Here is a 127,421-nt window from a genome sequence, read left to right on the forward strand (position 1 = left end):
AAAATGACACTATACGATGGACTCTTGGGTGTAGCCTGGGAATGCTAGATTTATCTTAGTTTAATACAGTCCCAGGGTGGTGTAAGGCTAGGGTGACAGTACTCTTTCTGCTGCTGATGGTCGCTATGTCTTCCAAGGAACTGGGTTGTAGCTTTAGACTGGAATTGATGAATTTGCACAGATCTCTGATTACTTTTTTTGTTGATTACATGAAAAGTGCCCCTAAACAAACTGGAATATTGTAATATTTGTTCAAATATGTTTGGCTTTTTTTGTGTCTCGATTCCCTTGTTTTTTCTACGAGATAGGATTTCAGATCAAGTTGACATCTTGACCGTGGCGCGACTATTATCAGGGATGTTAGGGGACATAATTTAACTGAGTTAGAATCATGTTTGCAATAATCGTACATGTATATATGAGTCTGATTCTTCAACATATCTTGTTTGGTTACATGATTGATGTTCTCTTACTGGTCATGCAGAATAAATCCCTTGTTTGTCCTTTCATTCTTCGGTTTTAAGTGAAGTTTTTTTTCCAGATTTCCTAATTTCATCAAAGCTAATTTATACTTTGATCTTAATTTCCCTTTTCTCAAGGATGTAGTGGGGGTCATGTGAGGGACGACACAGATAAGTTAACAATCATGGAGTAGATCTTAACTGAGTTGTACTTTACTGAACGTACATAAACAAAAAAAATCAGCACTTAGCTGTCGGTCATTACAATCTAGTTTAAACCTGAAGCTAAACAACACTGATTTCACTAAGCTGGTGTTGCATCTAAATATAAGCAACACATATGCTCAGGTTAATTCCCATGCATGCCTACATGTGGGGGGGCATCCAGTACAATAAAACCCATCCCCATCCACCAGAGGGTCGCAGTGTTGCCTTCCTTATACCCATCCACCAGGGGGTCGTAGTTTTCCCTTCCCTATCCCCACCCCCCTCGCCATGGCATCCCGCTGGCACCGGAAGCAGCCGAGGGAGCCCGAGTCAGACCGAGGGTGAACCGGAGTGGGGAACCAACTTGCAGCGCGCCGAAGAAACTCCCTCTGTTCCCCCAGACCCACCGAATGGTTTGGCGGACGGTAGCCAGGGACACCGCGGCGCTGGGAGCTTTGCGACAAGGAAACACACCGTACGTGGAGATAGAGACAGAGATGGCCGTAGTGCAGCAAAGTAACGCGTTTCACCTCCTCGCCGCGTCGCTATCCTAGGCTACCTGCGATCCACGACCGCAAACTTTTTTATCCGCGTCGCGCTGCTCCGCCGCCGTCTACAGCGGAAAGTGTGTTCCTCCCCTCCTGCCTCCGCGTCCGTATACGCTTTGCAACCACCTCCAGGGAGTTACACATGGTTTAATCGTCTTTAGTTTCTCAGGAACATCCGAGGTAGCCCGTGAGACCGGCGGAGGAGGCACCAGTGCTTGGCGGTCCTACCTCCACGCAGGCGCTCCCCGGTGGATCCCCTTCCAGTCCGTCTCCCGTCGTTTGTTGAGCAGCTGTCCGGTGTCTCATCACCACCATGGAACTATCCGCACTACACGCACACCGCAGAGAAACACGGCGGCAGAGGACGGCTCACTCCCCGGCGACCCGCAGGACAATGCCGGCCATGGGCGCGCTGTACGCGGTGGGCATCGTCTTGTTCCAAGGTGAGTTACTGGTCGGGTTACTGGTCTCTGGTTACCCTGAAAACCACACGTTTCCAGTTCCAGCTCTGCACCTCTTTACCAGGACAATCAAATGGCCGCACATTAAAGCTGCGTGGAAGTGGAAACAATTGCGAAATATTTTTAATAATAATTTTGATTTGTATGATTTTGGAAGCATGGAAGTTCTTTTTTCTTTTTTTTGGTTACCTGCTTTTTTTAAATTATTATTTTCTCGTCATTGAGTGTGACCATGAAATGCAAAGTATTTATTCGAAGTGTATTCAATGCAATGAATGAGGTGTACACGTACGTGCATCTACATAATGTTCCTCTTTAAACTGTACCTGGGGACTCCATGATGGTGAATCCATCTATGGGAGAGCAGCCCTCTCCTATTTCGCATTCTCCAGAGCATACTCAACAATCCACTAACCCAGCAGACCCGCCGGTACTACATTATCATATTCATAAATTCCCTGAAAGCCTGTGTGAGCCAAGGTGGTTGTGTTTCCCGGCTCTCATGCAGTCATGTCCATGGACGGGATCAAACATGAATGGATTAGGCGCAGAGGCCATGTCTGTGTGGATCTCTGCAGACTCAACCAACATCCATATTTACTCCATAGGCACAAATACAGCCCCCCATTTGGGCTTGGAGTTTTGCTACCTCGGCAGAGTTAAACAGAAATCCCAGTCCAAGCTACACATGGAGCCTTCCTGTTCGTATACCAAGGAATGTGCTTACTTGCCAACAGCTCATCAGCTCACTTCTCATCTCGTCGGAGCGACATAAACGTGTTATCCGATCGCCAAAGTTTGCACCATGGCACCTAATAACGCATACCTAGGTGCACTTTACTATGACATATTTTTTTTAAACTATGGCTTTAAAAAAGGCTATAAAAAGCCCCCCCCCCCCCCTCCCTGGATTTGAAGTTCGGTCTGTTCGCCTCCTCCTAACCCCCCTCCTCCAACCTCCACATGATGCCCACTTAGGGATGAATGTGTCCTCTGTGTGGGAGGCGGGGGGGAGAGTGGGAGAGTTCTGCTGACCACGGTTTATTGGCGGGGCTGAATAGAGCCAGGCCAGGTACCACTGTCGACACACGCACACTTGAACTCTGCGTGTCGGACTGTATTCTCCTTTCATTTATTATTGAATTCCCCTTGTTGATGTGGTGTGTAGTGCTGTGGTGTTTGGTACACAAACACAAACACACTGCTACGGTATCTGTATGCTGGGTGCCGTGGTAAAAAGAAACAGATTCCAGAGGTGGCCTTGCAATAGGGAAAATTTAAATTCAGCTGAACACAAATATTTACCATTATATTTGTTTATTTGGAACGCTCTAAGTTTCTCTATTGGGATCCTCTTTATCTGAAGTCCATTTTCCCGCAGCACAGCACAGTTTTCTTGACGCTTCTCTCTGATGGAAGGCACTGGTAAACATCCATACTGTAAATACCAGCTCCTCCTCCCCCTCCACCCTGCCATACTCCTCACCACAGAGGGCCTTGCAGCATTCTGCCTACCCCCTTCCCCACCACTGTCTGTTTCTCATTTGGCTCCACGCACGCATATATATGTTTGGATGAAGAGTGTGTGCTCAGAACTAAAGTATTTATTTGGAACAACGAGCAGGCTAAGCAGTTTGCCCAGAGCTGAAATATTTAGTTAGCATCCTCCTGTGCTCTTCTCTGACAGTCTCTCTCCCCTCATGAATAATTGACTTTGCCCGACGCACCTTTTTCATATGTTTTTGTTTTGTTCAGACCAATGGCTAAGAGAATTTGTGTATCTTGTTTCAATGTTATTCGTCATTTTAGGATGAGGAAACTATCGCCATTGTAGGCCTTCCCAGTATGAGTCTTTTTTTCTCACCGTAGCGCCCATTTCTTGCTCCAACGCTGCTCTACCCGAATGCATTGTTTACCTTCTTGGTTTTTTTTACTACCTCACTGACTAGGTATCTTACTAAACAAACTATCCTTTTTGAAACTCACATTAAGGGAATGTGGTTTTCCACTTCTGTTAACAGAGAACGATAATAATGATGGGTCTGCAGCTTTGTTGATTCTTTCTTCCCTTTCTCCATGAAGTTCTATTTATGATGGCCTGTGTTTCTCTCTGACCTAGTTGCTATGATTTGAAGCGGCCAGTTTGGTAATTTGGGCTGTATCGGCTTGCAGTATTTTGGTTGGCTTAGATGCTATTCAGGGTCTTACAGTTTGCTGGTTTGGCTACAAATACTACTGATACTGTTTGATGTCAAAACTGTTTGACATTTCCTCAGATTTTTTTCCCATGGCTTCTGTACCTGCAGGATGTAAATATAGGAATATTATTATAGGAAAGCATTATTGCGCAGCCAATATTAGGTTATGCACCAAGGAAAGTGTGGCTTTGGATATTTTGCACACGCCCATTCACGCACACGCTTTAATCCCTTAAGAGACATCAGTCATAACATTGACATATCGGTGTGGATTAGTACATTAATGCTGGATTTGAAATCAATGCTACATCTTGTAAACTACTCGCAGCATCTGGGAAGGGTGCCTTTGCCTCACTCTCGGTGAGTTGTTGCAACCAACGTGGAAGGGATGCCAACTGTCGGTGTTGGCTGTCAGAGAGGAGCTGTGGCTGGGCTCCACCAGGGTTAGCCCGAGTCTGCCGTGCGCCGGGGAGGCCTGCGTGACAACAACACGAGCAAAGGCCTTTCACACGCGACCGTGAAACCTCCAGTGGCTCGGTGGAAATAGAACGCAGCTCCTGATCAGTTGGGACGGTGTTGCTAACAGATTGTCCAGGCCAGGGTTTGGTGCCGGTGAAATCATGTTTAAAACCTGGGGTGAAATCAATAGTTATACTTTCATTGGTCTGGCTGAGAAATGTTTTTCAGAAATGTGATTTATAAACCTGGTCGTTTTGTGAAACTACTTTCAACTGAAATGTCGGTTGGTTTGCTGTGTCTGCCCTTCAGATAGTAAAGTAAACTCTGGTCACCCTTTCTAGAAGCCATCTAAATATTATCTCTCTGGCTTGCTTTGAAAGGTGATGTTTATGCGACCGATGGTACGTTTATTGCTCTATTTTAGCATGGTTTTGTTTAATGTCTTTTGCGGGTTGTGGAGAGGAGTTGTTTTGACATTTTGTGTGGACTGTTTGCCAAAATCAATCGCCTCGCTGCCCTTAATGGATTAGAGAATGAAAGGGTAGAAAGAGACAGAAAAAGACAGTTAACTGGTGGTTGGTTTGAATGCAGTTCATTAGTCCAGATGTCTGTTTGCTTGAATTACCCTTCTGACCACAAATGTTTGGGCAAATCGTCTTTTATTTTTCAGTCATTTCTTTTGAAGCAAAGTAGTGCTGATGGATGCTGGAAGGTTTACCTCAACTTATTTGGCAAGCAATAAAAAAAAGACTGACCACTGCACTGCCTAACAAACCCGGCACAGTGTGGCCAAGGTTACTACTTTCACTTTATTATTTCTCCAACTAATTGCCTGTGCTCTTCAAACCAGTATTCCCACACCTGCAAGTACATGCCAGCTTGTTTTCATTCAGGCATTAATAATCAAACGTAGGCTTTGGGATCAACCCTGCTGGTCGCACCTCGCTCTCGCTCTCGCTCTCGCTCTCTTGCTCTCTCTCATTCATTCTCGGTCTCTCGTCGGTCGTTTTCATGTTGTTTGTCTTGTTCTTTCCCAAAAAAGATTCACTCCAATTATTTCTATGAGGCCCATCTGGAAATCTCTCAGAAGTGTGTGTGTGTGTGAGACTGACTTGGGTTTATGGAGTGATCAGCGAGGTAGTTTCGACCTACCCCTCTCTCTTTGTTGCGGCACTCTCACCTGCGTTGGTTGGCTTCCACGCAATTAGTCCGGTCACATCTTGTGAGAAGTGTTTGATGTTGGGTCTGTATGTTATCAGTATCAGTTGTAGAATCATGCATATGTTATACTGTATGAGAGACACACACACACACACACACACACACACACACACACACACACACACACACACACACACACACGTATCACCAAGGGCTTTCCCGTGCACATAAATCAACGGTAAACAGACTCTTCTCCTGGCCGTCACGCTGTGCAGTCTGTCCTCCTTTCCTGACCTCCTGTAAATCCCTGCTGAAGGCCGCTTCCCCCTTCCGGTAGGGTCCAGGTGCAGCAGGGGCTGTACCGGGGGTCCGGTCTGGATAATCACCAAATAATTGACGTTTGGCAGACGCTTTTACCCTAAACGACTTGCAACTATCCATACACACATTCATACACCAACGGCGGAGACAACCATACAAGGCGACAGCCAGCTCATTTTGAGCTAGTTAGGTTTAGCTGCCTTGCTCAGGGACAACTCAACATGCAGCTAGGAAGAGCAAACTAGCAACCTTCCGGTTACAAGTCCCCCTTGCAGCAACCCACTCCTCGCGTTGCCACGTCCATGCCGGAGCGCAGTCCAGCAGAACCAGCGGAGGACGCGTCCCGTGGGAATGTCTGTCCCTCCACCCAGAGTCTGTGTGAAAGGAGGGGCGACCCCTCCTCCCCAGCCCGCATGCCATCGCGTAATCCCGCTCGCCGGAGACGCCATTGTCTCCAACGGCTCAATTAAATCACGTCAGTGCCCCCCCCCCCCCCCCGCGGTCTCCCACCGCCCCCTCCCCCATCACACCCACCCGCCGGTGGGGTTAAACAGGCCGAGATGGCCTCTGGTGTTTAATGGGCAGGACAATGAGCGGGCTTTGATCTCAGGCTCAATAGTGTAGGATGTCTGATCACTGGCACCGACCCCGGGAGTGGGTTTCCTCCCTGGTTAACACCCGGGGGTCAGAGGGCCATATCGGGTTTCCATCCACATGTCCGTGTCTCAGTTCAGTTGTAATGTTTTTATGTAGTGTTCAGTGTTTCCCCCAGTAAATGTCTCAGTCAAGGTGGTAAGCAGTTGGTGGTGTTGTTGGCGCGGCGCAAAGCGTCGCGCCAAAAAATTTTGGGGGTATTTTGCTCAAAGATGCCAGTACGCATGAATGAAATAAACGACTGTTTATTTCCATATAAATAAACAACAGTAGGTACAAATGTTGTGTAAACATGCAGACACTACAAAATAAAATTAAAGAAAAGTGCAAATTAAATACAAATAATGGACAATACACTTAACTTTTGTATGCAAATTCAACTATTTACAGTTCCTTTTTTGGATCTTATTTGCGGCACAGCTGACAAGAGGCATCAGTGCATGCAATTCTGCGTGGCTGTGCAAAGAACAGTTCTAGCGCCCTGCTGTAATTGAACTTAGACACTGGTGGGCCATTGATGCTGATCTTCATGCAGGCTGTAAGACTCTTGCCCTGCAGCCTGTTTCGCAGGTCTGTCTTTATCTACACATAGAGTGAATGAAGTCAATGTTGTATATTTAATATTTTAAATTTTGAACTAAGATAGTGAGAAGATGATGGGCTTACCCTATTCATGGCAGAAAAATCTCGTTTTTTTTTTTTTTTTTTTTTTTTTTAAATTTTTTTTTTTTTTTTTTTTTTAATACATTGGTAGTCAAGGCGGGGCCCTAGTCTTGTTAAGGCGGCCGCCTTAACAAGACAGTGCTGGGGGAAACCCTGGTGTTGACCTCACCGGTTTCTGTAGGGCTGTATGGGTTTGAGAAGTTGTAGCAACTCGCCTCATCCTCTTTTGGCACATTGGCTATCCGGTTAATATACTTCAGGTGTTCCTTATCCTTTTGGATCTGCGCTCGTTCTGCGTATTGGAGTCTAACCAACTGCAAAAGTAGTTGGTTAGACTATTTTCAAACTCTTGTTTGAGTTGGCAAGAAAGTGTTATTTTAAAGTGTTTCATTATCCACATTCCCAAAGAGCGGTGTAGACTAGACAGTACATCTTGAAATAGAGATTGGGAGATAAGCTTATTTTTTTTTTGCATATTTCTTTGCTGTCATTTGTGGATTGACGAGCCTGCAAGGGTGTCGACTGGGCAACAGGCCCGTATGTGCCTTTTATGATATTCATGTTGCCTGTTGTCAGCTGAGGGCGTCGGGTATGGCTCTCCCCTTCGTTGAAGGATGTGTTGAAGTGTACGTGTGATTTCATGAGCTACTTACATCCTCCTGTATGGATGTTTACACCTGTAACTGTTTTAACGCTTTTCCTCGTCTTTCACCAAGTCAAATTCCTGCACTGCTACAGCTAAGTGGCATCGCGTCAAGGCGGGAAAACATTTAATCAAGATGGCGCATGCGTCTCCGATCGTCGTTCATCTTTTTTCATGCTGCTGCTGGTTTGTTTCCTTGACAGATATATAATAGCAGAACTATTTTAGGATCCCTTCTCTACCCTCGTGGCTGTGTCCAGGACAAGTCTCGATTCCAAACTCCTCGGTGCATGCACAGAAACAAACGTGCATTCACTTAATCCCAATCATCTCCTTTGGTAGGGCCGGGGGCGACCCTCAGAGACGGGGGTGGGGGGGGGGGGCTCACACGGAACTCATTAAGGCACTGGTGATGTTGGCTTCCCGTCCTGCCCTTGACCTCCCACTCACCCCTCTCTCGCCTCCCCCTCGTCCCGTTGCGGCTTCACCTGAAGACATGGACTGTATCTCTCTCTTCAAACCCTGCGTCTGTCTAGCTGTCCGATCTCCCCCGCCGGTGTTCAGCGTGACGCGCTCCGACAGCGACGGCTGACAGCGCATCACAGGCTGAATTATTAACGTTTGCCCAGCAGGCGCGTTGTGATGGAAGGCGGCCTGGTTTCTTATTGCTTTGGGGGGGAGGCCTCCTGCCGACCGGGCCGTGATTGGACAGTGCCGGGTGGTCCGGACGTGATGTGGGTCTGCAGGGCCTCTTCTGAGCTGGAGATCTATGGACCGCCCACGTGCGTCGGGGTACATTCCAGCCCATGTAGGGCAGACACCGTTCCATCCTGATACCAGACAGACGATAAGGTCAACTATTTTCGAAAGCTACACTAACATCAGTTCTGTAAAAAATACCTGCAGAAATCTGGCTTTTTGGCAGCTTGGAATAGCTGTGTCAGTGCTCCTACCCTTCATCAATAACCTCTCTGGCACCGTTTTATACCCACCCCGGGCAGACGCCTTTATCAGCACCACGATACCTCCCCAAGGTGAACTGCTGATCGGCCAACCTCCTCTCCCCCTGGGCCCGCCAACATCTGGCCCGCTGGCCTGCTTCCATCCTGTTTGCCCGGGTTCCACTTCCCCTCTGTCTCTCCATGCTGGGTGTTGTGTTATGGGGACCAGCTGGAGTAGCATCCTACCGCAGGACAACCACCACTCACACAATGTGTTGTGATCTCACCTGCGGAGGAGTTCAGCTCAGCGGGTACACCGGTTATTATTTCCTGCGTTCGATCGCTAGGCTGCTGATGGACGCCGACGTTGCTGACGGTTGTTGTGTCTGACAGACAATGGGAACCGGTGCTTCCTGGCGGATGTTTTTAGCGCGGGTCGCTTCCTACGGCCGTTGGGTCAGTAGAGGAGCTTTCAGTGTGGAATCTGAAGCTGTTCAGTGTGGAAACTGAAGCCACTGTTTCTTCCGCTGGTTATCTCGGTGTTCATGCTGTTTGGACGGTTGTGATGGGCTTATGAACATGGGGTCAGGGAAGGGGCTGGTGACAAGGGTGAGGGCGACCGTCGGGCGATGCTTTCTTCCGTGGGTCTGGTTGTAGGAGGGGAGGCTGTAACCTTGTGGCTGATGTTGTCCTCACTGCCAGTGCACATGTTTGAACCATACAGGAACTGTGGAGGTTGCTGGAAGTGGGAAAGTGCATAAACACAGACTTACACCACCCACTCAATCTATGCTTTCCACTAGATATCCACACTTACCTTTCTTCTGTGTACTAAATGAGGCCCATGATATAAGTAATGCACTTTACAGAGGGAATGTTAATTGGCATGTTTCGCAAACGTATGCGAGAGTGGAGATTCATAGAAGCTCTGATTGATGTGCTGTTGATGTATAAATATTTGCGTGAGCATTCCACACCTTTTTATACCAATTTTTTACACGTGAACACTGTCATTTTCTCCATCAATCTGGTGCTGGGTTTTCTATCTTTTATGGTTCTAGTTTTTATGTGGAGTGAAATCATCCAAAACCCTTTTTAGGATGCATTAACTGAAATGTGTTTTCGTAGCGTGACTTCACCTGGTCTGTCATCTCTGGCTGTCAGGCAGACATCTTACTGTTCTAAGAGCTTTCTTGTTCCTCCATTGTGTGTGTGTGTGTGTGTGTGTGTGTGTGTGTGTGTGTGTGTGTGTGTGTGTGTGTGTGTGTGTGTGTGTGTGTGTGTGTGTGTGTGTGTGTGTGTGTGTGTGTGTGTGTGTGTGTGTGTGTGTGTGTGTGTGTGTGTGTGATGAAAAGGTACACCTCTGCCTTCTCTACAACCTCGCTCCTCTGTCGTTGAATGAGGTCAGATGACACCTGAGAACAGGGTGCAGCTCTCTGCCTCTCTCCTGCTCTCTCTTTCCCCCTCTCCCTCATGTATCTTTCCCCAGGATTTAAAGGAAGGTAGAAGTATACCCCCTGCCCCAAAAAGGGTTCCTGTCCCTGAGCCCCCCCCTGTGTGGAGATGTCGAAAATCATCACATCCTCAAATGAGATGGAGGAGAACCATGTGTTGATTATCAGCCAAGTCATATCAACACCATAGTTTCACCCCCCCCCCACCAAAGAATTGAAAGTACATGGTGTACTCAACACATGAAAATGTTGTTTCCCAAGCCAATAAAGCTCCTCATTCAATGGCCTTTTTAAGGGATCCATTAAGAAACATGGACCAGTCGGGTTCAGCATGGTGTTTTAAGTGGGAGCAACTTTGTTCAGTGAATTGTTAGCATGCTGGTATCAGGGTCATGTGAGTAGAGCATCACATTAGCATGCAGCTAATCCTTCAAGTTGATGGTGATGCCTCCTCCCGCAATCCTTCACCAATGTCGTCCCCCCCCCCCCCCAAGGGAGTATCCTGCGATGTCTGGCAGACGGACAACCCACACGCAAACTGTTTGATCAAGCCTCTCCAGAGTGGACACAATGCATTCAAGATGAGGCTGTTGCTGCCCAATGCATAGAAGGCGATGAGATGCACTCTTAATTTGCTATGCTTCAGTGAGCGTCTTATTTTGCATAACAAGAGGTTCATCTTAGTTTCCATTAGACATGCATTTTTTTCTTTATTTCCAACGAAGTTTGTTTGGTTTGCATTTGGAAGGACTATCCTGTTAACTGCTAACAAAATAAACAACAGTATGCCCCCCGGGTAAGGTTTATGAGTAAGGAGTCTTTTCTCCGTACTTTAATGAGTAAGCAGTCTCGTTTCAAAGGATGTTTATTAAATCCCCATGACTGATCTCCATTTCCAGTTATTAAATCAAATTCAGTACTTTCCGTCGTGAGCATATACCGTTGAAGCTAACTGCAATATGAGGGGAAGTCAAGGCACTAGACGGACCGGCTCTCTTTGAAGCGCTGGGCGGGAAACAGCAGAGGGTTAGTCTAAACTCCCTAAAGTACCATAAGCAGCCCACAACTGAACACTTGATGAGTGTGTGTGAGAATCGCCTGTTTACATTTCCAAAGAAAGAAGAATTGTTCCTTTTCATGTCGTAACTCGAACCGAGAAGGAAGCGATAGATTTTTGGCCGAACCAGCCACATTTCGAAGTTACTTTAACGACTTGTAGGTAACTATTTTGACTAGATAGTAAAAATTGTTAGTAAAAAAAAGATTTAATAATAATAGTTATTTAAGTTAAATAGTTATAAATAGTTTCTACTATCTTAACTATTTAAAGTTAAAGAAACTGTTTTTTAACAGATCTCTTGTTCGTTTTCCTCATTAGTGTTCAACTGCGGTGATCTACTGTGGTCTCAATAGTCAACGAATGAAGTTTCCCGGTGAAGCGTAGGTGATAGTTGGTGCAGGTCTTTTAGAAGAAGGGACATTAAGGCCCCGACAGAGCGCTGGAATAAGGTCAGAAACCAGCTAAAGGGGAGCCCTCAAAGGACGTGCTCATGTTTCAGCCAGATGGCCCTCTAATGACATGTGCCTGCTACATGGAGGAACATGGAGGCCTCTCTGGTGAGGGCAGACTGGGGTGAGGGCGCCCCATGACTCCAGCGTGAGGGGTATAAGGTGACCACAAAGGCTCCATTCCAAACGGAATCCCTCAAGGGTCTCCGGTAAGAAGTAAGGCCTTGAAATGTTTTATTACAATTAGTGGAAAGTCAGACCAGAAAGGAGTGATATTGTAGCCTGGGAACCAGACGAATCAGATCAAGTTTTATTTGCTCTAGCATATGCGTCTGGCCCCCCCTACTATGCAGACAGATTTAGAGCAGACCAGCCCGGGTCGGGCCAATCCCAGCCATTAATCTAGTAAGGGGTGGGTTTGATTGGATGAAGAGGAGGAGCGCCCAATGGGAGCGCCGTTTAGGCATTTAAATGAAAAACAAAGATGGCTGCCGCTGTGTGTCACAGGTTTCATTGCTCCCATTGGTTGTAGGTTCATCCAATTGCGTTGAGAAGCATTTTGGACGGTGCCTTCGGATTTCGAGAATGAACCAAGAGGTTCCAGACAAATACACATTAACTAATTTGTCTGTTGAGTTTAGGCCCAGAACACCTCTGAATATGGTAGCTGTAAGCCTCTGACTCGCCAATGGAATTGGAAATACATGAATGAGGACGACCGCTAAACTAATTCTGAAGCTGCTGTTTTATAATCCCGGGTTGAGCATCTGGGGATGATTATTCATTCCTTATGGTTCAGCGATTCAACCACAGCCCTTCGACACACTTCACAACCCCCATCCTCTTGAACTCTGTCCCTGCCCCCCACCCCACACTGCTCCTCCACGCCCCCCACCAGGCCATACGAGCCGCCACAAACTCCACCTGGAGCCTGTGATCGTGGGCTGATTTTTGTCGCCCCAGATCAAGTGATGTGGGGTGGGGGGGACACTGGCTTAGATAAATGTGGTTAATTCCCAGTCCCCCCTTTGATGCCGCACCAGTAAGCATCCAATAACCAGCCCCATAAGTTAATGAGAGGGGCTGGTGGCTTTGCAACTAAGTTGTGTTCCTTTTCTATGTTTTCTAGGTCCATGTTTGCTCCAATCTTTTTCCTTTACCACTGAACTGCAATGTAGTAAATCAATGTTGACTCATAAGTTATGTTTTAATGGCTGAATTGTGTATTTTCCCATAGAGACACTAGGACTTTACCGCTACTGATGTACTAACAAATACTTTTACTGTCAAAAGTAGGGATCGACCGTTATGGAATTTTTTAGTGCAGATACGTTTATTTATTTTTTTCCTTAGCCGATGACCAATACGGGCTGCCGATTTTCTTGAGCCGACATTTGGTGCGAACGCGAGCAAATAAATCGGCGAACGTGTATCGGCCGATACACGGAAAATTAGGGCCCGACCGATTCATCGGCCTGCCGATTTAATCGGCCGATTATAGCCTTTTTGAAAATAATCAACATCAGCAATAAAAAAAAAAACGCCGATTACAACCGATTTCTTTTTCATTTTTTTTTTATTTTTAGAAATGTTATTGCGCTTAGTATCCTGCAGATTGCGCTCCTACTCGCCTTGCTAACTAACAAGTTTAGCTGGAGTAAAAAAGAGGAGATTGAATTTTACCGTACAACATGAAAGCACGCTCGCTCAGGCAGCTGCGCGCTCACCTCACCAATGTACACAAGACGCGTTGTTTGAGCATGTTGTGCCTGTTTTTCTTTAGGTCCCAGGCCATGTTTATTTGTTATACTGTAGACTCTAACGGTGAGACCATACTGCTCAGCACGCACGTGTTAGTCACTGCTCACAAGCGCAGCACATTGGGAGTTAGTCATTTATTTTACATTTTACATTACACTCATTTTTGACTGTAAATGTATTCTAAAACACTCAAAGGTTCTGCATTCAATTCACAAATTCGTCAAAAGTGTTTAAAGTATATTTAAGGTATCAAAAACTAAGTTTTATAGGCTTTTTTTTGTTTTGTTTTTAATCGGCCGATTAAATCGTAATCGTAATTTTTCTCTGAAAATAAGCGGCATCGGCACTCAAAAATCAATATCGGTCAGGCCCTACGTAAAATACGCAAATATCGGCTCAATCACTAATCAAAAGTATTTGTTGAAATACTTTTGAGCAAATACTGTTCATGTTCATATTCGTTATCTAGTTTAGAGAAAGCCAAATTTAGTTCCTTCACCGGATAATAAAGTTTATAAATTCAGATCCACGTGATGTTGTGGAGATAAACTACTTGGTTAGGAATGGGCCTATCTCCTCCACCCTACAATCCAGGGCTATCTGTAAACTCTGCTTTCAGATTACAACCAGTTGCGTCCAATGTTGATGCTCAACTGCTAATGATGCCAGGGCGTGCGAGAGAGGATACTTCTGGATATGGTTCTGGGGTGCTTCAGATGGTCTTTAGTCAGTCTTTTCGGGGGCCTGTTTTAATGGGAGGGGGTGCTTTTTGGTGACTGGTTCCTGAGGGAAACACTGGGCGAGTGTGGTGAGATGGTCCCTTACTCCTCCTGGCGTGGAGCGGCAGAGAACAAGTGGTTCTTGTTGGATCTGCGCAGGGGGAAAACGGTTGTAATTGAATCTATAACCATGTGCTTCTTGTTTAGCCCATTTAGAAAAAATAGATCTTGCGTATTGTAGTGTTGCCATAGCATTCAGAACACTACAAACCTTCAACAATGGTCTGTTTCTTCCAGGCTATAATTGGAATATTGCGGCAAAGGCACGCCCATTACCACAGAAAGTGTGTGCGTGTGTGTGTGAGAGATTAAATACTCCTTACAAAGATGATTATTAATGAGACATTCAAAAAGTAATAAACAGCTGAATACGGGAGTGGATTTCTGACCTGTATTTACAATAGGCAAATGTTCCTGTAATCTTTGGCACATGTTCCCCCATCCCCCGGTCACTTTTACCCTAACCCTGTTAAGGCTCCTCTTGAGACAACAAGAGCTTCTTTCTCTGCTCTCTGTGACTTCTCAGGCCTCGTAGGACGCGCCTGGGGAACTCAAGTGCACCACGCACGGAGGAGGCTACATGTAAAGGCGGGCAGGTGGCGTGATTGATTAGCGATCGAGGTATGAAAGGCTCACGCCATTTCAGCGTGATGTTTTCTTTGGCCATGCGCCAGCCGGCAACGGAACGCTACGCTAATCCAAACGAAATAACGGCACCGCCACCGCCAGCGCTGTGAAAACACTGGCTCCTTCGCTTCGTCCAGAGCGCCCCACGGCCGCACGTACTTGTTTTACAGTGTTGTTGGTTGATGGAGGCTCGTTGGCTTCTGGAGAAGTTCCCCCCCCCCCCGTTTCTGCACCACGGTGGGTTCTGATGTTTAGGCAGATGTTGAAGGGCTTTGGGGAGACGACTGTGATGATGATTTATGGTAAACTCAAGACCCACACCCCTCTTACGCACATATTGTGTGTTGTACATCCTGGCACTTAATGTACGCACTTATTGTATGTTGTACGTCCTTGCACTTCAAAATAGTACTTAGCATTGTGTAGCATCTTATCCTAGCTATCTTTGTTGGATACGGGGAATGGGTTAACCTAGCGATTGTTAGTGCTTTGCACATGGTTCTCTGAACATCCTAGCTGTACAGACAGTGATATATTCTCGTTTCTCTTTCTAAAATGGTAAATGGTAGCGTCCATGGGATCTGACTCTTCCATAGCACGTGAAAAACTGTAGACCTGTCTAGAGAGGATTCTGTCTGAGTTGAGACCGCGACGCCGGGAGACAGGCTGGTCCTTTCACAGCTCCCTGTTTGACGGCCAGTTTCCCTGGATCAGTGTCTCGTCACCAGGGTACATGGCTTTCTGACCCCTCCACTCGCAAACACAAGGGCCATAAGTCGGGGCCTGTGTGTGTGTAAGGGTGACCTGAGTGCCGTACTTGTCAGTCAGAGTTAGGGCTCCGTGGCCTCAGGCCAAGACGTGAGCTCCGACCTCAGCCCACCAAATCATGGGGGACTTCACTCCGATACGACCCCTCACCCCAAAACCAGGCAGATCTGCTGCTTACAGCCTCATTATCTGGTTGACTCACACGCCTATGTTCTGTCCGAATGCTGACTGCGGTGGCCATGATGAGTGTTTATTTATTCAAGTGTTTACTTAAGGTCCTAGATTCTAGGGGCCTGTTGTTGTCTTCTACCAGTTCCAGCTGTCCTTGTTTTCTCTTCCCCTCAGTTTAGTCAGACACCAGGGGGTCCGAGTTGGCAGTAAGGCTTAGAAAAAATGAGCGGTTATGCAATCTCATTGTTTGTGCGATCAAGTTAATGTTTCCAAGCTGTCCAATGTAAAATGGCCGTTCACTGGTCTCCCTTTGAACGGACACGGTTACTGACGCGATATCTCCCCTTAACCACCACTCTCCCCCACTCAATCTTTCAGTGTGAAACGCAAACAAAGCGAGTGTCACCTTGCATACCTTTTGCGTGCGGTAATGGATTTTTTTTTTCCACCACGGCCAAACGAAACGCATCATGCTCTGGGAACAACACACACAGGGGGATAACTCATTGTGGAAATGGCCCACAGAGGTAGGAGTTAAGGCAGGAGACTCTTCACGACCTAGGGCATTCCTGCAGTCGCTCCCCGTGGAAAGGCAGCTCTTGTTGGGCTGTTCTTCGACGTGGAGGTGTGAGGCAGGGTGGAGGAGGAGGAGGCTGAAAAACAGGTTCCCGGTGATAAATTAAAGGCTGGGTTTGGAAAGTGTCTCCTTTCTGACAGAATCTCTGAGAGTCTTTGTCCTGACACCCGAGCCTTCTCCATGCAGCCACTCCAAGCTTCTCAGGGGCTCGCTGGTGTCAATGGGCCCAGGGAGAGGAGGGGGGATTCATGTGGAGAGGGGAGGAAGAGGGTTGTGGGGGAGTAGGGGGGAGGGAAAGGTTAGAGGGGAAGAGATGGGGATGGAGAGAGAGAGAGAGGGATGTGCGGGAGTGTAAAGGGTGTAGAGAGGGAGAGAGAGGAAAGGTCATGTTACAGGAGATGCCTGGAGGTTACTAGCAGGGGATGCATTTAAGTCGCATCAGTATACGGTGCTTTGTCTTTTTTTTTAAAGGGTTTATCGTAGGATTGTGACACAAATAGAGGAGATGTACAGCTCCAATAATTATCAAGGTATTGAATTTAAGAGCTGGAAACGACTTAAGAGAGTGAATGGGAGCAGGACTGTGTGTCGGCACGCCTTTAGTTTTTCTACACATGTTATTCACAAGTCATAATCCACAGTGAATAATCATTGACGAAACTTTGTCAATGATCATTGACAAAGTCTTTGCTGAGTTTTTTTCTGAAATGTTGAAAAAATATTATTGATGTGGTCCGTGGGTGACTGTAACATAGAGGGGCCGTCCCCCCGTGTGTGGGGGTAACATGAACACAATGCCGCTGGCCGAGTCTCCTCATCTCTCCCCCGCTCATCGGGATCTCACCCGATGAGCCTTCCTGGTCGTCTTGGTGCCTGGGCCTCCTCAGCTGTGCACTCCAAAGGGTCTGGCCGCAGCAGGGGGCGTTCTGTGCCAAGCATAACTTGTCACAGGTCGGAGTTTGCCCCCCCCCCCCCCCCCCCCCAACTGTCTTGGCACAGTCCACCGCTCAGGTCGGCTGTGCCAACGGCCCTGTAACACATATTCCACCTCATGATTACTAACTCACTCTCCCTCACACTCACCGGATCAAAGATCAAACACGCCGGGGCCGACGTCATGTTACACAGCATTGTGTCAACCCTCTCGCCCGCTTGCACTCTTTCTCTCTCTTCCCTCGCTCTCTCTCTCTCTCTGCCCTCCTTTCTATTTCTTTCTCTTTCTCCCTCTCCTCCCTCTCTCTGGCCTCTCTCTCTCCCCCCTTTTGGCATGGAGCCTGTTAGATTAGCGTGATGGATGCAGTGGATCTGATCTGCTGTAACTGTGTCGCTGATGGATGTGTGGATGACTGCCCGGGACACCCTGTCGCCTCATTAACCTTGTTCTCACAGTCAGGGAGTCGGGCCGGTGCCAGAACTGATTCGGGGTGCCACCTGCATGCATGGCTCCGCCGCAGAGATGCCTCCGTTTATTAGGGCCGTGACCGGGCAGAGGTGGAGGGGGGTGATTGAATTAGGATTGGAACGTTTTCACGGTACTATTTTCAATTGATTACCGCCAAATACATTTAGAAATTAAGAACATGCAGACGAGCATCACATTAAACATGTAGATGTTCTCTATCGGGATGCAAGTATGACTTTTTAACAATATGAACGTATCACGAAGCAAGGCAGCAGTTCCACAACCTACCTTCCAAAATGGAAACGGGAGGATGGTCGTAGGCAGGCTCTGTTTAGCAGAGGGGTACAGCTGTTTCTCCTCTGGTAGGCATTTCAAGATTTTTGTTACAGAAAACTTAGTGCAGCGTCACACTGAACGGAGTAAACAATCGGTCTGGCCGACCTTCCCTCGCAGACACATCGTTTAGTTACACTTAATACGAGTCAAGTGATCTGTCTGTCCAAAACGCAGACGGAGCTCAGCCAGGCTCGGAGCGTTGTGAGTCAGATAAGTGGTCTTTGTTAATCGGCTGTTACCCAACAACACTGGACCGACTTCCCCTAAACTCAGACTAAGCTCTTGTCTTAAATGCTCTTCCCTCCCTGAAGAATTGACCCGAGTCTGTCCTAAACAATGAGCAGTAACGGACCAGAGTGTGTGAGTGCGTGAAGTCGCGGTGGTGGATGCCAGCTGCTGCTCACAGCGGCCCCGGAGCGTGGGTCTGTGTGTGTGTGTGTGTGTGTGTGTGTGTGTGGGTCTGAGAATCCACCACGACACCTCCACAGGTCTTTGATCAGTGGACCATGGCATGCAGGGGGCCTGGCCCTAGTCCAGACCAGTCTGGCCCTGGTCCAGACCGGTCTGGCACTGGTCCAGACCAGGTCTGCTGTGGAGGAGCTCCAGTGAACCCTGCCTCACCCCCTCTTGTTAGGAGCCGCTGACCCGTACTGCAGACCCGGATGGACCGTTAACGCCGGTCTCTGAATGTATGTGGCGCATACAATTGATTCAGCTGCCTTTAAGTTAAAAAAATATGTTTGCAGTAATCATGCCCAAAGGCCTCTTGACTACATTTAGATCAAATGTATGTCATTTTACCAGACGCTTATATCCAAAGCGACTTACAAAGACGGTCGAGTCAACCACACACACAGAGAAAGCCAGCTCGGCAGGAGCAGTACAGGTGAGGTGTCTTGCTCAGGGACACCTCGACACTCGGCTAGGAGGAGCCATTGATCGAACTAGCAACCTTCCGGTTACAAGGCAGCCCGCTGAGCTAAGCCAACCGCTACAGTAACTATTCATACCTCCTCAGTAGCACAGCAGTGCATTTCTTCTGTTATATTTCGGTCTGTTATGTTCAAGATGTACACGTTCCCCGTGGCTGTTTGTTGTCGACGCGACGGATCCCGGCAGACGTGCTGCCGTTCGATCAAAGACATTTCATCAGCGTCCGCAGATCGTAGGAATTTCCCCCAGTTTCCCAGTCGTTCCTTCAGTCAGGATTTATTGAGTCTGCGCCTCCGACTCCAACATTGCCGCGGCCGTCTGTGGAGCGGTCGTTTGGAGCCCATTCTCTGGGTCTGGGGAGCCGCGGCCTGGCTGTCACTCTCTCATTGAGGAGCAGAGGAGTGAGCCCCAACTCATCTCACTCTCACACAAAGGGAGGCTGTGACTCACATACAAATGAGCCCATAATAGGTGGTTTTGTCACTCAATTCCCGCTCGGCTTAAGCCGAACCGTGTGTGTGTGTGTGTGTGTGTGTGTGTGTGTGTGTGTGTGTGTGTGTGTGTGTGTGTGTGTGTGTGTGTGTGTGTGTGTGTGTGTGTGTGTGTGTGTGTGTGTGTGTGTGTGTGTGTGTGTGTGTGTGTGTGTGGTTCTCCTGGGTTCTGTTGGAAGTGTTGAACCTCTCTTTCACTCTGTGTGTGCGTGACCTGCCGGAGACGCCGGCGTGTGGAACAGGAAGTTATTAGAGCTCATTATTCAGTTTAATCGCCGGGGGTGGGCGCTACCTTGTTGCTGATTTGCCAACCGAGCTCCCTACTTCTTTATCCTCTCTGAGCTATAATTATTTAGCGAACGCAGACACTGAAGGGTCATTGTTTCTGGACGGACCTGAGACCAGCGGCTCATTATTCCCTGGTCCTCACCGCACCCTGCCACCTGGAGCTGGGTCAGACCTGCCCGTGTGTGGAGCCCCCTGCCTCATTAACCACGGTGGGTCGTTGAGAGGTGGACAAGAATCATCTAGTATTCTCTGGATGTAGCCCGCTGATTCATCCTGGCAAAGTACCGCTTGTACCAGTCATTAACTCTTTCTATTTATTTCACAAATCACTTTGAGTATACATACACTACACTCTGTGTGCGTGCGTGTGTGTGTGTGTGTGTGTGTGTGTCATTGATTACACTGTGCTGTGTTTTATGCATGGCAGTGGCGGAGGGGTTGGTCTGTGGCGGGCGTGTGGGCATGGGTTCAGGTTGTTGTGAGGACACCAGAGTGGCACTGGCCCCGATTACTTGACCGTTTCACGTCCCTGATTCATGTACAATGAAGAGGTGCGCTCGCTCACTTTACTTGACTCCGCAACAGTTGGGCGTGCGCAACAACAGACATCCCAGGGCTGCATTATTCAACGGCACCACACATGAACCGCTCTTATTTACAGACCACGTTTTTTTTTTCACCTTTTTACAGTTGGCCGCACAAGCTCGTGACTTACCACTTATTGCATTCCTAAAGCGGTCTGTCAAAAAAACGGAAAACCCTCTCCCTCTCTCGCCCTCGTGTTTGTCCTCGGTGCAGGGCTGAATAATGTATATCTGCCCGGGACTCCAGCCAGGGAGAGGGTCGCGACACAGCATGCCAGAGCCTGGAAGCAGCGTGGGGGAGCTCTTAGAAGCTCAGGGTAGGTAGAGAGGGGGTTGGGGGAGAGAGGGAGGGGGGGGGGGGGAGAGGGAGACTGAGGGGGAGAGACGAAGGGAGCGAGAGGGGGAGGGAAGGAGAGGGGGAAAGAAGGAAAGAAGGAGAGGGGGGACGGGATGAGTCCCCAGTCTGTGTGGTTCGCCAGCCAAGCGTTTACAAGGCCCACTCTACATGTCTGCTTCTCGCTGGAGTGGAAAGGAGGCCAGTGGGTTGAGCCGGGCCCTCTGACGGAGCACTGGGAGAGGGAGAGGGAGGAGTCTGGTGGACGGGGATGGAAGTGGTTGGGCTCCGTTCCCCTAATATACACAGAAACCACACTGTGAAAGGGGAGCTGACATGGCCGCACATTAATTCAGCGTCTCAATGGATCATCTCTTCATTTAGATGCATTAATCCCCCCCCCGATCCCCTCTTCTTCGTCTTCTTCTTCCCTCCCTCCCAGCCTCGCTCATCGTCCCTTCTCTCGCTCTCTATCCACCCCTCCTTTGTTTTCCGTATCACGCTTTGAGTCGTCGTCGGTCGTTAACCCTCTCTTGCCGGCCAGGTTTTAATTTAATCCGCCGGAGCACGTCGGTAAAGGGCGACTCCGTCCCCTTTGTCCGACTCGTCTACATTTAATTAAGAGAGCTCATGAATCAGAGGCTCCAGCGAGGCTTCAACCATACTTGCTCGTCAGGGAACATGCTGTACTGTAATACCGTGACCCAATTTTTCATGAATCAATTTGCCCCTCAGCGAGAATATGGTTCTCTTAAGGAATAAGGGTGATTTAAGCTGATTTAAGCACTATTTCGTTTTTTTTTTTTTCTTTTTTGGTATTTTAAAAAGGGCCGTTTTAATATTCAGCCTCGCATTGCAAGCACAATCAACTCGACCATTGTCATTATGATGAATTTACTAAACAAGTGACTAAGTGCATGTCATGATCTTATCAGTTATAATTCACAATAATCCACTTTCCTTCAGTATCCGCCTTCGTGCTAGCAAGGTATTTCTGCAGTGTCCTTACAGAGGAGAGCTCGGTTGGCTTTCTATGCAATCGTAACTTAGCACTGTAAGTAGATAGCAAGAAGCTATTTCTATTGGAGTTTCATTCAATCGAAAAGCGCTGTGTGCACATGCCATCATGTCATACGCTGGCATGTGACAAAATCATCTGTCGGCACGTAGCCCTGCAATGATTTAGGGTTGCATGTGCCTCCCAGTACCGGTCTACTCCGGTTGTTGTGCTCTGATCTCCCCCCACCCCCCCCCCCCCCCCCCCCCCCACACACACACACAAGCTCCTCCCCTTCCACTGCTTGCTCAAGGGGCAGAGGAGGAGGAGGTGATCGGTCGAGTGGTCCTCTCGGTGAATACCTATCTTTGTCCCGCCGGGCTGTTCTGGAACTCTAGAGGCTGGCAGCGCGGCTCGCTGGCCCGGGTTCAGGAACTCCACTGGGCCCCGAGATTAGCATGGCATGGATCTCTGATAGCTGACACCCTCTGCGCCCAGGCATCCCGGCCCCTCTCGGATTCCGCTAAAGACCACAGCCACAAAGACGCCATTCAGCACCGGCTATGGTGGCGATAATCCCCCCCCCCCCCCCCCCCCCTGTACAAAGAAACCGGCCCCACTGATGGCATCTAAATAACTCTCCAGTAAAATGTAATTTGCCTGATTTAGACGTATACTGTCCCTCGGATGCCGTGGATTGCGTTGCAACGTCTGCTGCGATATTTGTCCCTGTTGTGGTTTCTCGTGATGTGGTGGCACTGCGTCGCGCGGTGAGGTTTGATGTCATTCGTGAGGAGAGGTTGCTGTTGGAGACCGCCCTTGCTGCTGCTGCTGCTGCTGCCGGCCAGACCCTGGGGGTTTGGGGCACATCTAAGTGCTGCTGCTTTGTAGGAAGTAGCCTTAGCATTCATGCGGCATGCAACCATCTCACTGTTGGCCCTCACTGACACTATAGCCTTTTAGCCCCTCGGTGTGTCTGGGACACTTGGGTCGGCCAACACTTCCAAGCTGTACGGTTGGTTTCTCCTTCTTCTGCAGCCTTATTCAGGGTTGACTTGACTTTTAGTGAGGCTGGTGTCGCGGTGTTGTCGTCACAAAGGGATAATCTTTTTTGGACTTTCAAGAAACTGGGAACAACAAGGTCGAACTTGCCATTTTAACTCTAGAATGCTATTGGTTCTTAAACAAAACAGACTTACTGGGGTTTCTAAAGGAAAGCAATCGATAATAAATCCATTAACCAAATGGGACAAATGGCTTGTCTCGAAATATCACATGAAGTATAACGGGCCGAGGGCTTGGGCGTTGCATCTCGCCTCGGTCTCCCGTCTCCTGCCTTCAAAGGATGGGGCTTTAGAGATGAGGGTTGGGTGAAGTCGTCTCATTTTCAGTGTCCTGTCTTTGGAGGGATGAGGCGAGAGACTCAAGAATGATGATCTGGGTTTCAAAAAGCCCTGCCCATCCATCAAACCCTCGCCTGCCACTCAAGAGAGCCATCAATCAATTAGATGGTCGATTGTTTTTATTAAAAAACACAAATGTGATTAACCTTTGACCTCAGTGCCTAATTGTAATTCTTTAACCCAATTATGAATTGCCATCATTTGAATACTACCACTGCGCTCAAGTGAAGGGCGTACCTCACAGTATACAATGAAGCTCCTTGTGTAAGCCCAGCGGTCCATTCTGAGGGTCAGGGTTCTCGATCACACAAACACGTAACCAGCAGCGCACAGCCAGGGATCAATATGCCTCCAACAAAACGGCAAACGGAAACAAACAAGCCATGCATGGCTACCCCAGCCCCCCACCCCTCTGCCTCCTCCCCAAGGCCCTGCTTGGATTTCAGGCTTGAAAGGATTTTTCTTTCCTCCTTTTTGGGTTACCGTCTTCACCGCGGCGCCCTCCCTCCTCCCTGGCCCCGATCGATGGGGGCTGACAGCCAAGGTGGTACCTGGGTCGGGGTGCCCTCCAGCCAGGCTCCCGGGCCAGACGGAGTGCTAGAGCAGGCCGTTAGTGGACCCCCCCCCCGGGGCCCACACCGGAGGGTGACCTAATCGCCCTACCGTTTTCTGTTCGCTTGTGAATTGCTCTTGGGATGGATATTTTTGGTAGTTCTGCACAGTTTATTTTACAGTTGAGACCAGAGCCGTCTGCACAGATAAACCTCCTAAAGGAAATAAATAATTGAACGAGTGGGTCTCGGGGGCAGCAGCCGTTGATGCGGGCAGAGGCATCAGGTGTTAATACATGGGCAGAGGATGGAGAGAGAGAGAGTGGTTGGAAGGCCGGATTGATGCTTTTTTCTTGCACTCAATACAGCAGCTCAGGTTTTATTGGAGTTTCTGCCTTTTGAAGATGTTCTGAGATGAACGATGGGGCAGGGAGAGTCCCGGGGGGGCTGACCCTCACTCGTCTTCTTTACACCGCCCCCCCCCCCATCTTGGGTTTCTGTTGGCGACCAGTATATTGATCTTGGAGAGGCTTGGGCCGCCACTTTAAACACTGTTTACTACCGTACCGCTGTGATTATCGGATCATTATCGTCTTCTGAACATAATGGCAATATATATTAATATTTATCATGTAATATTATTAATATAATTAATTTTTTGGGATGAGGAAAATTTTGGTTGCTTTATGCGGATGATCCAGCCGATGAATTTTTATAATCAAAGGGATCCCAGATCGCTAGGATGAGGACTTTGTGGTTTATTTCCAAGCTTATCCATGGATTAATTAGTCTTTGCTACTTCAAGCATGTGTTGCCATTGACAAAAAAAAGTTAACCAAAATCCAACTGGTCTGCTTGCAAACGGATATTAAACGCGTGTGTGCGTGTGTGCGCGTGCGCCCTGGCTACGCTTGTTTTCCTTGATTACAACGCAGCGTCTATTGTCTATTGTCCTCGTAAAGCGACATTTGACCTCGGGGTCGGCGTGCCTGCCAGCAACCCTGCTGGGGCCGTCGTGTTTGGCTTGTTTTCACGCGTTCTGGTCAAAGGGGACCATTTAAAAATCATAAGTTGAACAACCAGGGGCCACTGACCTTATCTGGAATCATTCACTGGTTGCTCTCCATGCTCGAGCCATAGATCAGGTCGAACAAAGCCACACTCGCTGTGTTGTCTCCTTGATGGCCCCAACACCCCGGAGGCTCTCGGGGCACCAGGCCTCGGCTGAGATGGAGTGTCCTCCTCCCTCCAGCAGGCTCCTTCTTCCTGTAATCCTCTCCTAAATAGGCCAGGGTGTCTGTTTTACAGGCAATAAAGCAATGTGTTCAGAGCCTGTCAGGGGAGGTACGGCCGACCGGCTCGGAGGAGTTAGACTGGGGGTAATGTCTGCCGCTTCTCTGCCGGCCTTCTCTGATACAATCATACAACAAGCACCACCCACCCACCCATCCATCCACCCATACCGTGCTCCGTTTTGATAGGGGCTATCCGTTATCCTGTGCCTGCCTTCACCTTAAACCCAAGCACCGTTGCACGCCCCTCCTTGGGGGTAGAGGAGTCAAGATGAGCCCAAAACTCCTGGAAGACGAATGGAGAGCTGGAAGATTAATGTTTCACTGCTCATGGGGGGGAGGGGGGGCTTTTTGAGAACACGATTGGTGCATCTTTTCATAGGTCTTCCCTTAGAGACCGAAATCTGAAAGTTCTGACAACGTGAGCCAGGAGGGCGAACACACGAAATTCAGGAGTGGAAAAAAGCGCTGGAATAAAATGAAGCAGGCAGGATGTGTTGAACCTTTTAGCTCTGCGCTGTATTAAAAGCGGTGCCTTGTTTTGCTTTCCCACACCGCCAGCGAAAAGGAAATATAAATCCATCACAGGGCTGTCTCGTTTTCAGCCAAACATTTGGCATTCGTTGTTTTTTCCACCTTGGTTCAATTACTCCCCCCCCGCCCACTCCCACTCTCTGGGGCGGAGATGCACCAGTTTGGTTCCATAGAGAGACCTGCACTTACCATAGTTGGAGTTGGTGAAGTGCACAGAGAAAAAGCTTTGTAGAAAATGTATTCTGTGTCGAGTTTATAGGTAAGGGAATTTGTTGCTCTGGTCAGGATGTTTTAATCTCAGCCAAAAGGTTGTTGGTTTGATTGATACTCATTGTACTCAGTCCTCCTATAAGCATCCTGGGGCAAGATGACTAACTCCTTACCTGCTCTCTAAAACCAGTATCTGTATTTATTGTATGGTATCGAATCAGAGGAGGAAATTATGGCAGGGTGGATGTACACTGCCATTTCCAGTACTAACATACTAGATAAAATAGTTCTGTTTTTTTTTTTTTTTACAGGCATGTTTGATATATCAAAGGATGGGAAACAAATATTTATGAACATTTGCATTTCAAGCCTTGTAAAGTGGTTTCAAATATTCCATGTTTATCGAAGAATTCTCCTAAAAATGTTGAAATCCTAAAAGTTAGTCAAACATGGTATCGATGCGTCCCTTCGGTTGCTGCTAGTTATTGATCTGGTGTTGTGCTGCTAGCTAACCCTCTCCCTCTCTTTTTCTCCCCCTCTCTTTCTCCCTATGTCCATGTTGACGCGTTGGATGATGCTACCACCATCAAAGGTAGGCTCAAAGCTTTGATGTCTCCCTTTTTTGTTTCCATTGACCAACGGCGTCAAAGATGCGCGAGGCTTTTAGTTGACCGCTGCAGTTCCTTAGTTAGATCTACCACGCTGACTCACGGGTTAACCATTTCACCGTTGCTAATCGATTGAGTCAGGCTCCTAATGGGCACCTGGATGAGGGGCTGACAAGGTTGAGTCATATCGGATACATCGCCCGGTTGCTTGTCCTGGAAGCGTTTTATTGGAGGAAAACGTGACTGGGAATACTAACTAATGCGATGCTTCCGACAACAAAGAGTAATGTTTAATTCCTATCGTCGACACTCTTAATGTGATGTTTCAGGGGAGGATGACTGCTAGTGCAGAGGTTTTATTACTACTTTTGAATCATGCTCGGGGAAGACAGACGTAATGGAGAACACATTGATGTAGTGCAAAATGTAACACGAACTACACAAGGTCCAAACAACATGAATGGGGAGGGAAACGGCTCAGGACGTAGCCCTGCTCCTCTTTGACATGTCTGGCACGGAGTGGGACTGCTCTGGGATGATGTTGGCCTGGCCACGGTCTCCCTGGGTTACCGCACTCCTCAGACAGGAAGCGGTATTGTCCAGGCTTTGAGACGAGAAGGGCTCTGACAGACGGACTCAGAACAGGTAATTGGTTGTCACCATGGGGGGGGGGTTCGACATGCTTCTTTATCCCTCGTCCATATATGGCCGTTCTTCCTCTTCTCTCTATCTCACTCTCTCACTTCACCCCAAAGATGCTGCTGCTCTTAACAACAGCTGCTACCCTTCACCCCGCCCCCCAGTATTCCTAAACATCCGCGTCGGCCAATTAGGAGGGAGAGAGTGAGCGAAGCCCGTAGGTGTCACTTCATTAAATCCCGGGGGGGCCCAGCCACCGCCTGCTGGGCGCTGTCTCTCTCCGGCGTGGGAGTGACAGTGCGCTCCGGGGGGGGGCTCATTGTGGAGGTCAGGCCTCGCTGATTACCAAAGCCCCTCTTTTCACATTCAAGGAGGGAGGAAGTCATTTTGTTGTGGACTCGGTGTGTTTGCCAACGACTGAGGAATGCAAAAGATCCCCCCCCCCCCCTTCACACTGCCGATTAAAACCAATTTCGCCCGTTAATCCTTTGACTGTGTGGCATCGATGTGACTGGGAAAGCGGAGCCTGGCATCACCTGTTGCTCTTGTTGTCTTAAACATTTACGCCGGCTTGGACAAGTGTCAAGTAGCACTCCCGCTAAAGCTGCCTGAGTGACAGCCACAGAAGGCCAGACCTTTTGGGAACCCCCTGAGAGAATGCATTGTTGCATGTTGCATCCACGTGACATGGATTTACCATCAAATAATCTACGCCGTTCATATTCTTAACTCAATTTAGTGAAATCTTGTTCTTTATGATATTACGATATGTTACTCCAGTGAAACGTAGGAATTGTGAACGCGTAGTGTAACGTGGTGTTGTGCGTGCATCTCGTATTTCGCCTCGTTTTAAGTAGAAAAACAGGGTTAATTTCCTTGTCTTAAATGCAGTGTTGTACACAAGACCAGAGCCGTGTAACCCTACTTGGCAGAGCATTGTTTTGCAGAGAGCACTCACACTCTCCTCTCAATTCAGGAAGCTATAAAGGGGGAGGGAAAACTTCCTGCACTTAAGTGAGCGAAAGCTTATCTCGGTTGTTCTGCGTCGAGAGTGAAGCGCAGCGAGAGCGAGCGAGACACCAGACGGAGCATCCATTAATCTCTCACTTCGTCTGCAAGGGTTTTGCCTACTTAAAGACAGACAAGATTGGGAATGAGTTTACTCCTTTTTTTATTTCCATTGCCATGGGACACCCCTGCCACCCCCCACCCACAAGTGATATATGTTTTGGGAGTCATTGTTTTTGGTGATTGGTCCCTTGACACCTTTTTATCCACAGATCCTCCTGAGCCTCTGCTTTGAAGTCCCCGGAGTCACGGCCTTTCCTTTTTGTCGCGCTACTAAATCTGCCAGCTTACACAACTTTGGAAGAACTTATGAATACACCCACCGCCCCGACCTACTCACATACGGAGCTACATGAATAGATTACACTAGTGTTACACTATTGCTATTCTTTTATTTAATTTTTTTTATTCTTCCTTTTTTGTTGTTGTAATTTTCGCCTAGGAATCAACACCACCACCTAACTATCAGTGCAGTGCGCACTGATAGTTTTATAGAACACACATTTTGTACTTTTAATACATTTGTATATTATTATTTATTATAGAAAGTGAAAGAACTGTGAAACCACTTTATCATTCAATCAATCAAAAGTCTGCCTGAAAGTGGCCCATGGATTTGAATCTGGCGTGCTTGCTTATAAGCCTTTTTAGCGTTAGCATGCTAACCGAACAGTACGCATACGAGTTGGCAGTTGCAACAAAAACACAGATTTTGTCCTGAAAATGCACATGAGGACATGTCTAGTTTAATGTCAGCCAGTCAAGAACTCGGTAAAGCCCTTCATCCAGAGATGCGATCTGCATATTACTTCACTCTCTCTCTCTCACTCTCACTCTCACGCACACACACACCCCAAAGATTCTTCAGAAAATGCTAATGAGGACATGTCTAGTTTTATGTCTTCCGGTCATGACGTAAATCAAGTTTTTCTACCAGAGATGCGATCAGCATATTACATACTCTCATATTCATTAAAAACGGTAAAAAAAAAAAACGGTTTAAAAGGTTTTCTTCCGGATAAATAAGACCACCTTTATCGGGTGTGGGCTCCAGCACTCTGTGTGAATCAGGACTACGGCCCAGACCTCTTCAAACTCCCAACACAGTCCTCATTAGACCACAGCCCTGAGCGGAAACAGACCTGCAGACGAGAGCAGGCCATTTAAAATCCCCATAGAGCACCTTTACACGCACACACACACGCACACATGCACACACACACCCCCTTAAGGCTGGAAATGGGTAGTGGGATGATAAAGCTCTTAGGCATAGAAGGAAATCACTGGCACACACACACTTGCATACGGTTTGTTTATTTCTTTCTTTGTTCGGTCCAGAGCAAAAAGCACATCTTTCACCGTATTTTTTTTGGGGGGGGTTTCTCACAATTATCCTCATGTCCTTTTCCTTGATTGTCTTCCCCCTCGTTTAATCTTTCTACCAATTAGATTTTATGAGATGCATTCACGAGGACACAATAGACTCCGGGTCCATGCACACATGGAAGACGAGCAATTGTTCGCAGACATTTGCTGAGCAGATGCAGGAGGTACTTGAGAAGATTTTCCAGGCTGGGGTCTGAGGAGTGTGCTCAGTAGGCAGGCCTGCATTAACCCCAACAGCCAGGCATGGTTTCTTGGAGGAATACACAAGACCAGGAATGTTCCCTGTACAGCCTAATCTCAATCAGGACTGGTTCATAATTCCTCAGGGATATTACTTTAGATCTTTGAATACAAGGTTCTTCTCTCAACCATGGTCTCGTCTTGTTAAGACCAGAATAATTGTGTATGACTACTATAGGAAGCTGCATCGTAATGTTTTTAGATCACTGCGTTTTAAACATCTTTACTATGTTTTGCATTTTTAGTGTGGTTTAGTGAATGGATTTTGAAATCCATTGCAATGCACAAATTGTGTAGCTGTAAGGTAAATATACATTGATACTGTTGAGACGAGAAGGGGTTTGAGAAGAAAGGTCGTTCTTTGTCCCATATCACGTCCCACTCCTACTGTGGCACCCTCTTGTAACGCAAGACCTTCACCGGCCCTACTTATCCCCCAGGAAGCAAGTTATCGCTCTTCCTGTCCTATCTGAGAGTCTGGCTGTCGGTGTCTAGATCCATATCAACGGGGCCCTTACCTGTACAAACACTTGCATACGACCACAACGTAGAGACCAAACATTTAATTTCCTGCCGCCGAGGGCCCTAATCTGCCTTCCATCTGGAGAGGTGGGTGTACTGTAATCTGCTGGCGTGCTGACCGTTGACTTAGGTCTCGATGCACAAAGGCCCTTTTCATGAGGGCGCCCGGCTCGGAGCTGTTTAAGCAGCCATCACCGTATAATCACCTCGACGCCGCTCCCAGGCACCTGAGTGGACGGGCGACGTGACGAGGGCTGCTTGTTGCCAGGTAACGCAGCCTCTGGGTGCAGTTTGTGCTGTGATTAGACACAATCGCCGCCGGCGAAGGCTGCAAAGCATGCTTGATTCTGTCAAGGCCGAGTGTAGTTTGATTGGCTGCGTTCTACTCAAAGCCGTTATATTTCTCCAGAGAGTTGGAGGACATGTTGGAGCCGTTAATACCTGCCCATAAGTGGCTCCCCAATCAACACCGATGCGCTTGACTTTGTTATTTTGTCTCGACTCGTGTCCTTCTGCCAGCTTTCACCTCTTGGCCCATGAATGTTGATTGTTGTGTGCACATACTACTTAAAGATGGCCGCCGCAGCGTATACCATTCACAACTGAAAATGGACAAAATGTTGCCCGTTTCCCTCTCGGTAAATCTCCATGTTCCCCAGCCTGCTGCTCGGAATTCATAATTGTAGCCCCGCCCGCATCTATGCTAATCAATGCCCTCACAGGAGGAGGGGGGGGGGTCATTCCAGCTGAGGAACTTTAAATGTCTCTATCGTCGTGCGGCCTACCGGCCCCCAGGTCCGGGGGGACCCCATGCCCTTTTGGAACAGAACGACGTATGGAAATCAAACCAGGGAGAAACGTTAATAGATGCACTGAAATCCTTTTAGAAAGGCCGGTGCCGGCATTTCCACTCTTCCTTTCAGAGAACGTTGTGGTTGTCTGTGAAGGTCCCTCTCTGGTGGACCTGGGAGGAAATGGAACGGGGAGAATGCATTACCAGCTGCTTATATCCTGTCTAATCGCCCCCCCTCTTCTCTGTGCGCTCGCTCATTTCCTCCCCTCTTTCCCTTGATTGGCGAGTTAGTGGACCACCTGCTGGCTCTCGAATGGCAGCCTGCACCTCCCCCCCCCCCCCCCCCCCCCACCCACTTAATTACGGGGTGATATTCATTGTAATCAGAATCTTTTAATATATGCAATGTAATCAGATTATTTGAAGCCGTTGGATGGAAAACACCATCTCTCTCAAACTCGCTTTCTCCTTCCATATATGATTCCCTGCTTTCCCTTCTCCCTTCCTCTTGGCGCAACAATGCCCTTTGATGTCTTTTTATGTTGTTTGTCGGATGACACACTTCCCCGTAAAGTGCCCCATTAGTGCCTTGTGTCTGGGTCTCCGCCGGGGCCTCTCCGTGGGGGCCCCCCCGACACCTGGCTGGTTCCGCTGGACGCAGCTGCGGGGGAAGATACTTGGCGACGTGGAACTCGGACCGCGTGGTCCACGTTTCTGTGTGCCCATTCCCTCTGTTGTGCGTGCTCACTCAGACCTTTTATCTCATGGGCCTCGGCTGCCAGCCCTCTGTGTTGCGATGCGCACCGTGACGGCGGACTGAAGTGGCCGTAGCTTCCTCCACTGAGAGAAAGGGTCTCTTTGCAGCAGGCCCCCCCCCCCCCCTCCACTAGACACACACGTTCACGCACGCACGCCAACGACTGAGCCCCCCCCCCCTCCTCGTCCCGCCTTCACAGACGCTCTTTGTCACTGAGTTGGGTGTCCGTGTGAGTGGAGCCACAGTGCTCCCTGGTTAAAGGGGGTGGGGGGGTCGGGGGAGCCGTGCTAATTAAGGTCTGATGACCACACACTGCTTGCTCACCGGATCCTGCAAACCAGTGCTGGGAACCCCCCCCCCACCCCCCCCCACAGAGCTGACTGGAATATAGAAACAGGCTGGGAGCCAGCTAGAGTAAATACCTTACTCTAGAGGTGTGTGTGTGTGTGTGTGTGTGTGTGTGTGTGTGTGTGTGTGTGTGTGTGTGTGTGTGTGTGTTGTGTGTGTGTGTGTGTGTGTGTGTGTGTGTGTGTGTGTGTGTGTGTGTGTGTGTTCGGAGACCACCCATGCCCTTATAACATTTTTCTTGGAGTAAGTGACTAACCCATGGCACGACACGCGCTCAGATCCCGGTCGTGTGTGTGTGTGTGTAGGAGGACACCTGTGGTGTATTTGATGGGTCCGTAGGGGACGATATACTGGGTTGCACAACAAATTCAACCATTCATTTTTTTTCATATAAAAAAGCACAGTCAAAGCTTTATCACCACTTCAGAAAGACCCGGGCAGTTTATTATTATACCACAGGGGCTAGCTGAGGCTTTTGGGGACACCACATGCTTCCGGAGTGTACCACCGAATGAAACCCGTTTGCAATGGCGTGCTAAGGACAGAAACAGACATGCATGATGCGGTTTAATGGAGTCCGTGTTGCACTCGGGAAGGGAGGAAATCAATCGACACGCACTCCATGGGAATTTAGTTTGTCGTTCTTCCAGCCATCTATCCATCAATCGTTTAATTATTCCATCTGCCATTCGTTATCTTCCTCCACCTCTCTTTATCGGACACCAGTCTGATAATTATCCAATTCAGACCAAGCTATTTTAAACTTTACCTTCAAAGTAGCCCTTTAATTGACTATGAGGTGATGACCACTTTAAAAATGACCAGATTTCTCCATCGCTGCCTTCTCTTCCAAACTTGGTCGTCGCAGCAGGCGACCATTCCCCCCCCCCCCAGGCACTGATGTCTGAGCCGCGCCAAACGCGGAGGCATGCGAGCCAGAGACGGCCTGCAGAGACCGAGGCTGGGGCAAGGCAGCCAAGTAGAGTCCATCTGGAGCCAAGGAGTGAGGGGGTGGGGGGAAGAGAGAAAGGGGGAAAGAGGGAGGGAGGGGGAGTGGGAGAGAGTGAAAACAAGGAGGGGGGGGAGAGAGGGAGGGGGGAGAAGGCGGAGGCGGAGAGAGAAAGGGGGGAAAGAGGGAGGGAAGACGAAGGGGGGGTGAGAGAAAACTAGTGGGGCAGGGAGAGAGTGGGAGAGAGTGAAACAAGGAGGGTGGGAGAGAGAAAACAAGGGGGGGAGAGTGAGAGAAAACGAGGGGGGGAGAGTGAGAGAAAACGAGGGGGGGAGAGGGAGAGAGAAAAAACAAGGAAGGGGGAGAGAGAAAACAAGGGGGGAGGAGAGAGGGAGAAGAGAGATGAGAGAGGGGAGGAGGGAGAGGGAGAGAGAGGGAGAGAGAGAGAGAGAGGGTACCGCTCCACAGGGCTATCCAGAGAAGTATTGTTGGTAGCTGCGCTCTGTAGGGTGTCGGCCTACAGCAGGCGGTCCCAGCTGTCTCCCTCCCTGGCTGTTTGTTTGGGTTCGGCTTTCGATGATGATGGGGGGTGAGGGGGGGGGGATACATAATTTATTTCTTCCACCCTCTCTCTGTTTAGGCCTCAGACATGGTTGATCCGCGAGGATCATATTTCAGAAGGCTTGAGACACGGAGGCACGCCAGCCCCTGCCTGTTGGCCCCCGTGCTTTATCCCCAACCCGTCTCGTTAGTCAGTCAGCGCTGTATCCACGGGTCACGCACACATCTATATCAGACACCCGTCCGTGTTTACCCCATCCCCCCCCTCACCCCCACCCCCAGGACGTTCCTCCAGAACCCCCCCCTGAAGATGTTGAATCCGGGAGGTTTACGTGGCACTCCGCCGGAGTGGACCCCACACCGTCGTTCAAACCACCGTTTGATCGCGAATCTAAACCAAACTCAGACGTTATCCTCAGACCATTCCCGGCGGAGTGCTCTGAGCGTTTGTGTAAACGGTCGGTGTTGGTTCCCCTCCGCCGTCCATGGAGCGTACACACATTCTTTGTTGAGACGAAGCAAAGCTAAACATGCATGTTATGTTCTGCCGCTGCAGTGGTGGTTCTCCGGGCCCCTGCTAGAGTGCTCCATTATTGGATTAGGGGGGCCGGTTATGTAGGACCAAAGCGAGCCGCCCTGGCCCGGCACCGCACTACCTGGGCAAACACTAATCCCTTCTAATCTAATAATTGCTCGCATATTCACGATCCTGCTGCCCAACGCAGCTGCAGGCAGCGTTGCTTTGTCGTCTAAAAAAACGAATGGGGAAAAAAATAACAGGGTGAATCATGGGTAATATTACCCAGGGGCCCTTTCATCACTCGGGATCAGTGCAGTAGTCTCGGGGTGTTGTGGGTAAACTTGTGTGTGTGTTTGCGTGTGTTTTCGCCAGCCTCACGGTTTGAGCGCTCCAGGCAGAGATGATAAAATGTCTGCCCCTCCTCCCCCCCACTCCCCGGTCTTCAGCTTAGCCCCCCCCCCCCCTGTATGCACATGTGCGCCGGTATTGGGGAGATGGAGTGATACAGTAAGACCTGCCCCCTGCCGCAACAGCCGGCCTGCCTTTATGAGCGGGTGTTGACAGTCGAGGGAGGGCAGACGGCTCTATTCTGGATGTGGAATGGCAGCCTGGGGAAGGTGCAGAAGGATGAGCGATACCGTGACTAGTTCGCCGTTGAAAGCCTATGAACTGCTGTGAGGTTCAAAGGAGCATTTGCAACAACGTGGAAACGGTGTTTGGTTAAGGAAATTAACAGTGTTGTCGCGATGTAGCGGTGTCTGCTTATGTTTGTTTCAGCAGAGATTTTTCATCAAAGATTCATCCATAAAAACATGTTTTTATTTTATTCTTCACTCCAATTTGCTCGGAAACTATCCATTTATATTGTGTGACGTGTGAGTGTGAGGCGTCACTGAAATGAGACGTTTCCCCAAAGGGTTCCTTCTCTCTGTAGGCATCTTGATTCCAGGTACTGCCTCGGCGAGACGCTGACTAATGTCTTCGATGTGACGCATTTGACCTTTGAACCCATGCTCCTCCCCAGCGCCACGCCAAAACGGCGGTATAACTGGCAAGAGACTCGAGCCCTCTCGGAGGAACACTGGGACGCCGGTTCTAATGCCACCAACACCCACCTCGACTCCCACTTGCGCGAGTGTTAGTGTTGCTCTTTGTTATCGGTCACTTGGACCTGATGCGGGGGCCGTGTTCAACTTCAAAGACGGACGTCGGCTTGGCAGCCAGCCAGCAATCCGGAGGAGGAGGAGAATAGAGAGGCATAATCATCTACGCGCTTCACTTTGAATTCGACTTCGCCGTGATCTTTACACGAGTCGCGCCGCTCTCGTTCGAGGCTCGAGTGCTAATTGCGCGAGCCGTCACAACCGAGATCATACGTCTGTGACTCGTTTTCGTACGTGGGCGTGCTATGAGGACCTCAGACTGACAGCTCCCTGATGCTGTGTGTGTACCTGTGTTCACCATTTGGAGAGCGAGAGAGAGAGAGAGAGGGGGGAAGGGAGGGCGAGGGAGCGAAGGTAATGAAGGCTGGAGGAGTGGAGAGAGAGGTGGCGGATACGGTTGCCATGCTACCGTTGCTTGGTGATAATGCATCTAGGGGGTCCGTCTTTGTGTAGAGCGCTGCAGAGTGTGCTCCGAGACACGGAGTAAGGCGAAGGGACCAGGTAGAGTATTCTGGAATATTCCTGGAGTATTCCTGGTAGAATTCCCTGGAGAGGGTTTGACATAACAAGCCTCTTACTTGTTGAGAAGTACAGTCTTACCTACACCCACCCACCCCGACCTCCACCCTAAGCAATCTGCACATCTCCACAAAGACCCGATCACCTGATACAATGTGCTCTGTGATTGGATTAGGTGGGCGTCTGTGCACTCTGGGCGGTACGTGAATATAAAATTGATTTGGGCTTTGCTCCTTTGAACACGTATTCCATTAAATTCTGTGGAATGGAATAACTCTGATAGCGTAATTGATTTTAGGTTGTTCTGAATGAAGGCTCCAGCCTCGGAGAAGAGACTGGATTTACTACGAGTTGGAGCCTCTTCTCCGGTCTGCTCGATCTGTCGGGTCACGTACGTTGCCTCGGCTGACATCTGTCTACTCTGCAAGCCTCTTTGGTCAAGTCACGCTGCCTCTTCCTCCTCCACAAGCCTCCTTCATCAAGTCACTCCGCCTCAGCCGACCTCCTCTTCCTACACCAGCCACCTTCGTCAAGTCGAGCCACCTCAGACGACCTCTTCCTCCTCCACCAGCCTCCTTCGTTGTCCTCCCCGGGATGAGAGGGTGGCTTCTGAGGCAGACTTGGCGTAGAACCACCGGCCAGCGCGAGCAACAAAGCATGCAAACGCACTCCGGTGTGGAGGTAGCCAAGATGACATCAAAGCTGAAATAAACCAAACCTTTTGGTTTATGGCTTCCTAAGGAAGGCTCCATACAGAGGGAAATATGAAATATTGTTTTCCACCCAGAGCTTACAGTAAATGCAATATTTTACCACTTCTGTGCTTCTATCTCCCACATGAGTGTAGCATCGTAGAGTACATCATTAAACTGAAGTTGAGATGATGGGCCATTTTTTTTTTTCGGATACAATTTCCACTGTAATAGTATGCACACAATGCCTCATCCTTTATTTATTTTCGGCTAGATTTTTTGGTGAATCCATAATTAATGAGAAAAGAAATGAAGAAAGGCACAATTAGGCGTTGTTTCATAGTATTACTGCATACAAGTGTATGTGTTAATTAGCAAGGCTGTTATTGGTTCTTGTCAACAGCTTTTTTCCAGTGCATTTACAAGGTCTTAAACGCCCCCAGGAAGGTGCACTATTCCAGAACCGTGCACCCCCACCCTAAACCTTGAAATGAGCAGAAGCATACCCAAGGTTCCTCATGGCCACACACGTGCACAAATGTAAGCGCTCTCATCAAGGACGGCTGTTGATTCCCATAGTCTTTGCTGTTTTCCTAACTCTAATTCATCTTCTTGACATCTCGGTTTACAAAGAGTTTTTCAACACAAGTGTGTATATTCTTTTCGCCATTTGGGGAAAACTAGTGTTTCTCTCTCTCTCTCCGGCTGCCCCGATGTTATCTAGTGCGTCTCGCCCCGTCGCAACTTGGTGAGAAGGCTTGGGAACATGATCAAAAGCTCTCTGGTCAAATCTAATTATGGCAGATGATTACAAATGGAGACACCATTGTGAGTTCTGCAGTCTTGCGTCTAGGACCCTGCTGCTGACCGGCTCCAGCTGTGGGTTAAAGACTGGTGGTGCACGGGGTGGGATAGAATCCAGGGTAACACCAAAGAGTGAACTGACCCGTCAATTGCGTTCACACCTCGTCAAAAAGGTAATTTTTGATTGATTACACTGTTTGTAGTCATAATTTCTTATTCTTTTTCTTAAACATCCTTGAGAAAACGTAAAATACAAGCAAAAAATCGGATTTAACAGACAATTGTTTCGTTAATTATTAATAATGAATCATCGAGATCAGTTAAATTAAGAGGGTGTGTGAAAAGCGATGCTAATGAAGCAGATTGTCGTTTTTTTGGTAATTCGGCTAAAGACAGAAGACTCATCCATGTCTTGGTCATCCTTAACAACTTGTTGTTCGGACTCATCTCCCCCCTCTTCCCTTCCCCTCTGTCCCTACCGCCTCCACCCTCAACTCCTCCACCCCCACACCTAGTCTATACCGCAAAGACAGGAATGCAAATGCCGTTGGTCGGCCATTCCAGAGCAACAGTGAATCTGCTGTAATTTGCTTTGGAACACGCCCGGTTAGAAGCAGAGCGCTGGTCATAATGGAACAGCCCCTTAAACATCTAAACATTCATCGTTCGCCACATTTCATAACTCACAGAAATCATGACTTACTCCAAAGGGTTGACACCCGTAAATGAGCCGTCTCGCGCAGTCTTCTGAATTGAACTTGGTCTCTTGCGCTTTCGCTCTCAGAGCTCTCCGTCAACTCAGTTTGGGAGTTGATCAATTATTGAAGCGGCCAGTTCATCTCTGCTACTCCTGTGGGGGCCATTTCCTCCCACTTTGAAGTCCTGCTGTTTGTTGTCAAACTTGTGTACCGGGCTGATGTAATCTCCAGGCCCGCTGCTTTCATCACTAATGGAGTTATGTAGATTGTGACACCCGAGGCCTGGGTGTGTGCGTGCGTGTACACATCTGAGTGAAAACAGTGCCTCTAATGTCCCTTCCCTTCCGTCAGGAGAGGAATGCAATTGATTTAATCTCATCCACAATTTCGTCGTCGCCTAAATGTAATCAAATAGATTATTTTAATTACCCTTTTCCAAGTATAGGTTCAAGCACTCGCACAAGGCTGCGTGCGTGTGTGTGTGTGCGCGCGTGTGTGTGTGTGTGTTGAATACCTGTGTGTGGGGCTAAGTGGTGTCCCGAGGCCCTGGGTTCTGTTCCACCTGACTCCCTTGACATTTGTTTAGATGTTCCCCATTGACAGAGTGATTAAGCACGCAGGCTGGGGGGCAGGGGGGCCGCGCTGGTAAACCCCACGGCAGAGGACTGTGACGGGGTTGATGAGTGATGACTGATGCGTGTGTGGGTGTCTGTGTGTGGTCACCTTCCGAGGGGAAACTTCCAGGGATACAGGGCAACCCTTTGTGGTGACACCAGCTGAGTGCTGACTCGCTAGTGTGCAAAAGTTAGAACGGCCTCCTGATTAGAGGGGTTCCTTCCCGAATCCTGAACCTGAGTATCGGCCGATGCCGAGTGTGTACCGATACTGCATTTTAGGCAGTGTTTGAAGAATTTCCGCTACTGGTATCAGTATCGGAACAACTCTACCCCTGATTGCAGCCTCGGAGTCTAGGAATAACAAACAATCCTTCGAACTCACTGATCACGCACTTCTTCACTTCAAACAAAAGAAAGTTGTGATTCGTTGGCGTTTTGTGCAAGGACATTTTCACCCCGTGTTTCATGCAGCTCAACAATAGCAACCTCTTTTGAAATCGTTTTATTCCTCTGTGTGTTCACGGAAGGATCATCCAAAAGGCATGTCACACGTGACAGGAGCACAGTGGCGTATCGGTCTCACTGCCCTTCGGTGTTGAAGAGCAGTCTTGCGTTTCGACCAGGGGAAGATAACTCCAGATAAACACCAGGGGTCGACCACAGGGCTACATTCTGCGGACTTCCCCCAGCTCATTCCAACTGTTAAATCTGGACATCGAGCCAGCTGTCAACACTTGGACTCACACATGCACGCAAAAACCAACGCATACACGATTTACGTTTGTCCGTCTCAAACTCACTCGCATATTGATATAGATAAAGATAGATATAGCGATGGATAGATGTAGCCAGATATTGATATAGATCGATGGATATAGCTTTATAGGTGGATGGATATAGTTAGATATAGATATTGAGGGATGGATAGATATAAATAGTGCTGGGTCTGCTGTAAGGTGTACCATCTTCCCCAACTTGCCATATCCTCTCGCCTGCCAACTTCCCCCAACGCAATGTGTGCATTCTACGGCGAAAGAGTAGGAGACTGAGATGGTGCACGTGTAAGAAAGAAAGGCGAGCGAGGCAGTCTATGGGGCCCATCATGGCAGGTAGACACCGTGTCAGGGAAACTTAAGTATGCTACGGCCGGGCTGACTGCGCGCTGACAGACTGACACCCCAGCCCTGCCTAATGGGGCTGGCAAGCGGAGCGAGCAGAACAGAATCCCTCTCCATGCAGATATCCCCTCCTCCTCCTCCTCTCAGCCTCAACCCGCCAAATGTAACACTATGAGCCATTCGTGGAAGCGAGAACACTGCTCTGCAAACACTTGGCCAAATTCGGCCTGATATGGAGATTCATCTGTGTATGAGCATTCTGCCTGGCGTTCTGTCCTAATGCAGATACGCTAGAGGCACACCAAACCTTAATATGAGTCCGATCGGATTCTGTCAATTAATGCATATGATCCATGAATCAAGCATTGTTTACTGTCCATTTTAGCAAACCATTTTAAACATTTAAATTATAGGTCTCATAGGCGTATGAGACCTATCTATGCACTGACTGCCTGATGATTCACAGACACAAGCGAATCAATGGGTATGGAGTATACCTTCACCGGGACATGGATATTACCGCCACATGTAAACAATATCAGTGGAGGCGGTTGCACAACAGTTTAAGTTGGGGTCGCAAGCTAGAAATGGGAGCATTCCAGTGCTGTAAGGCACACTGGCAGTGGTTCAGTCTGTAGAAGGACAGATGTGTGTGTGTGTGTGTGTGTGTCCCTGGTTGTATTGTGTGTGTGTGTGTGTGTGTCTCCCTGGTTGTAGTGTGTGTGTGTGTGTGTGTGTGTGTGTGTGTGTGTGTCTCTCTCTCCCTGGTTGTATTGTGTGTATGTTTGTCTCTCCCTGGTTGTATTGTGTGTATGTTTGTCTCTCCCTGGTTGTATTGTGTGTATGTTTGTCTCTCCCTGGTTGTATTGTGTGTGTCCCTGGTTGTATAGTGCATGTGTGTGTTTGTGTCCCTGGTTGTATAGTGCGTGTGTATGTGTGTCCCTGGTTGTATAGTGCGTGTGTGTGTATGTGTCCCTGGTTGTAGAGTATGTGTGTATTTATTGTAGTGGTTGTGTTGTAGTATGGCTATGTAGGTCAACGTGCCGTCTTGTGTTTGAACAGACCGGTAAACTTGGCCCTCTCTCCCAGAGCCAGTGGACTCGGCCCAGCTCTGACATCCATCCTCGGCCGTTCCTCCTTTGTTCTCTCCTTGTCTGTCTTTCCATCTCACTATCTCCCTCCTCCTCTCCCTCTCTCTTTCTTCCTCCCTTTCCTTCTCTTTGACTCTCTCCCCCGCTCTCTCCCGTGTCATTTTGCGGTATGTGGAAAACGTCTTATCTGTTTCCACTATCTCTACTCTGGTTTTCTTTTACCTTGGTAGTTAGCCCATGCACACACACGCGCTCATGTACGCGCACACGTACGCACCACCTCACCCCGCGTCAGCATGCATCTCAGATGAAACCATCAACACCATGCCTTGGCTGTGTGATGTGGCTTCTGAAGGTAACACCACAGGGAGGGGGGGGGGGGGGTAGGGTCTGTCTGTGTGTAACGGTTTGCGTGCTAGCTCCAGCTGCATGCACGGCTCGCACGTTGGCGCGGACGTAGCGCCCTGTCAGGGAACATTAGCTGTGAAAGGGCGCCAGTCTCGACCAGATCACACAGATGTTTGTTTCTCTTCCCGTTCTTCTTTCTATTTCTGCGACTCGACAGTCTTGTGAATGAACATCGGCCGCGGTGCCGCCGTGGCCTCTGCGGTCTTATGGTCTTGCGGTCTTATGGAGTTGCCTCCGGATGAGTCGCAGATGGCTGTGAGCATGCCTCTGTTCCTCACGAACCCTCATGCGTCCCCTCCACATGCTGCCTGTATGTCTTCCTTTGTCTGTCGGCTGCCTGTCCCTTCATCTCGTCGGTCTGTCTGACCCACATCCTGTCCGCTGTCTGTCTGTCTGTCTGTCTGTCTTTGTGCCTGTCGGTCCTTCCCCTCCACATTCTGCCAGCTGTCTGTCTTTGTGCCTGACTGCTGTCTGTCCCTTTATCCTCTGTCTGTCCACTGTCCATTTCAACAGTTTGTCTGTCTTCCCATTCGCCGGTCCAACTGTCTGTCTCCCTGCCTGACTTCCCCTCATCTCTCTACCGGTCCACCTGTGGCAAGACAAAGGACTGCCTGAATGAGAGGGCGGAGTGGGTCGCTCTGAGAGGGGAGGAGAGGGTGGTGTAGAAGGGCAGGGAGGGAGAAGAGTCAACGGTGGAGGTGTAACCCTTGCTGGCCATCGGCAGTGAGCTCATTGATTTAATACTAGTGAAAGATCCCCACACACACTCTTTCCTTGTTTGCCCTAATCCCGAGGGAATGCATGCACACACACAGGCAGAGACAGACAGACACATGCACTGACAGACACACTCATGCACAGAAAAACAGACATGCACACACACACACACACACAGACAGACACACACATACACACACACACACACACACACACACACACACACACACACACACACACACACACACACACACACACACACACACACACACACACACACACACACACACACACACACAGAGACAGACAGACACACACATATGCACACACGCACACGCAGAGACACACACAAACAGGCATGCTCCATCGACGCCTCTAGCAGAACGTTCCTTAGCGTTGCATAGTCTGACGGAATGATAACATTGTTTGATGCAGGCCTGGGGAGGAGCAGTCCTTTCATGCCGAGGAGCTGGGTTATGAATGAGGTCACGGAGGAACCCATTCCCAGCTAGCAGGATGGCTGCAGCTGCCTGTGGAATGAGGAGACGCGTTAGACATTGGCAAACCACAGGCTTACCACGAGTAGTGCTGGGAACGTTGATAAAAATGCAATTGATCATGCATTTCCATTTACTTTCTTTTCTATGGCCTTTTGTCTCCTGTCTTTGACTAAGTAACCCCCTTTATAGTCCCGTACGCCATGTCACCCTATCTTGCATTATAGATTGAACCTTGCAGTGCTGCAGTCAGTGACTCAAACTGTCCCTGCTCCCTGCTCTCTGAGTCACGGTTAAATAGGGCAGAAACAATGTCTGCCACACAGGCCGTGCAGAGGATATAACAGATTAAAGAGGTGCAGGGGGTAGGTCTGCAGGTCTTGGTTTATTTTAATAGGGCTGTCTCACGCAGCGTGTGTGTCCGTCTGTGTTTGTTCAAATGTGTGCGTGTGTGTGTCTCCTCCAGGCCTTTTGTGAGGACACAGAATCACAAAGAATACCTTAACTCCTCGGCAGTGGGTTTTCTGATGATTTACAATGATTACAAGTCAAAAGCTGAAGCCAGGATTAAATGGCTTCACAGTGCTAAGTGGGCGGCTGTGGTGGGCTCTAAATGAATGGAAACTCCAGTAAACCGTTAACTGCGACCCACTTGTAATCTAATCATCTCAATTCCCATTCTCCCTTCTCCCTCCTCCCTCCACCCCCTCCCCTCCTCTCCCTCCCTGTCCTCCCCCCTCCATCCTGTCCTCCCTCCACCCCTCCCTCCCTCCCTCCCTCCCTCTCCCTCTCACCTCCCCGTCCACAGCTCTGTCCACGGCCACCGCCGCGATCCAGTTCACCAAGGAGCCCAAGTCCCAGGATGCATTGCACGGCCGCAGTGCCATGCTCCGCTGCGAGGTCAGCGACCCGGCCGACGTCACCTACCGCTGGCTGCACGACGGCCAGCCCCTGCAGAGCAGCGAGCGGCGCTTCCAGGAGACCAGCAACCTCAAGTTCACCGCCGTGGACCGCCTGCTGGACGCCGGCAACTTCGAGTGCGTGGTGGAGAACACGGCCTCGGGCGAGTCGCTCCACTCCACCAACGCCTCCTTCAACATCAAGTGTGAGTGATAGCGAGCGTGTTGTTGTTGGAATGGACCCGATGCCTTCAGGGGAATGATGGTGTGTGTGTGTGTGTGTGTGTGTGATTTTAAAAGGCTGCTTAATGCATGCAATGGGGATTCAATTCGGTTTAATTCATATTTTCTTGTTCATTCTAAAATCAAAAATTGCATTTTTTGTTGCGTTTTTATAACTGGCACATATCTTCAAAGTTTCACATCAAGATAATTAAAAATGCATCGATGGATCTCTCTTGCATGGGAGCCCGCCAAGTCCTCTACTGAACACCACAAACCCTAACCCCACTAAACCTAACGCCACTAACCCCAACCCCGCCCCACTGGGTCCCGCCTATGAAGATGTGATTGTCCCCTCAACGGACCACAGGTATCCCCAATCTCAACAGGGACGCTCCTCCTCCTCTTTCTGGATCAAATCAACCACACAAAAGTGGGGGTGTCGGATGACGGTCAGGGGGGCACTGAGCGGGAACACATCCTGTCCTACCTGGTTCTGTGTGGCTTCTCCCCCCCCCCCCCCCCCCCCACCGCTCCCCATCCTCCTCGCCACACAGAAACTGGATACATGCGCCACCAAGCATGTGTTTCCAGTTTCAAACTTTCTTGTGTCTTTTCCTCTCTCCTCTCCACTCTCGCTCACTCTTCTCTTTCTCTCGCTCTCCCCTCTCTTCTCGCTCTGTCTCTCTCTCTCTCTCTCTCTCTCTCTCTATCCCCCTCCCGTGTCCCCGACTGCTCTCTCGATTTCCCGGACAACGTACCTTCCAGCTGTGTAATTATTTACGGTTCGGAATTACCGCAGCCTCCCAGTGGCGTATTAATCACCCCTCATCCTCCTGAGCTTGTTCCCCCGTGAGGCGGGGTTCTGAGAGTACAGCAGGACCTCTAGTGGGCTCGGTCGCTCCGTTCCCATAAGCGCAGTGAAGCAACAGGCTTGAGTTTCACAAGGAGCCCTGGGAATGCACACATCCCCACGCAGGCTAAATGGCGACCTTGTAAGTGTATTGTTTGAGACTCAATGGTACTAGTTATTATTGTGTGAGGCTAGAGGGGGGGGGGGAGGCATTGTCTCTGAAGAACCACCGTGGGTTCGGACCATTACTGTTGGCCCACTTGGGCAAAACACAAGCTTGCATCGCAAAGCTAAACAAAGCCTGCTGCATTGGATCCATGTTCCCTCTTTCAGCTGCTCAGGCCTACCGGGAGGCTGTTCTTTGTGCCGGCAATTAGGACTCCTTTAAATCGCTGAATGCACCAGTGCCGAGCAAGGCCAAGAGGATATGCTTGTGTTCGCACGAGGAGTCACTGGCCGATGTTTGAGAAGAAATCCCACGCAGCCCTCATCTGACCTTTAACCGATCCGCCTTTTTTCTATATCGCAATTTAAAAAAAATTATGCCGTGTTTTTAATAAACGCCAGACGAACAAAGTTACGGTGACCTGAATCGGGCGAGGCCAAACAGGTGGAGCATGAAGCGTTTGTTTGCGAAGAGGCGGTGTCGTCGTTAGCCCGAGTTAGCTGTGTGGTCGGCCTTGATACTCCCACACGCCGCGTGGGAGAGCATTTTTCTCCTGGGAGATCGCATTCTGGAATCAGGGAAACAGACTTATTATTTTAATTAAAAAGAGGAAAGGGTTCAAAGCAGAGATGTGGTCGTAAATAATAACGTGGATGTTTGTACAAGGGACATGTTTGTCCTGTCAGAATCTGGACGCACCAAATGATGGATGATGATTTGATGCTTTGGAGATAACAAGACAATTTCTGATGTCACTTCGGTTTATTCTTGGCTCCGGATCCAACTGAGGCTTGGCAGCCGGAGGACTTCAGCAGAGCTCATGGCGGGATGTGTCTCTTTGTTTCCACATCGCTCGGCAACAGCGATGGAAGTCGTTCTGGCGAATCGGGGATCCATAACAGAAATGGAACTTCAAATGGCTATCCAAGAATTAAGGCAGTACTCTGTGTCAAACCGAATGATATGGAAAACACCTGCGACCCATTTTATATCTCACTATGAATTGGAAAGAGAAACGTACACATGCTCAGACATGCACGCACATGCACGCACATACACACGTGTACACACACGCATACACAAACACAACACAGTAGAAAACACACACAGTGTGTCTAAATCCATTCCTCTTGCCGTTTCCTGGCAGTCCTCTTCTCTTACTTACGGCTTCACAGAGAACCACGCAGAGGATAAGACCAGACGTGGCTCAGATAACAAGACCTTAATGGATGTGCTGCTATCAGACCTCGGGTGGAAGCACACGCACACGCACACACACACAGTCTGGCAACCTCTTGCTATCACAATGAGGAGATTGGTCCAAAGAATGTTATACACACAGGTCGCCGCTTCTCGCTCCTCCACTGATACGAACAGATAAGGAAATGCTTAGTGGCGCAGATAGCATCGATAGCCTGTGATGGCCGAGCGGTGTTTCGGTATGGCACACATGCTGCTCGTGTTCCCTCGGTAGTGTGATGATGGAGCGGGGCAGGCACTCTCTCTCGGCCCCTGAGCTCCTAGCCGCCGCGAGCGTGCCTTGGCTCCATTCAGCTGAGTCTTATCGGCTCTCCAGCCCCCCCCCCCCCCCCCCAACTCAGAGTCCACTCCGCTGGAATTAGGGGGAGCCGTGTTATGACAGACGCTCCCTATATTTCCCCAACATGAATTTAACGGGCAATCGAGCCACACAGAGCCCCGGGGAAGAGGGGCCGACAGACCCCCACACCCCCCTCCCTCTCCTGGCCTGCTCCGTCCCGCCAGCCCTGACTCAGAATCAGGGTGCACTCATGTGGCTGCTGGTTTGCGTGTGTGATGGCACGGCAGTCCCGGGGGTGGAGGTCATTCCTTATGAACATCACGCATGGTAGGGGGTGGGGGGGGGGTGTGTGTGTGTGTGTGTGTGTGTTATCATCTGGTTGAGGGCCGTATCGTTCAGCGTCGTTCTGCAAACAGACCCCTAGAATAATCTCTGGTAGCCATACACCCAGCTTTGCAATCTCGTTAAATGTCTGGAGGTACCTCCAGCCCGATACAAATTTATGTTTGCATCGGGTCCTCATAAATCCTGAGGTAGCCGTTCCATTGGTTATGAGCGCTGCGTCCAGAAAGGGCGCCTGTGGTGTATCGCCGTGGTAACAAAGACCTGGCAACGTGAGATTAACCCTCTGCATGATTTGATCTGATAACAGGAAGTGTTGACGTTTTGAATTTATAATCACGCCATGCCGCACAGACAGGCTTAAAAGGTGTTAAATCTGTCAACATGTTCAGTTGAAATGAATCACAGATTTGTGTTTCACCCACCCAGTAGTCTCTCTCTCTCTCTCTCTCTCTCTCTCTCTCTCTCTCTCTCTCTCTCTCCTCTCTCTCTCTCTCTCTCTCTCTCTCTCTCTCTCCTCTCTCTCTCTCTCTCTCTCTCTCTCTCTCTCTCTCTCTCTCTCTCTCTCTCTCCTCTCTCTCTCTCTCTCTCTCTCTCTCTCCTCTCTCTCTCTCTCTCTCTCTCTCTCTCTTCCCCCGACCGATGCCACTCGCCCTGTCGTAGCATGCGATGGCAGCAGCACTCCCAGTCGACTCTGCTCCCAGTGCCTGGCCCGTGGGCCCAGTCAGCCAGAGCCGATGGAGCCTGACACCTCGTTACACCGGGCCTGCGGTGCCCAGAACCGGCCCCTGGCTTCCATATCTCAAATGGCAGTGGGGGAGCTCGACTTGGGCCGCTGGGTCGGCTGTCATTTCCATATTCGACAGGCTGTCACAAAGACGCACGCACATGCTCGCAGGCATGCACAGTGGAACGCACGCATGCACAGAGGACGCACGCATGCACACACACGGAGGACCACGTTCATACGCATATATAGAAAACCATGCAAACGGGAAGCCATAGATACAGATGTGCACGCATACGGACCGCCACAAAGACATACTGTCACCCACACATACAGAGACCAACACATACTACAACACATACAGACACACACACATACAGACACACACACATACAGACACACACAAATACAGACACACACATACACACACACATGGTTGCAGACACACACACAAACCGACACCCACACAAACAGACACCCACACAGACACACACATACAGACTCCCACGCACACACACAGCCACACGGCTCCCTCTTGCTAGAGAGAAGGTGGAGTGTCATCAAACTCTGCCTTGACAGTTTCTCAATCTGTGATCCACTCTGACGTTGACAGCACTTCCCCCCCCCCCTCTAAATGTATGGCCCGGGACACTCGCGTTGCTCTCATACTCCCAGCATGCCTCAGTCTGACTCACGTTTACATAGCCTGGCTTGCTTCAACTTCGTCTTCCTTTTCCCTTTTTGAAAGCAAGTCGAGGCACGCATTTTAAAGTGACGCAAGTTGTTATCTTTATTATCTGAGTAAATAATTGTGTACGGTGGTTTGCGTTCGCCTGCTGGGTTCGCAGCAGCAGGGTGTGGTGCGGTGAACGTATGGCTTCCAATGGGAACTGCCAGGAGGCAGAGACAGCTGCAGGGGTAATTGTGTGCGGGGACTGATTACTCTTGTGATTGACTGCTGAACAGAAATTACCTGGTGTTCAACCTCCACCTTGCAGCCTGGGCATTGTAAACACAAATATACAAGTGTGTGTTGTGTGTCTGTGTGTGTGTGTGTGTGTGTGTGTATGCCTGCCTGAGGGTCACAGCGACTATGATGGCCATCCTCTTCTTCCCTCCCCCTCTTCCTCCTTACTGAGCTGCTGTTGCACTTAAAAGAGGATTGGCTGTGAGACAGACCCACACACAGCAGCCAAAGGTCCATAGTGTATGTAGTGTATGTATTCAGTCCGTCGTTTCCTACCGTCCCTGGCCCCTCCCCTCAGCGTGCCTCACGGATGGCCGGGTTCTCCTAGTAATCACATCCCGTGCCCCGGCGTCACATGCTCGACACGGCGCCCTCAAGCGTGTGTGCGTCGCAGACCGAACACAACGCAGCCACAGTGTACATAACAATTAGCCTACCTGCTCGCTCACGCGCAATATCTGATTACACGTCCACATACCAGTGCGGGGCTTTCCCAGAATGCCCGGGGTTTTGTTTGTTTGTTTACAGTCAACACAAACACTGGCGACGCCGTCTCATGTCTGCTGGGAAATTAGCAGCTATGTAATAAAACATGAACAATGCACAACGGCTCGGATCTGCAGTGATTCGCTGGAGAGAAAGGTTCTTGAGTCCGTATGTTTCCCAATTGGGGGGGGGGGGGGGGGGGGGGGGTGGAGTTGGAGTCAGCTTCATCACATATCTTCCGAGAAAGGAGAGACGAAGAAGGTTTGTAAAGGCAGGGCAAATGAATCCTCAATAACCCAATTAGGCCTAAAGATAGACCTTCGGCCAGATCCACTGGTTTCACTTTGCCCACGGGTAATGGATGTAATGGGAGGAATGTTTCACCGCGAAACGTTCTCAAGTAACATTGTTGTTTGAGTCGGGAGCCAGGGCTAACGATCCCGGCGTTCCCCTTCTGAGCGGACGGGGAGGGATTCATCACTGCAGCAGGACGGGTTCCTAATGGAGCGCCCCGGTTTATGCCCCCTGTGCTTGCCGCACGGCCTGCAGTCGTTACAGACGACTGCAGACGACCCCCCCCCCCCCTGCCCATGGCAGTGTTCCCTCTGCCCGACGACGTTAAAAAAAATTACTGCCGCAGTTCAGTCTCACTATTCTCTTTATTATTATTTTTTATTATATACAGTTAAAGTCTGTGTTGCTGTCATGATGATGCAGTCCGGCCCCTGGCCTTGGGCCCCGGCTGCTGCTGCTGCTGCTACATCCATTAGCCTCGTCGAGGAGCCACAGATCTCTCTCTCTCTCTCTCTCTCTCTCTCTCTCTCTCTCTCTCTCTCTCTTCTCTCTCTCTCTCTCTCTCTCTCTCTCTTCTCTCTCTCTCTCTCTATCTCTCTCTCTCTCTCTCTCTCTTCTCTCTCTCTCTCCTCTCTCTCTCTCTCTCTCTCTCTCTCTCTCTCTCTCTGTCTCTGTGTCTCTCTCTCCCTCCGACCGGCAATAGCCCGCAGCAGGAATACCACTTAACTCGCCGAGCTCTCCTACAGTCGCTCTCTGGCTTTCCTCTTCACGCGACTCCTCTCGGTCCGTTTCCTCTTGAGCGCCCTGCTCCTCGCCCACCACCTCCTCCTCGCCCTCCCCCCCGGCCCTCCCTCCTCACCCCCTAGCCCCCTCCTCCTCCTCCCCCTCCCCCTGGCCCCCTCCTCCTCCTCCCTCCTCCTCCTCCTCCCTCCTCTTCCCCTCCCCTGGCCCCTCCTCCTCCTCCTCCCTCCTAGGCCACCTCCTCCTCCTCCTCCTCCTCCTCCTGCCCCCCCCCTCCTCCTCCTCCTCCTCCTGCCCCCCCCTCCTCCTCCTCAGTCTCCTCCTCACCCTCCTCTCCCCTTCTGTCCCTCAGGGCTGGAGAGCGGCGGGGTGACCCTGAAGGAGCCGGCGTCGGAGGCGGACATCGAGAGCTCGGCGCCGGTCACGCTGCGCTGCCACATCGACGGACACCCGCGGTGAGCACATCCACCCCACCCCTGCCCCCCGAACAAACACACACACATGTGTTCATGTTGACGGATCATACGAGGAAAAACATAAACGTATCTTCCTCTCTTCCTTGTGTGGCCTTTCCCTTTGCCCACCCGCCCTCCCCCATGTACCCCGCACTCACTCACTCATCATACTCTCACACTCACTCATCCACCTACTCAATCTTACACTCCCTCTCACCCGCTCTCTCCCTCACTCACTCTAACACTCACTCACTCACTCACTCTCTCTCACCCCCTCCCTCACCCACTCACTCTCTCAATCACTCTCACACCCTCACTCATCCACCTACTCAATCTTACACTCTCTCTCTCCCTCACTCACTCGGAACACTCACTCACTCACTCACCCCCTCCCTCACCCACTCACTCTCAATCACTCTCCCACCCTCACTCATCCACCTACTCAATCTTACACTCTCTCTCTCCCTCACTCACTCGTAACACTCACTCACTCACTCACTCACTCACTCACTCTCACCCCCTCCCTCACCCACTCACTCTCAATCACTCTCCCACCCTCACTCATCCACCTACTCAATCTTACACACTCTCTCACCCTCTCACTCCCTCACTCAATCCAACACTCACTCACTCACTCTCTCAATCACTCTCCCCCCCCCCCCCCCCCCCCCCCCCCCCCCTGCAGGCCGACGTGCCAGTGGTTCCGTGACGGCGTGCGTCTGGCGGAGAAGAGCCACCAGATCAACAACAAGGAGCGGACGCTCACGCTTCCCAGCGCTAGCCCCGACCACAACGGCCTCTACTACTGCTGCGCCAAGAACGCCGCCGGCCACGTCTGCAGCAGCACCAACTTCACGCTCACCATCATAGGTGTGTGTGCGTGTGTGTGTGTGTGTGTGTGTCTGTGCGTAAACAACCCATGCCTTTTGGAAAAAAAATCTTGAAGGGAGCGAGTGCAGCATTGCAAGACGTATGCTAAGTCTATCAGTGTGTGTGTATCCGCAACTGTGCGTGTGTGTCTACCTGCACGTGTGTGTTTGCTGGAGCAGCATAACGAGGCGTCCTATGGGTGTCCTGTGTAAACCCCGCTCAGCTGGTTGTCTTCCACTCCTCACAGTGAATCCTTCCACGCTTGAATATTTCCCACACCTGCCGACGGGGGTTTGGGGGGGGGGGGGGGGGCTGGTGTCTGTGTTGCGGGCTGAGTGGGACAGACAAAGAACAGGCCCGAGAGGGAGGTGGGGAGGCCGGGCCATTAGTGGTTGTGAGAGCGAAAGAAGAGCTGCTGGGAGGAAGGGGGATAACCGTGTAACCGTCTAATTGGATTACCGGAGACTGCACGGCTAACCAGCTAGCGAACCACCTACCTGGGGACCGGTGCACATAGCTACCCACCAAACAACCCGGCCGCTAGGGCTGCATTGTTCCCTTCAAACAGCCTATTGTGCGCGACCACACGCGATGTTTGGTGCACAATCGTCTGGGCGGATGGAAGCGAAATTTTAGCACATTTTAGAGTCACTACCATATAATTATTACATGGCTTTGATACATTATTTAGCAGCTTTATGGTACTGTATTATAAATACAGCCAGTAACAATGATGCCTATCTATGGATCAGTGATCGCTGCATGATTTGTTGTCATTAGAGAACAGAGGAGGAATAGATTAGATCCCCTAGCGTCTTTTAAGTCTGAGAATATTGCGGTTGCGCGTCGACGATTGCGATGACAAAAGACATTTGAAGAACCAGCGACCTGCCTCAATGCAAACCTATGGGGGCTTAACCTAAAACAACCCTGAAAACAACAACAACTAGCTAACTTACTGAACGGGACTCATACGCCAGAGAAAGTGAACATGAGCTTGCAGATTCATCTGGTTTCCAGGCGAGCGAACACACCTCCAGCATAAGCATTTGACCTCCCCCAGCTGTAAAGCGCTGCGGTTGTCCCTGCCTGGCTGTTTAGCGTTCCCATTACCTAGCTGTTCCAGGGGTCTGTGTCTCTGTGTGTGTGTGTGTGTGTGTGTGTGTGTGTGTGTGTGTGTGTGTGTGTGTGTGTGTGTGTGTGTGTGTGTGTGTGTGTGTGTGTGTGTGTGTGTGTGTGTGTGTGTGTGTGTGTGTGTGTGTGTGTGTGTACATGAGTGTTAGCTCTACACTGCTGGGAGTACAGTTACTCTAGCAGCACATCTGTCACAGGAAACCTGATGCCCTGTTCCAGTCTAATTAACCACCTGCAGCTCATAGTCTCACACACACAAGCCCTAGAACACGCACACACACACACACACACACATGCACATGCAGATACGAGAACACATGCACTCCGGTGAATAAGAACACATGAGGCACACTCGAGAACACGCACGCACGCATGAGAACACGAACACAAACACACAAGATCGAACAGAAGAACACACATAAGAGAACATGAAAAACCCAAAGGCACACACAATGACACACACACACCAGAACACCTGTGTGGAGGAGGGACAGTATAGGATAATTGTTGAGTCTCAGATTCCACTCACGCCGTCGCCATAGAACTCAGCCCCCCCCCTCTCCCCCCAAAGGAACCACACACACATACAGGAAGCAGAAGGAAAACAACAGTCGACGCCTTTCTACAGATTATTCATGGTTGTCCACAACGCCTGCTGTTGGCGTACCCCCCACCGGGGTGGCTGGGCCAGGTGTGCATTTAAATACCCCCCCACCCCCCTCCCACTCAGTTTTACCCCCAACCAGACGCTGAAACGCTCCACCACATGAATTAAGGGAACGGTTGATTTTAAATGTACATTTATTAAAAGATGAAAAATCAACCTTTTCATTTGGTAAAATATGCAGCAGTCGATCGTTGATCATACTACACAGATACAAACACTTCCCTACTTGGTAAACTTTCGACATTTACCACAGAAAATTGCAACGTGCGTTTCAGCCACGACAGTGTGTGTGTGTGTGTGTGTGTGTGTGTGTGTGTGCGTGTGCGCGTGCGTGCGTGCACGCGTACCCCCTTGTGTAGCATGAGAGACGCCGGCTCCGATTGGCCCTGGGCGCCGTGTCGGAATGCACTGACCTCATTAACTGCCCCCCTCTCCGTCGCTGGGCCCCTCTAGGTGCTGACACACACACTGCCACCTGTGGGGTTAGCCCCCTTCCCACCCCTTACCACCTCCACCGCATTCTGGCACATTTTAATAAAGCCTGCAGGGGAACAGTGTGTGTCTGTGTATTGTATTGTCGTTGTGGGTCCAGTGCCTTGAACTGACTGTGTGTGTGTGTGTGTGTGTGTGTGTGTGTCCAGACAAGAGCTTCCCGCGGGCGGTGGTCACACCTGAGGACCAGGTGGTGATGAAGAACGAGGAGGCGTCCTTCCACTGCCAGTTCAGCGCCGAGCCGCCCCCCACCCTCCAGTGGTTCCACCTGGGCGAGCCGCTGGCCAACAAGTCCCGGTACGTCCTTCTGTAGCACCACAGGCCGGTCTCGTCTCTGCTCTCCACTGCTCCTTCTCACGCTGCTTTCCTTGTCTTCTCCATCTCCCTCTACCTGGCTCTCATTCCGATGGCGCTCTCTGTGTTTGTTGCTCCGACTTTGTCTCTCTTTGTTTCTTTCTCTCACTCTCTGCTTTAGATTTGTCTTGCTCTGGTTTTCATGGATCATTTCTCTCGGGTCTCTCCTTTAACCCCTTGTCTCTCTCTGCTCTCCTTCTTTCTCTCCGTCTCTCTGGCTCTTTTTATTTCTTGCTCTATCCCTTTACTCTGTCTCTGTTGGTGTCTCTCGCACTCTCTCTCTTTCTGTCTTTTTCCTTGTTGCTCTCTCTCTCTTGCTCATTGTATTTCTTGCTCTGTCTCCCTTGCTCTCTCTAGCCCTCTCCATCCAGCTGATATTTTAACTGACTTGCAGAGTAGAGTTTTCCTAATCTTAGAGTTGGCAGAGGCATGATGCTTGGGGGAGACTTGGTAGAGAGGGCGCTCTCTCCGTGTGTGTGTGTGTGTGTGTGTGTGTGTGTGTGTGTGTGTGTGTGTGTGTGTGTGTGTGTGTGTGTGTGTGTGTGTGTGTGTGTGTGTGTGTGTGTGTGTGTGTGTGTGTGTGGTTCCTGGGGGCCTGGTGACACGGAACCCTTTTCATCTCTGCCTCTCATTACCCCCGGTGCTCCGTGGCGTCGCAGGGGGAGCACGGCAATCCAGAGGAATGTTATTCCTGGAATGAGGCGAGCGCTCCCAGGTCGTTTTACCCCTGTGGGCTGTTGGGCCGGTTGTCGTGGCAACGATCGTGTGAGGGTGAAGCACTTGAAGCCTGTTGTTGGAGCAAAGCATTGTTGTTCATTTCATTCAGCTGAATTAGGGGGCATGTCACAGCCAGCGGAGGCCGAGCCCCCCGTCTGATCACAATCTGGAGCTGCTCTGATCAGAGGCTGACAGGAACAGAATCTGGAGCTGCTCTGATCAGAGGCTGACAGGAACAGAATCTGGAGCTGCTCTTCTGAGTCTGATCAGAAGCGAACTAGACTGGAGCTTCTCTCCAGACTCTGGTCCTTTCCAGATCCCATTTGGTCAGTCAGCAAAAAGGGGGGGTGGAGATGGCCGAGATCACATGCTGTGACTAAGACAATGAAGAGCTCATAAGTTGCTGACTAAGATAACATGCAGGCCTTGTTTACATTTCTCAAAGCTTACATGACATCGTTTACAAGTCATTAACAAGTTAATACAAGCACACCTCACAAATAGTAGGAACCGGAGCAGGCGATACTGTTGACACACACACGGATGTGTCATTGGTGTTTGTGGTTTCAGTTGCAGTTTATTGATTTTGGATGTGCAATGCTTCCCTTTGGCGGTGAGGGATTCACACCTTTCAGAGTCTCAACATTTGAAGAGGGTTTGTATGTCGATCATCTTTCTGCATGAATCGTCTGAAGGCATGAACACAAAATGGCAGCGTGATCACGAAGCACACGTCGATGAAGACAGAAATCCCTTCCGTGTGCTGATTTGGATTCAAAACAAACTCCACGTCGGCCGCGGTCTATTCTGCACGGCTTGAACTCATCACTGCCCAAGAATCCGTGTTGGACGTCCTTTCTGCTCCTCGCGCATGATAAACCCTAAAACATATTTCCACCCTATCATTAACTCTCCATCTCGCCTCCTCCCTCTCCGTCAGCTTATGTCCCATTCCATGTTTTTTATTTTTATTTTTTTACTTCATCCCCGAGGAGCTTCTCAGCCGTCGAGGGCCAGAGCCAGCAGGGCCAGAAAGAGCCTGACTTATCCAGGGCTCGGTGAATCCCAACGGGCCAGCGGGTCTGGACTGCGTCTCTGTTGAAGTTGGTCACGTCCCCCCCACCCCCCTCCCTGCATGGCTCTAAGACCAGGCTGTAATAACTTCTGACTCCCCTGCCCTCCCTGTAACCTCCATCACTGGCACAGCTTCACCCCCCCCCCCCCCCCCCCCCCCCCCCCTCCCCCTTGACTGCCAAGAGCCTGGCGGACCCCCAGCCGGGCCCCGTGAAGTGCAAGACTGGGGAAGGCGTGGGGGGGGGGGGCGGGGTTCAATCGCTATCAAGGTCGCCTTTTATTCTTTGTGCGTTGAACCGTCGGCTCGGGAAAATAAAAGGAAAACGAGAAAGACAAACAAACACAGAAAATATGCTCGGAGCGTTCTGTGTGTACGCGGCCACGCTCCGTCTGGAGCACAAACAAGGCTCGCTTGATGCACTTCCAAGACTTACAAATGCCAGCTTTTGCAAATACTGACTCTGCAAATACCGTTTTGCTTCAGATGGATGCAACAAATGCCTATTGGCTTTTTTGGTTGCCTGTGTCACGTTCACTTGCGCAAGTGTATTCACACTCCTTCTTGGTCTTACTGCTCAGTGATGATCGAAAGGACGACAAATGATAAAGCAAGACACTATTATTTGATTTAACCATTGCAACTCGTGGTCTTCTTCATCTTCAGTAGCTCCTTATTTATCGATCGGTTTTTACGATCTGTAGGATTGAATGGGCTCTAACTCTGACTGTCCTCTTCCTCCTCCTCTCTGAGGGTCATACTGTATGATCTGGGCTCTAACTCGGACTGTCCTCTTCCTCCTCCTCTCCCAGGGTCATACTGTATGATCTGGGCTCTAACTGTCCTCTTCCTCCTCCTCTCCCAGGCCTAGTGTATGGTGCGTGGTGGTAAATGAGCTCTAACCCGTGTCTGTTCCTCCCCTCTGCAGGGTGATCCTGTATGACAACGGCACGCTGGTCATCACCCAGGTGAAGCCCAGGAACACCGGTGTGTACAAGTGTGTTGGGGTCAGCGCCCAGGGGCCCCGAGGGCCCCAGGTCGCTCTGGAGGCCTCTCTCCACATCGCAGGTGAGCACACACACGACCCGCACAGACAAGACAGACAGACAGACAGACAGACAGACAGACAGACAGACAGACAGACAGACAGGTACACACACACACACGCACACATGCACTGATAACGAGTGCAATCTGTGGCAGTATTCAGAAACACAGAGGGAATTTCTGCGTTACATTTCAGCGCTCAAACACTTGATTCTCTGATTCAGCTCTTTGGAAGGGAAGCCCCCCCCCCCCCCCCCCCCCCCCCCATCATCATCGGAAACCCCTCCCCCTTCTCCTTGCCTACCAAAGGGTTTTTAGATTACGGGGGAAACGAATCTCCAGTTTTAAATAAGCCCACCAAAGCTCAATCTAAAATACCTTAACTCACCTAATCTGTGGTTAATCCCCCCCTCCGGGCCTTATAACGGGGATCGTATCACGGTAGAATCCAGCTGTTCTGGGACAAGTTTCAACAGTCCCTCCTGTTTCCCGAACGAAACACACACGTATACACACACAATCACGCACACAGACAAAGACTTTTCCAGGTGTACCGCCTTCTATCATCTGCTGAGATGTGCGTTTCTTTCCCGGTCCTTTCTCGCTAATTGATTTGGACCCTCGAGGTCACGAGAGGTCACATCGCAGAGCTGCTTTTTGAACCATGTCGGGCAATACGGCCAGAACCATTTCCATTTGATTCATACGCTCGCTCGCTCGCTCACTCCCTCGCTAGCTCCCTCTCTCTCTCTCTCTCACTAGTTGCGGTGGGGGGCCAGTCCTGGGAGGTTTACCACCCATGATCACGTTCTACTTACTGTAATGGGGCTGCTTTGATACGAGCAGCCTCAAACAGACTCCTATTGTTGTCACTGACTAAGTGAAAACCTAATGTACCCACTCCCGACACTACCCTAGCATTAACACACACATCGCTGTGCCCAGGCCATAAATGAAAGGATTCAGAACGCTCTGTAAATAAACATTCAGACGAGTGTGAAGAGCCCTGATTAGTTGAACACGAAGGAATGCAACACAGTTCCTCTGTCTCTGTCTCTCCATCTCTGTCTCTGTCTCTCTCTCTCTTTCCCTCTCTCTGTCTCTCTGTCTCTGTCTCTCCGTCTCTGTCTCTGTCTCTCTCTCTGCGTCCCTCTCTCTGTCTCTCTGTCTCTGTCTCTGTCTCTGTCTCTGTCTCTCTTTCCCTCTCTCTGTCTCTCCGTCTCTGTCTCTGTCTCTCTCTCTGCGTCCCTCTCTCTGTCTCTCTGTCTCTGTCTCTGTCTCTGTCTCTCTCTCTCTCTCTCTGTCTCTGTCTCTCTCTCTGTCTCTCCTAACCTGCGTCTCCGTCCTGCAGAGCTGGACGACATGGTGCCGCGGCTGTCCCAGGTGTTCACGGCGGACAGCATGCAGCGGGTGGCGTGCCGCGCCCCCCGGGGCCAGCCGCCCCCCGAGGTGTGGTGGGAGCGGGCCGGCCAGCGGGTGGCCTCGGAGGGCCGGGTGTACCAGGACGGCCTGGACCTGGTGTTCAGCCCCACGGAGCAGGGCGACTCGGGCGTCTACACCTGCGTGGCCCAGAACAAGGCGGGCCGCAAGACCCAGGAGGTCACCTTCACCGTGGCCAGTAGGTCCCACACACACACACGCACGATGATGCACACACGCGTACACACACGCGCACAAACAAGACACACGCATGCAGGCACACACATCGACAAGAGACACACACGACCCGCAAGACACGAGCGCAAGACACACTCACGTAAACGTACACACTCCGCACACCGCAGACCCCAAAAAAACAAACACGCAAGCACACACAACTTTCTGATATCAAAGCAAGCCATTATGGAGGAAGAAAATGTTTTGGTAGAAGGCCAATCTGGACATCAGTGACGGACCCTGCATGGATACATTTAACGTATGTGTGTGTGTGTGTCTGTGCCTGCTCCAGCTGCCCCCGTGTGGGTGAAGAAGCCCGCCGAAAGCAGCCTGGAGGAGGGGAAGCCCGGCTACTTGCACTGCCACGCCCAGGCTAACCCAGAGCCTGTGGTCATCTGGATGCGCAACAGCATGATGATCTCCCCCGACGTCAGTCTCTCACACACACAACACGTGTTGGGCTGCTCCTGGGTAGTTCCTCGTTATGCAAGGTTATCAAGGGGTTCTTCTAAGCAGATTTCTGGATATCTGCCATAAAAGAAGAAGCTTGGGGGCTTTTGGAAATGTTGCTTATCAAGATCTAGGATGTTTACGGCTGTTGACTCAAAATAACTCCTAACAGGGAAATAATTGTTTTCTGTTTAGAAGGCGGCTTGTGATTATATTAGCTCTGCCGTTAGTGATAGGTTTGTTTGTTTAATCTGATATTTTTTTTAATGTGATGTTTTAATGTGTCTGACTCTCCCTCTCGTACTTTCTCACGCTCATTCTCTCATGCTCATTCTCTCTCACACTCACTCATGCAAACTCTCTCTCTCAAACACAATCACTCACCCTCACTCACTCCCTCACTCACTCCCTCTCTCTCGTTTGCCCTGCAGGACGGCCGCTACAAGCTGTTCCCCAACGGCACCCTGCGGATCAACAACGTGGAGGTGTACGACGGCCAGGTGTACGGCTGTGAGACCAAGACGGACGCCGGGAAACTCGTCGGCCAGGCCAGGGTCTGGGTCCTGGGTGAGACTACAGAGACCGTCTGAGCGCCCTGGGGTCAAACCAGTAATGCAGGAAACGCCATTATCATCCTACCGCCAGTCATGAGCTCAGAACAGAAACACCTCGATAAAACGGAGAACAGGAAGACGGGCGATTGGCAATTTGATGTTTTGGGCATTATGTATATTTTTGAATGTCTTTCTGTGTAGACAATTCAGAACAGGTTATCCTCCATGAAGTAAAGTAGCAATTGTACCAATGGCCCCTCATAGAGGCCAAGTCTGGAACATGTATGAAATTACGCTTCAGAAATAGGAGTACTATCATATTGATTATATTTTCTTTCGTGTCTTCTCCAGTTGCTGCACACAAAACTAAATTTAGTTGAGGTCTCACATGGTCACAGAACTTCTAAGGGTGGCCATTTTTCCCAGAGTGTATCGCGAACAATAGGTTCCTGTTCAGGAGCTGGGAAGAAGGAGCCGTTCAAGAACTAAAGAGACGGTCGGGTGAGCGTTGGGGGGGAGGAGGGGGGCTGGGGTCCACGGGGGGGTCAAGAGCACCCCGAGCGATTGAAGAGAAGACCACTGTTCAAAGAGGGGGAAACAAACCCTGTTGGGGTGTATGTTTCCGTGATAGGCTGGAGCCTTGGGGGTCGCGTCAGTGGGTGGGCTTTATCGTAGGATAAAGGCGGAGCACTGTAGGCAGCTTCATCAGTCTCTTGGGTGTTAAATTCCCCAGCTGGCTTAGCGCCCCATCACCACAGCGGAGGACCTCTTGTCGTGGACGGCTCTGGCATGCCGGCCATATTGTGTCCGCAAGCGTGTCCACAAGGCAGCTGTGCTCTCCCCGGGGGTATCTGAGCCCCATTACAGTCAGACGTCACTCACTTTGCCCCGCTTCTCTCTCTCTCGCTCTCTTTTCCTCTTTCTCATTTTTTTTCCTCATCTCCCTCCCTATATCTCCTCTCCGTTGATGAGGGGGAGAGAGAAAATAAACAAATGTATAGGATCACACATTGAGAAGGAGTGTGTCTAAAACGGTGTGTGCGTGCGTGTTCCAGAGAAGCTGAAGTTCACCCCGACACCGCAGACCGCCCAGTGCCTGGAGCTCGACAAGGAGGTGGTCATCCAGTGTTCTGCCACCGGCCGCAGCAACCCCACCATCCGCTGGACCAAAGCAGGTGAGCGCGTGCACACACACACACACACACACACACACACACACACACACACACACACACACACACACACACACACACACACACACACACACACACACACACACACACACACACACACACACACACACACACACACACACACACACACACACACACACACACACCAGATGCCTTCACCCTACCCAAACCCAACCGACCCCCACCCCCTAACCTCCGCCTCTTCTCTCTGTCGCCTCCTGCAGACGGAGGAGACCTCCCGCCCCACGTGGAGTCGCGCTACGGCCAGCTGGTCTTCACCAAGGTGACCCGCAGTGACGCCGGCAACTACACCTGCATCGCCTCCAACGACCAGCAGGGGGAGATCCGCGCGCTCGTGGCCCTCAGTGTGGCAGGTAAGCTAGCACCGCCGACTGCCTTAAACGTCCTTCTACTGTTCAATTGTTTGTCAATAATATGATAATCTGTAAACTGAGTGCACCTATCGTAATCGTGATCCCCCTAATCCGCGTGTAGCTGTTGGCGGCTTTATTTACACTTATTAATTAAAATGTGAAACTCCAATTGAATTGAATCCTCTAAATACATCGGATTGTTGGGGAAAAGCCGAGTCTTCATACGCTAGGCTGAGGCTTGAATCCATCCTTCTTTGACACTGGCCGCACATTGACATCAGAGCTGATGTAAATAGTGTCAAAGGACCTCAAGGTCAGCAGAGGAAGATCTGTTCTATATCACAACAATTTCTGAACTATATCAACAATATCGATTTATAATGTTAGTCTTTTTTTACATCTTGAGAAGGATACGAGCAGGCCATTTTACAGCGCTGGTTATCAGATCTTCCTCTGATAATGCGCTACAAGGCGTTTATGGGGAGAGTTATGAAGCGCATGTGGTTGATTTTCGATTAGTGTCAAAGATTCGACCACAGCACACGGATCGCAGTCCCATTACTCTCAGATTGTGTTCCCACAGCTGTGGCCCTCTCACTGTACCATGTGTGTTGGTAACACCCATTTCTACTTTTCTCGCTCCCTCACACACAGTGTTCATCCACTTCAAGCTGGAGCCTGAGAACACCACGGTGTACCAGGGCCATACCGCCACCCTGCACTGCCAGGCCACCGGGGACCCAGAGCCACACATCCAGTGGTTCGTCAAAGAGAACCTTCTGGAGACCATCAAGGACCCCAGGTAATGACCCCCCACTAAGGCCCGGCAAAGGTCGAACACAGACCTAACTGGACGATGGAGGGCAAAGCTCAGAGGAGCAGGTTCAAATCCGAGCCTACCTAAGGTCATGTTGTTACAACAATAAGCTGGGCGGGCGATTACATTTTTTGGGCATTTTACCCATTTATTTTGGATGTAGCATAGCCTGTGATCTGAGCTGGTTAGCTGAGCAGAACATTAGCCTGTCTGTGAGCAGGTCCTGAGCTGGTTAGCTGAGCAGAACATTGGCCTGTCTGTGATCTGAGCTGGTTAGCTGAACAGCACGTCCCTTCTCTTGAATTTCAAAACCAGCTCGCACATGAAAGCAATTGTGGTTGCTAGGTTACGCACAGTGGCCACTCTCTCTTCTTGTCGCTGATTTATGCTCGCTTTAAATAGATGAGTCGTTTAATGTCACCCACAATGTTTCTGTGATGGGTCTATTTTTATACTTTGTTTTTGCGGCGTGTGGGTTTTGCTTGCCTTTGAGTGGGTCTTTATTGAACGCAGAGCAGAAGATAAAGCTCATTCTCTTGGTTGTCATTTTCTCATCATGTAAACGTGTCATCATTAATTGTTTCACCTCGATAAATGGGTTATACGTTCAGCAATAATATATCTCAGTAGTAGTAGTAATAGTAGTCTTGTATTTGTCCCCTAGAAAGCTCAGCCAACGACAATAATACACCCAGTAATGAGATGGATATTATAAACTATTGGATATAATCATATGGGAGAATATGTATCTGAATAATCAGTTATGACCTGGACTCTGCATAACCTCCCTCCACATCCGCACACCCCTCGTACGTACTTATTGAATGTTGTACGTCCTTGCACTTAAACATAGTACTTAGCATTGTGTAGCATCCTCCTATCCTAGCTATCTTTGTTGTGCTCGGGGAATGGGTTTACCCAAAAATGTCAAGTGCTCGGCACTTGGTTCTATGAACATCCTTACTGCTCCGACAGCGATGCGTTGTTGTTTCTCTTACATCTGACAAATTATACTTAGTGTTTGTCGCTTTGGATAAAAGCGTCGGCTAAATGCCCTCAATGTAATGAATCCATTTCAGCTGCCGCCACTCTATAGACGAGCTTGTCTGTACACAGGCCCGGCTGAAGCCCCCTGTACTTCTGAGTGGTCCACCCTCTAGCTCACCCCCCCCTGTCCCCCACTCCCCCACCCCCCCCCCCCCCCTCCCCCAGGTTCCAGATGATGCCCAACGGCTCGCTGGTCATCCATGACGTGAGGACGGACGACACGGGGCGCTACAGCTGCGTGGTCGGGAACAGCTGCAACATCAAAGACCGCATGGCCCAGCTCTACGTCGTGGGTGAGTCCGTCACGCGCGCACACACACACACACGCACACACGCATACACGCACACACACATGACCACACACATATTTGCATGCGCACACAAACGCACGCTTGCAAACCAACACTGTAGGCATTTATGTATGCTAATATGAATGGACACACTCTCTATCTCGGTCTTGCACACACACACACACACACACACACACACACACACACACACACACACACACACACACACACACACACACACACACACACACACACACACACACACACACACACACACACACACACTCTATACATGAACACACGAAAACAGATGCATGGTAGGCATTTATCTATGCCAATATGAATTGACACGTAAACACGTACACATCCACACACGCACGTACGTATGTACACGCACGTACATACACACACACACACACACAGATAAGGTCGGCATGTCATCACCGCACAAGCTTGTTACGCAGCAGATCTAAGCTGTCAGCACCAGCGCGGGCCGGTGAAGAGAAGGTCTTATTAGCCCTCTCTCACGCACCCCCCCCCACACACACACACACACCACCCCCCCCCCCCCCAGGCCTGTCACCCATCAGGACAGACTTAATAACCCCCACTCCACCGCGGTGCGGGGCCCGACACAAAGGGTGAGGGGATTAGACGCCGGCTCCAGCACCCTTTGCGTGACATCTGAATCCCAAAATTACAGTCGCACACCAACACACACACGCAAACACACACGGTCTCGAGTAGTGTCCCATGTGAGGACAGTAGAGGCATTGTTCGGGTGTTGGGTTTGATCGAGACAGCTGACTGAGAGTGTGTGTGTGTGTGTGTGTGTGTGTGTGTGTGTGTGTGTGTGTGTGTGTGTGTGTGTGTGTGTGTGTGTGTGTGTGTGTGTGTGTGTGTGTGTGTGTGTGTGTGTGTGTGTGTGTGTGTGTGAGAGAGAGTCGGTTTTGTCCCGCGGAAGCATTGCCACGGTTGTTTCTCGTTGCGTGCGACGGTCTCTGGGTTCGCTACGGGGCCCCCCTACGTACACATGTGCTGGCTTGGCTGCACTCGGTTCGACTCTTCACGGCTGGCAGTCTGAGAGACGTTCATATGTTTGGTCTGTGTCCGAATGACGTAACGCATGAGTACCTCCACAGTGATGTAGTCAGTCGGAGGCTCGACAAGCCTACTCCCGCTCTTTTCTCCCTGATGTCGAGAGCCCATTGAGTGATGGGATTAAGTCTTGTTGACACTGAACCATGTTTCACACCTATTTTCCCCGAGTGCTACACGATGTGGTTGATATAAGGAATGAAAGAGCCCGACCTAAGAGTTGGTCCATCTTTATTTCCGCGCTTTTAAACAAGCAATTGAAACACAAATCAACGCATTAAGAGTGCTCATGGAATAGGGCAACGGGCCAAGTTCACCTTTAGCCCCTTAAAGGGAAAGGTATTGGGTCATACCTGACCCAACACAACGCTAATCTAAGTCTCCGTCTGTTGTCATTTTAAGTTAAGATCTTTTCAGGGTTTCCCGCCCAAACGCAGGGAAATCATCATCATCATATTCCACGCTCAAGAAGAGGCGTTAACCTCCCCGTGTGTCCCTTCTCCTTACCTCTCCTATTGGCCAACAGAGAAACCAATAGAGAAGAGGCGTTGTACGTCCCGTCTCCTAACCTCTCTCTATTGGCCGAAAGAGTAACCAATAGAGACAAGGCGTTGAACTCGGCGTGCATCCTGTCTCCTAACCTCTCCTCCTATTGGCTGACAGAGTAACCAATAGAGACAAGGCGTTGAACTCGGCGTGCGCCCCATTTCCTAACCTCTCCTCCTATTGGCTGACAGAGTAACCAATAGAGACAAGGCGTTGAACTCGGCGTGCGCCCCATTTCCTAACCTCTCCTCCTATTGGCTGACAGAGTAACCAATAGAGACAAGGCGTTGAACTCGGCGTGCATCCCGTCTCCTAACCTCTCCTCCTATTGGCTGACAGAGTAACCAATAGAGACGAGGCGTTGAACGTCCCGTCTCCTAACCTCTCACCCTATTGGTCGACAGCGAAACCCCTTACACCTCCCCCTATTGGTCGACAGATCAACCAATGGAGAGTTAGGCGTCTCCTAACCTCTCCCCCTATTGGCCGACAGAGAAACCGATCCACTCGTCGGAACACGATGACAAGGCGCCCTACAAGTTGATCCAGACCATCGGGTGGTCGGTGGGGGCGGCGGTGGCCTACATCATCATCGTCCTGGGCCTCATGTTCTACTGCAAGAAGAGACGCAACGCCAAGAGGCTCCAGAAGGGGACGGACGGGGAGGAGCCCGAGATGGAGTGCCTCAATGGTGAGTCCGCGCGTAGTTTTAGAAGGAGGAGTCTGGGAGTTAAGTGCCTTCAATGGCTGACTCTGAAAACCTAAATGTGTACATTGCCATCTAGTGGCTGTTTCGGGTATTGCACAACAGAATGACTCCGATGGAACACCTGGTATATTGTACCAAATGATGTTGTTTATTACCACTGCCACTTCAGCGCAACACCATCAAGGGCAAAGAAGTATCGCACGTGTTCATTAAATAATTAGCAACTTACCATTTTCACACAATTTTCACACGGGTGCATGCAAATCTTGCTCCAAATGAATTATGAACCAACTGTTGGTTTGAGTTGAGCTAACCCTCCCCTCCCTATCCCGAAACCCCACCAGGTGGCGCCGTGCAGCAGAACGGCCACACCACGACGGAGATCCAGGAGGAGGTGGCGCTCACCAACATGGGCTCCACGGCGCCCGGCGACAAACGCCACAGCCACGTGAGCAGCGACAAGCTGCAGGTCCCCCGGGCAAACCTGAACACCATCACCACCCTGGGTACGAGACGACTTTAACCCCAGTCTTAACACTTTACACTTCAGCCTTAAGACTTTAAAGTTTTAAGACGGGAGTTTAAACTCCAGTCCTAAGACTTTACGTTACAGTCTTAAAGCTTGAGGTTCATGTTTAAAGAATGAACACTCGAGCCTTAAGACTCAGGTCCCCAGACCCGAGGTACCTGCCTTAAGACTTTAAACTGGAGTCTTAGGACTTGAGATTCATCTCTTAAGACTTGAGATTTATGTCTTAAGACATGATATTCATATCTTAAGTCTGATGGCAAGCAAGCTCAACTGTTTCAAGCCTAACTTTTTACAACCAAACGACCGACAACAAAAACAACAACACAACGAAAAAACAATGACCGAAACAAAGAGAAGATAAGCAAACTAAACCAAAATTAAAAAAGTTAAATCAAGACATCTCGTCCTACACGATCCTAGTCGGAGAGAGTAGGGCAGCCTCAGTGTTGCTCCCCTAGCTACTCAGAGTCACAGAGTAGGGCAGCCTTAGTATCGCTCCACTATCTACTCAGAGACACAGAGTAGGGCAGCCTTTAGTGTCGCTCCACTAGCTACTCAGTCACAGAGTAGGGCAGCCTTAGGGTCGCTCCCCTAGCTACTCAGTCATAGAGTAGGGGCAGCCTTAGAGTCGCTCCCCTAGCTACTCAGTCATAGAGTAGGGGCAGCCTTAGGGTTGCTCCCCTAGCTACTCAGTCATAGAGTAGGGCAGCCTTAGTGTCACTCCCCTAGCTACTCAGTCATAGAGTAGGGGCAGCCTTAGTGTCGCTCCCCTAGCTACTCAGAGTCATAGAGTAGGACAGCCTGGGTATCATCGGTTGAGGATCAATAATGCGTCGTGTCCCGGGGCTCCAGGTAAAGGGGAGTTTGGCGAGGTGCTGCTGGCCAAGGCGCGGGCGGAGGGCAGCGAGGAGGAGTCGGTGGTGCTGGTGAAGAGCCTGCAGAGCCGCGAGGAGCAGCTGCAGCTGGACTTCCGCCGCGAGGCCGACATGTTCGCCAAGCTCAGCCACGCCAACGTGGCGCGCCTGCTGGGCGTGTGCCGCGAGGCGGAGCCCCACTACACCGTCATGGAGTACTGCGACCTGGTGAGGCACAGCGCCGGGGGGGAGGGTGGGGGGCGTGTGTGATGGACAGGTCGCGGGATGGAGGGACTTGGCGATGAGGTCTGGCAAAGGGTTAAGAAAAATAATATTGAATAAATATAGCAGACTACAGCATCTGACACATTGGAGCCAGTGGGAAATATTGAATACCGGATATCTTTTGATTATGGTGTCTTTTAAATGAGTATGCAATGTAATCGAGCCCAGCTCCTGAGACATTCCATCCTAATTTCAAATTTGTCAAATTAGTATTTGCTTAGAAAAATGTACTTTGATTGAAGCCTACGTGCCCCAGTATAGGAGCGGGACGCACGTAGTGTCCGAACAATCTGATATTCACTAGAAATCCAAATCCCACCTTTTAACCAGATGAATTTAAAACTATGGCGAGAAAACGCCTGAAAACCTGTTTCTCCTGTGAACGCCCCCGTTAGGCACGCCAGAACCTCCAGAACGTTTTGCTAGTGTGTTTAGCGGCCCATGCAGAACCCCCCCCCCCTCCCTTGCACACACACATTCTTAGGTGAACACATGCAGAATAGTTGAATATATTAGAATTAATCAGACAAACAACATTGACAAAGGATGGTTATGAATCTATCGCGGTTCTATGAAGAGACACTGTGGTGTTCATTTGAATTCATCAGATTTAATTGTTTTCCGTTCTTGTATATCAGGGAGACTTGAAGCAGTTCCTGAGAATATCCAAAAGCAAAGACGACAAAGTCAAATCACATCCCCTCAGCACCAAGACCAAAGTAAGTGTGTGTGTGTGTGTGTGTGTGTGTGTGTGTGAGAGAGGGCCTGAGTGTGAGTGCGCGTGTGTGTGAGAGAGTGCGTGTGTGTGTGCTTGTATGTGTACGTGCATGACCTACCCACTGTCTTCCCCCGACTCAGCCCATCTCTCCCCCTGCCTCCCTCTCTCCCCCATAGGTGTCCATCTGTGCCCAGGTGGCTCGCGGCATGGAGCACCTGTCCAACCACCGCTTCGTGCACAAGGACCTGGCCGCCCGCAACTGCCTGGTCAGCAGCCAGCGCCACGTCAAGGTGTCCGCCCTCGGGCTCAGCAAGGACGTCTATAACAGGTCTCCTAGGCAACGCCGTTCAGACCGCACCACTGCAGTGAAAGTCACTGTTCTCGGAGCCAGGCAAAGATATGCTATAGGATCTGTATTAAAGGCTGCTTTTACAGCAACGCCGATGCTGACCGAAGATGGCACAAAATAAAATTAATTTCATCATTATTTTGAAGTAATGGTTATAATGGATAATGTTAATGGTTATCTACCTGATCTGCCCAGTAAATATTCATGCCAAAACCAACGATCTTCGATGATTGTTGATGTAGTGATGATTGTCACTGTATCAACATTGAGGTAATTGCTCCACATCGTGGTGTTTCACTGAGTCCCATTCACATTTAACGTTTAGGGCATCGAGCAGATGCTTTTATCCAAAGCGATTTACAATAAGTCGATTTGTCAGAAGAAAGCGAAACAGCAATATATCGCTGTCGGTACAGTAAGGATGTTCATAGACAAGTGCCTATCACTAACATTTGCTAGGTTAACCCATTCCCCGTATACAACAAAGATAGAATAAGATGCTACAGTGCAATGCTAAGTACTATGTTCAAACTATGTTTATACCAAAAGTGTGTAAGAGGGGTGATTTTAGGAGAGTAAGGGAGAAGATGATAATAACAGGAAACTGACAGGACAGGCAAATGAGACCGAACGAAAGAATGAAGAAACGATAAATGTTTGACTCTGCATTGCTAAGTTAACCCATTTCCCGTACACAACAAGGATAGCTAGACTAAGATGATACACGATACTAAGCTTCCATAAGCAACAGCCGTAGTTGGCTTCCTCACTGACCTCCTGGTCTTGTGTTGCAGCGAGTACTACCACTACCGGCAGGCCTGGATCCCGCTGCGCTGGCTGCCCCAAGAGTCGGTGTTTGAGGACGACTTCTCAACCAAGTCCGACGTGTGGGCCTTCGGCGTGCTGATGTGGGAGGTGTTCAGCCTCGGAGAGCTGCCCTACACCAAGATGGCCGACGACGAAGTGCTGGAAGGTCAGTGTTGGCGCCGCCGCCACGGTCGGTGTGTTTAGAGAATGACTTTGAATACGGGTGTGACGTTTGTGTGGACGTTGATGTTTGGGCAAGGTGATGTGACTTTTAGGGTTAGGGTTCATTTGCGTTAACGCAATAAAATGTCTAATGCAGAATTTGAGACAGAAGAAATGCATACAGTTTACTTGACTTAACTAAAGCAAATTGAAAACGCAACTCGTGCACCAAAAAATGTCTTCTTCTGTCGCATGAAAGATTATGACCATCCTTATGATACTCCACTTCCTTGCTACCGGACTATAACTTCTTGCGACATCCCAAACTTGGATCTGTAGTGCCGCTCGAATGCGGGGGCTTGTCTGCCATCAACCCATCTCACGTCTCCCCCTCTCCTCTCCCTCTCCTCCCCCCCTCCTCCCCCCCACGTCCCACGCCCCCCAGGTCTGCAGGGCATGAAGCTGAAGCTTCCCGTCCCTGAGGGCTGCCCCTCCAAGATCTCCAAGCTGATGGCACGCTGCTGGGCCCCCAGCCTCAAGGAGCGCCCCTCCTTCACCGACATCGTCCACGCCCTGGGAGACCTGCCCTCGGACAGCAAGGTCTGAGCAGGGGGGGAGGGAGAGGGGGAGGGAGACTGGAGACCCTCCGTAGACGCCTAGACCCACCCCACCCACCCGACACTCGCACCCCCGAAACAACAACAACAACAACAACAACACAGATGCTGGATTATTAGTCACACATTTCAGGGATGGGCATCTAGGAGCGAACTCTTGGCCGTTGTTTTTATATTATTATTATTATCCTCATCATCACCGTTGTGTGTTTTTCGTGTGTATTTTTTCACAACGCGGGGTGTGTGTGGACTGCAGTGGAAGACGTTTGGCTCGACCCTTGGAAACGACCCGTGCTTTGTAGTGGGTCGTGCAGGAGCGACGTTGGTCGTGAGCCGTGTGAACGAGGAACCACCCCCTTCCCCCCCTTTTTGCCTTAACCACAGCATGTAGAGCGCTCTACAAGCCCCAGAGCCCCACACTCTTTGGTCCCTACGGACAACCTGCCCCCCCCCCCCATCACCCCCACACCACCGCCTCCCTAAGGATGGTTCTGTCCAAGAGACTCTGCGACGCGGCATGCAAGAGTACCTGTGCCTCCGCTCTGACCTGCGACCTCTCACTGCTGTTTTAGAAACCGTTGATTATAAGGCCACGGCGTCGGATGATAGCCATCATTTGTTTTGATTTTTGGATGGCCGGATGGCCGGCTGTGTAAAGGCGGTCACTCCCTGCACTCGGCCTTCTCAGGATACCGCAGAGGGGAAGGAACTCATGAGTGTAAAATGGATGGAGATAGAGTGCGGTTTATGCTGGCTTTCTTCCGGACAACTTCCTTCACAACGTCCTGTGACTGTAAACACAATAACTAACCATGACCTGTTTGTCCAGCAGGGGGCACTGTTCTGTGTGTGTGTGTGTGTGTGTGTGTGTGTGTGTGTGTGTGTGTGTGTGTGTGTGTGTGTGTGTGTGTGTGTGTGTGTGTGTGTGTGTGTGTGTGTGTGTGTGTGTGTGTGTGTGTGTGTGTGTGTGTGGGGGGGGGTCGTAAAAGAAACTTAACAGACAATGTTCCGATCCTCAATCAGGAAATTAAAATCACGTCTATTAGCCAAGTAAGCCCCTGAGAGGATGAGAGAGTGTGTCAGTGTTTGTGTCACCTTAATCGGATTAAGGTGCTTTGTGGCGGCTACTTAGGAGTAGTGTTGCCCATTGAGCTCATGCGTCACGTTATCACTTGCTGCAGGGCAAACGCAGACTATCAACGCTATAGTCCCCATCCTGGTCCAACAGCGATTCCCTATACTGCGATCTGGACTATATCGTCGTGCAATGTTGCAGAGTGGACCATCCCCACCGGAGATGTGTGCATAACGTAGAAGCCATGCACTAACTTCACTTAAAAAAAAAGCAAAAGAATTGCCCTGTTTATCTCTTTCATTTTGTATGCGTAGGACACGGTGCCTGTTTATTTATAATGAAGGACCGGTCTTTTTCTTTTTGTATTGTGTGTTTATAATAGAAAAAGGTACTCTTGGACACTTGTTAGCGTAGTCATGCTATGTATTCAGTATCGTGTTCCATCGGGTTTGGGGGAGAGTTAGATAACCGGCTAAAACATGTTAACACATAGAACCGAGGTCCAGAGAGTGACTGCTGGCCGTCAGTATTCATGTTAAGTGCCTGGTAAATGAAGGATTATCTTACCTGTTTTCCCTGCGCGTCTGACTTTTTTCAGTATCTAATCAAATGCAACGAATGGCCTTCTCTTTTCTGTTTATAAACTATAGTTTTTTTTTATACTTTTTAATGTAAGTTTGTTTATTTTTTTAATATGAACACTAGGCACTCACACCTAGACCTCTTTTTTTAATCCGCTTCAGCAAATGTTTCACAGTAATCCTGTTATAGACGGTCTGCTGTCAATAAAGGTTCACAGTGTTTTTAAACCATGGCGTACTTTCCTTGGTGTGGATTCTTCTGTCGGGTGAAGCTTATTCCGTTAATTATGTTACAATCCACTCGTGGTACACTCAAACTTTAGAGGTACGTTTATAACGGCTGGCTATAAAAAAAATAATTGGCACGCAAATGTATTCTTCCTACTGTGTTCAGTTCAGACTCTCTGTATCTCTAAACCTTTATCATAATTGCTGCCACAAAAGGCCAATAAAAAAAAAAAGTCAAAGCTGGCACCCATTGGACTACATGCAATTTTCCCATGCAGAAAAAGGCAAATTAAGAGTTATATTGGAGCCTGGAAAAAACATCACTAGGCCTTAGATGGAAGATTGACAGGGAAATGCTGTTATCGTGGAGTCACTCACACACAAAGCATTGAAGTGTGTATTTTAAAGGCTCTGATTAACATATTTCATTTGACTGCATGAAATTGTTGTACAAAATATTCAACGGATAAGGTGAACAACTATGCAACCCTATTGGAGAAAAGACAATAACAACTTTTGAGGAGGAATACATTGGAGCCAGCGTCTACTCTTAAGGTAAGATGGACCATTGGAATCCACCAAACATATGAAAATTAGAGTAACTCTATTGACTCTTCAAAGCTTTTATAGTCTCATCACATAGAACAGACCTGTGTCAAGGTAATTAGTGCTTTGTTTGCCTATTAACTAGAACATAGCTACAGCAGTGGATGTTATTATATATTATACATTAGGTGTACACCGTTTATTTTGTGTAAGAGCTTATGGTATAAGAAACTCATTTTAAAGCATGATTCCATCCTTTATTTACATTCAGAATCCTCAGTCTAAATTGTGAGTTGGATAAAAGCGTCTCTAAAGTAGACCTCATGTCATTGACTTTCCTACTTCATAATGTCTAATGAGATATCACCAATCTTGTATAGAAAAGTTCAAAAGCTGGTACAACTTAAAATAGCAAGTAGGACTGCCTTAAAACACACACACACACACACACACACACACACACACACACACACACACACACACACACACACACACACACACACACTAGAACACAAACACACACTAGAGCACAAACAGAAAGTTATCCGAAATAGAAAAAGTGATTTTCAAAGTCTCTCGGTTGACGTCAGGAGCGTAATCATTTTGGCATTTATTCTAATGAGTGCGCTCCATTAGCCAATGGCAGCGCTTTCCGGATAGTCGCTGGCCAATCCATAGGCGACGCAGTGACTCACCAAATAAGGAGAGACAACACCATATAAGGAAACATTGTATCTCTTTATAAGGAGGAAAGTAGTCCCTTGTTTAAATCACTCCGCTTTACGTTGCGTGGTTTTTAAACTCTAACTTACGATTCTCGCGTTTGGCAGTGTGTCCCGACGCTTTTAGCGAACACAATCAACGGTTTAACATCCATTTAACATACGGGCGGCGGAAAGGAATGACGACGTTGGTAGTTTAGAAAGCGGACTAGGTGACGTGGAGGATTGACACCCAGGCGGTCCTCCGCCCTCTCCTTTTTGAGAAGGCGCTCCGAGTTTTGGTGACAGAGGAGGCTGAGCTCAGCCCGTCCCGTGCAGGAGGAGGTTTTCCGGGGCAGCATCACTTTTGAAAGTTGGCGTGACAGTTTTCCAAGAGTCTCCAAAACATCAACAACGGGTCTCGGTGTTTACCCTGCCAAAAGGTCAAAGGTCAAAGTCTTTAGGTGTGTTTTGAAGTCATTTACCGGACTGGCTGCTGCAGCTCCTGAGCTGGTGTGTTTAGATACTTGCTTCCTTAAATAGGATGTTCCCAAGCCGGGCTGGATCGGCACACTCTGCGAACGGATCAGCTTCAGCCAGCAGGGGCATCGCAGGACACGGGTCGGGGCACCTCGGGAGCGGACTCCGTCCCGTTTTGGCCAAAGCCGGACAGTCGTCAGCAGGGTTCGGTACCAGCGTGGGTGTCGGTGTTGGTGTTGGGGCTGCGAGCGGGCGACAGGCGGGGGGTAGGAGCAGCAACAGCATCGGGATGTTGGGGAGCAACGGCCCCCCGGGAGGTTCGAGAGGCGTGAGGACAGGTAACGGGACGGGGCTGACCACCCTGCAGCCCCCCGGACTGCAGGGGGGCCTGGGGGCGTTGAACGTCGGGCTGGACATGCACGGGGGGACGAGGTACGAGCGGGACAACAACCAGAGCGGCTCGGAGAACGACTCCGACTCCGGCGAGGAGGACGACCAGATCGGTTCCATCGGGGACAGCCGGAGAGGGGTGAAGCGGGAGAGGTGCGAGATGGAGGCGGCCGTGACGGGGCAGGAGATGGGGGTCCCCCCTGGAGCGTACGGCATGGTGCCCGGGGGGGTCGCCGGGGCGAAGCCGGGCAAGAAGACGCGGGGGCGCGTCAAGATCAAGATGGAGTTTATTGACAACAAGTTGAGGCGCTACACAACTTTCAGCAAGCGGAAGACTGGTATCATGAAGAAGGTGAGTTGATTCATGCCTTACTGTTTCCTCGATTACCCCCTCCTCCACTTTCTGTTGACCCTGTACAGCAAGGCCTGGTCTTAATAAAGTGTATCGTTATTGCAGTGCTTTATATTACCCATGCATGCTTTAGTCTAGGCTATGGCATAATGCATGGTGCCTCACGTTCCTTCTTTCCTTCATTCATTCATGGGGTCCGACGTTGCATTACCTGTACAACGACGCGAGTATATTACAGCCTGTTTTGGTTCACAACGATAAAGCTCAGAACGATGCACCGAATTGTAGGAACTCCCACAGTGTGCAGACAACGTGTTGCAACCAGAGTTTGCTGTCAATGCAAGACAGCCAAATTATAACCGTTTGAATGGGCGCTCAAGCCATAACTTCATCACACTCCCATACACATACAAACACAAGGTCCAATAAACATCCGCACATATAAGCACCATTGACTCTATGAATGCACACATTGTTGATGAGCTTGGAGGAGACGGCAGCAGCAGCAGTGTCTGAGCCTGTTGTTAGTAACAGCTGACCAAACCCCCTACAGCGCAGATCAGAGGACCGTCGAAGACCCCCCCCCCCCCCCCCCCCCCAGCTGACATCATCATTACCGTTAGCAATAATGCTAACTAGTCTATCATCGCCACTAATGACCACTGCACCAATATCACACCACAGTATCCATACAGTTACCAATATCGCTAACTAGTCTACCAGAGCCACGTATATGAACTCTTATCAATACCATTAGGCCTACTACATCAACCATCACCTCTCACTACATCATTACAGATACCAACGATAGGCCTACTGACTAGTCTACCACAAATAAGTCAATATCATTACCAATACTACGGCGTGTCTCAGTTCAGTTGTAATGTTTTTATGTAGTGTTGACCTCACCGGTTTCTGTAGGGCTGTATGGGTTTGAGAAGTTGTAGCAACTCGCCTCATCCTCTTTTGGCACATTGGCTATCCGGTTAATATACTTCAGGTGTTCCTTATCCTTTTGGATCTGCGCTCGTTTTGCGTATTGGAGTCTAACCAACTGCAAAAGTAGTTGGTTAGACTCTTGCCAACTCAAACAAGAGTTTGAAAATAAAGTGTTTCATTATCCACATTCCCAAAGAGCGGTGTAGACTAGACAGTACATCTTGAAATAGAGATTGGGAGATAAGCTTATTTTTTTTGCATATTTCTTTGCTGTCATTTGTGGATTGACAAGCCTGCAAATCATTACCACCAACATACACTATCACCGACATTAACTTGAACACCATCATTCATGACACATTATGAACACTTCCAATAACCCCTCATTATTCCCATTCTCACAACCATTTCATAATTTTCGACCATTATCCTCACCCGTGCTTCAACCGCCACGACAACCAACCCCTACCACCACTCTGACCCACTGAAAGCATCCCATTCCCATACAGGCTTTGGCGCTGGTTGTTGTTTAGACCAATCGCATCAGTCACACTGATTGCAGGAGTCCTTCGCCCAACCCGTGGGGCATGCTGGTCATTTAACTAATCACAGCCTTTAGAAGAAACCATTTGATTTAAACGGGCAGGTTTTAATTACTTTTGTCCAAAATAAAGGCGATCAAAGCAGTTTAAGAGATCAAAACTACTACACATTGTAGCTGTTTAAATAAATAAACAATTCTCATTCAGACTGTTGTCGTGGAAACTGGGTTGTCTGAACGCAGGCTCATGGCAACACAACCAGTAGTTGAGGCTCTAGACAATATTAAACCGTAACCCACAGTTCATCAGTCGTCATGGTTCCTGTGTTGTAACTGTTGTTGTAAATTAATTATTATTATTATTATTATTATTATTATTATTATTAGGGGTCCTCATACAGAAAGGAATTGGTAAAGTTGAACCACAAGGTTTCAGGTTTGGAGGAGATACTGATTGAAAGCACGCCTACCTAACCAACACACGCCTCCGCTCCCTAACAATAACGTGATACAGTCGGAAACACGGTCCCTTAACAATAAGCAGTGCTTCACGTCATCCCTAATGGAACTGAATCCATAGCAGCCACATTGCCAAATCCCACCGTGTGGAAAACCATCTAATGATGCTTGTTCCAGCGAGTCCCTCCTGATGACTGGAGAGAGCTCGAACATACAAACGCATGAATAAACACACAGAGCTGTTGGTCGGCGATGCTAATCAAGAGGGACGTGATGGAAGGCTCTTGAGTTAATTACATGCTGCTAAATGGCTCCATTTAGGTACACATGAGATGAGCTCTACAGTCTTCTTCTTCTTCTTCTTCTTCTTCTTCTTCTTCGACCAAAGCGACAGATGTCAGCATACCAGGGTGAATGGCGCGATTCACAGTTTGTATGTCCGGTTTTAACTCGGCATTCAAACTCACCCACTAACAATCCTGTTCCTTTAATGTTTGATTACGTTACGCTTTATGTCGAGCACTTTGGCGCTCGTTCTTTGAGTTATGTCCCCCACTTCCCTAAAACTACGAGTCGATCTTCTCCATATCAAGGTGATATGGTTATTTTATGCCTTCCTCCTAACACATGACTCAACCACAGCTGAAGGCAGCCCTCCAGAGTTCAATCAGTGTGTGTGTGTGTGTGTGTGTGTGTGTGTGTGTGTGTGTGTGTGTGTGTGTGTGTGTGTGTGTGTGTGTGTGTGTGTGTGTGTGTGTGTGTGTGTGTGTGTGTGTGTGTGTGTGTGTCCGATATAGGTTTTTTAAGGGCGATACCGATACGAATATTTTGTGATTGAAAAATCCGATATGCCGATATATCGGCCGATATATATTAAAAAAAAAAATCCAGAGCGCAACAAAACAGATTTCCCTAACATTGGTTATTTGTAGTTATCCTTTAGCTGAGAGTGAAAATCCTTTTAACTCTCAGCTAAAACGTAACAACAGCAAACCTGGACATGGTAGTCATGAATTAAGTCATGCTTATCGACTTTAGAGAATTGATGGGGATCTTTTAATTGTTATTCAAGCAATGTATGTCTCGTGATAGTTGCCAACTTACCATGAACACACTTGAACACATGAACAACGCCGATGATCTCCGTCGATCTCCGTCATTCACTCTGCCTAACTCTGGCTGAATCAGCGGGTTTGGGGCTTAGAGCGCCCTCTGGTGGACAAACTTTTTTTTTTTTTAATATTCATTTATCGGCCATTATAAATGCCGATACCGAATAGTTTGAAAAATGCCTAATATCGGCCGATAATATCGGCCTGCCGATAATATCGGCCTGCCGATATATCGGTCGGGCTCTGTGTGTGTGTGTGTGTGTGTGACACACGACAAGGCAGAGAGGAGGCAGCATGAGACGCTGGTGTTGTGTTTCATAGCCAGCCAATTCTTCACACTCAAAATGATTCAGTGCTCATGGATACCTGACTGTGGCTCTCCGTCCCCTTCTCCTCCCTTCCTAATCTCACCGGCACCACCATCCCCACCACTAGCAGCAGGCCGTAATCAGTGTCTTCACTACAATGTCTTCTTCACACTGCCTATTCCGGGCGGCCTTATCTCGTGTTATTTTAGCAGCATTTCTGCTATACGTCAGACTCCGCTGTTAGGGTATTTTTAGACTGTAGTGTTTTCTTTCTAGGCTCAAATTGCTGGAGATTGTTTTCATCTCCACCATGCAGCCCGTTATTCCATCGCGTTGGAATTACTCGAGGTTTGAGTACAGGTTAAGTACACGCGATTACAACCCACCGATTTTGAAACGGGCAGGAGAGTATACATGAGGCGAGAGGGAATGAACCAGCGACCCCTCTTTCCTCCTCCATACTCTTATCGCTAGCACTGCCCAACAGACCGGACCTGACCCCTTTGCCGTTCACAAGGGGGATTGAACCGGCAACCCCTTGCTCGGAAGGGACGCCGACGTCTCAATCCCTCTGGCCCCATCCAGACCTTTATCGATATCTCCGAGCAACAGACCTTAACCTGACCCCCCTTCCCTACCCGGACCCATCGGCCATCACCATGGTGACGCTGCAGCCTCCCCTTGTGTTTCTTCTGACGTTCTCGTCGCTCTCTCTCTCTCTCTCTCTCTCTCCCCCCCCCCCAGGCGTACGAGCTCTCCACACTGACGGGCACCCAGGTGCTGCTGCTGGTGGCCAGCGAGACGGGCCACGTGTACACCTTCGCCACGCGCAAGCTGCAGCCCATGATCACCAGCGAGACGGGCAAGGCCCTGATCCAGACCTGCCTCAACTCGCCCGACTCGCCGCCGCGCTCCGACCCGTCCACGGACCAGCGCATGAGCGCCACGGGCTTCGAGGAGACGGACCTCACGTACCAGGTGTCCGAGTCCGAGAGCATGGGCGAGGGAAAGGTGAGCGGTCGATTTTTCAGGATATGCACGCAACAGCGGAACGTAGCACAATAAAATCGGCCAATCAGGAAGACGGTCGGGGCGATCTTCGCTCTCGCCGAAACCGGTTGGAAGCGGGTTGGAACATTTCACATCGGTTCATCTTTAACGTAATGGTTATTCAGTCTATTTTGGAGGAAAAAGGTTCTGATTGCAGCACATTCCTCAGGCGGGTTTTTAAAATTGGAAAACAAATATTAAATAAAAGGATTTCCGATCTCAGCTGAAATCGTAGAAGAACTCAATTTTAATAGACCACGATTCTCTCGGACATCGTAGGGAACTTTGTCTTTGCTCTGATGGGCAAGGTGACCGTATCTCTAGTAATCCAGAACCACCTCCCCATGGTTAGGTTACAGTAGAGTTATGGCTCAGGATCAGGTTCACATCTTGTTTTGGTTTGGGTTAGGGTCTGGCAACCGGGAGGGAAGAGCTATACTTTTAAATATTATTTTACGAAACATTTTCTTTCAGGATTTGAGTGCGTTACAGCCACCAATGTTTTCTTTACACAAAGCAAAAGCCAGCAAGTTCTTATATACACACACACACACACACACACACACACACACACACACACACACACACACACACACACACACACACACACACACACACACACACACACACACACACACACACACACACACACACACACACTCAAAAAGCCAGTCAAGCGACGCAGGAAGAGCACATAAATCTCGGGTCCGTCCGTTGGTGGAAAATGGGAGCGTCTCCGTGTGGTAAATCCACTTTCCCCCTGATGTCCGTCACTCTGCGTACCTGGTTACACTCTACATGTGGCTCGCTGTGATAAGGCCCTTAAAACCGTTCCTAAGTAGGCCCGACGTTTAAGCCTCTCTCGCAAAAAGGCTAAAGGAGGGAGGGGGAACAGTGGAGGATAGTCATCGGACCAGACCAGTCTCCGCTCCGCTGTTGACCTCTCACCCAGGAAGTAAATCACAGCCGCTCTGGCTTGTGTTACAGATGTAAAACACGCAGTCCAGCGTTTCCCTTTTAATTACACCGCTCGAGTCAAACACTGCGGGCTGATGAATAGCGCCGTCATCACGCACGGATGGAGAAGACTATGTTTTTAGTTTTTACACACTGAGTCATGTTTGTCAATGATTGGTGGTGTGAGTGTGATTGTGGTGGAGAGTATGGTTGGGCCTTTGCAGTTTGATTCAGGAATGGGTTTAAATAACCTTTACGTCAAGGCCAAAAGGAAAAAGAAGCGCAATAATGTGCTGTAGGGCTGGAAGAAATGGTTAAAGAATCTTTTTTTTTTCTCTTCCTTGGTGAATGCTGCACAAAGGATGCCATTTCCTGAACGCTGTGTGTTTATTAACGCAGTGACTGTGATCGGGCCTTGATCTTCGAACTTTCCCATTGTGCAGAGGATAGGAATACACACACACACTTACTTACTTACTTACTTACTTACTTTCATCTCTATCAGGTGCTGGGGGGCCTCTACTGTTTGCAGGGATTAAAGATGGATGATTCTCTGGCACGTCCCCCCTACGCATTCACAGGACAGTTGCTAATCTGGACCATACCCCAGCTGTGATGTGTGTGTTCGTTAGTTGGGGGGGGGGGGGGGCTCACCTTTTGCATGTACTCTTAGGCCAACTCATTGATAAAAATTAGATTTAGGCTGTATGTCCATATATGGTCTGGTTTCCCGGCCTGCTCTGTTTGGCTGAGGCCCCTCACATTCCTTATGAGCTGCAGCTGTCTAGGGAGTTCTGCCATTGCTGCCTTTTTTTCAAGCCTCTTGTCATTTAGTTAGTCGGAGGGAAAGTGTAGATGTGAGTGTGGATGGGGGGGGCTGGTTGGGGCTGTATATCCATAAGATCAAGTGTGTGTCCGTGTGTTGGGACAGAACCGGAGGAATTGAAACCTTCGCTTGGGTGCGTTTCGTCTCCCAATGCACCCAACTCGCTCTATGGAGGGGTTCCCCCCCCCCCCCCCCCCCAGTGCAGCTTTGTTTGCGTCATCACGTCAGCAGCGACCCCAGGAGGAAGTCCTCAATACTGTTCCAGTGTGACACATGTCAGGGATGGAGCACGGTTGTTATGGTTACCCCAGTGGTGGTAGTAGTAGTTAGTCAGTGGAGATCCTCTTGAATCCATTCCCACCACATCCACTTCCTCGATCACCTCTATCTCCTCCATCCTCCCCACCTCTATCTCCACCACCGACCCCAGCTCTATCTCCCCCACCCTCCTTTGCTCCGCCTCTTGGCCGCGTCGCCCCCACTGCGTCTGGCCTCCATTCGTCAGCGGAGCCGTATGTCACACATACAGTCTGGGTCCAGTCTAAACATTCCCTGGCTCTCACCGGCTGGGGGGTTGGGAAGAGGCGATCAAGATGGAGGAGTTGGAGGTTGAAAGGGAGGAGGAGTAGGAAAAGACTAGAGGCCGATGTGCTGCGTAGGAGCTGGGGATGAGCTGCTGGAAACGAACATGTAAAGAGAGAAGCAAACCCATGTGACGAATCCGTTGCCGTAGCGATGTTGCCAACCCTCTCTTAGCGGGCCGCGTCCTTGCCTCTCTGTTGGCCAAGCGAGCGCAACGTTAGGGCTTAGCAGGTTAGCACCTGATGCTCGGTGATCCCACCAGAGAAGGGTATCGGTACAGGAGAGTTGACTCCTTCTGGGATGATGGCAAACTGGAGACCCGAGGCCGGAGCTGCATGTTACCGTTTTCCTCTCTCTCACGGTGCTGTGTGGCTCACCTGATAATCAACAGAGGATTCGTTGCTGTCGTCCTATCTTCTGATTCTGTTTTTAGTGTTGTGTTGTCCTTGGCTGTCAGGGTCAGATGGACCAATCCCAGGGCAGCTCGGGTGCCCACTTAACTCTTTAAGATGATGTACCGCCTTCTCTTCACGTTCGCCCGCGGTAGCGGGCCAACTTGGCCTGCCGTGTGTTTGGAGAAGAAGATCCAAGCGATGACTATGTTAGGCGATGTACCCCCTTTATCGTGGCCGCGGTCGGCCCGCATTTGCCACAGATTAGACGGCTACCGTGTCATCGTAAACACATGACTGGGGATGAAGTGGACTCTGAGGAACTGAACGGGGAGAGGAACGATAGGAGGAACAATATTTCAACTGTTCGTCAAACTGCTGGTGTGTGGTTTACTGAGAGATATAGGAAATGTTCTAAATGAGTCTTTAAAGACTTGATCAAGGGCACAAGGTGAAAGTCCAATACAGCTCAAAGTGTGTGTGTGTGTGTTTTGAGTGGTATAGTACATGTTCTAGAAGATGATCAGTCTAATACAGCTCGATGGGTGAGTGCGTGACAGTCACATGGCCCCTAGATCACCAGGAGGACTTTGCGAAGATGAGCGTTTTGAGGAGCGTTACTCTGTGGCTCATAGGGTGATGGTCAGCAGGGTGAACGGAACGTCCTCGCTCGTGGGAAACCGGGTTCGGGAGTAGGAGAGACTGGAGGGAGACACACAGGAAGTGTGTTGGTCCATGGGGGGGGGGGTGTTGTTGATGGCGGTTGGTGCCAGGTGATGGCTAGGAATCATTGATGACGGAGAGTTGATTTAACTGTGTGATTTTCTCACTTATCACCACGGAGCTGCTTATTAAAAGGGTGTCTGGTGAACTGGGACGAGGTAACAGTGGGTTTGAGTTGACAAGAAATAGGAAAGGGGGAGGAGAGTGAGACACACGCAGTTAGATAATGGGGAGAGAGAGTTACACACAGTTGGATAAGGGGGAGAAAGAGTGAGAGTGGTACACAGTTAGGAAGGGGGGAGAGAGAGAGAGAGAGAAGGGAACACGCAGTTAGAAAAGGGGGAGAGAAGGAGTGAGAGAGCCGTTGTGGGGGGAAGGATAGTTCAGCTGTGCCAAAAGGGAGAAGGGGGGAGGGATAAGGCTATGTTATGTCACCCCCCCCCCCCCCCCCTCCCCCCTCCACCCACCCACCCTCGCCTTATTTTACAGTGAGCAACTGGTCAGGTCACACGGCATTGGCTGAGCTCTCCTCCACTTGGGCTGCCTTGCCTTTTTTAGCAGTCCCAAACGGAGCCGCGAATTCCACGCCGCTGGCCGACTGACAGAGCGGCAGACGAGAGCCAGCAAATGGGGGAGATTAGCAGAGCGGGGCCGCCGACGCCCCCCCCTGACACCACGCGATGGGCCCTCCAGAGCCCGACTCTGGGGCCCTCCACTTTGACCGGGTTCACCGTTGTGAATCGGCGGATCCTCCTTCGAGTACCGTCGCTCTCTCGCAGTCCCCCTCCGCCGTAGCGGGAGGCTTCACTGCCGACTCCCCCTTAGGGGTCTGATATTTTTAAATGTGTGTGTTCGCTCCTCTCTCTCTCTGTATCACTCACTCACTCACTCAGTATACTGTTGCGTGGCCCGCTGACCCGGCTTTGTTGGACCTCGCGGTTGGTCCCTGATGTCCGTATCTTAGAATACTTGGCGCTCCGGGCTGAACGGAGAGGCGGAGCGGTGTACCGGGTCGCCGGCCTGGAAGTCTTAATGGGCCCCTATTGCATGCTGGGATTACGGAGGTGATTCCCAGGGAGCAATATTCACCCGCCCAGGGCTTCTCAGTGTCTGAGAAGCTGTACGGGCTAAAAGTAGAAATATACCACAAGTCATTTGTGAATTTGGAATGCTGTCAAATGACTAAGTGGCATGTTTCTCCAATTTCTCACATTTTACTGTTTTGAATCAGTATGAAGCCAAGGGCTCAATTAACTTTGTGAGGTTATTTCAGTGGTTAAGTGGAGATGTGAGAAGCATGTGTTAGAGCAAGTGATTGAGGTCAAACTGTGTTGACCTTTTACCAACAACAGGAACAGCCACTGTCAACCAATCAGAGCTGACCAACCTAAAACCTTCTGAAGTGAAGTGAACCACTGCTTTCAAGTCATTCCATGAGAACGGTGTCAGATGTAGGGCAGATGGTTGTCTTCTAAACCTTCGTCTTATCAGACACTCCTTTTCAATCACGACCGCACACCAGAACAAACAGGATACGTAATTAGCCACAGAGAAGGGAAGGAAGAAAAAAAAAAGTAAAAAAAGTTTGCTTGGTTTCTACGCTTTAACATTGCTGGGCAATGAGGCTCTCCCAGATCCCCCCCCCCCTCCCCCCTAAACCCCGCCCCTCCCACACCACCACCCACCCACCCAGACCCCACTGCTGGTGCGTCGGAATGCTTGACACCATCCTGGTCTATGTTTACTATGCAGCGGCTCCACTCTGGAACGGGGAGGAGGAGCTGTTTATAGAGCCACCGTTTGCACAGGAAAGACACGGTCAAACAACGCCGGAGGTCAGCGGGGGAGCCGTATGTAGGTCAGGGCTATGGCCACTGCCTGGCGGGGCCGGTGCTGCGGGCCACGAGCAAACACCACCGGAGAACACGGTGACACAGGGCTGTCCGCAGGAGGGGATTCACACATGCCACCGCTGGGTTTGGCCGGCGTTAACGCCCAGCGTGAGATGTGGTAATGGTGGTGAGGAATGAATCCGCAGAAAGGGATCTGATATCAAGAAAGTGAAATAAACAGGATCCGATGTTGGAGGCGAGAGCAACTGTCTTGTGTTGTCTAAGGTTGAACTTTACATATTAAATTACTTAAAATGGTCCACTGGAGCTGTAGTTTGTCCGATATTTAAACTGTTGGGTATCGTCACACTTTTTGTGTGTGTGTGTGTGTGTGTGTGTGTGTGTGTGTGTGTGTGTGTGTGTGTGTGTGTGTGTGTGTGTGTGTGTGTGTGTGTGTGTGTGTGTGTGTGTGTGTGTGTGTGTGTGTGTGTGTGTGTGTGTGTGTGTGTGTGTGTCAGTCACAAGGCCTCACGTCTGCTGTCGCCTCAGCTGGTGCAACGAGGGTTAATATCACCCCCCCCCCCACACACACACACACCCTCCGTCCGTCCACACTCAGAGGTGATCAGGTTCCCTGCCAGCTGTCTGTCCCCTCAGCTGTTGCCCTCGCCCTTATCCTCTCTCCAGTCCCCCGGTCGCCTGTCCCACGTGAACCTCATGCCCGTCCCCCCCCTCTATCCCGAACCTCGGGGCCCGGCCTTCCAGCCTCCAGGCTGTCCCTCTCCTCCCTGTGCTCACCCTTTTCCAGGACGGTCAGGACGAAGAGAGAGGGCCCCCATGGGTGCAGAGCTATTATGTTTGTAATGGTGCAGCCAAGTCACGAGTGTGTCTCTCTCTGTCTCTGTCTCTCTGTGTTTGTTTCAGCCCACTGCATTTGGCATTCTCGGGCGCGGTACGAAAAGGCAACGTCGGTTGTCGTCGGAGCAACAGATTGCAACGACTATATATTATGAATGTTTGTTAAGGTTGTTATCGGCCACATGACTCATTTGAATACATGCATGGCTTCACGGTGGCGTAGGAAAAAGGACCAGGCGTTCGGGGTTGGTTGAGAGAGTAGCTTAGCATTAACATTAACGTTCAGGGCTTTTAGCAGACGTTCTTATCCAAAGTGACTTACAATAAGTACAGTTATCAGAAGAAGGAAAAACAACAATATATCGCTGTCGGTACAGCGAGGATGTTCATAGAACCAAGTGCCAAGCACTATCAAAAGGTTAACCCATTCCCTCTATACAACAAAGATAGCTAGGATAAGATGCTACACAATGCTAAGTACTATTTTTTTTAAGTTCAAGGACGTACAACATGCAGCAAGTGCGTGAGAGGGGGGAGGCTTTGCAGAGTCCAGGTGAACTCTGAACAAGCAAGACTTTAGTCTATTTCTGAAGCTGGTGAGTAGCACAGATTCACATGTTCCTTTCTTTGAAGTGAAAGAGAGTCGACCCATTCCGATCCGCTGGTGTTTAACTAACAAGGTGAACGACCCCGGACCTGCCAAGCCCCCCCCCGGGTTCAGCTCAGATATGGGCACGCGCGAAGCCATCCCACAGCTGGCTGTAGATCAACGCCACTCGGATCCTATTCTACGGTCCCCTCCTGTTGATGTGCCGTCGCCTGCCGTTGTCCTTGTCTCCACTCCTCTCGGGCTTGTTGTCTGATTCACGTCAGAAAGGAAACACAATGGGAACCGCGGCCCCATTGTGTTCTCCCTGACACATTAGTGACATCCGTAATCATTTAGTTCCTCATCCCAACCCGTTGGAAATCTGGAGTGCATTAAAATATGGGAGCGATACACTCCCACTTCTGTTCTTTTGTGTCTCAGAACTACAAAGGTTAAGACGTGTGTGTGTGTGTGTGTGTGGGTGTGTGTCATGTGGTAACGTGTGATTGGTGGGCCCTGAACACTGCCTACTCCTCTGCTCTCTCACCAAGTCCTGTGTTTGATCAGTCCGCTCTACAAATCAATAGCTCCACTGTGCAGGTGGTATCAGGCCTGCTGTGCTGACATTCCCCCAACCCGCCACCCCCCCCCCAACATGTTTAACCCTCTGTCTGGTATCTGCCCCACCCCCCCCCCCCCCCCCCCCTCCCATCCCTCCATCCTCCATGTTCCTTGATCCTATCTGTGTTGTTGTTGTTGTTGGTTTTGTGGGGGCGTTTGGTGGCTCTTGCTCATTTTTCCAAGGCCAACTGTGATCCCCCTCCTTCCTCCACACGCTGGTGCCGCTGCTGGCGTTGTTGTGAGTGCCGGCCCCCTGATTCCTACCATCCCACCACAAAGTATTCTCCTCAGGGCTGACTCTGCTCCATCCCTCTCGGACAGCCTTTTCCCCTCATTGCATCGTCTCAAGGAAGCTGGCTCTCAGGTCCAGGGGTCTTCCTTGATCTGAACGCGGTGCAGAAGACGTCCACCTCCCCCCCTCTCAGGGAAATAAATGCAGGGGCTGGCTGGTGCTGTTCTGGGCTATAAGTGGAGCCGTTCTAAACCATCCTCCCAGCGTCTCGTTGAAGCCAACACAGGAGTGAGTAGGTGTGGACGATGTGGGCTGAGATGAGTGTTCAGTACGTGGCCCTGACACCTACTGAAGTCTCCTCATGGGGCCCACGCACACGCACGCTCGAATGCACGGACACAAACACGCGCACACACAAACTAGACACACACACATGAACATGAGCAGATTCTACTGCTTCATCGCCAACCTTGCTCGGTTAATGTGTGCCACAATGTTTTTGGTCCCAATTTTGGGTCTTTATTTAGCACCAGTGGAATCTTGGTTTGAGCCGGCTTGTGTTTTCAGAGGAGATGCTCTAGTTGTGTGCACGACTGCTGCAGTTTGGGATTTGAATATCGGGTTGGGATCACCGGCATTTAAGCAAATGTCCTATCGCGTCGCGTCCCGCGGTGACGGCTGCGGCTCACAAAGGCAGGCTCTGTCGTAGCCGAAGCCTGAAAGAGCTGCACCACGTTGGTAGGGGGGAAATCCCTTGATTGAGGCGGCGAGCTGGGTCCATTAACCAGCCCTCATGGTACATACGGGTACAATTAGTTAAATCCCCCTACGATCTATGACCCTGCCCTGCCTCAGGCCTTGGTCGTTCCTCTGCGCATGACTCTAGTCTGGGCCATTCCGGTCTGGGACCCACCCATCCATCCAACCTTGACAAAGCCACAAGCCTGCTCTCTGTCGCGCCGCGGCTAGGTGCTTTGACTCCAGCTGCTCACAGAGGAGAGGGGACTATTATTAGGGCTGTTTTAGGTGCTGGCAACTGACACTCTCTGTAATGAGGCTTAACCAGCTGGTCAACCTGCCGTCACGGCGGAGCATAGTGGAGTAGAAAGGGAAACATAAGAGACCCCTCTTCCAAACAGGAAGGGCTCCCGGCTCCAGTCCTGAAGTCAGAAGAAGTTTATTTATACAAAGTGCTTTCTCCACTGTAGTCACTGATTGGTGCACATTGCTCAGTAAGGCTGCAGCCTTTCCACCCAATTCAAAGCACTAAAGCTAAAGTGCTACACCACAGTTCACAGCGCTGTCTTAGGTGCAACGCAGGCAACTGCGTTCGCTCTTCCAGATCGCCAATGTTCTCCACATATTAATATACCGAGCAAGCCAGAGCATGCCAGCGCACAACCTGTTGGGTTCTGTCCGGATGGAGAGATCATTGTTCAGTGTTTTGATTTGAGCATGAATTTGCCGGATGTTTGTAACGCCGCCAGTATGAGCAGGATGTTAAGGCCGAGGGTGAAGGCCAATGGGTGAAGGCCGAGGGAGGGTGCCGAGGGTGGGGGTGGAGGCTGAGGCTGAGGGTGAAGGCTGAGGTTCGAGGCTGAGGGGGAACGAGCTCGCGGACACTGTTGCCAGATTGGGCCAGATTTTCCCACCCAATCTGGCAACACCGCTCACAGAAATTTTAGCTTGTTTGTCTATATTCCACATCCTGTAGGAAGAACAATTATACAATCAAAAGTTAAACTAGTCCACTCATGGCTTCCCCCCCCCCCCCCCCCCCCCCCCCCCTCCAGGACACGCTGAAGCCGGCCTTCACGGTGGCCAGCCTGCCAGGGGGCGTGGTGACCAGCGGGCAGTCCACGGTGCCCACCACCTCCACCAGCATGCAGGTCAGCAGCTCCTTCCCCATCACCAACTACCTGGCGCCCGTCTCGGCCGGCGGCGGCAACTCCGGCGCCAACGGGACCCTCCTGAAAGCCGGCGGCGGAGCCACCTCGGGGGTCATGCAGCTGCCGGGGGGATTCACGTTCATGCCAGGTGTGTGTGTGTGTGTGTGCGGGCGCTGATTGAGGTTCCATTTCATGCTTCATTGACCAAAGGTGCTTCTCAAGGAGTCTCCATCACACTCTAATATAATATCCACTTTTTCTCTAAACTGAAATTGTAACGCCGGCAAAATGAAAGGCGAGGTGGAAGGTCTGAGAAGATGACTGAAATTGAGACGCTAATGCTAACAGTGATGCTAACCCTCGATATGATCAAAACGAATAGTTATTTCACCGGCAAATGTTTACTGGTTTGTTTCGTTGGATCACCTCGTATTCAGCCGAGTCAACCACGGTAATAATAATATCGATGATAATAATAATATAGATACGTGCTAGTGTGCTTTGTGACGTAGACTTGTTGCTTTATTACGGAAACACCATCCATGGCTGAAAACACCATCATGAGGTTTCTGATGTGAAAATGTCGTAGAGAGATCGCGACGATGGGGACCACTCAACATCCACTTTTGGTCTTCTGTGTTTGAAGTAAGGCTCATGACAAGACCCTCAGCCCCGCCCCTCAACCCTGGTCCTGTCCTTTTGTCTCCCCGTCGATTCTCTAGCCACAACACCTCATAACCCTCATTGTCTTTGGGTGCCATTCATTCATTTATTAAAGAAGATATATATTCATATTCAGGTCATGCTGAGGGCTACAGCCTTTTGAAAGCTCTGTCAGAGGAATAATTAGGCTTGCAGCGCACAATGGACTCGGGCCAAGAGCTGAAGAACACTGCGCTGTAATTAGTCATGAATATTCGAAGGAGGACAGACGGTATGAGCCCCACTGTTTACAATGGAGGTGCTTCTGTCTGGAGGACACGGCCCATCCTGAAGCTGGACACGGTGTGCACATGCACACAGGCACGCACACACACATACATGCACTCGCACACACATGCATGTACTCACACACGCATGCATGTACTCGCACACACACACATACACTCGCACACACACACATACACTCGCACACACGCATTTACTCACCCACACACACACACACACAGACATGCATATGCACACTTATGCACTCACACGCACACACATGCACTCGCATGCACACATGGACTCGCGCACACACATGCACTTAAACACACGCACACGCGCACAAATACACACACAGAGGCCATGTTTACTGCTGCTTGAACCAAATATGACGTAGGACTCCATGCTAGGGTTCTAACAGGCCTCTGACGCGATAGTAAGGCTGGGTATCATGGCCAATTTCCTAAATCGATTCGATTTTGATTCATAAGGTTCTGAATCGATTAATCACTATTCGATTCAATCTGCTCTTAAGAAATGAAAATGGCTCAACTGTGTTACAAAATACAGATGTACTTTATTTTTTCTCTTCATCTTAAACAACAGGTTTTAAGTGCACACTTGTAAATTGGACAGTTTAAACTTGAGCTTTAAACAAAACTGTCTCAAGTCTCAAAAGTGCAATTTTGAAATTAGAAAGGAATCGCAAGTGAAAGTGTACTTGAACTACAAAACGGCATCACTGCAAATTGCATTAAGGCATTGTTTGTTAAAGTGCAAAAAAAATAATAATGGTAACAAAACAACAGCAAAAAAAATCGATCTCATGCCCTATGAATCGCTGTTGCAAAATTTTAATGAAATCGAACCAAAATCGATTAAATCGATTTTTTCATCCAGCCCTACCTGATAGTATTCGAAACAAAAGGACCTGCTGTGAGGCTCCTTATGTGTGTGAGTTGTTTCTAATGCTGCTCAGAACAATCCTGTATTGTGTACGTGTACAGCTGTGGCAGCATCCAGTGGCTGGGGGCAGACAGAGAAATAGAATACCGCTGAGTTGACTGATGACTGAAGGAACAAGCCGGGCAGGCCTCTCTGTGTTGAGCTATCCTGTGGTGTTTGTTATGTCTCTCCCAGTCTCTTTAGTTCCTCTGCATTCATTTCCCCCCCTTCATCACATTTTAAACACCTTCCACTTGTTTCTCCTTCACTCTCGCTTTCTCTCCCTTCGAAGCTCCCTTGTGTGCAACACCTTAAACTTTTCTCTCTTTCTCTTTCTCGCTCTCTCTCTCTCTCTCTCTCTGCACCCTATGCCGCTCTCTCGCTTCCTGTCTTGCACCCCCTGTCTTGCACCCCCTGTCTGGCACCGCCTGTCTGGCACATGGCAGGACTGGCAGGTGGAACAACAGACCCCTCTTCCCCCCCCCCCCCCCCAAGCGCTGACCACGGCCCCAGTAGACGGCCTGCCCTGGGCTGCTGCTGCTGAGCCCCCATAAAGCAACTGTTTGGCGGAGCCTGTGGACAAATGGGACGGGAACCACAATATTTACACTCCGTTTGAGTAGGGTCCAGAGAGTAGGGTCCGACGGTGGGAGAACTCGAGGATTTGTAAATGAAGGTTATGCACGTTTCTCTAAACGTTGACGACAAGAAAGGCCATATCGTTTTTTGTTTTTTTTTGTGCGTTCTAATGCCCCTTTGACGACCTTTCAAATGATCCACCTCCGAACAACGATGTCGTAAAACAATAAAGCCGGAGGTGGATTTGCTTTTCAGCCACGCGTTTTGCATCGTGAAGGGAATTGTTCACACACTCGTGTACAAACACACCTGTGTACTACATGCGTTACTGGAGGACTCCCCAAGAGCAGTACGTTTCAACCCGTGCTGCTCAAACCACCGGTGGTACATGAGGGTACTGCAGGTTGTCGATGGGATTTTATTCCTAAAAAATACGCATTTATTATAACATAAATCAAAATATAGAAGAAATAGTTAAAGGCAAGTACATCTCCAGCCTCACCAGCGCTAATCCATAACTAACTAAACTAAACACACCTAACTTGTCTCTTCCTGTATGTCTGTTTGATGGTCGGTACTTCATCCGTCTTTCTGTCCACTCATTCGTCCGTGTCTCCCCCCCTCCCGTTACACCACCCCCCCACCCCACGGCGTTGCCCCCTCCAGCAGGCACAGCCTTTCCCCCTGGCACCCCCACCATTCCTCTGAGCCAGCTGCAGCACCACTCTCTGGCGCTGGCGGGCCAGCACGCCACGCAGGGGGCCCAGGCCGTGTTCCGATTCCCCGCCGCAGTCTCCCTCGCAGGTGACCCATCCCCCCCACACCACCCCACTCCAACCCCCACCCTAACCCCCGCCTTCCTACTGCTACTGCTGCTCGTTAGCTTCTCGATAGCATCTTGCTTGCCCAACGCTAGCATCTGGCTATCCCCTACGCTAGCCTCTTGCTAGCATTTCGTTAGCACCTCGCTAGCATCTCGCTAACATCTAGCTGGCCCCCACGCTAGCATCTTGCTAGCCCCTGTCTCACATCTAGCAGGCCCACAGACAAACCCAGGTCCGCGGCGGCTATCACTATAAAATTAGTCCAGTGGTTCCATTCCGTTTTTGGACCGTGACCCCGTTTCCAGCTCTGAAGACCCCTCACTTTAACTTGATGCATCTGCTTCAACATAAATAGTTATTACCTAAACAACAGCTGCGGTTATTATCAAAGTCCCGGTGAACGTGATGGCATCGCCCTACCACCAACCCATGGATCAGGAGTCGTTTGCTCGTGGCTCTGAGTCATAAGCTTGTCAGTATGTTTATGCTGGAAGTCTATGAGACCTTTTCAAACAAGAGGAATCAAGCTTGGTGGGGTTCCCCGACTCCACAGCTTGGAGCCACTGCATAAGCGTTGAGGGGGGCCCGATTACAACATTCGATTCGTCCTAATGTGTCTCAATAGGTCTCTCACGATAAGCATGTACTATTATTACTGATTTGTTTGTCCTGTGCTTTGATTTGGGGGTCAGAGAACAGTTTAGCCTTTCTGACGTTCAAACACACTCTGTGTTGCTTCTAAAAAACAAACATGGATGCATCTGTTTGTTAATGTCTCTCAGTAGAGCGAGGGTGAGGCGGATGTTTTAGTTGGTGCGTGCTCCAGAGAAGTCCCACGCCATCTGCACCGGTACGACCCCCACTGTGGGCAAGGAGCAAAGCGTAGTGGCTAGGGTCTGGGGCTTCAGATGTCAGGTCGAGGATCCTGGGTCTAGAGTCCCTGTCTAGGGTTTCAGATCGAGGGTCTCAGGTAGCTGGTCTAGGGTCTCCAGTTTAGTGGAGGTTCGATTCCCTCAATGTCCGCCGCCTAGCCTGTGAGCCTTTTAGAGCAAGAAGCCTAGCCCCTAGCCTTGTGAGACATCCTGATCTAGAGAGCTTGGTTCCTCTGTACAAAGCCGACCTGCCTCCATCCAATCCTAAGCCTCAAACAAAACTTGAAATATGTTAGGACCAATCAGGGCTCAGGGGAGGGAGATTCAGATCTTGAAAGACAAGGTCTGCTGATGAAAAACAAAATAGCTAAACAAGAGACTAAATAATTATGTTGAAATATGAACAGAAACCTTCATTCTCTTGCTCTACTTCCATCCGGCTTAGACAAGAGCTGAGAGTTCATAAACGGCATAAGGTGAGAATACCGGCGGTCTCACAAGGCTACTGATATGAACAAAGTCTATAAAAATGAAATACGGCAGAGTCAGACTGACACAGGCAGATCTTGAGGATGTTAAGTAGGGATGTGAGGTTGTTTTCAGTAGATGGTCTTGTGCTCAAGATGCAATGTGTACTTTGGTTGCTCTGCACAAAGTTTGCGGTTTTGTTCAATTTCATGAAAATAAGGTGTATTTCTCTGAGATATACGTATTGTCAATGGTCCTTAGTTCTTCTTGGCAGTAACCATACAAATGAGAATGACGATTTGACACAATGGTGCTCAAAATAACAAAAACGGCTATATATACAAAACTTTACTCTGTTAGTCCAGTTTATTACTTCAATAAACTAAACCAATGTTTCAGAAACTCAGTCTTAAATGTGGCCAAACAAAAACAAAAACGTAGTGCGATTTCACACGCAGACAAACGGTACCGACCTCAGCCCAAGAGCGCCATCTGGTGGCCAGAGTCTGAACTTCGACGCCCGTTCCGTTTATACTTCCCTTCCAGCATTTCCTTTCCTCTTCTCTCCGTGCAGCGACGGCGAGCATGCCGGCCAACATCGTCACGACGTCGGGTTCGGCGGGTCACATGATGTACCCCAGCCCCCACACGGTGATGTACACCTCCTCGCCCGCGCTGACTGACGGGGGGCTGGCCGTGCTCAACGCCTTCTCCCAGGGCTCCTCCTCCATGCACGTGTCCCACGGCCAGGGCCAGGACTCGGGTGAGACCTCGGAGCTTCAAGACTCCCCCTTACACCCCAAACAGTGTCTCGTACTTTTAACCCTAGGACCCTAGAATAGGATGCCTAGCCCCTGTCTGCTCATTATTGACATGTATCTTAAAAATATTATTAATTAACAGTGGTGTATACATAGTTTTTTATGTGAGGCATTTTTCCCACATTTGTTGAAATCAGATAGAATTCCATGAATCAAATCCTCTGACAAAACTTTTTTTTTGTCTGCGTGCGTGTGTTTCTGCATGCGTGTCTTTGTGTGCGTTTGTGCTTGTGGGTCTCTCTCTGTGTGTGTGTGTGTGTGTGTGTGTGTGTGTGTGTGTGTGTGTGTGTGTGTGTGTGTGTGTGTGTGTGTGTGTGTGTGTGTGTGTGTGTGTGTGTGTGTGTGTGTGTGTGTGCTCCCTCCCAGGTGGCGTCCCCCAGGTGTTCCTGGCGGCCCCTCCGGGCTCGGTGCAGATCCCCGTCTCAGCGGTGCAGCTTCACCCAGTACGGCAAGATCTCCATTTCACAAGTGAAACTCCCCTATTCTCCCTCCGCAACCTGCATGCCACTGAGTGCCACTAACGCATGGCGGCGGCGGCCCCTTGTGGCGGGCTCTGACACCCAACGTCCACACCTTACATCAATCACTTGTACTCAGGCGTGTGTGTGTGTGTATGCGTGTGTGGTTCGGTCTGTGTCTATTCTTTGGTCTGTCTGTTCTTGTTTGTTTCTGTTCTTGTGTGTGTATGTGTGTACTTAAGTGTAAACATTTATACTTGCATACTTTCATATGCAACATGCTCCAAAGGGAGTTTTTTTTATCCAAGAGAGAGAGCTGAGGAGCACTGCATTGAGAGACTAACGCTGCAGTGAATCAGGAAGTCATCATGGGTGTGGTGATTGGTTAAGAAAGTTATCATTGTGTTGTGATTGGCTCAGGGAGTCTTTGGGAGTGTTGTGATTGGTTAAGAAAGTTATCCCTCCCTCTGTTGCAATTGGATAATGAAGTAAGAGCGGCTGTCAATTTGGTATAATGCTATCAATGTAGACGTGTTTTAAACCCAAAAATGAGTAGACTTGAACACAAGAAATGCCGCTGTAGTCACGTGTAATGTGTGTTTTTATTTCATGTCGTCACCTTGCGCATGTTTCACTAGAGTTACATAACTCATCACCACAATCAGTCGATTCGGCTCGGAGTTACCAGTAAACAGATGGGGGGGGGGGGGGGGGTCGGTTATTAGCTGCACTATTTTACACTGCAACAACAGATTGCACCAGTTAGAGTGTTGCCAGATGGCCCAGTGTGTGTGTCGGCGTGTTTGTGCGGCGGTATCCCACCAGAGCGAGCTGCCATCCAATCAGGCAAGGTCACGTGACCGCCCCCGCCTGCCACCGGTTGGTGCGTTCTAACGTGGGCGTGGTCGTCTCCCCGCCGCAGATGGTGATTGGACAGCAGTCGAGCGGCAGTAGCAGCACACTGACGGAGCTGAAGGTGGTGAACCTGGACGCGGCCCAGGGCTCCAAGGGGGACTGACGGGCGGAGGGCGTGCCCTGCTGGGGCGGAGCCGCCGGCACCCACGGACAGACCCACTGACACATGGGACGGACTGAGGTTTCTATTTATTGCTGCCTTCCTCTGCGAAACCGTACGTCACGGCGTGGCCTGGCGACACAAACACACACATAAACAGACACACACACAATCAAGGGCCTATGTGTTGCTTATCCATGTGAGTTCATCTAATATATATTTAGATAGATATATATATAGATATATATATTTGCTAAATAAATATACTGCGCTGTTCACCACGGCCGTCATTGTAACCTTTTTTCTATACCACAGATGGTGTTGTTGTGCTTGCGCATGCTTATTTTGAAATGAGTCAGTACACACACACACACACACACACACACACACACACACACACACACACACACACACACACACACACACACACACACACACACACACACACACACCAGCCAAAGAGACATTCACTTGTCTGAATGTTCAAGTGTGCGTAGTTTGTGTATTGCGTTTTTAATTGTGCGTACCTTGACATTTGTATTGTGGTGAGGACATTGATATTGACTTTATTTGGAAAAAATGTACATAGCACATTTTTCTAATTGAAACTTTGTATTTTGGCCTGTTTAAGTTTGTACAACAGCATGTCTGTTTTTGTTTAGTTTTTTTGTACGTCGTTTTGTATCTATATGGAAATGGTTTGCATAGCGAAACGATAAATAATAATTAATATTTGAAGATAAATAATATACAAAGATGATTGTGATTTGAGATGTCATTACATCCACCCAGATAATTTTCCATCTGGAAATGATGCGATGGATAGCATCTTTAAAAATGTGATATTTCGCTGAAATAATATTTTACGTATATAACGGCTAACATACTGATAGTTACTACTTCAATATCGTTTCAATTATCTGTCAACTAAAGCAAAGAATACAGCTCAGATTAACAACAGTCGTTACATTTTAAACCCAGTTGAACTTCATTGGCTGATATTTGCACTATCAAGACCATTAGCAGCATTGATTTATTTAAAGGGAACCTGACCCCCTCTGTTGGTTTAAATGGTTTGGCGGTGGCATTTATATCATATTCCCTTGCAGGTAGCTATTCTATCACACTCGTGAGGTGATTGGGTATCAATCAATCAATTTCATCAAATAGTGAGTTAACGATGAATTAAAATCAAGGTATTTTCTTGACACTGCTCACAAACGGCCTTAAGTGAACCCATCAACCTGCTATATTGTACAAAGCAACATGTGAATGTAAATCTACGACCCCTATGCTAAGACAATAGACTTTATGAACGAAGCGTGTCCCACTTGGTTTCCACACACAACGGTTCCGTGGTGTAGAACGACAACATTGCCGCTGGGTACACACGCATCGCTTGTATTTTTGAGTGTTCAAGTTTATATATAGGCTATATTTTGTGAAAGGAATTAAGGCCCCGATTTATATGTGCAGACTGTGCACGATTCTCCATGATGTTTATGAGGATGTTTAGTAACAGAATGAACCGCTGTGCCTTTTTGAATTCCGCGGCTGTTTTCCCATGACGCGCTCTTCGTACAAGGGGCCATGTCGGATTTGAATCTCTTGTAGGGCCCTCTGACGCAACATCTGACCTATTGCATGATACTCCTCACTGAGTGGGACAGGGTTTGGGAATCCAGGTGAACACGATGTGCCACATGACCCGGCATGTCAGACTGTGACTGAGAGCCAACGGGGGGGGAACGCCACATACGCCGATGGACCCATGCCAGGCATCGCTGCATGCTCATTGGCTGGCAGACGACAGGAAGAGGTGTTGTTGAAACTACTGCTTTCTTTTCGTGCGTCTGTTCATGTGGTTGTGCTTCGGCTTCGATCCCCCGCAGAGCTGTTGGCTCGGTTCTGACGGGGGAAGAGACTGTTTAGGATCAGCGGAGACCGCTTCTGTGCCGGCGTTTACACTCTGAAGTATTAATAACTGTTTCAATATCCTCCATGCTTATTTCAGTGCCACCGAGAGCTAAAAAAAAAAAGGTATCTATTTTGGATTTATTTTTATTTAGTCTTTTGTTTTTTGGGATCTTTGTGTAACCTTATGTACAGACTTTTGTATTAAAAACAACAAACCAAGCAATGACCATGCGTCGGGCTACAGAAAGCTGTGTTTTAATGTATTTATTGGGACGGAGAAGGTTTGAACAAAGCCTGATTTGTGTGTGCGATGACAGGCGTTGGATGGAGATGGTCGTATGAATCAATGCCCCTGAGTGATGGATACTGCTTACAAAATGAGTGTGAGGCATTGATGCTAGTGATGAACAACACAAATGCTTATACCATGGGCTGCAAAGGTAACAGAAGTCCCACTTGCCTTCAGTCAAAAAGTAAAGAAAAAATCTAAGAATCCCCAATCCCCAATGTACAGAGTTAAGCAGCAATGAGGTTACCACGATTAAACAAAAGCGAAGTGGAGCGCACGGTACAGTGATTGGTCTGAGCTGAACAAACAAAGAAAAGAAAAGCAAACAGAAAAACCAAAAGCTTGTTAACTATTTTACAAACAGAGTAAACCATGCAAGAAATGTAAGAGGTGGGAGCAAGGGGCGGACCCAATCCTAGCCAATGAGCTTCTAGCAGAGGGGAGGGAGGCGGGGTCCTCAGCAGGAGGTACCCCCCCCCACCCCCAGTAAAGTAAGGCGTGGCGTCTTCTCCAAAACAAAGTGCGGGCCGCTAACTATCCAATCGCCCGACGCTGGTGGGCTGCGTTCCAAACCAACGATGTAAAAATGACACACGCGTATATACACGGTAACTTCATGCACTTACAAACCAGACGACGGCCATACTGCTATTGTACATCTACAATTTACACATGTCCTACAAGGTGGTAACGAATAGATGTAAAAAAATGTGCATGATTGTTTTTCTTAACATATATATATGAAATTTGACTATTCGTAAATCGCCAAGATTATATTTTTTTGGTTTAAGAAAAAAGGTTCAAAAGTGAAAAGTGTTTCTGTGTTTCGTATATGTACATTATGAACAGGTAAAGAAGTTAATGTGCAATTCTGATCCAATGCAAACAGTTGCATACGCAAGCCGGGCTGTTGCGATTCTCGACTGATGCTGGGGCTCAAAACACAATCGAGGCTCACATCAATCTGTTGATCCGAGAACCGTTTCAATCCTGCATACCAACAGCAAATCTCAACACACGCACAAACTGGCACGCATACACACCATGAAGACTAGCCCGCCCCCTAACCACATGTCAATCATACCAACATCCAGACTGGGAACATTCAATGGGCACCAGTATATAGAACATTTCATAGCATGAACATTATCTTTTATATTACTGCATATTGCAATGAATGTAGTCAAATGAATCCTTGATCATTGAGGTGAAACCTCTTGTCTCAGGAGTCATCGAAACAAAAAGCATAAACAATACTGTTGGTAAATGTAATACCTCACAACCGGTCGGAATCGCGTCCGAAAGGAAATTAACTACAGCATGACTTTCGGTGATGAGGTGCACCTCCTGCACCTCATCATCAAGACAGGACAGTTACAGCCTACCCCAATGGATAGCATCACCAAGTTCCCACCTCGTATAGTGGGGGAGGAATGTGCTAGTCTTGAGCTTTTTAATACCTAAATAGCCTAGGAGTGATGCCCCCCTTCCCCCAAATTGCCACGTTGGCAGGAAATAACAAAGAATAATAGGCAACCGGTGCAGCTCAAAGAGAAGTCTGGAAACAGTTGAGAACATTCCTAATTGGTGGGATTGTAAAGATGCTAAACATTTGAGTAATTAGCTTGTGATTGGTGCGGGCGTGAGTTGAAAGCAGACCGCTTGAAGCCGGTTCGGTTATCTAGGTCATGAGAAGAAGTGTCGTCCTACTCTATTTAGGTTACGCTGATCGTTTAAAATGTATTGTTCCCTCTTCTACACAAAAAAGGCAACCTGAAAGCGAAAGCAAAAGTAAACGATAAAAACATTTTAAGAGAGCTTGGCATTTCAATCATGATGTCAAGTGTCTTTGATGCGGTTGCTTAAATTATCCTTTCCCTCCCGTAATCTTTTAGTTATTATAAGTAGATGATCAAATAGGCTGGAAAAGGCTTAACACCTCCCCAAGAAACAAACGAACAATTAAACACATGATGTTAACGAATAAAACACAAATTAAAGTGAACACCTGTAACGGAAAGGTGTGACTCCACATTAAGGCATGGACGCTGACAAACGCTTGATACAAGGAACCATAAATAAATACACATCGAGACGCACACACACTCGCAAACACACACTCATCCCCAGAGATCACTTACTCTAGGGAACACACACTCACCTCGTGGCTGGCCAGAAAGCAGAGGAAGTGGAGGAGGAGAGAGCGTGATAATGCGGAGGCTGTGTGTGTGTTCATATTTAGCTCAACCTCCTTCAACAGGAAGCCACACAGACCCCCCCCCCCCCCCCCATTTACCCTATACTGCGCCTCCTCCTCCTGCTCTCTGGAGCCCCTACTGGGCAGTGTTTGCATTGCACCCTGACGAGGGCGACGGGCTGAACAGACAGCCTACACTGGAGTCCGATAGACTGGAGGGGTGATGATGGAAGCCTGGGGGGAACGGCTGCCGAAAAACTGTCTTCTCTTTCTGTCCCCCCCCCCCCCCCCCCCCAAACAATTGCTTGTTGGTTGGTGATTGTTCACTGTTGTTCCCGCCTTACCCCCCGCGCCGCCCCGACCGACCCCCACGCTCGATGTCCAGAGGGGGGGAGAGGGCGGGGTTACGGCGAGGACGTGGCAGTGGCGTGGAATTTGACGAAGGCGATGGCCGCCAGCTCTTTGCAGAACTCCTCCAGCACGATCACGCCCTCCAGGAGAGTCATGTGGTCCACGCTGCGGCAAGAAACACACACGCAATGAGAAACACACACAATGAGAAATGAGGACAACAAAAAGACATCAGGAACACGCCAGCGGACTGAGACGATAGTGAGATGATGGTGAACCCTTTAGGCCCACTACAGACTGAGACGGTAGTGAGACGATAGTGAACCCTTTAGTCCCACTACAGACTGAGACGGTAGTGAGACGATAGTGAACCCTTTAGGTCAGCTACAGACTGAGACGATAGTGAACCCTTTTGGCCCACTACAGACTGAGACGATGGTGAACCCTTCAGGTTCACTACAGACTAGGGCGGCAGTAGCTCAGGAGGTAGAGCGGGTTGGCTGGCAACCTGAAGGTTGTTGGTTCGATCCCCAGCTCCTCCTAGCTGAGTGTCGAGGTGTCCTTGAGCAAGGCACCTAACCCTGACTGTTAGCTCCCGACGAGCTGGCTGTCGCCTTGCATGGTTGACTCCGCCGTCGGTGTGTGAATGTGTGCGTGAATGGTGAATGTGAGGCAATATTGTAAAGCGCTTTGAGTGGCCAATGGTTAGAAAAGCGCTATATAAATGCAGTCCAAAAAAGACTAGGGCTGCTCGATTATGGATAAAATCCTAATCACGATTATTTTGGTCAAAAAGAAAATGTTCAAATCTAAAATAATGTAGACAGACTGAGACGGTAGTGAGACGATGGTGAATCCTTTAGGTCAGCTACAGACTGAGACACTAGTGAGACGATAGTGAACCCTTTAGTCCCACTACAGACTGAGACGGTAGTGAGACGATAGTGAACCCTTTAGTCCCACTACAGACTGAGACACTAGTGAGACGATGGTGAACCCTTTAGGCCCACTACAGACTGAGACGATAGTGAGACGATGGTGAACCATTCAGGTTCACTACAGACTAGGGCTGCTCGAATATGGATAAAATCATAATCACGATTATTTTGGTCAAAAAGAAAATGTTCAAATCTAAAATAATGTAGACAGACTGAGACAATAGTGAACCCTTACAGACTGATATGATAGTGAAGACCTTTGGGTCCACTACAGACATCAGGAACCCTACAGCGGACTGAGTAGACCATCACTTACTTGACTCCTTCCGGCTCCAGCCCGAGCAGCCTCTTCCTCACAAGCAGGAGTTTTGGGGTGAAGTCGGGGATGCGCTGAATCCTCAACATGAGGTCGCCCACCACCTGCCCACCGGAGACAACACACAGGTCAGTCCACGCCCGCACGCTTCCATGCACTTCCTGCTCCACCGACCCAAATCCCGGCAGACACTCAAGATTACGCTAGTGTCCGTGTGAACCATACTGTTGGAAAATGTAATACCACACAACAGATCGGGATCGCTACAAACATACTCAAGAGTAGGGCCGTAACCGAATGATTCAGCCCAATTAAAACTGACACGCGGTGTAAACATGGCTTATTCCCTCGTCTGATGCGAACGCTAACGAGATATTTAGCCCCATGTCCAACTGAGGCTTGCACTGTATAAACCCACGGCTTCTACCATCCGGTACGGGAAGGGGGCGGGTCTTACCCTGACGATGAATCTAACGAGACGGGGGCGGGTCTTACCCTGACGATGAATCTAACGAGACGGGGGCGGGTCTTACCCTGACGATGAATCTAACGAGACGGGGGCGGGTCTTAACCTGACGATGTATCTAACGAGACGGGGGCGGGTCTTAACCTGACGATGTATATAACGAGACGGGGGCGGGTCTTACCCTGACGATGAATCTAACGAGATGGGGGCGGCTCTTACCCTGACGATGACGGAGAAGAGGGAGCGGCAGCCAGGGGCCAGGTTGATGTAGGGGTCCAGCAGGTACTCGTGCATGTGGGGGTGGGGCAGCAGACACAGCTTGGAGAGCACAGAGGTCACCTGCAGGTTCACCTCGTAGGGCTTGGGGGGGAGGGGAGAGAGGGGTCAAAGGTCACGGATACAGACGCTATCAGAGAGACAGGAAACCCGTTTTTATCCAAAGTGATTTCCAATAAGTACATTTGTCAGAAGAAAGCGAAACCATATATAACGCTGTCGGTACAGTCTCTGTTTCTGTTTAAACTTTCGTTTTTGATTCACGGTTTAATGTTCGTCTGGAGTACAAAAAGATAAATACATTCGTAGAAGGAGTGGGTTTAAACTTTCAAAGGATCCCATTCATAAACCACACGTTTATTTTCAAAGTAGAGCATTGCAATAATTACAATAATCACACATTTTCATTACACAAGTGTCACGCTGTTTCAAGCTGTGTCATTCAGACGGGTGAGATTTAAACGGCTTCTAAAACGTGTCGGTGTGTGAGTGGCGACGCGTCAGTCAAACACACAAATAAACAACAACAATAGGCCCACCTGATCGAGGACCCGCCCCATCCTGTCGAAGAGCACCTTCAGGAAGTGGCCCTCGAAGAAGGGTCTATCTAGGTCACACTTCTCGATGGGCTTGGGGGTCCCACGCCAGTCCCAGCGCTGGCACACCCCGCAGTAGTCCCTGAACTGGAGAGGCAGAGAGACACGGGGCTCAGACACACACTCCAGTGGAATAACGCACTGCACTGCTACTCCAGTGTTTACGGTACACTGTAGTGGAATAATGCACTGCACCGCTACCCCAGTGTTTACGGTACACTGTAGTAGAATAATGCACTGCTACTCCAGTGTTTACGGTACATTGTAGTGGAATAACGCACTGCACTGCTACTCCAGTGTTTACGGTACACTGTAGTGGAATAATGCACTGCACCGCTACCCCAGTGTTTACGGTACACTGTAGTAGAATAATGCAGTTCTACTCCAGTGTTTAGGGTACACTGTAGTGGAATAATGCACTGCTACTCCAGTGGAATAACGCACTGCACTGCTACTCCAGTGTTTACGGTACACTGTCACTCGCTTTGCATAGAAGCTAAATTATTCAATATTGACAGCAGTACTACTACACTAATGTCAGCCAATCAGGAACCACATCGACTGATGTAATTGTTTCTGATTGGCTCACATCATTGTCCAAGGAGTATCGATGGTTACTCATCAGAAACAGGGTTTCTCAATGACAGGCTGTCTTCCCCCCTATCCCAACACATTCCTTACACCACTGGGAGTTCCTCTGATGAACCATAGCTAACAGGGGGTCCTCACCTGTCTGTGAGCGTCTCTCAGGTAGGTGTCGTAACCCGTGCCCTCCACGTGATAGGACGACTTGGCCTCGTCCGGCACCAGACACAGGAAGCTGCAGGAACGAATGAATGAACAAGCCGATCATATAAGTTGTAGCGTTGGTGTGTGTGTGTGTGTGTGTGTGTGTGTGTGTAACTAAAGGTCACGGTGTGTGAGTGTGTGTCTGTATGTATATATGTGTGACTGTGTGTGTGCACTGACCTGTTGACGATCTTGTGGACCTCCGTCTTGCCGTCCGTCTTGCCGTGGTCGGGACTCTGCGACGGAGACGGACTCAGCCAGTCGGAGCCGGTCAGCCTGCCGTCGGCAGAGGGGTCGTCCCCGAACAGGGGGTCCTCCTCCAGGTCTCTGAAGGGGAGGGGACACAGAAGAAACTCAAGTCTAAACTCAAACCTAGTATGTACGGCTTGTTTTGCACATATAACAGACGTGTTCCCTCATTGAGTCGTTGCAGTTTTGCGTGTTTCTCTAGTTTGTCAGAGAGAGAGACAGTGAGAGAGAGACCGACTGTGAGAGAGTGAGGAAGAGAGAGTGACACACATGACTAGACTCAAACCTAGTACGGACGATTTATTTTGCACATTTAAAAATACGCAGTTTTGCGTGTTTCTCTAATTTGATTCAGAGACACGCTTAGAAAACAGTTTGAATAGTTTCCGATGGCAAATGAGGATCTCTCTCAGAAAGAACTTCCAGGAAGACCCTTACAAAGCCTGGTATTTATCTCCCTTCTACATTTGTGTCCAGTGCGACCACATATGAATCAAAGACCACAGTGGAAAAACACTGGTGCCACTGGTGTTGACTAACCCTTTCAGACTGGTCGGCAGCTTGGAACAATATTCTCTTCTAAGCTGAAACAGGGAAACCACGCCCCCTTACTTTGGGGAACATTTAAATGCGAGACCATGAACTAGGAGTAACGTGCCATTGTTGAACTTAAGAGGAACACAGTGAGACAGAGAGAGAGACAGAGGCAGAGAGAGACAGACAGTAGGAGAGAGAGACGGAGAGAGACAGAGAGAGAGACAGAGGCAGAGAGAGACAGACAGTAGGAGAGAGAGAGAGGGAGAGAGAGACAGACAGTAGGAGAGAGAGGCAGAGAGAGACAGACAGTAGGAGAGAGAGACGGAGAGAGACAGAGAGAGAGACAGAGAGTGTGAGAAGCATCCAAATCGGCGTCAGGGTTCTCGCGGCCGACGGGGGGGTCATAGGTCAAATCCGGGGCAGCTCCTTACACGGCGTCGTGGGCCAGGCCATTCTCCAGGGGCTCCTCCGCGGGCTTGTTCTCCAGGTAGTTCCTCTCCTCCAGGCTGCGCAGGAGCAGGCTGAACAGGATGTGCTGGCTGGGCTTCTGGATCAGCTGCTCAAACAGCCGCAGCGTCATGATGCTGATCTGGGTGGGGGGTGGGGGGAGAAGAGGGGACAGTGTGAACACCGGACCCCCCAGGGAAGAGGACATGCTGAGGGGCAGGCTAAAGAGGCTGGGGCAGTAGTGAAGGCTTTTGGGTCCACCAGCGCAAGCTGATCCGATACTGAAGCCCCCTTCCTCTAGAGGCGTCCTCTCTGACGATAACGAGGCCAGGTAAGTCGGCCATGAATGCATCCTACACTTTTAGATATTACTCTGTAATTACTAATTCAATCTCATACCATTCGGTTTTTTTTTGCTAGTTTTGGGAATTCGTTTTGCAGGGTTTTTACTTGGACAACGTTCCCGAAGAACTTTAGTGTCTTTTCGGCGTTGCAGATTTTTCTATAAATTGTAAGCGATTCCTAAAAATGTAAAGTCATAAATTCTTAAAAATAGATTTAATTATATATTATTATTGTACTTATTTTAATTATTGGTATTTGCGCTCTAATGAGTAACGCAAGGAGGGTAAAGCTCACATAGCTACACACAATCAATACATGCATGTAAAAATATGATGCTGCTGATGATGATGCTGACCTCGTCCGACAGGTGGTCGCAGTGCTCGATGAGCCTGTGTCTGAGGGGGTAGCGCGTCACCCCCGTGGGGGTCTCCGCCTCCCGCTCCTCCCCCAGCAGGAAGTAGACCATCTCCTGCAGCAGGGCCTCCGACGTCACCTGCCTGATGATCCGGTTCAGCAGCGCTGTGGAGGTCAGGATGCCCACCTCAGACCTTCACACACAGGGCACGCACACAGACACACACAGGGCACGCACACACACAACCACAGGGCACGCACACAGACACACACAGGGCACGCACACACAACCACCGGGCACGCACACAGACACGCAAAGGGCACGCACACAGACACACACACAAACAACACCAGGGCACACACACATACAACCACAGGGCACGCACACAGACACACACACACACAGGGCACGCACACACAACCACAGGGCACGCACACAGACACACACAGGGCACGCACACAGACACACACAGGGCACGCACACATACAAACACACACACAGGGCACACACACACAACCACAGGGCACGCACACAGACATGCACACACAGGGGACACACACAGGGCACACACACAGACAACCACAGGGCACGCACAAAGACACACACACATAGGGGAAACACAGGGCACGCACAGACACAAACACACACACACAGGGAACACACACATACAACCACAGGGCACGCACAAAGACACACACACACACACACACACACAGGGAACACACACAGGGCACACACACATACAATCACAGGGCACGCACAAACAAACAGGGTACACACGCACACACAGGGCACGCAAACACAGACAACCACACAGACACAGACCCACACAAACACACAGACACACACACACACACACACACACACACACACACACACACACACACACACACACACACACACACACACACACACACACACACACACACACACACACACACGGCAAACAGACACACAGGGCACACACCCAGGGGGCACACAAACACATGTGTGTTTAGATGAAATGAAGTGAATGGTGCAAGAATTCACCATCCGCCATTATACCAGGCCAAATCTCTGGAATTCAGGAGTGAAAACAGAACCAGAGCTAGAGTGGAAGTTACTGAGTATTTATTGAGTTTGCTTTTATCTGAGGCACCTTCAGACTCGGGTGATTTAAAAGCCATTAAGGGTTCTGGAAAGTGAGTCAAACCGGTAAGCCACTCTGAGTCCATCCTGAGAGGGATAACACTGCACTATCATAAAAGAGTTTGACGTGTAAGGAGGCTCACGTCTGCATCAGCTGAGGCTCCATGACGGGAATGAAGAACCTCTCTCTCACTGCCCGGGCCATCACCGTGGCTGCCGACTACAGGGAGGGAAGGGAGGAAGAGGAGGAAGAGGAGGATGAATCAGCCTTCTGATGTTCCCGGCGTGGTAAATATAACTCTGTTACCATGTGCAACACAGAGTGATGCGTCAGGGCAGACACACAGAGATAGGGAGAGATGCAAGGAAAGAGGGAGAGAGTGCGTCGGCCGTGTTGGCACACACCTTCTGAGCCTCCTTGATGAGCTGGTCACAGTAGTCGAGCCATGACAGGAAGGAGATCAGTCCTCTCTTCCCCGCAAAGATGGCCGCATCGTCCTTCAAGTTGTACACGTCCAAACTGCGAATGGGAACACAAACCAGAACACCGGACGGGAGATTAGAATCTATCTGCACATGCTCATCGTTGTACTGCAACATTTATCACAAGCTTGTCACATAATGCTTTACCAACCATCATCTCCCTAAACCTAGTGCTAAGCCTAACCCTAGTGCTAACTACATCAACTTTAACACCATTGCTAATTTTAGCCCTGTTACTAGCACTATCGGCCCCACAATGACCCCTGTGTGTGTGTGTGTGTGTGTGTGTCTGTCTCTGAATACAGCAACTCTCTGTCGCCTCAGAGTCTCTGCTTGCTTACCCCCAGTTGACGGACTCCACCGTCTCGATGTCCAGAGGGTCCATGGAGGTGGGCAGGGCCTTGTAGAAGCCCGACAGCCGGTCGGTCAGCAGATCCACCAGCTCTGTGTTCTCCGTCAGACACTTGGCGGCGGCGGGCTCGGGCAGGCTGACCAGCAGCATCAGGCCCTCGCACGCCTTCACCACCACCCGGCCGTCCTGGGGGGGGGGGCAGAGAGGGCGATGTCAGCCACGCTGGAACCACGGACCAACGTCGTGCCGACACACAGCCGGTAAACAGTTTTTTCAATAAAACAATAACAAACAAATTGAGCCAGGTATACATTCACTTTTCCCAGATTAAATTAAGTGAAGGGTGAAAGAATTCAACCAGGCCAGGTCTTTCTCTAACCTAGAGAAACCATTAAAAGTAGAAGGTGTACATTTGTGTTGCTAAATCAATATATATAGATTTAAATTTCAAGAAAGTCAATGTGATATTTTATCAATATCATGCAAACAAACCAAAAGGAAAAACCCACGGGCACACCGCAGGAAGTGAACACCAGGACCGAGAGGTGTGGTTTGCTGATATTATGTCTTTATCATCATGAATTTATTTATCCCAAGAAGAGAAACGACTTAAAAGACTTCTCCCTCTACCATCTAAACACTCACAGACGAGGGAAGACAGTTATAGGACGTTATATATAGGACTTTACAAGGAGACAAAGAGCAGCAGAGGATCACATAAAACACCTGTTATGGTTCATAAAAATAACCAAGTTTAAAGGGATGTGAAAGTTATTTAAAAGGACAACTGTCTCTGTTTAATAGCCTGAGTGATCCTTCATTACATCTTAACGTACAAGTACCAACGAGTAAAATTCATAGGCATGGTTCCTCAACAGTCACATGGCAGCAACAATACAAGATCACGATAACAAAGGAGTAAGTGTAACAAAGGATAAGTTAAAAATAAGTAGCGGCAGATATCCAACGGAGCCAATGATTCAGTGGCGCGGTTTGTCCTGCTAAGTGGCACCTTATAAGGCCGGCCTGACGGCAATACAGTGACCTCAGCGGACAGAACACGGTCTGATTGGCTGATCACTCACCGGACTCCTGGTCAGGTTGAGCAGGGAGGTGACCAGGTTGTAGTTGTTGCTGCTGTGGTTGTTGTCGGAGCTGCGGCTGTTGGCTGGACTACCGGCGGCGGCGGCGGCGGCGGCCCCAGCCTGTGGCTCCTCGCCGGGGGCCGGGGGCTGGTCCCCGTGGGGCTGACCCGTGTCCGGGGAGGCCAGGCCGCCCCTGGCCCCCACTGGGCCTCCGGGGCTCTGTGCCTCGGGCCTCCTGGCCTTGTTCTGTAAAGGGGGGGGGGGGTCAGGTGACGGGTGTGAGCACACTGCGTCCCGTGGGGCCCAGCTCAGAGGCAAGGTGGATTACCAGCCGGTCTGACCGCGGGCAGGACGGAGTCTACTGTGGACTGCGTGAGGACTACCGCATGCAGACCCGTGAACAGCACTCCAGCGTCAGTCAACGGCAGCAAAACAAGCCATTCCACCAAATCCTCATCCTGGCATAGCTTGACCGGTACGCCCGCTCCCCCCACCCCTCCCAGGAATACCAGCCCTACCTCCAGGAAGAAGTTGACCAGGTACGGGTCCTGCTTCAGCTTGGCGCACACGATGCAGAGGAACTGGATCTCCTCGTTTTCCGTGGGCGCCGCCAGCACCTCCCCGCAGAGCCGGATCAGTTTCTGGAGGGAGAGGAGAGACGGGTCAGTCACCTCTAGCGGACGGCAGGGGGAGGAAGGTGAAACTTAAACGGGAGCACGACGGCGGGGGCGGGAAGCTCACCTGGACGGGCCGGTGCACGTTGATGTGAGGGAGCAGGGGCTGGTGGATGCGCCCGAGCAGCTTGGTGTAGAAGGTCAACACCTGCTGCTTCATCCCCGGGGGGCACTGAGGGGGAGGACGAGGAAGAGGAAGAGGAAGAGGATCAGAAGGACAACCCAAGACTGTGGTATCTGATGGGTTGTACTAGAGATGTTCCGATACTTTTTTTTCCTTCCCGATACCGATTCCTGAACTTGAGTATCAGCCGACTCTGAGTATAAACCGATACAGAATCTAGCATTGTAACTAATGGCATTTGTTCTTATTGAAGGGTTCTCTTACAAAGACAGCAATGTATAGTCGGTTCCCTTACTGTCAACAACATTTATTAACATTAGATTTATTTTCAGAACTAGATTATTAGCATTATAATCTATGATTATAATAATACATTTGTATGCTTGTAGTTAGGCGTGAGCATCCATGTTTTTCCGACTTTGTAGCTTGGTAGCTCGAACACACGTAGGTCGGTGGAAAAATTCAGACTTTTCCACGTCCGACCGTTAACCAACGCAGCTTCACACCGTGGTGTTTGAGATATTCTTTGCCTGTGTCCTAAACCTCGCCGATACCGATTTTAGGAAGTATCAGAGGAATTTCCGATACTGGTATCGGTATCGGGAAAGAACTCGAGGTTGAATGCAGCCCATTGTCCGTGGTGTTATTCCACGTCTGTGTGTTAGGGCAGGGCCTTACGTCGGCCTTGCCCAGGGTGAACAGGGTCTCCAGGATCTTGTGGTGCAGGAGGTACTCCATGCAGGGGCCCGTCTCCCCCGACTCCCGCTCCTCCTCCTCCTGGGTCAGGATGTCCAGCATCTGCTCCAGGTGGGACGGGATGTTGGTGTCGGTCACCGGGGCCTTGTCGTCTGGTCACCGCGCACGCACACACACGTAACAGACACAAGCATATAACACACACACACACACACACACGCACGCACGCATGCACGCACGCAACACACACACACACACACACACACACACACACACACACACACACACACACACACACACACACACACAAATTAAGCATCAGCATCAATCAAAATCGGCAAGTTACATAACTGTACACAAATGCGACCCTAGCCGAGCTGGACTCTAATCAAGCTGCTTAATATATTAGGCCGATCACATGACCGCGTTCATAACATCAGGCTCACCGGACGTCTCGATGTAGTAATGGGTGATGGCCTTCCAGTGGTAGACAAAGTCCTCCTGCAGAGGCAGGGAAGGGGCCAGCTGGGAAAGAGAGACAGCGGGCGACGTTAACAATGAATCACATTAGCCACACGAGTCATCGTGAGAGAGGGAGAATTAACATCTCTCAGTCTCCGGCTCATTGAGATTCGGCAGACGACTGTGTTGTGTCCGACTGTGTTTGTGTACTCTTCAGCATTTCTAACTTTCTCTCTGGAATGAATAGTATGCGTGGTATTGGAATAACTATGCACTTCATCCGTGCCTTGTAGGCGAATACCACAGTGAAGTGAACCACTTGCAGGCAGGTTGTCCAAGTGTCTGCGTTGCTGCCACTGTCTGGCACATATCACACGCTTATGAAGACCAGTCTGTGTGATGTTTGAGTTGAATGAAGATGACTGCTTGCAGACCTGTGGGTAATACTTCTGCGTCAGTCATCCTCATGAGAGAACAAGTCATGATTCCTCCAAATGCTCATCCTATCCCCACTTGACCTGTATGCCCCCTGGGTCATCTCCATATGAACATGCGTGTGATATTTGAGTCCACACTAAAGTGCAGGTTGCGCAACATTGACCCCAATTGCCAAATCACTTGTGGGGAAACTCTCGAGTCTCTAAAGTTGAACGATGACAACTTATCCAGGGCTCCAGCTGCCCCGGTTCTCAATCGACCCGTCCTGCGTCACACAAGGTCCGAGACGCAGATGGTCGGACCCTGTGTGAGTCTTCAGGTGTACACACGCGACACACATACAGTGTGACACATACACACACAGTGCTACCCACACACACACAAACGCACACACACACGCACACACACACGCACACGCGCGCACACACCTACAGTGACGTTATAGCGTTATTACCCCAACACAACGCCTCGGTTCCCCACCTCAGGTCCCGGAGGACCTCAGGAGACGTAAACACGCGTCTCGGCCAAAGGCACTAGGCTAACCTAAGTTAGCTCGGTTAGCTCGGCGGCTAAGCTACATTAGCCTTGTTATGCTGACGATCATGAGAAGGGGTCGTGAGAAGACAACACACACTGACCCCCCCACAAACACGTCCCGAACCCAAACCCGGGGTGTAAAACTCACCGCTTCCACCGCATGCTGGAGGATAGAGGTGAATTTGGAGAACATTTTGTTCTTGGACTGGACCAGTTTCTCCCGAGAAGACCTAGAGAACTCCTCTATCTTCTTCTTCCTGTTGCCGCCGCCTCGATCCAGGTTGGAGCTCTCATACACCGACCCTTGAGAGAAACAGAGAACCACCCGCCATAAAGCAATAAACCGACAGATAAAGGACTAGGCCCGTAAAACACGGCTCGGCTGCGGCTGTAAACAAGAGCGTCTGCTGCGCTAACGTGACGCGCAGCTCTCTGGACACGGTGGCACTTCCATCGCCAGACACCGCCACCCACCGCCGCCAGGGGGCGCCAGAAACAACAACAACGCCGGCCACGACCGCCAGGAGGCGCCAGAAACAAAAACAACACCGCCGTCAGGGGTGACCGACACAACACCGTCGCCAGGGGGCGCCAGGCTCAACAACGCCAACTGCGGCCGCCAGGGGGCGCCAGACACAACACCGCCGCCAGGGGGCGCCGCCACACAAAGGAATTACAGGAGGTCACGTATGTGGCAGACAGTAATTCTTGCATGTGTTTCAGAGGGAAACCACGTTATCAGACTTAATTAAGAATAGGCTGCATGCATTTGTGCTGGGATACATCTGAATTATGTGCTATCAACATTATGATAGTAAAAAATATATAAAGCCTATATATTATTATTTTTCATGATTATAATTATTAGTAATATTATTATTGTAAGTATCACCACATGTTTATCCCTTATCTAAGCCCTATTCTGGTATAATACATTTACTGGCAACCAATGGCAAAAAAACAACAAACATAATACACCAATATACACAATCCAACCAACGAAATAAATAGGTAAATTATGATATTTTCCGAAACTTCGTCGTCCTCGTCCCCTGACCTGTTCGTACTGGGTTTCGGTCAACTCTTGTTCAGCAAAGTCATCACAACAAAAACTAGGTTCCATAGATGAGGTGTATCCCATCGACCCACAACGTGCTCGTTACAACCATGGAGTCAACAGCATGTGCAGAGGTGTAAAAAAAAAAAAAACTCGGCATCGAGCCTGACACACGCTAAGGTAAAACCCTATGGTTGAAACTTGTAGGGGAATAACCCTGGTGTCTCCAGGACACGCCCTGCCCTGCTAACCGCGGTATATACTCCCAGACAACCAAACCTTCTCTGTCTCCCAATCGCACAATCCCATTTATGAAAGCCCAACATCCACCCCTAGATCACATCCGACCAGTGCGACCATCAGCGGTGCTTCTACCCTGCAGGACACCCCCAACAAGACAATCCTCGATGCATAAAGACAGTAGACCGCTACCTACCGGGCATGTCTGCTAGAGGTGAGTGTCTTTTGTCGCAGAACAACAAAGCTTCATGTCGATGGGCGAGGAGATGAGATCTCTTCTTGGGAGGTCGCTGCGGGATGCGATGGAGCGGGAGATGGTCTATTTGCGTCGTCTTCTGGGAGTTATCCTGCAGCGGTGCTGCCACTGTGATCATAACTGGGTTACGCTGCTCCATGCACTGCCTCCCCAAGCAGAGCAGTCCGCTGCACAGCCTGTAACTTCATTTGTGGACCGCGTTTATGGAGACGCGTCATCCAAAGCTATTAAATTATGAGACGCATGGATTTAAGATGTTTATTCGTTTTGAGAAGGATTTGCAAAATATTATGCGTTCATTTGTAACAGATCAAACTTACATTTTGCACATCACTTCCTCAGCGATCGAAACACGCAAGATTTGGTGTCTGCCTACTTTTGGGAGTAGAAGGTGTTTGTGTTGAGACTTGAGTTGATTCACCGTTGACTCATCTTCTTTATCGTCACCTTCTCCATGGTGATGAGGTGGGAGTCTGGTACGGTACTAGGGAATGTTCCCCTGCTTTCTTTAAAAGTTTAGATAAGGAATATGATGTAATAATCCAATTATAGAACATTTCTCTCCCCTTTTTAATTGTTAGGTTTACAAACAACAAGAAGTGCCATTCCTACCTTGGCCACAGTGTGATGATTCACCATTTTCCAATTATGTTGTTTTTGGGGGACACCTTGTTTAAGGTACAGTCCATCTAAACTAGCCAGTGAACGTGTCTCAATTCATTTCCAGCCCTTGAAATGGCTGAGGGTGGCAGAGTGCCTTGGAACTACCCATTACTGGCCCTGCATTCCGGGCCGCTGGCGATCGATGCTGCTCCAGCCGCCCCCCCCCCCCTCTGACAGCCCCCCTGGGGTTCCCCTGCTGCTCCAGGCCCAGGCGCAGGCCCCTCTGGCTAAAAGTCAATCATATTTCACAAGGAAGTGACTGTACTTCTCCCGGCGGTACCTCCGTCGATGGAGACCGATCCATTCCCTCGTCCATTTGCTCCTACGGTGTTGCATCACGGTGAGATGACGGATGGGTCACTCTTCTTCTGTGCGATTCTTCTTATTTTTCCTTCTTTCAATTGAATTGTTCCATGCCCTGGCTTGATCGAATGACACAAACCTTTATTTTTCTACAGCCTTTTATCATGATTAGAGTCTACAGGCGGCTTTGTAGGCCCATATTTAGAGAGGTTAAGATATGTGTTATAAAGTTTAAACCCTCTGGTGGGAAACCTAAAGCATGAACCTCGTGGATGAGTAGAGATCGTTCAGGTGGCCACAGATAATAGCGAGTCATGCAACAATTAACGATGAATAGCATTCCCCCCATTGGCCTAGGACCAAATCACTTTTTAATGAATGCGTTTGGAGCATTGTAACTCCCTGTACTGATCGAGTGTTGGCCTTTGATTAACACATAAAGCATTCCTTCCCAGAAGAGAGTTTGCTCTGGAAGCCTAGCTTGAAAGGCTTCCAGGAAAAGGGGTTTTGCCGCCTCCGACGCTCCCCAAGTGGAACAGTTTGCTGAGTGACTGGAAAAACTCCCTTCTGGATAGGAGCACGCATGCTAGTAAAAAAAAAAAAAGAATTTAACAAAGAAAAGCTTGAATTACGTTCCTGTGCTCTGCCGGCGTCCATCAATCATCTGAGGCCCCGCCCATTACAGCACTCTCAATATTGGAATCCAACCCCCTCCCCCTGCCAACCCCTACCCCACCAAGGGCTCTTCACCATCAGCAACACCCTCCTGTAGAGACCCTTAAAGCCAAACGCTGTGTAGTGCCTTCCTAGCTGCCTCTCTCTCTGTGTTCCTTTGAAAGGTTTAATTCAAGGTTTGTTTCACATTGAGGTTAAGATGAAACCGCTCCTCTATCAGTGTCTGTTTGACTTATTGTTCTCTGGCCACTCACGGTCTGCTTTGGTCGTCTGATCACACACACACAGACCTCTTGAAACTGCCTCCAAGTCTGTGGATTCAAATGCAAGAATTCCCAGTTCATTTCGGGGCTGTAGGCAGGCACACATCATACTCCACTGCCGAGAAACTGCTCAGACGCCGTGCTCCTTATAACGTGTGGTCTAATCTCCAGTACTTGCCTCCTATATTTTGTGGTCGCTCATTCCCCCTGCCAGTGCTTGGATGATGTTGTGTTTGGCACTTCATACGACGGGTGAATTTCTTGTTTATTCCATTTCTCTTCTCCATCCGTTGAACTGTGCTCCATTCGGTGGAATGGTGGAACTTGGTCGAAGAGCAGAAGAACGTTTCACATTCTGTGGCTGGTCTCTTGCATGTGTGCCGGTTGCTGCGGTCTGAGATGACCTCTTTTAGTTATAGGTTGATTGTTTGTGGAGAAATTCATCTGTGTAAGTTTACCTTTAAGTGTGAGACTGACTTTACCGGCCTCTGCCTTTATCCATCCCTGACGTGTACACAATTATTTTGGTCATTTAGCCACTTTAATCCAAAGTGACCTACACTGAATTGAACGATAAACAAAATAGAGGTTTGGCTTTTTGCTTCAGGATGCCCCGCAAATAGGCTGCAGACATTGGGGAAAATCGTTGCATTGGGAAAAGTCATTGAATAAATTAGCCTCCTCATTAGCATATGTTTTCAAGCAGCCAATGAGGTGCCCCGCCGCTGCTCCCCTCTGTGTCAACAGCCAACCCGACTTGATGCCTGCCCCTCTCCTCTGACCACCAGAGAGGACAGCCCACGTTCAGCAGCACCACCTGCTGGCTCAGCACTTCTCCCTGACCCTGTGTGTGTGTGTGTGTGTGTGTGTGTGTGTGTGTGTGTGGGCATGCGCGTGTGTCTATTTATGAGCACTTCTCCACGTGCCCACGCATATGCCTTGATTTCCTGTGCTGTTTTCCTGGGTGCGTGCACGCATACTCGTGCTCGTCTGTGTGTGTGTGTGTGTGTGTGTGTGTGTGTGTGTGTGTGTGTGTGTGTCGGTCGGTCGGGGCCAAATCCTGAATAATAGATGCGGGGAGGGGAGGAAGCAAGTGCAACCGGATGGGTCGCTCTTCGTGGGTGTGTGTGTGTGTGTGTGTGTCTATATGTGTGCGTCTGAGTGAGAGTGAGTGTGTGAAGAGATGGAGGAGAGACACGCAGTGAGCCAGCAGCCGGGCTACTCCGGGCTCTGCAACTACGCCCAACATATCACCTCCTGCTTCGGACTGGACGGTAAGGCAACGCCTCAAGTCCAATAAACAAACGGAGCTATTTTGTATGTGCTTGTGTGTGGATTAGTCCGATAATGAGCTGGCTCTGACTCTGTGTGTCTGTGTGTGTGCGTGTGTGTGTGTGTGCGTGCGTCGGCTAGCACAGCGGGGCTACACGCGTGTCGTGCCGGAGTGTGCGTGCTCTCTCTTCATGGCACACTTTTACAAGGAGTGATGCGCTGGCCAGCGCATCACTCCTTGTAATAAGTGTGCCATGAAGAGAGAGCTGTAAGGGGGGGGGAATCTGGGATCTGCTGCTGCAGTACAGCGATGTCCTCTTTGTCCCCCCATCTCTGAGGACAAGCGTTTGTGTGTGTGTGTGTGTGTGTGTGTGTGTGTGTGTGTGTGTGTGTGTGTGTGTGTGTGTGTGTGTGTGTGTGTGTGTGTGTGTGTGTGTGTGTGTGTGTGTGTGTGTGTGTGTGTGTGTGTCTGGTGGGGGGGGGGGGGGGGGGGGGATTTATGGACGTCATTAGACTTCGCTGCGTGTCCTCTACACCCTTCTTCATCTCTTTTCACTTTCTGGTAATGGAAACCGTTACTTTGTGTTTTGCACTGATATGGGGATTAGGAAGCCTTGCGGTGTGTTGTTGTGTGGCTACATTAGATAACGACCGAGAGAATGCTCTACTTTTGGCGGTACTAGTCGTAGTATAGTGGTATGTGCTCCGTTTCTATCTGGAGCTAGGGTCGGTGCAGCTACTGTGGATGAGATGGTTCTGTGAAAAGAAGTGGCCAAGCCCTACAACCTACAACTCCCCTTTGTAGGGGTTGTTTCTGCTTTGTCATTGCTGTGCTGGCGATCGTATCTCCCCCCGGGTTTGCATGTCTCTGGTCATAGGGAGACCGAGGACGTTGGCTGTCTGACTGGTGGATGCACAGCATGGGTGGATTTTTAGGTCAGCAGTATTTTTGTGAATTATTTAGTGCCATTAAGTCAAAATGGAGGTTGTGTCTGGTATTAACCTTAATTATTGTGTGGTTAAATATTAATAATTTTTCACAGAAAACATCTTTAGGGAAATTTAACCCAGCAGAAAGATACCTGGGTTAAATTAGGCTGCCATTCGATTATTTTGTCCTTAAGGCACATACTTGCACTCAATGCAACACAATGTTCCATCGTGCACTATTAAATGTGATACTCCTAATTTGGCCACTCGTAAGCAGATATTGTGATGCATATCTTGAAAATAATATCCTTGTTTCCCAATGAGATGATTTCCTTATAAAACTCCTCCCACCTGGCACAGCCATTAATTAGCCTCCCACTTCCAGGCAAGGTGGAGATGTATATACTCCCCGTATTCTATTCCAAACAGGAGTGATCAAACTACAGGCCACGGTGATGATATCATTTTGGCTCGCTAAAGCCTTTCTGCTAATATTTTCCAACATTTGATGGTTTCAAGATTACAAGCCCAGAACATGGCTCCTAACAAAGTTATCATCCCCCCTAATCCGCTTGCGTTGCCCACTGGAAAATGAGTGCGTCACAACCGATGTTTTTTCCGATACTGAAGCCAAAAATCTTCTGCTGATGGATAGGGAGTCTTGCAGAATATCCTTCTGGTATTTACCTTGCACAGATCCAGCTACACCTTAGAAGTAAATACACGTGTGCTTGTATGTATGTGTGTGTGTGTGTGTGTGTGTGTGTGTGTGTGTGTGTGTGTGTGTGTGTGTGTGTGTGTGTGTGAGTGTATGTGTGTGTCCAGTGTTGCCCCCAGCACTGTATGGTTAAGGCAGTCGCCTTTACAACAATAGGGCCCCGCCTTGACTACCAATGTCCAAAAAAAAAAGAATATATAAATATTATTTCATAATTACGCATTAACAAAGTATAAAACTCTCTTAGGGAAAGAAAACCTACTTCCATCATGTATAAAAAATAAAGTTAAATAATTCATCAGTAATACTGTTCACAACAATGGTTGTGCCATGGAACTGAAACGGAGACCCCCCCCCCCCTCTAAACTTAAAATTCTTAACTTCTTTCTTGAGGTAATGAACTACAGTGTATTAGGTTAAATCACAGGTAGTGAACTACAGTGTATTAGGTTAAATCACAGGTTGTGAACTACAGTGTATTAGGTTAAATCACAAGTAATAAACTACAGTGTATTAGGTTAAATCACAGCGAATTAACTACATGTATAAGGTCATGTCACATGTAATGAACTACAGTGTCTAAGGTTAATTCATGAATTATTGGAACAGATTTGAGGTTTTTTTATGTGTTAGCCCCCTGGGATAATCACAATATTGTAAAATAAACCATACGCTATAAACACGTGACAAAACACAAATAGTGAAAAATAATCGCAATATCTGAGAGACAGGGGTATGTCTGCGTCACACATTTGCTCTTTGTTTCCTTTGTGGTGGTTTTCTGTACCATTGCACTGCTTCCAATCAGTGCTTTCAATCAGGTAAGGGAGGGGGGGGACGCACAACCCACCCTGGGCAGCGCATTGAGCCAAGCCACCAGCCCTCCACCTAACCCCACCTAACCCCACCCAGTGGATAATCACAGGCTCAACGTCATCAGCCCTAAATCCCCTTAAGGCACCAGGCTGGGCCGCGCTGAAGACACTCTGAAGGGAGCGCTTCATCCCCCCCGTCCGTCCGTCCATCGCTCTCCCTGCGTGCTGAGACCGTCGGGACGTCTCATGCCCGATATAACTGTCCTCTCTCCCACGCCCCGGGCCCCGGGCCCCAGGAGACGCAGGAACATCTGCTGAAGGCTCTCTGAAGCTCGCTGGAGGCGGGACCACGGACTCAAGGAAGGTGGATCCATTCAGAAGCCAGCCCTGATAATTCACCTGAGTCAAACTCGCCTTTTTAGTTTGTTTACGTTCCCCACTTTGGATTTGAGGTGAATTCCGTTCATCTGAGCTCCGGGAGGACTCGGATGTCCCGTCCTTGTGGCCGGCGCCCATCCTGGATAAGAGGATCCGTCGCGGGGAGTTAGCGACCGGGGGCTGACCCGGGGGGGGGGGGGGGGGGGGGGGGGGCGTCACCGGCCATCCGCCTGTCGTGCCTCGCCCTTCTTCTGCGTGGTGGAGGTCCGAGCGGAGAGGCGCCATGCCCATCCGGCCCAACCGGCCCAGCCTCAACAGCCTGGGCAAGCTGTGCAGCTCCAGCCGCAGCCGCGGCGTGGACCGCGTGCGCGTCAAGCGCAAGAGCTCGGTGAAGCGCATGTCCATCATCGAGGACGGCCACGTGGCCGAGGTGCTGTACCTCATCCCCAAGCAGTACATGGACCAGATCCCCTACCTCAACCCCCAGGACTACTACCTGAGCGAGAGGCTCAACGAGGTGGCTTCAGGTAGCGCTCGCTCGCTCTCACGCTCACTCTTTCTCTGTGCCTGTCTGTCCCTGTCTGATTCGCCTCCTCTCTCTCTGTCTCCATCTCTCTGTGTCTCTGTCTCTGTTGCTCTCTCTGTACAGTACATTTCTCTCCGTCAGTCTCTATATTTCTCAGATTCTCTCACTTCAAGTCTGTCCATCTGTCTATCTATCAATTATCTAGCTATCTATCTATTATTAATCTATCTATCCATCTATTATTCATTTATCTATCCAATTATATATGATCTATTTATCTATCCATATATCTGATAATAATAATTGAGTTTGGATGGTCTTTGCCACAGCTCTTCGCTGTAGAAAATCCATTATAAACAAGTAGAACCACCACTATAATATAATGGCCACTTGGTATTTATCTTTATTGTTCATTATTTATATTATCACCTTATTCACTTCACCAAGTACACAATAAGCCCATTATGTGCCGTATGCTGTATAGCTGTTAGTCAGTAGGAGGCTGAGAGCGAGTGGATGTGGTGTTGCCCGAGGGAGCCGGTGTTATTAATTGCACCTCTTTTGGCTCATCCCATATGACCTTGTTTAAAAAAAAAAGATAGCATTATGCATCATGTTATGTAAACACACAGAGTACACAAGGCAACCACAGAAGAAAATAAGAAATACGATTTCTGGGAGCAAGTAGGACATTATGGAGATGAATCAGTAGCCTTCAACGTGATGTGAGGAGAACCGTGTTCAGGGGGCCGGCCGGGTTTGGGCTAAGCGTTCCAACACGGGGGCTTACACCCAGATTACAGAGTGGTCACTGCAATGAAATCATGCTTCTGGAACCTCTGCGTCCAACAGCAGAACACGAGACACGCCAATGAGTTCACCGTTGGAGCCCAGAGAGGTCAACCCAGAGGTTGTTGCGGTCAGTGAGGGTTCAAGCTAAAGGTTAAAGGTCACAGGTGGTCTGTGAATCGATTAAGATCCTGGTCAAGCTATTGCATTTCCTCCAGCGAACGATCACTTCTGTCCATCATGGAAACCCCTGCCTGTACACTGTTTGAAGTCTGCAAATGTGAGCATTATTCACAAGTAAGCTAATGTGAAACACAGATTTTTTTTTGGATTTGGTTTTATGAATGACATTGGAAGAGCTGCCCAAACGCACACAAAGGATAATTTGGCCATTTCTTCAAATGCATTTTTGATATGGAAGAGTGTTTGGGTGTGTTTGTGCGGCTTTGTGGCCACACACAAACACAATCCCTCATTGAGTCGTTGCTTTCCTCTATTCTGAAATCGATTTATGATAATTATTATATTAATTACTTTGATTTAAAGGGTCCCAAGGACTATTAACAAATAGCAGACAAAACAAAATATTAATACAGGAAGAGGAAATAGTGATAACAAAGGTTTTCAAAAGGTTTAAATAGTTAATGTGTCTAGCGACGCAGACTTGCTGATTATTTGCAATAGCGTATTGTTTTATGTATGTGTGTGTGTGTGTGTATGTGTGTGTGTTTATATGTTTGTGCGTGTGTGTGTGTGTGTACTTGCTCCTTGGTGTTTAATATCCTACAGCCTATCCTCTTATGCCATTTTAATCCCACCGACACTACACGCACGCGCACACGCACGCACGCACACACGCACACACGTACGTGTTTTGATCTATTAAGATCAGCTGCATCAGCGTGGCTTAACCAAGGAAATGGTCCATATCTGACATCGTAGTGCATTTAACGCATAGCGTTATTTTAATGTCATTCTGCGTTCAGTGATTACAATTATTTCGTGCATTACAAAAACTCGTCACACTTCGCGGGCTGCTGAGACGTGGCCAAGCGGAGGGCTTTATAAAGGTGAACGAAATACCGACCCTCCATCCGTGGTTAATGGACTTTGCGGCTCGTTTAGCAGAGCAGGGGAAGCTGAACAGCCAGGTCTAGATCTGTAATTACAGGGTAAGCGAGATAATGAAGCAACATGAGATCTCTCTCCGCTACATTCGGTATGCCTCATACCACCCCCGTCTTTTAGATGCTTTGAGAATAATAATAATAATAATCATGCATTGCACATTTAATTGATGTAGCTCTTTTCTTAGCAGCGGAATACGCTTAACAGAAAAAAAAAAAAAAGCATTGAAAGAGAAAATGGGTTAGTTTAAGAAGGCACTATTTTAATATGCAATCCTTGGAAATAAACAGCCTTGAGCACCATTGAAATGGTTGCAAACTATTTTTCGTTTTTTTGTTAATTTTTTTTTGTAGTAGGCTACGTACTGCAGCTCCCCTTACAAAGTACGTACGGTTGAACACAGAATTCATAGACCGGTGATTTCACTGATCAGCACACCTGTGGTGTGACCCATCGATTCCACGGGTCGATTGACGTATCTTCTGCGGTTGTGAGGCAGGATAGCCAAAACCATGCTGGATTGCATAGTGTGAAATGCATACATACATCCTGTTATTTTTTGCATACTGCATTTTCCATACTATTTATTCGGTATTTATACTAAATAATACGGTAATATGGATATTGGAAGTGATAGAAAAGTGGGTGTACAGTCTGGGTTTGTCCACCAAGGGGCAGAGTTTTACACTGATAGCCCGGATGCGCTCAGAATGCATAATGGTATCCCTGATTCAGCAGTTCTGGAAGCGTTGCTGATGCATCACTATCACAGCCCGCTCGGTAAGACACAGGAAGTCCACCTCACAGCACAGAGAGTGGCGATGGAGCCCTGGTCATACCTGCTTCTGGTGTGGAATGGTGCTGGATTGGTATAATCTGAAAGGCCTTGTCATATCCCATATTATGGAATATGGGATTGCCAACATATAGTATGATACATTGGCCACATCATTCTTTTTTGCTTTGACCGTTATGCAATATAAGTTGTCCTTTCACTAGACCAGTTCTAGCAGTACAAGTACTTGATGTACATTGAAGGGGGGATATTATGACACCTGTGTGAGGATGATTAGCCATTACAAGCCGTTTGAAATTCTGCCTTTTCCTGTGTTTTAGTGACATCAGAAGTGGGAGTCTCCACCTAGATGTATTATGGATAGCTAAGCAACGTTTGCTAAAGTCCACTGGGTAGGCTGGTAGACTGATCTATCCAGCATACATCCAGGTGGAAACACCCACTTGTGATGTCACCAAAACAAAGGGAAGGGCAGTTTTTTCAAACGGCTTGTAGTGGCAAATCACACTCAAACCTTCTGGCATGATATCACCCCTTTAAAGTAATACCATATATCTTTGAGGTTATATAGTTCATGTTATTCATGGGAGGTTGTTTATAGTGGCTAGTAAGAGCTGCTTATGCAAACCTTTTGCATATGATTGCCTCCTGTAGGAGGGTCAGGGGTCATGAGCCCCGCCCACTTCAATCTGTAATTGGCTCACAGAGGATCCACCAATATGATGGCTCTGGCTGAAGATCATGACCTATGACCTATCACTGACCCCTGTCTGAACCTCCCACCATACTGGTGCTGCCGTGACAACTCTGTGTGTGTGTGTGTGTGTGTGTGTGTGTGTGTGTGTGTGTGTGTGTGTGTGTGTGTGTGTGTGTGTGTGTGTGTGTGTGTGTGTGTGTGTGGTTGATGAGGTTTAAGGTGAGGTCGGCAGCCCCGTATATTTATCAACTAACCCAGCCTAATTGTCTATTTGTTAAGGTGCCTTGTATCTTAATGATTCTGTAATGTGTATGCGTGTGTGCGTCTTTCGGGCGTGTGTAAATTGCGGTGTATGTTTGCGTGTTGCTTGTTGCTTGTTGTATGATCAGAGATGGAAGCAGTAATACAAATTATAAACATGAATGGCAGTAGACACCATAGATACAACAAGCAGGAGAGCCAGCAGAAGTAGAGACAACAGCAATAGAGACAGCAGAACTAGAGACAACAGCAATAGAGCCATCATCAGTAGAGACTGTAAAATGTGTCATAGTACAGATGCAGATATAGAGACAATAGAGGCAACAGCAGGAGAAACTGTTGAGAAAGCAGCACTAGAGACAGCAGCAGTAGAGACAGTAGACACGGCAGCATTAGACACAGCAGCAGCAGGGATAGTAGAGACAGCAGCAGTAGACACAGCAGCAGTAGATACAGCAGCAGCAGGGACAGTAGAGACAGTAGCAGTAGATACAGCAGCAGCAGGGACAGTAGAGACAGCAGCAGTAGATACAGCAGCAGCAGGGACAGTAGAGACAGTAGAAGGGACAGTAGCGACAGCAGCAGCAGGGATAGTAGATACAGTAGCTGCAGGGATAGTAGAGACAGCAGCAGTAGACACAGCAGCAGCAGGGACAGTAGAGACAGTAGCATTAGACACAGCAGCAGCAGGGACAGTAGAGACAGCAGCAGCAGGGAGAGTAGAGACAGCAGAAGGGACAGTGGGGATAGCAGCAGAAGGGACAGTAGAGACAGCAGCAGCAGACACAGCAGCAGCAGGCACCTGATTACTGCAATGAGGAGGCGGCTGACACAACAGAGGGGCTGGGGAGGGAGGGGCAGAGGAGCACAGAGGGGAGGGAGAGTAGAGCGGGAGGAGGAGGAGGAGGAGGAGGGATGGTTGGGAAAAAAAACAGAAAGCCAGTAGACAGCGCACGCTACCGCGCTGGCTTTCAGAGGAGAGAGCTTTTATATCCTACACCCCATTCTCTCTCTCTCTCTCTCTCCCCTCTCTTGCTTTCTTTAAATTACTCATCTCTCTCTCTCTCTCTCCCTTCCTTAGCTCTATTCTCTCTCTCTCTCTCTCTTTCCCTCGCTCCCTTTTGGTTTTGGTTCCTCCCTGAGCGGGGGGGATTGTAGCAGCGGCCAGACACCGGTCTTCCCTGTCGCGGAGGAGCTGTTTCTATAGCCGGGGTTCACCGGGGGTCCGATGGTCATGGTCAAAGAGAAAGGTACTGTCAGCGGCGATGTGGAAGGTGTGTCTCTGTGGCGCGGAACGTGACTGGTGGTGTGGGCTGTGGGGTTGTGCAGCTGTGCCCTGGTTGTGTGTTTGGCGATGATGCTCCTGCCGCTGTATCCTGCATGCTAAGTTTGGTGCGTTTGAACTCCGACGAATGTCTGACTATGGATGACTGTTGAGGGATGTTTTGCAGTCTGAGAAAAAAACACTGTGATTTTGGAGGACGCGTTCGAAGGCATGATGACAAACGCTAGAGAGCTGTCTTCCCCTGGTTGCTTCTGAACCCACAGGGATCTGGCGTTGTTTAGGGACGCCTTAAGGCAGGGTAGATCCCGTTTAAAACTCCCTTCTGACGGGTGTTTTGTGAAGGGTGCCGGCGTGAATGTAAATGTTCCTTTGAACAAAGCCGGCAGCTGAATGTATAGAGCCGTGACTAAAACAAACGGTACTCTGAGGTGCTCGATGGAGGCTGACAGCAGAGCGGCGTGTGTGTGTGTGTATCCGGGAACAGGGGTTGGGTCCGTGCATAACGTGTGCCGGGGAAAAAAGTAGAGTACTAGTGATGGGAAGCACACTGCGCAGAACAGCCTCGCGCGCTCTCTCTCTCGGTCGCTGCCTCTCTCTTTCCCTTGCTCGCTTTCTCTATCTCTCTCTCTCTCTCTCTCTCTCTCTCTCACACTCTGTCTCAGTCTGCAGCCGTTACCATGGCAACCAGCTAATAGGTACCCTCCATTGTTGTCAGCTGTGGCCTCATTCATAGGTCTGCAAAAGAGGGGGAGAGAGTCCTTGTGTTGTGAACTTATGTCTCTCAAAAGGCCAAATGCACTTGTGTCAATCAAATACAAGGACACATACCAGTAGAAATGTTGTTAGTAACATAAGGCCAAATTTCTATGGGGAGTTTTAAATTTGTTTTGGCAATTGTTTTTCTCACAGGACTCACATAGCTCCCGGTCGAGTTAACATTTCAACCTGCAAAAGTAAATAGTCAAATTGAATTAGGGTGAATGGTGTAGCTGCGATAGTCTGCTGGTATGTCTCGTGTTTCCCTAATCTAGTAGCATACCACAGGGGCCACTCACCTCTGAGAACTGTTCTGCTGCTATGTCCGAGGAGGATAGTGTTACGGCCCTGTTTCCAAAAAGAAATTCCTTCACACTTGAAGAGCCCTCATACGCTATCTTGATATCTCTGAAACGTTCGACTATGTTGCCAATGTAGATACACCTCGATGGTCCCCACTGTTGGTTCAACGAGTTGAACGAGTCGTTCAGATCAAGTTGTTCAAAATTTTCCGTACTCTCCCGCTCGAGAAAATTTCCCGAATCCACGCTTGAAGGGGTTTACCCTAAATAAGTAACCAACGACCCTGCTTGCTACACATTACATTTATATTTACAAATAAATTCAGGGTGTTTAGCAGACCCTTATCCAAAGCAACTTACAATAAGTGAATTTGTCAGAATAAAGAGAAACAACACTATATCACTCGGTCGGTTCAGTAAGGATGTTCACGGAACCAACCGAGCACTAACAATTGTTAGTACATTCCCCATGTACAAAAACTAACAAGATAGCTATGATGAGATGCTACACGATGCTATGTACTACTTTTAAGTGCAAGGACGTAGGCCTACAACATACAATAAGTGCATCCATTAAGTGCCAGGACGTCAAAACACAATCCGTACTGCCACATCCAACCTTCGTCTTCCTTATAGACGATCAGCGTGTTTTCAAGGCTTTTCATTAATTTATCCGTTTGTAATTTTGTATGCTAACAGCGAATTCGAATGAATGAATGTTTTCCCGCAGAATATAGAAGGAATTGAAAGAGTGTACAACGTGAGTCTCGTTGATCACGTGACCTGTGTGGGACCAGGTGTGTGTTTCAGTCCGCCGAAGTGGCGGGCGTACGCAAGCTATGGGTACATTCGTCACGGAACCACCAATTATAAAATAAAACCTCTCGGCTGTAAGTGATGAATCATAGACAAGAGTCTGCAGCGTTAGCATTAGGGGCTAAGAATATCCTGAGGGATACTTAGTTATTTATAAGGGCACACTCATGGCCCTTGTGTTGTGTGTGTGTTGTTTGGGTCTGTGTTGTGTGTGTTTCCTCCCATTATCATCTACTTGCACTTTAAGATTGGAGTAAGTAGATGATAGCACCATTCCTGTATAGTTCAATGGCTGCAATCTTCAGTCAATAACTTTCTCAAAGTATCTCTCTCTCTGTCTTTCTCTCTCTCTCTCTCTCTCTCTCTCTCTCTCTCTCTCTCTCTCTCTCTCTCTCTCTCTCTCTCTCTCTCTCTCTCTCTCTCTCTCTCTCTCTCTCTCTCTCTCTCTCTCTCTCAGTCAATAACTTTCTCAAAGTATCTCTCTCTCTGTCTTTCTCTGTCTCTGTCTCTCTCTCTGTCTCTCTCTCTCTCTCTCTCTCTCTCTCTCTCTCTCTCTCTCTCTCTCTCTCTCTCTCTCTCTCTCTCTCTCTTTCTCTCTCTCTCTCTCTGTGTCTCTCTCTCTCTGTGTCTTTAACTATCATCATTAAATCTCTCTGTGCTGGCCTCTCTATTTCCCCGGCACTGTGGTTAACAGTCTCTCTATCAACCTCTGTGTGTGTGTGTGTGTGTGTGTGTGTGTGTGTGTGTGTGTGTGTGTGTGTGTGTGTGTGTGTGTGTGTGTGTGTGTGTGTGTGTGTGTGTGTGTGTGTGTGTGCTTTTCATTGTGCGAGTGAGACACCGTGCCTTTGCTGATTCCCGGCTCTGAGATAATCACCGTCACGTGCACGGCTCACGTGCACGGCTCTGTGCCTCATGCCAGGGAGACTCAGACTCCCAGGATCCCACCGTGACGTAGAGCTTCAGGGTTGCACGGTTTGCTCTGGACAGCTGATGATGCTGTGATGGAGATATGGTTGCACGTTTTCCCACCTCTACGTCATGTCTGCCATGCTTCAACTTCCTTTACGCTGGTGGTGTAGGGGTGGAGTTGGTGGAGGAGAGTGATGCTGGTGGATGGTGGGGTGTGGAGGATTGTTGTCGGTGGTGGTGGGGGTGGTGGAGGGGTGGTGTTGGTGGTGGTGGTGGCAGTGGGGGTGTGTTTGTGATGGTCATGGCGGTGGTAGTGGTGGAAGTGGTGGCGGAAGTGGTGGTGATGGTAGTCTTGGTGGTGCTGGGGTGTGAAGGGGTGGGGTTGGTGTTTGTAATGGTGGTGATGATGGTGGGTGGTGTTGGTGGTGGTGGTGGGGGATGGTGGTTGTGGTGGAGGCGGAGGTACCTAGTGGGAGTCGTGGTGTGTTGGTGATAGTTATGGTGGTCATGGGGGGTGGTGGTAAAGGTTGTGGATGGTGGGGTGGGGATCTAAACCCAGTCACAGACAGTAGGGCACGCCGGTCCTGTCGCTGGCGCTCAGACTGTTTGTACAGCTGACCCACAGAACAGATAGTAAAGATAAGAGGAGGAGTGAGGGGGAGAGGAGACCGCCGGCAGCTTAAAATACACAGCGTGGAATAACAAGGCCAGAGGAGCCCCCGTATACAATAGGGAGGGTACAAAAACGACCAGTGTATATACATCTACATCGCTGCTCTCTCTCTCTCCCACTCTCTTGTTCTCTCTCTCTCTCTCTCTCTCTCTCTCTCT

At 49.4% G+C, this 127,421-nt stretch overlaps 3 protein-coding genes across 6 annotated transcripts; 2 read left to right on the top strand and 1 right to left on the bottom strand.

Annotated features, from left to right (window-relative positions):
- The first annotated feature begins 946 nt into the window (after positions 1-946).
- On the top strand, positions 947-72,197 carry ptk7b (protein tyrosine kinase 7b). The gene is made up of 20 exons (XM_056610103.1): positions 947-1,659; positions 43,242-43,538; positions 50,023-50,125; positions 50,811-50,995; positions 53,438-53,585; positions 56,360-56,499; positions 57,830-58,096; positions 58,427-58,563; positions 59,016-59,151; positions 60,194-60,313; positions 60,556-60,705; positions 61,360-61,507; positions 62,735-62,862; positions 64,997-65,194; positions 65,557-65,718; positions 66,597-66,826; positions 67,522-67,602; positions 67,778-67,929; positions 68,745-68,923; positions 69,365-72,197. The coding sequence occupies exons 1-20, from the start codon at positions 1,530-1,532 to the stop codon at positions 69,523-69,525; spliced, it is 3,252 nt and encodes a 1,083-aa protein (XP_056466078.1). The 5' UTR covers positions 947-1,529; the 3' UTR covers positions 69,526-72,197.
- A 563-nt stretch (positions 72,198-72,760) lies between these two features.
- LOC130404168 (serum response factor-like) lies at positions 72,761-99,143 on the top strand. Of its 4 annotated transcripts, none has more exons than XM_056608807.1 (7): positions 72,761-73,889; positions 77,993-78,259; positions 87,704-87,947; positions 90,917-91,054; positions 92,989-93,177; positions 93,602-93,703; positions 94,616-99,143. In XM_056608807.1, exons 1-7 carry the CDS (start codon positions 73,212-73,214, stop codon positions 94,645-94,647), a joined length of 1,650 nt encoding a protein of 549 aa, XP_056464782.1. In that variant the 5' UTR covers positions 72,761-73,211; the 3' UTR covers positions 94,648-99,143. The 4 variants fall into 4 exon arrangements, with proteins under 4 accessions (XP_056464782.1, XP_056464781.1, XP_056464784.1 ...); XM_056608806.1 differs by having other exon boundaries at positions 72,762-73,889; positions 93,602-93,678; positions 94,616-99,142; XM_056608809.1 differs by lacking the exon at positions 90,917-91,054 and having other exon boundaries at positions 72,764-73,889; positions 94,616-99,142.
- A 258-nt stretch (positions 99,144-99,401) lies between these two features.
- fhip2a (FHF complex subunit HOOK interacting protein 2) lies at positions 99,402-111,224 on the bottom strand. The gene is made up of 17 exons (XM_056608805.1): positions 110,904-111,224; positions 109,765-109,843; positions 109,301-109,470; positions 108,566-108,670; positions 108,343-108,465; positions 107,825-108,070; positions 106,729-106,925; positions 106,310-106,424; positions 106,048-106,124; positions 104,777-104,969; positions 104,061-104,218; positions 103,024-103,170; positions 102,784-102,874; positions 101,998-102,141; positions 101,402-101,542; positions 100,717-100,820; positions 99,402-99,627 (listed from the first exon to the last, which is right to left on the bottom strand). Exons 1-17 carry the CDS (start codon positions 110,946-110,948, stop codon positions 99,516-99,518), a joined length of 2,247 nt encoding a protein of 748 aa, XP_056464780.1. The 5' UTR covers positions 110,949-111,224; the 3' UTR covers positions 99,402-99,515.
- Positions 111,225-127,421: the final 16,197 nt, after the last annotated feature.

The sequence above is a fragment of the Gadus chalcogrammus genome, chromosome 15, assembly GCF_026213295.1.
Source record: "Gadus chalcogrammus isolate NIFS_2021 chromosome 15, NIFS_Gcha_1.0, whole genome shotgun sequence".
NCBI lineage: Eukaryota > Metazoa > Chordata > Actinopteri > Gadiformes > Gadidae > Gadus > Gadus chalcogrammus.

Bases quoted from the DNA above. Each gene is read 5' to 3' on its own strand.
- LOC130404168 (XM_056608806.1), top strand. From the start codon at position 73,212: ATGTTCCCAAGCCGGGCTGGATCGGCACACTCTGCGAACGGATCAGCT. The intron at 73,890-77,992 runs GTGAGTTGATTC...CCCCCCCCCCAG, and splicing joins AGACTGGTATCATGAAGAAG to GCGTACGAGCTCTCCACACT. The intron at 93,679-94,615 runs GTACGGCAAGAT...TCCCCGCCGCAG, and splicing joins CAGCGGTGCAGCTTCACCCA to ATGGTGATTGGACAGCAGTC.
- fhip2a (XM_056608805.1), bottom strand. From the start codon at position 110,948: ATGTTCTCCAAATTCACCTCTATCCTCCAGCATGCGGTGGAAGCG. The intron at 108,671-109,300 runs GTAAGGCCCTGC...CCTCCCCCTCAG, and splicing joins TCACCCTGGGCAAGGCCGAC to TGCCCCCCGGGGATGAAGCA. The intron at 103,171-104,060 runs GTAAGGAGCTGC...CCTCCCCTTCAG, and splicing joins GGCCTGGCCCACGACGCCGT to AGACCTGGAGGAGGACCCCC.
- ptk7b (XM_056610103.1), top strand. From the start codon at position 1,530: ATGGAACTATCCGCACTACACGCACACCGCAGAGAAACACGGCGGCAG. The intron at 65,719-66,596 runs GTACGAGACGAC...CCGGGGCTCCAG, and splicing joins GAACACCATCACCACCCTGG to GTAAAGGGGAGTTTGGCGAG. The intron at 67,603-67,777 runs GTAAGTGTGTGT...TCTCCCCCATAG, and splicing joins CCCTCAGCACCAAGACCAAA to GTGTCCATCTGTGCCCAGGT.